We start from the raw sequence: 144,179 nt of genomic DNA, 5'->3' as shown, positions 1-144,179 counted from the left end.
GTGCCATACCATTTCTATGGGTAAATGAAAATTTGCCTCCAGTCCTACCAACACACTACCATTTACAGCACTTTCTGTAAGTCTCTTCAACATTCTGAAATAATAGTGATGCATTTGTCTTCTTGAAAAACACACAAACAAAGGAGATTCAGAGTAACTGGGGATTTCCAAACTCACAGCATACTAGGAAAAAAAAAATTAAGCAATAAATTTGGTCGCAAGGCTCTGAAGCCATGCAAATTTCTTTAGTCACATTGATGGTAAGCACAGTCCAGATACTGTGATGGGAAATGGATTGATAACATGCTGTTTCTTTTTCAAGTTACATTATCAAATGCCTAGGTGTCCTTTGTCACATCACTTAACTGCTCTGCATTTTAGCATCCTCATCTGTGAAATGGAATAGGTAATTAAACACTCATGAATGCTTTGGGACTCTTTGGTGGAAAGAATTATTATGGTATCTTATTACTGTGAGACAACATGCAATTGTCTCAGGTCTCTGTAACAGCTGAGCCTAAATGGTAAAGGAAAAAAAAAAATCCAAAAGCTCGACTGAGATCTTCTGCCCTATCCTCTGCAAGACGCAGCTACTACTTCAGCCCATTCTCCATGCTGGGGAAATCATTCTGAGGCTGATCACACTGCAAAAATATTACCATGTTACAATACTTTCAAAACTAGTCTGGGTTAGAAATGAGGAAGAGAAAGGACAAAAGCAGAAACATATCTCCCAGAAATATTACACTCGTGAACTGTAGAAATTATTTAAGAGATGACTGAAAAGAGGAAACTCAAAAGAAGAGCACAAAATATAAAGCCTCTCCCTCACAAAAAAAAACCCAACACCCTAAAACCAGCAGAAACCTGCCCCTCACAGAGCAGACAATTTCCCAAAAGCCCATGGCAATGAAAAACATTTTATATTGCCCCCAAACTTGCCAGCAGAGAGATCTAGGTGACTGCTGCCCACCTCACAGCACTGAAAAAGCAAGTGCCCAGTGGGTATCATTCTCCATTATCTCTCAAACCTTTGCCACCAGCGTAGATAGAAGCGACGGAAAAATGAAAAGTGTGTATATTGTAAGCGTTGGTTAAACAACCCCACAGTAATTCTTATTTGCTGGAGGTTTTAGAGAGCAGATGTAGGATTGGCAGGGGCTAGGAGCTGGCTATATTGTTCTAGCACATTGAGAGCCAACACGGAAAGAACACGGAAAGCTGCATTTTTTTGTGTGGGTGCATGTGAATGTGTGTGTGTACGTGCATGTGTGTGTGTTTGCCTTTTGCCATCAACTCATCTAAGGTTTCTTGGATTCACACTGACACATAACAAAAAAAAACGCTAGGTTGGTTCTCTTCCAAAAGAAATATGACTTATATCAGCTGCTGCATGAGAGTCTCTCAATTGCCACTACTAAGCTGCCTATTTTGCAGTAGCAAGTGGCCATGTGCTGTAACACACTGATTGCCTGCTTTGGTGGTATCGGTTGCTAGAATAAGGGCAAACAAATGGGGAACCAAATATAAAAAGCAGCCAGCAGCACTGAAGAAGCATTACAGCTGCCAGGCAATAACTTAGATAGTTACAGCTGCCATCACCTAGTTCACGCAAGCTTTTTAATATCTTTTGGCAGCTCTTGGTGTCACAGCACAAAAGGAAAGTTGGCACTTCCTAGCATACTTTGTTTGACATAACTGTAGGCAGAACCCAGCTGATACCTTCATCAATGTGTATGTGTTTGCTCTTAAGGTACGTTTTAGCAGATCAAACATTGTTTTTCTCTTTCTGTTGCACACACCACTGTTAAATCATAGGTTGGGAACCACACCAGATAAATGGGAAAGGGCTCAGTAAGCTGGAGCACACAGCCAGTCCCAGCACCACCTCAGATAAGGAAAACAAAAAAAATCCTAAAAAAAGAAAAATATAGTATGGCAGGAGGGGCTGTGGAGGGAGTTTTAAAAAAAATAAATACACTGCTTTGCCAAAACGTTCTCCCGCCTCGCCAGTAGCAGCAGCAGCCTCAGAGCCAGGCCAGATTCTCTTCTCCATTTACCGTACTTATAAAAAACCCACAAGCACAAACACATAGACCATCACATACACATAATTAAAGCATCGACATCCCTTACTGTGATTTACAATCCACACCACCAGAAGTACACAGGCGCTCCCAGGATTTCATCAATGTCTCATCTGGTGCTCTTGGCAGACCCAACCTCTTCCTTAGACACAGTGCATACTGCACCTCATTCTCTCAGAAATGGGGATGCAGAGCCCTTCCCCTTATGTGAACTAGGGAAGACGAGCACTAAATGTGTCAGCGCTGGGTGATTTGCTGCTGTGGGACCTCATTTTGCAGGAGATTAATAAAAGACTAGCCTGCAGCATTGACTCTTGAGACAGCTTTCTATCATCACGAGCCTTCTATATGCCCCACGAATTTGGGCTATAATATTGTACAAGGAACTGGACAGCCTCTGCATAATGATAGTACTTTACAGCTCCTAAAAGCAAATATACAGAGAGGGAAGACTCTGCCCCCAGGAGCTCCCATTGGCTATTAACAAAGCAAGCCTGCAAACCTCTACTGAAGTCAGCCCAGGGTTCTAATAAAGTATTGAGTTAGTTTATTTGTAATTCATCCCATAAAACAAATGCACTTATCTCTTGGGCTTCTGGCACTTTAACAGGCATCAAAAAGCTACAGTATTGAGAAGAACAGTTTTATGAGGTTTTTCAGGTGTAACACCACCAGGAAGAGTAGCAATTAAACTGACAGGAGGAAGAAAGGAGACAGCAAATATCATTACCTTAATTTTAAAAATAGGAAACCTCAGGGACATGGAGGTGAGAAGGTTGCTCAAAGCCTGACCCAGACAACGGAGACAGGGCCAGGAGCTGATTGTTGATCATCCTGGGTTTACATCCAACACCTCAACCCGAAGGCCAATTGCACCTCTGGACTACACAGTGAAGTGGGTTCCCCTCCAGGGAGCAGAAATGGCTTCCTGACCCAACCTGCCTGCAGTTCCACAGGAGCTGAGGGCTCGAGCTGAACGTGGTTGGCTGAATCCAGCTTCAGAAGCACCAAAGGGACACTAGGGAGTTGCTTGCATATTTTCCTAACACACAATATGTATAACTGACATTCTTTAGGTAGGTCAGATATTGACAAATAAATGTAAAGGCATGTCAAGATTCACATGAATCTGAATTATTTATTTGAAGCTGATCTAGGAGCAAAATGGTTTTAATGGCAGCATACAGCACAAGAGAACTGACTGTGGCTAGGAATGGATGGAATGCATATGTTGGGCCTAGATAAAAGGTGCCCCATGGGAAGGACAAGAAGTTTTTGCTTTGGGACCCCAGGTGACCTTTTTGTGGTGGCAGAAGAGGAAAGCTGATCCACAAAACATGCACGTGTACCCCCAGGATGGTCCAGGCTATGAATATATTTTGGAAGCTCCTAATACACTGTATAAGAAACAATCATTCATGTACACGCACACAAAAGGACAGTCCCAGATTTACAGCCACCCACCAAGGTAGAGCAGGTGGCTGTAATGTAGTAAAAATGTATTACAAGGAACTTGTCATGAATTTTAAAAACAAAGACACCTACAGACATAATAAAATTGATGTGACATTCAGTTAAAGCTAAAGCTTTCACCCATCTTAAATGACAATGCAGGGGAATTCAAGGAAAGGGACTGTTCCTGTCATCACTCACACAACAAAGTGTTTCACTCAGTTTGTGCACCTAATGTTATTGATCTCAACAATCAATGGCATGGCTTACACCTGCCACACAGGTAGGAAATCAGGATGAAAGACACCCAACAGAATCAACCCCCAGATAATTGCTGTAGAAAAGAAATGCTTCAAGGTCCCAGCAAAAAAAAGCCAAGTCCTTTCCTTCCTCTACCACAGGATATGACATCTCCTTTTCCTTGACTATTTTAAACATTTCAGGGCAGCTAATTCAAACTGTTAGCCAAAAATTGCTTCCTCTTTCCTTCATTATGTTTTTAGTGGCAGCGTACAAATTCGGAAATACTATAAATCCAAGTAATTTTTCAGTTGTACAGGCACAATAAACTGACAGACTCCCCTGCTAGCCCCCAAAACTAACAAGGGAAATGAAAGAAAATCTAGAGTTAAACTTTTCAGGCAAGGTATATCCATCTGTCTTAAGACATGGATCAACAAGTTAGCCAGCCTGAGAGCAGTTTACCATATCTTTGAACTAGGAAAAAAAAAGCTCAGGTGCAGTGGAATAGAGAACAGAAAGAAACTGGGATAAAGAATGAAACAAGAATAAATAGTCAATTATGATAAACTCGTTTCCTTGGTAACTATATTTATAACTGCAATGACGTTGCTATTCTTTTAGTAATGAACAGAAAGGTTTGATGCAAAGTTATATAATTCAGGCATACGAACCAGCGTCTGTTCCACTGGTAAAGCTGAATCCACATCTTAATCGGAGATGACGAACCTCAAAAGATTTGTAAATGCTTTTAAACAGCTTCTGAATGTTTGTAAACTTCTCCTAAGGACAGGTGAGCTCATAGTGCTGAATTTCTACCCTCCCCATCTGTGCTTGGCTGTATGCAGTTACTTCATAATCATTGTTCCTGGAATAACACTCCAACTCAGAGAGACAGCAGGCATAGGGACAAAAGAGAGAAAGAGAAAAAAAATCAAATGAGAAAATCTTGGAGATGATATTTGAGTTGTTGAGTACATAAATGTCTGTGACCTTTACCAAATGCATGTGCACCATTGCCATAATTGTACATTGCATCCTGACTGGTTCCAAAAATTACGTTGCTAAACAGGCCCTTCTTGTTGAAAATTCACTTGAATTTCCACTACTGACAACTGAAAATGGGTGTTTTAACTGTTTTGGTGAGTCCATTGAAATCCAGTTATAAATTACACTCCATCCTATAAAGGGTCCTCCCAAGACCTCACTTTAAAGAAGCAGCTGGGAGCAGCACCAAAATGAAGAGTGTCTACACCCTGTTGTCATGAATCTCTGATCCTCAGAGCAGGCCATGTACAGGATCTGGTTTCCTCCCTCCCCATGTTCCCAGAGTTTCCCCCAGTGAATGCCAGGATTTGGGGATGACCAGGGAATGAAGCCCTCTGGGTTTCACCCAGACTTGCCATCAGGATGCAGCTGGGCAACACCCCTGAGTCCCACAGTTTAAACACATCTGCTAGCACCAGGGCTGAGGCCCAGCAGTGATGATCCCCACAGGAGCTCAGGAGGGTGACAGAGCTGCTTTGGCATTTCTTCTCCATACTCCTTCAGTCTGACATCCCCTGAGATCAGGCACTTACTGCATATTCCTACTCTGCAACACCCTTAATCAGGTTCTTGGGCAGTTGGTGTTATAGCTGCCTTCCATTCACGTAAAGGATGAATGGAAATGGAAATGGAAACAGCAAAGCAAACCAAATCCTCTGGCAAAACATAGTCCAAAAAAAATCTTGATGAACTACACTCTGAGATGGGGGCTGCCTGTGTGTCCGAGTGTGTGAAATACAAGCCTTCCTCGCCCGACTGAGGCAGGCTTTTCAGTTAGATGCTCAGTACTGATTAATGGAAGTACTACAGCTATAGCACTATAATGCCTACAAATTTTACCCTCTGCTGTCTCTTTAGGCCATTGCCCCAAAGGCTTTCATGTTCCTAAAGCTGTCATTTAAAACATTTGTGAATCAGGATGTGTAGACAATGGAAGAAGCTGGTAGAGCCAGGGAGTGCAGATGTGAAATAATTTAATCAACAGCAATTTTTCCATTTACTTCAATGGGCTTTGGATCACCCGCCTCATGAGTGGAACATGTATTGAGGAGGAAGCAACCCGAGCCAGATAAAGAGCCAAGATACCAAAGTAACAGAGTTCCACCAAACAAGAGGGTCCACAGCAGCTGCAGCCTGAGATGTATGATGTAAACACGGACCTAGACTCGGCTAGCAGACTGGGAAAAGGATGCAAGAGAAAACTGAAAATAAGCAAGGATTTAGCCATCAAAGGACAGTGCCACATGAGTTACTACTAAGAAAATTTTTGTGGGAAGAAACATGTTACATAAAGTACTAGTAACACTCCAAGAGTTTTGCAGAATTTACCTGATGAGGGAATGAGGGGACAAAGAGAAAGTGACATAACAAAGTGAAAGACACAACAAAGTGAAAACCTCGGAACACAGAATTTTTGGCCAAATCAGGAAAAAAAATTTTAAAAAGCCTGAAAGCTTTTTATTCCCTATATGGCATAAGTATTAGGCTATGATGCTCACTGTAATAGTTATATCACACTGTGGTGCTGAGATCATTGTGTGCTAGTTGACAATGCTTGCCCTAATTGGTGCCATTAAGTAATAAAATAATAATTGTATGTCAGATCATTGGCACTTCAGAAATGGACATGTCCAAGCACAAGCGGTGGTGTGTCCCTGGTGCACGGTTCAGTGCTGAAATGGTTAACACCATATATTATATGTCAGTAATGAAAACTAGCACTCAAGCAAGGAAATTCAAAGCTAAGGCTGACACACCATCGTTAACGCAGCCCTTTGTGCTTAGCTACCACGGGAGTCTTGGAGCAGCACATGGTGTTGTACCCCACACAATATGTGCTACTACAATACCGCATTCACAACACAATGAATAGAGGTCAAGTGAGTGACCTTAAAAAGAGCTTTCTTTTAATTCTTTAAAGAAACACCCCATGATATGTAGGAGCCCATTAAACAAAGCTGCAAGAAGATACAGTAAACTTTAATTAGCAGTGAAGGCAATAACCTCACTTTATACTTCATAATTTCTCCCACCATGTTTTATTACATGGAACAGTCATTTTAGTACCTTTGTACCTAAGGCAGCATCCATGTGGTGTGGAAAGGGATGTGTTGTTGGATATTTATTGTAATGGGGCTTCATGCGGTTGGAGGTCAAAGTGTAGGACTTTCATTTGTACATCACTGCTCTACTATCTGCTCATGTCTCTGGGTAACCTGATGTTCAAACCTTTTGTAAGGCAATTGCTGAGGAGGTTGTTCTTATTGTTACAAGAACTTGGAGAAAGGATGCTGGGCCCTGGCTTTGGCACAAGCCTACTGTGTGACATAGGGTATTCCGCCAAAATTTTTCTCGTGCTGATCTCAGATGCTTCCATTTTTAGGGGACTCAGGTGCAGCTCCTAGGTCTGATCTGAGAACGCATGGGAATCAATAGCTCCTATCGGCTTCTCAGGGCCACTTGGAACCAAGTTTGGAAAAATCACAAATTTGTCTCCCCACAAATTACCTGCAATTTTGATATGTTGGTCTTTTACCTCTCTGCCCTTCAAAACATCCCACATCAAGTTGGAATGGTATTTACCTACCAGCTTGCAGACTGAAAGGGACACTGTTAACTTTTCTTTGTCCTTTTTATGCTCAATGTTTATCTGATAATGGGGCATAATACCTGAACTCCTTGGGGACATAAGCTATCTGCCTTTTACTGGTGGAAAACTCCAATAAGCAGCAGTTCTGGACCAGACCCACAGCAGGGCTTGGGCAGCTATATCCAGCCTGCATGGAAAAGATATAATCCACAGAACACCCAGGAGTCTTTTGGCACATCAACTGATCGCATTACATTTTCTCCAGTTTCTACAGTTTTGTTTCTGTGCATGCTTAGAAAATGCTGTCTTGAAAAAGCTCAGCCACTCAGTGGTGATCAAGAACTTATGCCCCAGCAGGCGTCTACACATCTCCATCTACCTCAGAAGAACAGCCTGGTCTTATAGGTACCTTTGGAACATGTCTACTGGAAGGGGCTCCATACAAAACCATCATAGCTCTCCATTTCCCGTACACCGTGACTACAGGAGGAAGGTGTGCCTAGGAATAATGGCAGCATTTTGTTTCTATTACCTGCTTCAGTCTTTGCCACACAGCCTTCCTTTCCCAAAGGGGTGGACTAACTACTGTGCTACCGAGTCAGGCTATACTTACATCCTTTTTCTGCCCTCATTAATTCTGAATTTTACAACAGGAATTGCTCTAAGAAGCATGAAGAGTGTCTTCTCCCCTCATCCTGACTAAGACTAGCTGATAGTTGATGTGTAGTATCTAATCCTGACAGAAAAGAGATGCAGGAATTAAGGTAGGAGAAAAGGAAAGTGAACGCAGAAGTCTTGGATGAACATGCTAACCAGTAAAGTATCAGCTCAAGCACTGCTGTCTCTTTGTTCTTTCTTGAGAGGAAAGTCAGACACTGAGCTCCACCAGAGACTTTGAGGCTGCAAAGCCCAGGTACAGAGAGGCAACAAATAGTGCTGGTCAAAGCGTCTGTGCCTGGAGGGAAGCACCTTGCAATGGTCTCTCGCTGGCCAACTTCTGAACTCTGTATAGATTTTATAACAAATCTCTGTACCTACCTCCAGGCTGCTAATTTCACTGTGGGCACTATGCCACTGAAGATAGGTGTTGTGACACTTGGTGTTGTGGCACTCAGTGTTGTTGTATCAGTGCAGTGAGGCCATAAGACCTTGCCAAAACTAGTACAGAAAACGTTCCTGAGGGGTGAGGGATCTGAACCCAAACATCCCAATGCCATGCCTGAGCCTTAAATGCCGGACCAACCTTTCCTTCCTGGAGCTTATTCTTTTTTCTTGTACACACAGTTGCAAATAAAATTTTGCTCATAACAGTGGGAAGTGACTCACTCATTCTTCTCCAAATATGTGTCTACTTTCTGCATTTGATGGACTGGTTCCTGGTGCACTCAATGCTTTCTCATTATGTAATGACTTTTTCCAGGTGCTTTTCACACAGGGTAAAGAAAACTACTTAAAGACAAGAGGCATTGGCAACTGTAATACCCAAAAGTTACTGGGAGGCCTAAGAAGCATGTCTAGGAACTGAACGTTTTAATTCCCTTGTTTATACTGACCAGATTTCGAGCTGATGGTGCTGTTTGGCATTCATTGCTGGGTTTAAGAAAATAAAGATTCCACTTAAGCACAAAACACCAATACTACTTCTATTTCTTCAAAACACGCATGTTTGATGTATTCTGAAGTAAGAGGGCTCTGCATTCCCTTATGTCTGTCTGAAAATGTTTGAAAACAGCAACATACGCAGTATCAATGTCAAATAACAAAACATAAGGCTTGATTCCCTTCCCCCACCTTTATCCACGCTGTTTAGTACCTTATTCCAGGAGGATATCCCACAAAAAGACTCATCTGTTGAGAGGGACTAAGAACCTCAAACATAGACAGCCACTTGCAGCCCCTCATTTGAGTTTGTTGATGTTTTGTTTCTTGTGGAAGAGAGCTAGTCCTGTCCAGGTTCATAGCAATCAGGTACAACACCTCTTGTGGATCCAAGCCTACATTCACAGTCCCTTAGAAGAGCACAGCCCTCATGAAACAACGGGAGATGGATATACCTGTGCACTCCATGCCATCCAAGATCATCTTTCCCACCAGCTGGATCTACACGATCTGAAGGCCAGACTTTTCAGAGCTCGAACATGGACACCTGTGGTCCTACACAGGCACAAGTCAGCAGCTTCAGCCAGCTGGCAGGCACACGTGCACACACACACAGAATATCCAGAGATACGATGCAGGGGGCTGGGAGCAGGACACAGAGGTTTCTGGATTTAGAGCCCCCCTAAAGACTGTTTGCTCTTAGCAAGGCTGACATAATCACTGAATCCACTCACAGGTCTGCCCTGGTACAGAAGCTTGAGTGATACCTTCCAGTCTCAGGTATCTGCATGAGTTCAAAATAAGATGTTTAGGACAACATTGTGAAAGAAAAGCATAAAGGCATTTTTAATAGTGTGCTGTCCATCACTCCAGTTGGTGTTACTTAGCACAAATACAGTGACATACCACAAACTGTAATATATTCCCACCAGTTCTGCACTGAAAAGGAGAATGCCTCCCAGAGCACTATGATTACTTAAACAAAAGGCACAGTCAGCATTACAAGAGGGGAGCCTTGAGGTTAGAGAAGAAAACAAGAAATGTAACTTGTAGATGCTGTTTTCATCTCTCACTTTGCTTTTAAACACTTCATTTTCAGAATTCCTCAAATCTTTCTGCTGCAAGTCATGCAAGGATTGAAAATGGTAAGGGAAGAGAATACAGAAATACTTATGATGCTCTTTTCCCTTTTCTCATTCCTCCTGACAAAATATAATCAAAAGCCTCAGTAATACAAATGGGTGAAATATTAACAGGTTTTGTTTTCAGTTTAGGCAATGGTAGTACCACAGTGCTGTTTGGCTCCACCTGACAGAAACATTGCAAGCAGCACCTAGAATAAAACCAGAAGATTTATACAATTTTTCTCCTTCAAGAGGCAAGGCATCCTCACCTCCCTGTGACTTAGAAAAGCAGAACTCCTGAGCATCTGGAAGGCTACACACCACGACGAGCACGTCAACAGCATGTAGACCTGCACTAACAGCAAGCGCAGAACACAGGTGCAGCATGCTCTCAGCAGCATGCCCTCAGTGAACGCTGGGCAGGATGCTCTGCTCCGGCACAGGCTTCTGAATTGCCTTTAAAAGTAGGTTTTGCTTGAGCATGTTACAGCAGCCTAGCTACTCAGTGACAAACACACAGATAATTGCCATAGCTTTACATTAGAGGAAATGTCAGAATCTAGACAATCCAACACAGACACAACAGGCATTTTGATATGGGAGCAAATGAGAAAATTCAGCAGAATTAACATGATGCATTAGCACTTCTTCCTTCATAGGTTAGGCGAAAGGGGGAGTAACGATTAATGGTAGTTTTATTTATCTGGTTTATTTTTCCCGCTTTACGAAAGGCACCACAGTGACTCACCAGGTGCCAAGTGAGAGTCCTACTGCGAGAGTCTTTTCAAATTCTGCGTTGTGTGCCTAAATCTTTGTTGCAATCCCAGCAGGCCAAGTACCCAGACAGTGCTGTTATCTCGGTGTACAAAAAATATCTAGAACTCTACAAGGGTTCCAAACCCACCAAATTCCAGTATAAAACAATACCATCAATGACTCCCTTTCATGCACCCTTGTTCCTAGAAATTACTAAAATGTACTTGTTTAAATTCATCCTTGGTGCAACACCGCCAAATTTGGCTGTGGCAAACCTACATCAGGTGTAATTTTGGCCCTAGCACAGCATTCAAGAAAATTTCAGTGCATTGAGACTTAAATATACCAAGAGGAGAAACAACCAATCAGCTTCAGAAATTCCAGGGATGCCTTCATCTCTGTGTTTTCCCTGTGTTTTTATAGTATATTGTTGCGTATGAGTTACAAATGTGTGAAAACATTAAAGTTGAGCCAACTACAAAATAAGCTAATATCTTGTGTTTTCTGAAAAATGCAAGCCTAATTAGAGTTTAGGTAATTAAAGCTTTCACAGTTATAAAAAATACAATACATTCATTTATGCAAATCTGCCACTGAGTGCGATTTCAGTAAAATACCATGTAATGCGCATAACGTCAGAATTTTGCTTACAATTGAAACGTCTGCAAAGCAAGTTCTCTCCTAAATTTCAGGCACATGCACTGTAATTCTCTTGCATTATGGATTTAAAACTCAGATTGCTTTGTCTTCATTTTAAAATGATTAGCAGTTTACATCGGATTTATGTGCTGGCATAGCCTTTGTGTCATTGAACAACTACAAGCTGATTTACAAAAGCCCAGATACACTATGTGTATATCTATGTAACTACAAAGTAATATGTGATGGCAGGCATAACCAGCACACATAATTTATAATTAAGTGATTAGCAATATAAGCCACTATTATTAATTAATGTGTAATGCTGACATTGTGCTTGGGGCTGTATAAACTACAAGCATAAAACAATCTCTGCCGTGGAGTGGCAAGAGGCTAAAGTGACAGGCACCGTCTCCCAGTCCCATAGCTTCTGGGGAGCTGGGAGGAGAAAGCACCCAGCGGGAGTCCTGAAGCCGGCTCTGCATAGCCAGGGCAGCACACCCAGGCATAGGCCACTGCAGGCTGCCTGAGGCAGGGACTTTCCCTGAGGCAAAGAGCCAGCAAATCTTAATACAGAGCAAGGTGGGCCTAGTGCCTTTGCCCCTGCTCATTGGGGAGCAAGTGGGAAAAAGTTCTTTTGGGGGCTGCACGGATGATGACTTTTTCTCTGCTCTGTCACTCTGCAGACTTGAGTTCGGCTCTTGGGAGCACAAAAGCTGACTCTGGTTCTCAAGGGATCAAGAAGGATTCACAGGGTATGAGGTCCTTCAACACCGTGACAGCAAGTTCTCATGAAACAACATCCAAGGCACACTTGGCCAGCAAAACAGGAGTGAGGAAGGTGGTTCAGAAACATTGCCCCAAAAGTGAGATGCCACAACCAGAGTAGTTAAATAATCCGGATACGTAGGATTACAAGAACAGCCACTAAATATCTGAGTGAGAGGGGACTTTCCAGACAGTGCACACATTTGGGTTTGTTTCTGATGTAGATTGAGATTTTAACGGAAGCAGCACATAAAAGAGCTAGTTCTAGTTCACATCACTCACAGCATTGCTCTGTCAGTAGTCACATTTCCTTGACTATGCAGAAGGACGAGAGGCATGAAACGTCTTCCCATGAAACCAGTATAGCTCCACCAATGGCTAACACCCAAGAAGGAACAAATATCCAACTCCATACAGAAAGGTGGAGAGAGTTTTTAATACCTGCTCTATGAATTAGCCAGGTAAAGTTTGCAGTAACTAAAATTATGTTTAAAACTTTTGGGGGGTAATTAGGCTTTGAAAAACAGCTCTAAAAGATACTGTCATTAGTTTTGAAAATCCTCTGCTTCTTTCATGCTCAGCAGTCTAAATGGGAAAAAATCCAACCTGGAAGTGTCCTTCATTATTATTTACATAGAGCCTTACCTGCTCTTTTGTTGATAAATCGAAAAGCTGTATTTGCAGCAAAATAATGATAATATACAGCTGCATGAACAGATTACGAAAAGCAAAGCAACCAGACAATTATTTACTGTGCTACTATAAGACAAGTTCTAACTTTCTTTACATCAACAAGTTTTAAAACTGTCACGCAGCTTTTAATTGCCATTAATAAGGTAGAGATAAAGCCCTCTGGGTCTTAATCCCATCATCGTGGTGTTGCAAGTTAATGATACGTTAGCCAGTGCTGTATATCACCAGCTTACAGAAGGGTCAGAAGGAACATTTCATCCTAGGCCATCAAGGCTGTATTCCATGGATAACCTCTGACCTGTTGGGGCTGTCAATCAACGAGCAGTACGCATGAATACCATGCTTCTGGTAAACCTCCTTTCACACCTACGAATTTTGTCAGTCATCATCCATTATTAACAGTTCTTTCAGTTGCTCCAACTAGACTGAGTTGTCAGATCTTTTCAGGACACTGGAGGGTGATTAGCTATTGATCTTATCTCAGAGAATTAGTGATCTACTCATGGCTTTGGCTAGCTGATGGCAAAGTGAAAGGTAGAAGATTGTTTGGCTTGCTGTGAAGGACCCCAGAAGATGACAAGAACACAAGAACTGTAAGAAACCTAAAAAACATTAAAGGAGCTATCAAGGAAACACAACTTCAGATGGATTTAGCTAAGAGATGAACTGGGATCATAAAAGTCAGGTCATGGAAAGTAGCTGGGCCCAGTAATGAGCAAGACCTCTGAGAGGTATTGTCATATAGATAATAGAGATCTGCATCCAACCTACCACAAGATTCATTGTCACTTTGATCGGATCTATGTCTCCTGCATAGATAAGGGCAAACAAAGAATCCAAAGGACAGGCCATTTTTCCTAGCTTGCTATTGAAGTCTTTTCACAGAAAAACACTCTGGAGACCGGGCTTTATTGAATAGTTTTACATAGGAAATAGGAAGAGTCCTTCCAGGTCATCCCCTGCTACGTCTGACACATCGTATCTCATTGATATCACAACATCACAATCTCATTGATAAATTTCTCAAGTTTTTTCTTGAAACCAGGTAGTTTTCTTGCCCCTGTGACTCCTGTCAGAAAACTGCTCCAAAACTTCATGTTATTAAAAATATTCAACCCTTTCCAAAGAACTTTTGTTCAGTCGGCTCCTATCAATTGCTCCTATGGCATTCAGTACACCCCCAATTTAACCAGTTCTCTCTCACCACTTACCCTGATGATATATTTATAGGGAGTAATATACCCCTACTCAGTTTTAGATTTGTTAAACTACAGACACAGACTTTTTTCCCTCATTTCCTATCTCAATTTAATAGCCCTTTTTCTGGATTCTGTCTTTTTGTAGATCTCCCCAGTGCCTTGTACAAAAGTAGTCAGGAATCCCACATGTTTCCTGGATATGCTTCCCCTGATGCAACATCCAGGGGAACATCTCAGGGAATATTTCCCTTCCCCACTGTTGCAGAGCTCCAGCAGTTGTCAGTCATTGTGAGATTCAGCAAAACACTCCTCTGTTACTTCCAGCTGATGAGCCTCCTGCTCAGAGCAAAAAAACATCTGCATGACCTTGTGGTTTATTAGTACTTAATTTTATCCATTTTCCATTTCTCCTGTTGTCAGGGTCAGTCCTTCTCTGAATTGTCAAGGCCTCCCAGTTTTCTGTCTCTTACAGACTTTGTATTTGCACACATTTTCTGCTATGGCCACAAATAAAAATGTTCAGATAGGTCACAAGACTGATCATTAATAAACTCTGCTAGTTACTGTTCTTGTCCCTGACAGTTCTTTCAGTTCAGTTCTCAGCAATCCTTCTATAGCCATTTCTTTACATTTCTTGTGCCCCATGTTTCCCAGCCCGAATTATTTTCTTTCATGTACCATTACATCAAACATTTACAGAAATCTTGATATTTCGCTGGGTCACAAACTCAGAGAAAGATATCACAGCAATCTGACACAATTTATCTTAGGTAGCCTATCTACTACTACAGTATTTGCTAATTAATCTTTCCTCCAACAGATCTACACAAAGTTCAGTGTCCGTGTGTTACAATGACAATAAAGGTCAGCTAGAAATTAAGAGCTTAAAAAGTTAGTGGAATTACTTCAGTATAAAAAAAAGATGTAGGACCTGGTCTACTTCAGAACATGAGCCACAGAGTAAACTTATAACATTAAGACAATTTGTAGAGATGGAAAGGATTAGCCATCTCAAAATTATGACATTATCTCTCTAGATTCAAAATAATTTTGGTCTTTGACAGGTTTTGAAGTTTATGGCAGGAAGCCTCATTGGCTGCTGTTGTTGAGCTAAGAAAATATGGTTCAGTCACATACAGCTAATTGCCCTGGAGTCTGCCACGAGATTATAGCAAAATTTGCCGTGTTGTCCTAAATCACCCTTAGCTTTGCCTCAGCATTTTTAACTTCATGTAGATATCTTAATGGAAACGGGACTTAGCAAGGAAAGAATTACCTTCATTGTTTCTTTAGCACGGCAGGACATGCAAGTCTGCAGAATTCCCAGGTGCCAGCCCAGCTCTAGTTACAACCTTGTTTGCCAAGACAGTGACTTCAACATTACAAACATGCACAGAGCCCATGCTGCTATGGGCCCTTTCAGACAGCTAGTCATGATGTCTGATGGAAACATAACAACATGGACAACTGGCTGAAAATTACATTCGTTTGTGAACTCCACTGTCTCACTAGGTCAATTTAATTATTCAGAGAAGATTAGCAAAGAGAGAAAAAAGTACCATTGCAAGACCCCAAACCATGTGCCACATCCCTCTTGCAGGAGAGAGGACGACTTTGTGACTAAAGCAGAGCAGGAAGACTTACAGCCTTACTCTAGATGTTCTTTATGACATTGGACATGTCACTTGAGCCGTTTGTGCCTCAGTTTCCCTACCTGTAAAGTCTCCATCATGATAGCTCACAAAACCACAGACCAATTTTGAGACCTTACCTACTAGAGCTTTCGAGATACTTTTAGATTCTTCGATGAGAGTTGCTAGAAACTATCATCGATTCAGTAAGTATGTTTGGAAGCAACAATTCTCCATTTCAGCTGAGTCGGTAGGGCTGCTTTTCATATAAAGCTCTTAGCTTAGAAAGTCTTATGGGGTTGGAGAGCCTAAGCTTCAGTCTTGTTGAGGTAGCACGACAATGGCAATGTGCACAGCGCATTAAATGTTGCCACACTCACTTGTGATTGGAAGCTGGTAGATTTAGGTGAACATGAAGGTGACAACAGACAGATACCCCAAACCCTGACAGAAATAAATGGTAAGAAATGTTTTAGCAAGGATCAGGTATTTGCCCATAGGCCAAACACTATGAAGTGCAGGGCCCAGTTTCTACAAGAGCCATTCATCTAACCCTCAGCATTGATCACTCACAGCTGCCTAAACCATCTGAATCATTATCTTAACAGTTATACAACTTCTTTATTAAGCTTGTCAGACCTGGGCTTGTGTGAAATCCAATGGCAGCCACCAAAAACTCCACATGTAATTTGCAGACATCTGCAGTATGCTTGACTGTCTTCCTGCTAGGTGTGCATAACTCCAGTTGTCCAGTCTTCTCCAGAGAAAGAGAACAAGAGGAAAGTTCATTGTTTCCCTGACAATTTGCTAAAATATCTGAATTAAAAATTGAAGTTTTGTCATTTGCATGGCAAAGAGACCAGGGAAAGAGGGGAAGTATTGTTAGGTATTGGTAATGTAAAAACATAAGTATGCTGTTATTTATGTAATTAGTTATTGCTTTCATTATGGGTGCAGTCTTAATGGTTATAGTATTTATGTATAATTACCTTAATATTCACTGAAATTTCCAAGTAGCTCCCTAATTAACTGTCTCAAATATATAATTACATTGCATCTTTACGCAAGACTTGCCTAATTAATGTAGTTACACCACTTCTTTGTGAATGTGCATTATTAAATGCTCTTCGCATCATTCTTCTGACTTCTTGTAATTCACGCTTTACAAAAATTAAGATCCTGAATTAGAAACCTTCATGAACAACCAGCTCCAAAAGCAAGAGCCAGATGATCTTTTCTTAACAAAAAACAAATCCTACTAAGCCTCATTACCACTCCCTTTAACAAAAGCTTTCCATCTGGATCTGAAAGAAATCCCAGGTACCATTGTCTTTTAAGAGGGCACAAAAAATATGTTATACGTTTAAGGAGAAGAAGACTTTGCTGCCATCAAGGGTCCAAACTTCAAGACTTCCCGACTCATCTGCCAACAAGCCCATCTGGCAAAGAAATCAGGAGACTGCATGATAGCATCCCGATCACAGGTGGCATTTTCAAAATACAGAAAGTAGCAAGGGATTTGGGAGGACTGTCATTGGCAAGACTATCCTCCAAAATCATGTGGGCCATGGTTTTAAAACCCTTTTTGCCAAGGGTTCCACCCTTGCACTTGCCACACTACCTGCCACTCTGAAGTGCCTTGCATGTCATGAGTTACCAGTGTATCACAACTCGGGAGCTCTTGCTCTAGCGTGCAGTTCCTAGCTCCATGGGCAAAGGAATGACTGCCACCATCAGTCAGCAACACATGTGAAAGGAAAGTTTCAGCTTTGAAGAGTTTAATTGCATTTATAGACTGAATTCCTCTGATCCTCAGCATCCTGGACTGCTCAGGTAGTGACCTGAGAAGAAAGGGAGTAGGAAGAAATTCTGGGATCCTGTGTTGTGGCAAAGTGTTTTTCTGGGGCCATTTATGCCCATCATCACCTGCCAGTGGGGCCATTACAAAGCCACTGAAGTGGCAGAGAGGATAAGGCAGGGGCTGTTTCTCAAAACAGGAGGAGGTGCACTGAAAAGCAGCAGAGCTAAGGAAAACCCAGCAGAGCTTTTACATAACAGAACTAAATCTGAATTTACCAAAAGGTAAGAACGAGATTATCAGATTACAGCCAGGCCAGATGCCAACAAGGGATTTGATTCTGCTCGTTTCATAGGTCAAACTTCACCTACATTGGACCCTCTCAGCAAATCCTGTTGGCCATATAGGCATGACAAGCCTAATATAGCACATTCCAGCAGCACGAAACTCACCATTTACATGTGGTCAGCTTATTCAAAGGCAGTATGTTTTTCACACTGTGTTTTTTGAAACAGTTGGGTATGCACCACATTTTCTGAGGATTTATGTAGTGGTTAAATGGTTACCCCAACAGTTAAGATTTGGAGAAAATCTTGCCAAGTGTATTTGTAGACTCTACAACTATTTCAGCTAGCGACACCAATAAGGCAAGTGAAGTGAGGGAAGAAACATGCTCAAGGGACATTGACTTAGCAGACTGTCACTTGGACAACTGAAGTGAAGGCTACTGACAGATCTATGATAGAGATAGCTTCTGTCTGTTCCAAATAGCCTGGTTTTTACACTAGTTATCTATTTCCGATGTGAAATTTTGCTTGATGCTTATGCATGGCAACTAAATCTCAGAAGTAAATGGACAAAATCTCTGGAGCCTAGGACCCAGGTTTTTCTGTATTTACCACTTTAAAGTTTTCAGCAACCAGCTGTCAAAGACAGGCAATACAGACCTATAAAACTAAGGAGATCATCCCATTTCAGCTCCCACAGGAATCACCACATACTAGTACGAGGGTATATTGCATATAAACTATGCCATACAAGGAGAGAACCTAACCCTGATAACTCTGCATGGATATAGATAGAATTACATTGGTAAGAAAAGAGTTGTCAAGGCTGAGCTTTACAATGCAGGCTGACATTTTCAAGTGTAGAAATGTGCAGTTAGGCACCTAAATATATATATGCTGACTTTCAGAAGTGCCAAATATCAGGAAGTTAGAATAAGAGCTACTGCACGCATCTTCAAATATCCTGCCCTACATCCATATATTTTAGCCATTTAATAAATACATCATGTTTTTCCACAGAAGTCCGTAAGTCCTAAACTACCTGTATCAAACAAATCTGGGCGTAAACAGACTCAAGTACTTAACAAATATCAAATCTGTCATTGCTAGCAAATCATTGCTATTTTGAAAGACCCTCTTGCTTGTTGAAATAACAGGTATCAACTCATATACTGAATGCATACACTAATTAAGTGCTTTGTACTGCAAAATTTTAGGTAGATGTTTAACGTATCAGTTGAACATGTTTCGGCCAACATGTGGCATGCATGGAAAATACACTATCATTCCTATGTGGGGTTTTTCCACTCGCATTTTCTTTCAATCTTGTAGTACGCAAAGAGTTACTGAAATAGCTGGCCATACATCTGGGAGACAAAAAACACACACAGGAAAATACAGCAGAAGGGGAAGATTCATGAAAACAGGAAACATTAAGAGGAGAGTGAAAATATGTCAAAACAAAGGAGGTAATAGACTGTCAGGATGAATGAGTTCACCAATAGGCAGAAGTTCCTCAAGAGCCTTCAGAGACCAGCAAGGTGACGTATGCCACTCCTGACACCAAAGAACAGCAACCTTTTTAACCTCCATTTTGCACACACACACAAAGTATGGTAGTTTACCTATAGACGTGCTAGTTCCACACAGAATGACTATTCCCATTTTCCAAGCCTACACCTTACTCTGATAGGAAACACCAGCATTTAAAGAATGCTGCTAATAGCAAATGCAGATGCTTACGGCCACAGGTGTCCAGCATAGGTGCTTAGACCTAGTTAGAGCATCATTCGCAAACATGCACATTGCAGAGGACTTTCTGCTCCAACTGTATCCATAGACTTTTCATCAATGTTTGCACAAATAGCCTTTTATTAGCCCAAAGATTTGCCAGTGCTCCTGTATTCCCAGGCAAATGACAGTATTTATTTGCATCCTTCACCTTCCCTCCCATTTCCATTCAGAACAGTTTAGTCACTCACTCAGATGCTATTGATAATATTCTGTGCATTGAGGTAGTTTCACAACAGAATGAAAAATGGTAAATACCCAAAGTGTGCAGCCTTCAGACTGGGCAATGCTCACCCAAGCTGGTTGGGCAACGTTTCAGTGACAAATACAAGTGCAGAAACCAGGACACGGTGCAACATGAGGAGCTGTGAAAGCGAAGGCCATTCTGCAAGAGACTACACAGACTTTAAAGCCTGTCAAAGCAAAGCTTCCCCCGCCTTTCTGAGGCGACCCTCAGATAGAGGGAGCCTTTGTAAGACATCATCAGCTCTTGAATCTCTATAACTTTAGACAGAAAAGCAGCCTGGTATCGTCTGTACAAAGACAAGTTCCTTGTGTGGACTTTCTGTCTTCTTATCACAAAACAATCTAGGAGGATTTTGACTGAGGAGATGAGGTATCACAACGCTTTGTAATAAACCAAGCCCCAGCCTGTGAGAAATGAAGGATCTGAGGGCATTTAAGAAAAAAAATAAAAAAAAAAAAAAAAAAATAAAGCCAGTTCAGTGCAGCCTCACCCATTGCCTTTCTTTATCACCGGCAGCAGATACGTGGGCTCTCCCCATTTCAGGGTGAATATTTCCCTCAGACACAAAGGCCATTTAGAAGCATAACTCATGTCGACTTTCAAAAGAGAGATAAGCACTTAAATACATTTGCACCTTCAAAAATCTCCCCCTAGTGACACAGTAGTAAAATTAAGTCTCCAAGACTCGCAATAAAATGCATTCACTTGTGCCCTATGAAACACCCCAAATAAAAATCACACTTGCTCACAGGAATGAACGCGTCACACAGAGCAGGGCATTACTTTTGCTTTTCCAGCAGGCCCAGTGCTTCTTTCTCTTCACTGACAGGAAGGAGGACATGTTCCTGGTACCAGATTTGCACCCCTGGGGCAAAGGGAGCAGTTGGATGGACACTGCTGCTCCCCAGGGGCATGATACTCTTTCCTCTCCCACCCAGAGAAAGGAGCAGGGAAACATGGGACTAAAGCCACAGTGATCCATGGACACCGTGGAAGGGCTGAGGGGAGGACAAGGAGGGCAAGACGGCCACCAGAGGCTGCGCAACAGGGATTCTGGACAAAAATATCTCTAAGCAGCTTCAGTCCAAAAAGTTGCCATCCGAAGGGTACATCATCTTTGTGAACCTGTATCAACGCGTGGCCTCTAGAAAGAGTACAGGAGGTATCTCAGGCTGCTTGGGATGGCTGCCTCCAGGGAGCAATGCAAATGGTTGTCAGATGCCAACCTCAGCAAAGGGTGGGTCTCCAGCATGTCTCCTTGAAAACTGTGAGCTTGAGCTCTCCCTCCAGCAGCAACTGCACTGCCATAGCCATCGGTGGTTTTTTTACTTCGAAAAAACGTTAACACCTATTACAAACTCCAGTTTCGGCTTTAAAGGTACCCAAAAAGCCTGTGTTGTGTGCTCAAGACCTAAAAATGATCGCAGAGTAAAGCAGCATTCCCGGGCATCTGTCAAGCTGCAACAGATGTTGGGCCAGAAGAGAAATGAATACAGACCCTAAAAGTCCATTGTAATCCAGAACCGCATCATATTACATAAAGACCTGCCTCTCTCTGACCACAGATCCCCGCAATAATCAGGCAAACAAGGAATATCCCAACTTCCCCAGCTGGAAGACCTACAGCATCTGCCAAGGCTCTCCTATAAATACACACACGGCAACACATACTTCAGACCCAACGATCAGAAAGTACGTGTGACCCTGCTCCAACCCCCGTGACTGAGCAGTACTGCGGAGCAGCACTGTACTCAGCGGGACACCCAGAAAGCGAATCCCTAACCACACATCTCATTTTTAAAAAGTTAATGTTAACCGTTACCTGAAAGGCAGCTCTTCCACAAAGTGTTGATCATTCGCAACAACAATGAAATTAGGAAACACAGAGGGGTTTCAAAAAAAAAAAAAAAAAAAAAAAAAGCCACTTAATTACATACAGTGCTGCATGACTTCACAGAGCAAAGCTTTTCTTTAAGATCTTAAGACCACCCACAAGCATAACACATGGCCTGGAACCTGAAGAGAATATCTGAAAGGGGTCTCAGCATAAGGATGGGAGGCGGGCAGTTTTGCTTGGGCATATGCAAATGTTTGTTTCTATGGGATCAAATAAAAATTAACTATTTGTTGTGTCTCGTTATCATTTGTTGGAGCCAGGGGCTGCTTGGTAAAACAGGGAGAAATAAACCTTTAAAACCTGTGACACAGGAGGATTATTTGTCTGTGCAAGGCTTTAGTCACGGGTTTTGGTGTTTTATGTACGGATGTTGTGCGGGAATAGGACAACAAGGGCTTTGTTCAACTTGATCATCTCATCAAACAAGGCTAAAAGAATAAAAGTTGGGATGCAAGACTAAATGGATATGATCTGAATGCATATTTGTGTTACATCTAATACAACTAGCATCATAGATGAACAAGATCAAATAAATGGTAAAACCTGACAAAGAGAAGAATAGATGGTGTGTGGAGCCATCTGTTTTGGAGGACACCCAAATCTGTCTGAATCAGGAAGGCCAAACTACCAGCTATTCTAAGATCCTCCATTCCAAGAGTGGCCTAATACGCAACTACACAATCAGCTTCTCTCACCATCACTTTGGCTGCAACTTTTTTGTGCAATTAAGTAATTTATTCCTTTCTTCATCCTCCTGATTCTAATGAATCCAAGCCACAAACAAGCCCCAGTTGCTCCTATTCAAGGAGTCTGATTGCATCTGGCAGTAATTGCTGAAAATCCTGAAGAGGAAACAGGGAAGGAAAGCATATTGTTTGTGGGGGTAATAGGTGAAGACCTGCCTCTCTTGACCTATAATACATTAGTGTCAGTGAACATTTGGCAGCCTTCAGATGATTAGCAATGAAGATGAATCAAGCAAAAAAAGAGGTAGAAATCTGCCTCATCTGAATCGCCAGAACTGCATAAATTTGCATGTTGATTAGCTGTTCTTTTGTCTGTGTTCCTAATTATTATGACACATTATGTCTTCATCATGCAAGATTCTGATCTGTCTTGTTCAAAATGCATGTAGAAAAAAGTGCTGTTTATTGATTCAACATGTAACTTTAATTTTTATGTTTGCTTTAATTAAATACATATTTGATTGCCTTTGACTGGTGTCTCAGATTTTTTTAACTCTTATTTACTTCATCCTGTTGACAAACAAACAGGTAACCTTTCTTTACTCTCAGTCCACTTGCTGATTAAAATCCTCCCCACCCCCATCCTCATCTTCGCTCACAACAACCTTTGCTTCCTTGTTAGAGCAAAGATTACCAAAAAAAAAAGTCCTCAGATAACAAATGAGTGGTGAAGCATGTTATCTCCAGCACTGAGCAGGATTGCAAGGACCTTAACGATGTTAACGATAGCAAAGAAGTGCATGTACTACGGGGTCAAGGTAAATTTATTATACCATAGATTCATTAGCAGTAAGACCAGTAAAGCACCTGGATATGCAGACCGTCTCATTCGCAGGATTAGTTACAATGGGCCAGATCCTGCCCACACATTTTTCCATGGACTTTCAGGGTAGTGAGATTAAACTACCACTCCCAGCGGAAGGGAAGTCTCCACCAGCCCATTGACTCTCCTACCTGAATTGACATTTCTTCCTACAAGATTTGCTCGAGTGGCTATAAGCAGCCAAATAAAATCAAAGCCAAATAAAAAAATAACATGTAATCATTCATTGCTTTGACCTAAAACAAATTTCCAGAAGGTTTTCTTTGTAACAATAAGAAAGCTTTAGCAAAATATTTGGCAAATAGCATTTCAGAAAAACATTTTATTCACTCCAAAACAACATAGTTTAATTTATGTTTAATCTCTTTCTTTTTATTTTTTTTAAATAAAATGGAAGTATATTTGAAACTTAAACTTTCTTTTAAGTTGAGAAATTATTTCATTGTACGACATCTCGGAATGTTTAGAAATGCTGAAATGAAAGAGTGTTTTTTGGGCATTTTTTTTACCTTTTTCCCCAAATTGAAACAATCCACTAAAAGCAGCACAAATTTATGACTCATATTGTTTGACAGAAAACTGCATGTTTTAACCAAGAACTCAGTTTCAGATTAAACATTTAACCCTCTCCTCTGCCTGCTAATATTAGTTCACCTTCATTACATGTGTGCTTATTATGAACTCTGACCTGTTTGTAGTGGGGCAAACAATACTTCACTGGAATTTTTGTTTGTTAAATAAAAATAAACACAGACAGTGTTGTAATTTGGAAAACTAAATAGCTCACAAAACTCTGCAAATAATTCTTCAGATTGTGGGTCAAATATGAGGCTTATCAACTTTGACTGACTTCCTCTAAACACAAAAATTAGGTAAATTTTTTTTTCTAAAATCTACTCTTTTGTGAAAAGTAGTGAACAGCCTATTAAATTTTCTCTAAAGGCACTAGGAACATGCCAGTCAGTGTACAGATATTAATCAAAACTGTGCTGATAAAGATGCCTGAGGGTGAAAAAGCCTGTCTATTCAAGCAATTGATTTAGCTGTTATTTTTTTACCATTGTACCCTTGCCAAACCAAACGAGATTTGAAACAACAATGCCTGCCATTTTTCACTGTTAATGGCACACGATTGGCTGCAAGTGTAATCAGTTGCTTGGTACCCACTAATCATCTTGAAACACAGGTAAATGTAAATCTGCATTTGTAAGAATATAAACATGTAATTACAGGTAGCTACAGAAAAACTACTGGAACATAAATACTTAAAGACTTTGACATAAACCCACAAGGCAGGTAGGAAAAACTTGTCGCACATTCAGGCTATTGGTATTTATTTTCCTTCAGTGCCAAGAGCATTTGGTCCCAACCTAGCAGTAAATAGTAACCACCACCGCGGACCTCCATTACAGTATTGACATCCAGAAGTAACCAAGGAGCCAAAAGAAATCTCACACATGGACATAAATAATCATAGGGAGCAAAATCGAGGCAGCCAACAGGCTTTCTGTTCTCTGTAATTCTCTTCCCAAGGCACTTCAGCACACGCTGATCTGCACAGAGGTGCGATCTGGGCTCACCCAGCCTCCGCAGCAGCCGAGCACAGCCACAGTCGGCTGAGTGTGCTGCAGGGCAGGGCAGAGCGCAATGGAGCAGTGGGTGCCGCTGGCGTGGGTGATGTGGTGCAAGCCAGCACTCCTCGCCTCTGCTGTGTAGCACCGGCCTGGGGACGGGGCATCCATGCAGTTACCAGCACCACCCCGGGGCCAGGACCACCGCTGCGTGCTGCAGGTATCGCCCACATCAGTACGTACGTCTACTGAGAGTATCATAGCGGACCTCCGGTTTTCACTCATTCCAAGGGAGATAGTACTGAGGACTGCACGCAATGCCATCCTCTCCCATAGTCCTACAGCTTAGTTAACAGGAGGGACCTGTCACTTCCTCATAAGTGGAACAGCACTCAGCTTCATTACGGGATCCAAAGACCAAACAGTTATGTCTTCTGTAAATGCTTCCCATTCACTCCTCATCATCTCCCCCCCCCCCATCCCATGAAAAAGCAAGGGCATTCTTTTACATCTGCCAAACTTTTCATTTTAAAATCCTAGAAAGTGCTCTCACCCAGCTGATCGGAGGAACAGGCATTTACCAATGTGTTGACAGGGCAGGGCTTTTGGCTGCAGTGGCTGCGCCTCAGAACTTGCTCTGTTTTGGTATCCATTTGTCCTGGATTTAACCTGGCGACACTGTCTGGCTTCCTCACACTGCCATCTGTCCAGGATTGCTCCAGAGCCCAACCCAGAAGACTGAAGTCTTGAAAGAGGGGAGCCAGAGAACACCAACTGAGAATTACCAACATGTTGGGAATTGACTGTCACCCAGCCTCGAGGAAATCTACCCTGCAGACACAAGTTCTTCCTAATTAACATCCAAAGAGGGTTCCCAATTCCCAGGAAAGCTCCTACACCTGCTAGCCAAAGGGCAGCTTGGACTAAACCTGCTAGAAGAGAATCTTTTAGATCTGGCATGGTCTGGATTCAAGCCAGGATGTGGAACTGGAGCTATTCGAGTGGCATTGATGGATGACGCCCTCCTGTCAGTGGGGAGAGGGCAGACATCCATCCTCATCCTCCTTGACTTCAGCATTAACCATGAGATATTGCTGTCTCTCCTGATGGGTGGCAGAAGTCCAGGGTAATGTACTAAAATTGAGTCATTCCTGCTGGGACACACCCCGTGACTTGTGAAAAAAAATGTTATCTCCACCACTACACTTCTCTCTCCCGTGGACTCTTGATCTCTATTCTTTGTCATGCTTCCCTGTGTCTACACAGAGCCACTAGGTGAGATGGCATGGACTGAATTGCCAGAAACAGGCAGGTGAAATACAGCTATACCTAAGTTTCTGTGTATGTATACACACACTGCTACTGCCAACATGGCAGTGGAAGAAAAGCAGCTGGTTAAATCCGAGCAAAACAGAGGTAAGACAGATGGGAGACAGGAAAGCATCTTTAAGAGCTTGTCACCTGAGTGCACTATGCCTGGCATGAGGGTGCATTTCCACAATCGGTGTGTTTGTTTCATAATTTAGGAGTGCTCTTGGATTTGCTACTGATGCTAAGTTTTCCCACAGCAGCCTCTGCAAGTAACACTTCTTATTCTGTCCATTGGCTAGGAGGCTCTCTGCCACCCTGGCAGGTGATGACCTTGTCTCCGTTATTCATGGCTCTGTCACTTCTCAGCTGGACTATAGTCATTTGAAATATGCAAGCACGCAGCATTCATGCTTAGAAAACTTCATTTACTGCTGCAATGCATCTCTTCAGTGACAAAGGCATATCAAACCTGGCGTTGGGCCTGGCACCAGCTTCCCATGGAATTCCTAATTGAGTTCATGGTCTTCGTTCTTATCATCCTCGTCACATCTAACAATTTGTATAAAGCTGCAGCTAAGGAAACGTTTGACAGATTCGCTCCACTAGCCCTATGAGGTCTCTGCAGAAAGAATCACACACATCTGTCCAGAGCCCTTAGCCTGTGGATAGAACATCTTCAGGGAACACAAACCTTCACCAAACTTCCCCTCCATCATAAGGCGTATTTCTCTGACTCACATAAATAATAACATCAGAAACACAAAATCAAGATACTCCATTAGACCCACTTCTCCCTTGGCAGGAAGGTGGGAAAGGAAATCAACGCATGACTGATGCACAGGTACAAGGCTCATCACAGGGTGCGGGAAGCTGGCTGTTATGGGGATGAGCCACGTGAGGTCACTCCCCATCATCTCACTACTGACCTCAAGCCACCAACGAGCCTTTCCCAAGCCTCTCTCCCAGTAAAAATCTCCTTGTTTTGCTGCATTATCCCACCAGAATGCTCTGACAAATGGTGCAGGTTCCCTTCCTGGAGGACTTTTTCCACAATGCCTGTTCCCCGTGACAGAACCTCTCTCTGCAGGTAGCACCAGTCCCAGCAGCAAAGCCAAAGCCTGGTCGGCATGGTATGGTTGACTTGGCACAGCTCTGGCACCGGCTGCACTCTGCCTCCCAGGGCAAGGTGGCTACCCAGGGGGAGCTGACATGCAGGGCACACACTCAGGTCAGCAGTTCGTGTCGGACATGTCATGCCTGAGAGTTAATCTGGATCTGACCAGAGAGAAACCAAATCTGTCTCACCCAGATTCTGAAGTGCATCCACAATCACTATTTTTATCGTATATATTGTTCTTGTTCAAATAAGGAATTTGCATTAATTCCATACCTTGCCAGATCCTCAGCATGGATATTATGATAATTGTTTAAACTGAGAGTTTATACATTCTTCACAGCATAGTAAATGTGGTTTTAAAGGATGCTGGCAGGTCATTTGGCCTTTAAAATCACATGTTCTTCTCTGGAGTATGAACCTTAATCCAAATAAGACTTCTTTTAATTGATTTTTTAAGTGCTGCAGTATTTTTAAAGCATTGTTGTAAATCCCATCTTCAAACAGTGAGCTATCTCTGAGTCCTGCAATCTGAAAAGATCACAGCAGACGATGATAAGACGGTAGGTCACGCTACCAGCGAACACATGGAAATTATTTACTGTATAAAAACTAGGAAATATAATGAGGAACTGCACAAGGGATGAAAGCACTTCGCTTAAGAGCAGTGTTTGCTGGAATTCACACTGATTAAATTATTGTGGCAAGACTATTTGTTAGAGGTTTCTTTCCCCGTAGCTAACTTCTAAGTCAATCATAATGCAGCTATTTCTAAATACATCCATGTCTGGGGAATCAGGTGTTGTATTACACCTAATTTTTTGGTGTGAATACTCTCCACCTTCAGGAAAGATTGACGCTTGTTCCATACTCGGCTCTCTACTAATTTAAGAGTCAGTTATAGGTATTTATTTTTCCAGTGTATTCAAACTAGCACAACTCCTAATGTACACCAGAATAAAAGTATTTATACAGTACAGCTCTACTTGCCTTGGTTCGGTACTTGCAGCAAGGAATCACTAACATAAAGCATCTTTCTATCAGCAGAATTGCACCCACATAGTGGAGGTTGTGTTAATTTGATCAGGCCTGCGTGGTCTAAGAAAGATTAAGCAAAGCTTCTTTAAAGTGACTGCAGCTACCTGCTTCTGATCTTCCTTGGGGAGAGGGATCACCAAAGCCACCACTAGTGCCTGTGGCACAGGTCTCTGCTGCAAAAACCAAAAGAGAAGCAGATCCTCTTTGAACAGACCCAGTGAAAGAAGTTGGCACACAAGCTAAAAGTCACAACAGGTTGTGTTCAACCACATGCCTTTTCCAACCCTAACAGCCTTTCTAAGATTTCAGTGAACTGATTTTTTTTTTTAAAGTTCAGCTTAGCTGGAGCATTTTCAACTATTTTTGTTAGTGTGACTTGCTGAAATTTCAAAATCCAATGAGAGAAAAAAAAGGAACCTTTCCTCACAAAGGTGATGAGACTCACGTTGAAACTTTTGAAAGCAGGAGTTGGCCATAAAGTTTGCCACGTGTGATCCACCCACTTGAAGAAAGCACAGGGGCTGGGGGAAATGGTGTTTCCTGACCTCCCCATATTCCTGCGTAAGGGCCTTACCCAGCTCTATCCTCCGTCGGTCTGTCAAAATCACACCGCCTCCCACTCCTCTCTTTTCCCAAAGCCTGGGACAGATCAGAGAATATGCAGCTGCTTCATTTTCGCTATAATCATTCTTTTTGTTCCTGAGGTGAGGAGAGACCTCCGAAAACGCCTGGCGTAGGCCATGGCCTGCCGCCCCCAGCCCTGAGGCAGCCGGAGGGACCCTCACCTCTGCCAGGGGCCATGGCCCCTGCAGGACGGAGACAAGCCAGGGAGCTCACCTGTGCCCACCCTCCTCTTCTGGAGTTTTAGGAGGAAATGGAAAAAAAAACCTACCTGAAATTACGTCAGGAGCTAATGAGCCTAAATGCTGTAGGGAGGTGTGTGGATGTCAGCCATTACAGCTTTAAACATGGACTCTGGCAGGGGGCAGCTAAAATGCCCTGAGGGAGTCACAGACAGACATATACACCAATAAGTGGATGGAAAACTCCTTGAAAGTGGAGGATTTGGAGGGCACTTCAGCTTTTCTCCTCTCATGGGTCCTGGGTGGCCCTGGCGGGAGGGTTACCTCAGCAGGCCACCGCTGTGGCCCCTGGGCAGGAGGGAGACGCGCGGCGGTGGCGGCAGCACGGGTCCTGTCCTCGGCAGTGGGGCCGTCTCAGAGAGAAACATCGCTTTTGGGTACAGATTATTGTTCCTCGTATTCCTTTGTTTGCCATTGTAATCTCCGTAGTCATTCTCCTTGATAAACAAACAAGTGAAAAGATGCAATGAGGTGTAAGAATAGATTTGCACAGGGCAGACAACTGAACATTTATTTACCTCTCCTAACAGATACCTGGGGTGACATTTATTAATAAACGGCATTATCAGGTGTCTGATATGTAGCTCACAGAAATTAATTACCCAGCCCATGGTAAAACCATAACAAGCCTGCAGTGCTGTAACATTTGCGCTAATTGAAAATGAGATAAGTGCTGTGGGTGCAATTTGCATTCAATGCAGTGTATTAATTATCTTCAGTTCTCTTCATGATAAATATACCTGACTGAACCACTCTGCTAATTTACTGGGTAATAGAGTCATAAGTGGATTCCCTTAGGTGACCAACTACAGGCATTGGGCTCTTTGCAACATCAAGGCCTTCCTCTTTCCCAAGCACTTAAACGGGTTAGCAAACACAGTACGCTTTTCTTGCAGGCTGCGTTGGAAGTCCGCAACGGCAAACACTTTTTGTGACCACACGGCTCCTCAGTGTGAAATTAGGAAACACGACCACCTCACCTCAACACTTCTGTACTTTATAAAGTTGAAGAGGAGGCAGTTTGCCACGGTCGATGGCACGCCATGATGTTTGATGGCAGTTCCATGAGGAAAGGCCTTTGCCCCCCCCATGCTCCTCATCCCATTCCCCCCCACACCTCCCATACACACACCCACTTTCATTTCACAGTCAGGTTATTGTGGGATTTAATTACATTTTGTGTGAAATACAAATTAATTGACTCTTGTAATACCCGTAATGATCAGGAAAATTCAGATTTAAAGATACTGTGTAGTACCAGTAGATTAAGGCACTAATTGTTCTGCTCTCACCGACTGTGATTTATGTGGGGATCAGGTTACGAAACCAATATGTGCTCGAGTTAAAGCTATGTGGTACCGTACAATTAGGACTAAAGCTTTTAGTAAATGGACCCAATAATGCAAAAAGCTCTTCGCTAATCCTTGTCTTTTTAATTCAGAGGTCACACATTGTCTAAGGCAATCGCTTATACTGTACACAATCACTGTCCTTTATTCACCCTCCTCCCCTGTAACTTGGGTATCTGAATTTGCCACTAACCTTGGACGTGCTGTTACTAATTTCAGGGTAGGTGATGGCAATGCAAGAAGATCAGGGCCAGCGCTTTGCTGTGCTGCCCCCGGAGCAGCCTGGGCACGTTGTGACTGAGAGGTGATATCTGCCTCCTTCGGCTCCCCTTCAGTTTGCAGGCTGTGGATGGGGTCAGCTTTTGGGCTCTGCTGTCAAGTAAGCAGACATCCGGGGCAGCACACGGATGGAGGTGACAGTCACTCTCGCAGCTGAAGGGGCCAGGAGGTGGTGAGCAAACACCTCAGCCCCAGGAACCGGCAGTCACAGCCCGACTGGCTACGTGGCAGCCCTGCAATCGGGAAGAAGGGGCAGCAGCAGAGGAGGGGAGACACGCTCTGCTCCCCTTCACCCTACCCACCCCACAACCAGAACCACTTTGTTATCTTCATGCAGCTTTTCCATTATTTTGTCATTGTCTATGGGATGCAAAAATTCAGCTTAGTTTTTGCTGCTGTGCGCTACCAGGACAGCTCTCCACCACTCTCCATCTAGTACAGGATGCCCAGTGTTATGAATATGTGCTTATGGAGCAAGAGGAGACACTGGTTGGGTGTACAGTCAATGTGCCAGAGCAACTAGAAAGTGAGAAAATCAATTCAATGCCAGAAAAATCAGTTTGCTTTTTCAAAAGTGTGAAAGAGCTGGAGAGAAGGTGCACATCTGCCAAAGACGTGTTCATGTGTTCCCTTTTAAAACAGAGAAGGCTCTTGAAGCTCTTACTCTGTCTGTTTCTAAAGACATCAACTGCAAATACAAGTCGGTTCTCCAAAATATTTTGTGTGGCTGCCCAAGTACTCTTTGCTTCTTGAGTTTGTCCAATTTAATACAAGAGGACTTCTGTAACATTTTAGAGCTATTTTTAACATGTTGATAAGATCTGTGCCACAGACCTTAGCAGCGACATCTACAAAGGCATCAATTATATCTCCCCAAATCTTTTCTCATTCTCTGGTAAGGAATTCTTTGGAAACATAAAACCAAAGAAACCTTGTTTCTTAGCAAAACAGCTTCTTAGCAGTATCATTTGGTTCAGAAGATAGCCAAAAATCAGAATTCTTATTTTTCCCATTTAGTGGGCACAGGGAAGGAAAATCTGGAGTACTGGTTCTCATAACCCAAAGCTTTCCTGAAATAGTAATGTCGCTACGAGGACAGCAGGGCCTACATACACCCCACCGTGTACTGGGGTGGCTCCTCAGCCCAGAGAGAGGGCAAGGTTATCCCACCCAAATCAGAGCTGTCTGACATCATTGACTTCTGGGAAAAAGCAGGCATGGGCCAACATGCACTGCAGCCGCCTTTGCTTTACCATCCAGCCCTTATTATCACCCAGGCCCAAGCTGGGCTCCTCTCAGCTGTAACTCCCCATACGGGCTGTAACTTCTCTTCCTGAAGAGGGAAAAAAAAAGTGGTCAGTGGGGCAGGGGAGCCACAGCACATCTGCAGCGCCCAAGGACTCCCAGCGCAGATGACTGAGGCAGCATCCCCAGTGAAAGGTGCTGCAACGCCTGCATTTCTCACCATCACGTAGCCCACCTGCTTTTCTTACCACCGTGCAGTCCACCAGCGGCTTCGGCAGTGTCGCAGCCTATGCTGGTGCGAGCAGGACAGCTGCTGCAGCGTGCTGCAAGGGTGTCAGCACCCTCTTCGCTTCAGCAAAGAGGACACAGCAGAGCACAGACACGCAGCTTGCCCAGGGGAGCCCAGCAGGCTGCAGCAGGGCTAAAGAAAAACCCTTCTCTCCTGCACCCTCATTTTGTGCTCAATGTACTGGGCCCCACTGCCTTTGCACAAGTGCGGTGGATAAAACACTTTTCTGCTCTTTCAGGAAAGCCAGTGCTCCATAGGATAGGACGTGAGGTGCAATAGAAAAAGTGGGGGGGAGGGAAACACGAACAAAAAAGTCTTAACTTTTTGTGTGAAGCACATATTTGCTAAATAGAATCCTAATGGCATTATTGTGGCTAAAACCAGAGACTTGAAAATGCTGTATACATTATTATGCTCATTATCTACCAACTGCAAGAATGCTGTGCTAAAACTAACTCAAAACACCTCAGGTAAGGTAATTGCTACTAATGGATTTGAAGTGTGCAAAATTGAGTGTTATTACACAGACATCACATTCTCGACTTGGTGAAGCCGTTGGATATTGTAGTTACTGACTCACTCATCTCTCAATCGGGGAGAGATTTGAGGAAAAGGGCAAGCTCTCATTCGGCACTGGAAGGAAAATTCAACAACACAATATTACAGTAGCCTGTTTGCACCTCTGTGGTTAAGATGGGGTCAGTGTTTGCTTTCTAAACCACTGCTTCAGAAAAACATCTACAAAATTTGCTCCAGAAGTAAATCTCAGATCTGAGAGCAAACTTTGCATTTGTAAACTTTTGCAACTTGTAGGTCTAAAAGAAAGAATGGGACAGGAGCCTGCAAAATTATTCTAAACGAAGGGAGCCATGAGTCCAAGTGACATATTCTGATGCAAACTAAGGCCTGGCTTTTCAAGATACCCTAAGATACTATAAAGTCCCACTGCCTAAAGACAGAAGACAGAAATTGATCTTGATAGATCCCCCCCCTTGCAGGGGGACGTCTGCAGGTCAATGACTGCGAATCTGAATTTTGCCAAAGCCCAGGTGTGTTTGAAACAAGATGCTTGATTCGCCTGCTTGAAAAATCCCACGTAACAAAATATATCCAACACATTTAGTTTGTTCGCTTGGTATCTTCGTTTTCAGGGAGGGCAGGATTCATTTTTCAAATGAGTGACTCTGCATAAAGATCCACGATTCCAAACGCCAGCTTAACTGTTTGTAGCTACATCAGCAGCCTGCAGGTTACCCTCAAAACAAGTGGCTCCCAGGAGTTCTGCTCTCTTTCATGAAAACCAAAAATAAACTCTACCAGACCAAATTACTTTCTAATCTTTAAGAAGTCAGGATAAAGTAATTTCTTGTTTTAGTTGTTACACCAAAGCTACGAATTGGTGTAGGAATAAAATTATGTAAACTATTGTCATTTCAGTTAATATGTAGAAAGACTACGTGGCCAGTACCTAGTAAGTTTCAGTTCCTTTTGATTATCTTGGGGGAAAGAAATTAAAAAGGTCGTGTAAGAACAGGATTAAAGCAGTCTCTAACCAAGTAAAGAAAGCACAAAGAAATTTGAACTCACAGCTGCAAGCGAAGGCAATGGGAGCTGTGCTTTGAACAGATAACACGCTAAGTCCTCTGAAAAATCAGACCGTGCATCTCAGATTGGGAACTTAAAATTAGTGAATACTTTTGTACTTAATCTCTTTCTGCCTCAGTTCTTCATCTTGAAATGGGGATAATACTACCACCCAATGCCTCACTGCAGTGCAGTGAAAATAAGTTCATTAATGTTTATGAAACATTCAGTTACCATAGTGATGAGTTCTATAGAAAAGCCCATGTGGAAATTAATATTTCTGTCTTCAGAGCAGGGTTTGAATAGAACACATTCAGTAAGGCCTGGGGCCACACAATGAGGAGAAAAGAAAACAGTAAATAACTTGCCGTTGAAAGATAAAAACAATAATCAAATCAAAATGGCCTGTTAAACAAAATAAATTTTTATAGAAATTTTTCATTTTGGTAGAAGTTACTTGGTAAAAGATCCAAGTTTTTTTTGCTTTTACCTTTCACTCCGGTTTTCTGCTTTTGTCTTCCTAGCATGTGGCAGAGGGTTTTTTAAAGGGGATTATGTAAAGAATCTGGAAACCACTATATTCCAGTTTTCAAAAATCAAAATTTTTACCAGTTTGCTTTGGCAAAAATCTGAAAAATTAGTGGCATTGGTGACCCCAAGATTTCCAAATCGGGTTCCTGAACAATGCTGACCCGTTCAATCCAACAATTCTCATTGTACACTCACAAGTCAGTTTGCAGAAGGAGCAATATGGGTTTCATATTTGGAAATACTATTTTAAGATGAGAGATTACTCTGGCAGAAGAGCCTTACCAACAAACTGCCCCCAGCGCCAATGGCAGGTTGCTATGGCAGGTGCTGGGTGACCCATGGCAAGCACAGGTCAGGGACAAGTTTGCCCAGGACTACGCTTTCCACCATTTCGGGGGCCACTGTGGAAACTAGAACCCCATGGGTTTTTTTCCTCAAATTGTTCTGAAGTCAAAAATATCCTTTAGGAGAGAAATTGTGCCAAAAAGCAAGGAAGAAAAATCTGAATTCCTCATCAGAACACACCTACCTTTCACGGAAATCAATTATTCAGGTCTTTCTCTCTCTTCTCTGCTTTAGTCTTTACTCTCTTATACATTTCTGCCGCTGTATCCCATAGAAATACAGGGGGAGAGTCTCCTGTAGCATCTTCATTTTCACGTGACAACTACGCTCTTTTCTGAAAAATTAAGTTCCAAAATGTTACAGAATGACAAGATTGAGATGGGGAGAACTAACTGCTGGAATTATTTATTGTATTCATTTATTGAATTTGATAGCAAGCTGGGTTGCTTAGCTGCTTTTTCTTTCTGATAAGTAACACCGCTATGCTGTTAATTACCAGTTATTTTAAAACTATGATTAATAGTTTTAAAATACAGAATAAAAGAATTAATAGAATATATTTCTAATGTTCTTATAAAAGGAAGTGGAGGAACCTGTTCACTCATGCTGAATTTCCACAAAACAGAAATCCCAAGGTGTGTGGCTACAACTGCCATGAAACCCTAGCTAGCCTTCCTCAGCCTCACTGGGAGGTGCCTCTGCCCCCTTCATTAGCACAGGGCAGCCCTCCTAATGCACACAAACTGCTGCGGGGCTTAGCCTGGGAGCCAGCACTCCAGGCAAGAGATAATATATCAAGTTAAGCACAGCATCAAATGGGCTTGTGCAATCCACAGTCACAAAATCCTGTTAAAACCAAGACATTAACAGGATTTTAAAAACAATAAATAATTATATTCAACCCAATAAATTTTAACAATAGTTCAAGCAGATCTAGTTAAAGCTGTTCAACTAAACAAAGGTAAGAGGGGTATAATCTTTTACATTTCAAAGCAAAGTCTGAAACTAATTGGACTTTGCAGGAAACTCCACCTACAAGAAAATTATTTCATGCTTCTTTATTTTACAGATGCAGTTCTCAGGCAGGCCTGATGCTGAAAAGGAGTGAAGAACAGACACTCAATTCAGAGAACACTGATTTGTTGCAGAACACCTATGTACCTATGTTTCTGTGTGGCACCTCAAGCTAAGGAAGCAGCAGCATCACCAGTGCTGTGTGTTTGCTGGGACATCTGGGAGAGAAAGAGCAGCTGCACCTGGAGCCTTCAGCATCCTATTGCAGGGGGTGGCGCTGCCTCACAGGCAAGGACCAAACCAGCCCACGGCTATAAACTGGCCCCTTTGCGACAGAAAATAATGCTGGCCTTTTTCACAAACTTCAGGAAACTTCACCAGGACTACAGAAGCTTTAACGTTTGCCTTTAGGAAAAGCTGTTCTAAACCAAGAAAGCCTAATTATGAGACCTGCAGTCTGCTCCACAGAGCTCTTGTGTCCAGAAATTATGTGAGGGCCAATTGCCAGGACTAAACATTTAAAGCATCCACAGGTGTTACATGTTCTGCATCAATGAGGTGTACATCACTGAAACATAAAGACCCAGCAAGCCGGCAGCACAGCTATCAACCAGAACAACACGGTCATAAAATCCTAATTAGCCTCATACACTTGTTATGGACATTTTTATTTATTGACATGGTCAAATTAACAGGCAGCAGCATTTTATTTTAATGATAGCCTTGAAATCAGCCCAGGAAGAAAGTTAGCACTAACGTTCGGATACTGCGTGCCATCCACATCTAGCCACACGTATGGACATTTTAAAATAATAATTAAATATTGTCACCCTAATTAAGTCCTTGGATCAGGTGAAAGAAACCAAGTTCTTAATGCATATTTTGTTTGTTCTATTCCCAAACCGTACAGAAAACCTGAAACCACAGCAGAAACTCAGGAAGCTTCATAGCTTTAAGTGTGCACAGCCGCAGGCCTGATCAGGCCTGATCCCTGCCTCCTCGAAGGAGCAAATTCAGGCAAGGGGGAATGAGAGTGCCAGAAATAGTCTTTGTCTGAACACCACCAGCCAGGGGGGTATCCGAAAAGTGCCCACAAGTTGGTGAACAAGATTGGTTGCCCCCAGTGGGATAGTATTCTCATTTACATACTTCCAAAAAGCTACAGCTATAAAGATTCGTGTCTGTCACCACAGAGTGGCAGGTTCCTGTAAAGCAGACAAGATGCAGTGGCCATCAAATATTGGTGCTAGTTTGGCCACGCAACAGTTTACAAAGCAGAAGGGAATATCTCGGCACGTTTATTATTGCAGCGGGGAATTTAGACTGCCAGCCTAATTGCTCCTTGAGACAGGTAACAAGAAAGGAACTGGGCAGCAGTACAGTTATCGACTGAGTTAAAGAAAGTACACAGAATAAAGGAGAATGAAGAGCATTTTACCAGGAATTTTAAGCAACTTTACATTTTGCTGAAGATAGTAGAAGTTTTTGGAAATGAAACACTTTTGGAAATTAAACCATTGCTTCATGCATTTAAAGTGTATTCTGCATAGGTGCCTCCACAAACCAGATTCCATATTTTAAAACTTCTGATTTGTCTACCTTAAAGAAGAATATTCCAGAAATTGCAAAGGAAAACTGGGAAATGATCTGTGTGTAACAGCCGAACCAAGCAAATTGCATATTTTGCATGAATTACTATAATGTACTCTGCTTGCTAGTAATTTCCGTTATATACAGAGGATCATAGCTGCAAAAAGTACCAACATCCCACATTCAAAAATGATTCAGGAGTCTAATTTCATAGTCCAAACTGCAGAGACACTTAAAAAATACAGCTTGAAATCACCGTTCACTTCATCGCGCTAAGTTTTACACTAAATCCTGCTCTGTGGCTTAGATGTGGGCTGAAAATCGGTGAAAGAGAAAAGCACTTTTAGAGGTTCCTTGGTTCTTTTGACTTGGCACTTAGACATACATGTGTGGATAAACCCAACTGAATCTATTTTTTTAAAAAAAAGGAAAAAACAAACAGCAAAAGAAGCAGAAAATCAATTTTCACTTCAATTTTCACTGAAAGATTTTGGTTTTTCAGGGAAGACCAGGCAGGCCTGCAAGCCTACCTGAGAAAAAGTTTTGCACAGCATTTTTTATTTTAAAAAAAGAAAGAAATGGTCATCAATGACGCGCAGTGAAGATGGGAGAAGGATCCGATTTCTGCCCACGAGGGAGAAGGGTGAGTGTAGGGTGGGCGCCTCGGGCTGCAGCCGCAGGTGTGGGACAGGGCACAGGTAGGGCAGCTGCCCGTCGATCCCGGCCGCTGCCCCAGCCTCTGCAGGGGCTTCAAGAGGGGCTGAATTCCTGTCCCCAGAGCACTTCCCCGTCTTGGCCAAGTCAGGATACATTTTTATAGCTTTTCTCCAAGTGACAGCAATATCAGGGGGAGGGCCAAAAATGGGGGCGGGGGGAAAAGCAGTTTCCAGTATTTGTCATTATTATAGGTTATATATACAGGAAGAAAGTTAATTAAGCTTTAAAAAAATCCATCACACATCAATGGGTGCATTTTAACGAGTACAAAAAGTTAAGGTGTTTACTGCCAATTAAAGTGGTTTTTAAATAAGCATTAATTAACACAGAAATTCAGAAGAAAGTTATACCTTGTCAAAGAAAGGCCAGCGCAGGCTATGCCCACTTCTGCTCCCATTCATACTCGGATAGTAATTACCACCAACCCTATATTTTCCATAATAATGAGGAGAGGCTGTCACGGCTGTCAAACAAAAACAAAACAAAAAAAGAAGATAGTGCACAAAAATACCCTCAAACTGAAGTAAACTTTTTTTTTTTAGAGCTGAAGCTACAGGAGACAGCAGCGTGGAGCAAGGCAGCGAGTGGGGCAGTCAGATGGTCGTGCCGTGGGCAGACGCCTACATGTACCTCCTCCCAGGGAGCAGAGACTTGGCTGCATGGGGCAAACTGGAGTTACAGCGTCTGTCCGGCTGAAGAAAGACTGAAGAAAGGCCAAGGAACAACCATCTTCATCCCTTGTGCTTCACCTCGTGGAGGAGCTGGTTCCCCTGTGAAAGCCCGAGGAGTTGGGTTTTCTCCCACAAGAAAGTGCCAACAGACTCACACCCTGTTTCCCGAAGCCAGGTCAAAGCAGCCACCAAAAATAAGTTCAAGTTTGCATATGTACTTCCAGCTGGTGCAGCTGGTGACATGGAAAGCAGTACAGTCATCACTTCTTCGTTCTTTAAGGTTTTCTTAATAGTTGTCAGGACTTTCAGCTCTACTTCAACTAGTGCCGGTTCCTGAGCAGGGAGCAAAGGAAACAAATTCTCCTATTGTTACTCAGGCATATGTTTAAATATTTTAGGAAAACCTTCCCTCCCCCAAAGGGCATCTTGAGCACCAGATAAAGTTTTTGAACTGCCTTATTGAGAATGGTTTTTCTCCTCAGTTCCCCAGCTGAGGAGAGACAAGAACCACACTGTCTTTTCAGCCAACAGCAGAGGCAAGTCCCATTCCCAGTACCCTGACAAGTTTTAGACAAATCTTCAGTGTAGTGTTTTTAAAGTTAATTAAAAAAACATAGAAAAGAAGGATGTAGATACACACAGACTCCTGTTCATTGTGTCCCTGTCCCTTGGCAGGTCACTCACGTGAGTTGTGTCACTCAGACAGTGTGCAGCCTCTCTATAGAGCATGTATCTTGCATTTATTGGGGATATCTGGGAGTCTTTTTCCTATACTGTGTCCTCAGGCAATATCTGCAGTGAAATAAAAGAACATTAAAGCCCACGGAAGTTTTGTTGAACTTAGCTGGACAGGGCCTTCAGATCTTGCGCTAATCTTTCTAACATATCTGATGGGGCTAGAGAGGAATCTTTTATTGATAGAAATAGTTGAGCGATTACTTCAGAGAAAGGACGGACGTAACACAAAAGAGTTTCCAAGTGCCGACAGGAAGGAGTGTTGCTCATGCGAAATTCCACATTAGGCTTTACAATAATAATAAAAAAAACCACCAGCCCTTGTGATGTCTGAACTCCCCGACACTGATATATGGAGAGGGGAACAGAGGAGGAAAAAGACAGAGAGAGCAAAGCAAATATGCCGGGATGCTTACGAGCAGAATACAGGAGCCAAGTGTCACAAGTTGACCCTTTGTGTTTGCACTGAAATTTGACCACTCCAGGCAAAATTCCTTTAGTGGTTTATACCTGGTTTGATTTTTGTTGATAATGGCTGTTTCTCACAGCATTGTGACATTTAATGCTGTTTAATCAAGACTTCAGAGAAGGACTTACCATTTTAATTACTAAAAAATCCATTGTAACACATTTATGTTTTCCTCAGATGGATTTGACCCAGCTCTGATTAAGGGCTGTAATAAATAAGCGTTGTGCATACAGAGGCACAGCAGGAATACAGCTTGCGTTGTAACAAATGAGCTGCGCACATCCAAGGAAAATGCTCGTTCCCCAATGACTGCAGAAGAGCCTTGTCCTGTCCCGTGCTAGAAAACCTCTCGGACTTCCTGACGGCAGAGGTGTGTACACGTGGTGCCAATGTCAGTGGCCTCCCCGGAGTGCTTGTGGTGGTGGTCACCCACTGCTCAGGGCAGATCTGCTGTATGTTGTCCTGTGAGACTCCACCCAGAGACACCTGGACACCAGCACAGTTCAAGAACAAGGAAAATAAGTGAGAAAATTGTGGTGGATGTCTACGCCTTCCTTATTAGGGTGAGCGTGGCACTGGGCTGGGAAGCATCTGGTAAATATCAAGCATCTCAAGGAGAGACTGAAGTGCCCAGTCCCAGCGTGATCTACAGCACTAAACCCTGTGGCTTCAGCCTCGTCTTTTCAGGCCCTCTGACGTGAGGCTACTTGAACTGGCACTTCTCTGAGGCTGGGGATGCTCCTTCCTTCAGGCTTGCACATGGGTTGTACAAGACCAGAACATAGAGACAAAACAGTGGTACCTCTCTGAGCACAGAACAGGATTCTTTCTCTCATCCACCAGCCTTTTGGCTTGGTGTCCTTCTCCAGCAGGTCCATTTCATGCCTGGTTGGGAGGAGGGCCATACCAGCCCCACCACTGGCAGGAATCCTTGGTGTTTTGGTTTTTATACTAAAAAAAAAAAAAATAGCCTACAGCCTAAAATCCTGTTTAAAGAACAGTGGGGACAACAGCCATATTACCAACAGCAGGGTGGAAAGGTGGAAACCTGAAGAAACCTGACCTGCTTTCAGCCATTTTCTGGAAGCTCTACTGACTCAGCTCTGAAGGACTCCAGATTCAACCAACTGTGCCTGAGCTCTGTGATTACCTTTCCTTAGTCCCCCAAAATGGCTAACTTGTCCTTTGTGGCTGTCAGGCACTTAAAAATTATTTCAGTGGCCAACTGAGCTATTTTATTAATTATGTAAAGATAGGTTGTTGTTCCTCCTATAATGATGAAAGATAAAGAACAGAAGGAAAGGTTTTGTTCAAAAAAGACCTCTAGCTGAAGGTTAGCCCTGAGTCAAAAGAGTTTGTATTACTTCCAAAGCTCCTAATTATGTCCAAGGGTTGGGGGTTTTTAACATTTCTCATTCATCTGGAAACATTTTCATTAGCCACATAAACTTGTGCAGCTTTTGAGCCTCAACAGGCAAGCTACAGGGAAGTACTAAAAAGAAGGGAACATGCTTTTAAAATGCTTGAATGGAATGAAAGCCAAAATTTCTGCTGCAAATCACCCTTTCAGTGGCTAGGAGGCAAGTCAGAACCAAGTCCCCTTGGAAAAAGGCTGAAAAATAACTCAGAGTCAAAATTGTCATCACACGAACAATCATAGACTCATAAAACTGTTTTGGTTGGAAAAGACCTTTAAGATCATCAGGTCCAACCATTATCCTAACAGTACCAAGTCCACCACTAAACCATGTCCCTAAGCACCACATCTACAAGTCTTTTGAACACCTCCAGGGATGGTGACTTCACCACCTCCCCGGGCAGCCTTTTCCAATAAAAACAACATTCAATAAATTTCTTGGTTAATAAGTGGAAACCCCTCAGGAAGCATCGGTACAGAGAGAGAAGGAGGAGGCAATTCCCTTGGAAGCACTGTAGGAGCTGTCCAGGCTGCTTAGGCTTTGAGCGAGGCTGCCTGCCCTGGTCAACAGGCAAAGCTGTGCCATGTTCATAAGATCGTATACTTGCACTGGGTTTTTTAGTTAAAACAATGCAAAAAAGTGCCTGTATGCCCTGAAATCAATGGAAACCTGATTTCTTCCACACACTGATCTCTGCAGCCTTGTCAGAGGCAGCTGATCAGGCTAAGTGTCATTCCATAGGATACAGAGGATTTTTCACAAGTATAAACCTTCATTATAGCTAATGTCTTACACCGACATTAGTACTTAAAAAATAAAAATGTCAGATAACATTGGTTTTCTATGCACTTACTAGGAAACTCATAAAAAGTCTCAAAACCCAGCAGCACTATCAGGTCCAGCTCCATCAGTAGTTACAGCCGTAGGATAGATAGCTTGTCCCTTGCCAATGACTTCAAGCATCCACAGCCTTTTGTGTGATTGTGAAAGAAACATCCAGCTCCTCCAATGCCACATAAACACACAGTGACCGATCACTCTAAATACCAATTTGATGTTTTAGTTTTAAGTTTTTGTCTGACTAAACAACAGGTTCCCGTTTCAGTGAGGCCTTCTTTTTGGTCACCCCTGATAACATACCTTTTGAATAGAAAATTACCCGTACTCCAGAAACATTTTGAAAGGACCACAGAGATACTACACTGTGAAGATGGTCTGAAGAAAGTCTCAAAGGACATCTCTTCTTTTTTTCCCCATTGACTGTGTGGCAGGAGCACTGACTTACACCACTCTCTCCCTATTTAAGTGACAAAGGTCAATCTGAAATTTCCAAAACGGAAACAAATCTTTAATTTTAGATACTGTATTTCCAGAGATGAGGACAACAACGTGACAAGATAGTACACTGGTATGAAGGCGGATATTATTGTGAAACGGCAGGGAGGTCAAAAAGCCACCCCGTGAGCTACAGACAGGAGGCGACCGGTAGCACAGGTTCCATATCCCCGAGCCAGAAAAGCCAAACCAAAACACACGTCCTCACGTGCCTCCGCGCACGTGCTGCGAACCAAGGTGGGGGACTCCTAAAGGGGTCGTGCCAGTGCTGGTGGTATACTGCAGACAGGACCTAAGTTCTGCCAAGAGATCTGCTACCTGTATTGTAAAGCCAGCTTGCCAGAATTTATATTTGAAAAACAAAAATGACACCTTTTTTAGAGGAGGAAAAAAAAGAAAATAAGAAAAAATTAATTAACCATAATAAAAAAAAAGAGAGTACTATATTTCTAAGAGGGTCTGAATAAAAAGACACTTTGAAAACCTCACATGAAACAGCTCTGAGCAGTTACAGGTTTCTCATGCATTGTACTGTAAAACAGCAGCTTGTTCTTTTTAGAGCTGCAGAGGTAAGAGCACACAAATGATTAAACAAGCAGGTTTAACTATCTTGCACTGACGAGGAATTTGTCAACACGGGCTCAGTATTTATGCGGATCAGCAGCAAATACTGTACGGCTGCAGGAGTCAAACAGCTGTCTGTCAATAAAGCTATTCTCCTCGCTGGAACATAATAGCACAGGCTCAACATGACCCTCAGAGGCCTCTTTAAGCTGCCTGGCTGTCTCCTCCTTCCCCATCCCTCCAGAGTCCTTCACCAGAAAGCCTTGAATTAAAAGGGAGGGAAAAAAAAAACTACACACACAAAAAACCCCTGTATTAGAATCTTTTCTATCTATCTTAATATTAAAAGTGACTTAACCCTTGGCAAGTCTGTCTACAGGGGCGAGCCTGAGCTAAAGCAAAGTTAGGGAACGACAGCTTTGATTCATGGCACGTGAAGGGCTACCGACAGTCCCTTTTAATCGTGCCTGCAACATTAATGTAGCCGGAGCCACATGCGACACCCATTAGGGCCAGGGAAAGCTCCCACGCCTATATTTCAAGGAAGCAGTAGATTCCCTGGTCCCAAAAGCTGTCTTCATTACAGAAGTCTAATATATCAGAAAAGAGAGAAAAGCTCAGCTTTTAGAATGCATTTTTTATTATTCAGCCTTCAGTGGAAATGTCACCTTTCTAAAGCAAGCTGTTATCATGTGTTTCCCATGCCAAACACATGGCCTCTAAGGAGAGGGTTTTATCTCTACATTTTTAGTGATTTGTATTTCTCTTTCAAGGAGCTCCATGCCTTAAGGCACCCGAAATGCTCACAGCACAAGAAGGTAAGGTTACACGAGATGCTGCTGAAGAGGACAAAAAAAACCCCAGGGCCGGGAGTCGGCGCAGCTTCCAACGGCAGCCGCCCTACCCGATAATGCACCTCCTTTAGTAGATCTAATTATTCTCCGTTTCCTTGGTTGGGACCATATTCTCAAAGAAGCAGGGCGCCCATCAAGCGCTGCCGCCGCATGACAGGCTGCGGCGCGGCCAGCACCACTGCCCCGGCGCCTGCCAACCAGCCAGATGCTGCCACATATTGGCATCTGGGGCCTGGAAAAGCAACCGCGGTCTCCGTTTGGCGGCGGATCCTGACCCCGACGACTGAAGGAGACAAAAGGAGGATAGATGGGAGAGGGGGGTGGAAATCTCTCCTGACAATTTCGCTGGTAAAGATTTAGACAAAACCCTATTGTTTAACCGCTCTCCAAATGAATAAGTTTCGGAGGGGGGAAAAACAACCGCACACCCGACGTGTTCTAAATGCTGTCAGAGTCCAGGGTGCAAGGACAAGGGATTATTTATGAAAAGAAATAATGAGGAAACCAGATGCCTGCCTTTCTCAGCCCTCTGCGCTCCAGTCACCCTAACGGGGCATGTGCAGCGCCACTCATCAAAGACTTCCCAGCCTTAAAACACAGGGCAGGCGCTAACTAACTCTTCCCATCTCTGCCACTCAGCAAAATGCCCTCCCTGTTTTACAGCAAGGCTCACACAGTCCATCAGTGGCACAGCAAGGGTTGAGGGAGAAGAGTTGGAGACCTCGTCCCAGCCAGTGACAGTAACTGGGTAGCAACATTAACCGCGCCCGCCAGAATAGCAAATAAATTTTAAAAAAAAAAAAAAAAAAAGGTTATTTCTCTAACACCGAGGCTGAAACTACATGGATATGCTTAAAGCAGGAAAGCAAATAAGCTCTATATACCTGTTTTCATGAAATTGGCTTCTCCCTGTAATTGAAGGGCAAGCTCCTGACCCCAGCAAAGTCAATGGGAAAACTCCCAGTGATGTTAATGGGGCTGGGACTTCACACTGAGCGCTTACGTTACCCTAGAAAGCCGCTTAGCTCGGGAGTCTGCACCATCACAGAGCACCTGCCACGGTGCCTGCAAGGAGCCGGAGCAGCCAAGGTCCTTCTCACGGGAACTCACCTCTCGCTTTGCCTTACTGGGTCTCAGCTCTGCTGGGCCTGGCAGGACACCATGGTCTCGGGGGACTTCTCTGAGGTCAAAGCAGGCGTGAGGCTGGAAAGGAAGGAGCCCAAGGAGGCAGAGTAGGGGGGAAAGATGTAAAAAAAAAATTAAAAATCTGGAGAAAGGATATATGCCGCTTGGCTCATGGTCCACACTGTTGAAGTAGCTCTTCTCCACGCCTGGTTCGTAAAGGAAGATTATGAGCTGGCAAATGTCAGACCACAGTGCACAAGCAAGACCGCAAGCAGAGCGGAGCTAGCCAGCACCACGCTCTAAATCATGGCACAGCACTGGTCCCTCTCGTGGAGGCTCCTTCCTCGTTATCCCACCACTGCGCGAGGTACCATAAAACTCTCGTTACTCGCACGCTGCTGGGGTAAGCAATTTCCTAACGCTTTTACAACCCCTGCGCTTTCATTTTGTGGGAGTAATCCTCTCTCTTTGTTTTCACCAGTACATGGGGATAACAGCTGCAACTAATAATCCACTCCTGGGTCACAGCATTTTGGGGCAACATTTCAGAACCGAAGACACAGAAAGGGTAAGAAAAACCGTGACCAGGGCTGAAGGATGTAATGCAGGACATGGATGGAGACAGCTGGGCAAACCTAGAAAATACCCTGGGGATAAATGGCTCAGCTCAGGGAAGGGGATGGGAGAAACTGATAGAGGTGAGGTTGTACCGAGGCAGAACAGCACTGTCTCCAAGGCAAAGCAAAACACAGTTAGCAAGGCTTTGCTGAGGAGGACTGCTGACCCCCACAACATCTGCTCTTTCCCTGGCTGGCCCATCGTTATCCAGCTCCACCACTTGCCAATTGGCTTGTCTAGCTTATTGCCCCCAGAAGGACTTTTCCCGAACTTGCCAACCTTAGGATCTCAGCAGCAAAGCATCAAGGCCACCGCCCGCAGTCTTCCCAAGCGGACACTAATTCCCCACTGCCCGGCGTTGCACACTTCCCCAGCCCTCCTGCCCACCACGGTGCCACTGCAGCCCTCCGGCAGCAGCTCTAATCCCTCCTGATGGGTCCCTGGGCTTTGAAGATGGAGACAGAGCTGCCTTTGGAGGAGGAGAGCCTCTGGTGTGCCAAGAGGCGGTGAGGTCCTGTTGGGGCAGCATGTTAAGCCATCACCCACTGCCGGGAGTCTGGAGCATCCTCTCTGCTGCGCCCCGATTAGCTGCTTCTGCCCAGCAGCAGGGAGGCAGGAGATCTCACCGCACGGCACTAGCAGGAGGTGGGACCACTTCCACCGCTTTGCCACCAAAAATTCCAGAAGCTGGAATTTTCTTGAAGACAACTCACCTTCGGGCCAGGGCTCCCTGTCTCTGCTCCTGCAGATGGCTCAGGCAGCAACCAGCCCTCCACCGGCCCCGCGGCCCAGGAGATGGCCACGCGCTGCCAGTCTAAACCACTGCTGCCAGCAGCAGCTGCTCGGCACCTTTTAAGCAAGTCCCATTCCCCCTCTGGGAGTTGGCTCTGCCACCCTTTCCCAAACTGCAGCTGGAGCCGCACAAGGCACCCTGTCCTGGGGGCTGCCCGAGCCCCTCACGCACACCCCATGCCCCTGCTGTGGCAGAGAGCGGCCCCGCTGCCGTTCAGCGAAGGCCCTCGCTCCCCCATCTCGCCCCCACACACGCCCACGTAAGCAGGAGCTGCGCCCCAGCCCTTGCCCAGGCGCCTGTCCTCCTGCAGCGCCGTGGTGCGACACCCTCACGGGCTGCTAGGCAGAGGCATGGCAGAAGGAAACAAGAGGCACTGGTCACGCGAAGGGCCTCTCGAGTGGCATCTCTGACTGCACCCTGAGGACACCGTGCCGCGAGGACAGGCTGTCCTGAGGCAACAAGCCGTTGAGGCGAGGGAAGGAGGAGCTTTGAACTGGCCGCTGCTGCAGACAAAGAAACCCTGTCCACGCCACTTCTCAGACCCTGCAAAAAGCTGCGGGGCCCTGATTTGAAAGCTACGTGTGGCTCAGAAGGCACGCAGAGCTGAGGGCCAGCTGCGAGAGGTGCTCTTCAGCCGCAGGCGCTGCTGCCTGGAAGAGGACTTTGGGGTGCTTAGCCATGGGCAGACGGGGCCGCAGGCCGGCTCGCCGGCATGGGCTGGGGCCCAGGTAAAAGTCCCCTCCTGCGGAGCATGGGGCCAGACAGCAGCCAGGAACCACAGAGTTCAGCTCACAGCAAAGCCCACCCAAAGAAATCAACAAAAGTACTTTTCTTTTTATTGCTAAAATCCCTACCATAAATCTCACCAGAGAGGAAGTTTGTGTTTCTCCAGCTTCCTAGTCAGTGTCCTTGAGAAAACAAATGACACCACACTCAAAAAAAAAAAAAAAAAAATCCCGTAGTGGTTTACTTCGCACTTCCCTGTACCTTGTTATGCTGAGTGCTTCATTTAGAGAAGGCTGACCTCCCCAGCCTTCTTCATCCCAGTGCCCTTCGCTGCGGGGACGCACCAAGGAACAGGTTTAGCACTGGAGAGAAGAGCCGGGTGGATGTTCCAGTGCAGGTAACCCTGCCGACTCAGCATCCCAAAGGTGCGCGGAGAGTCAGCGTGACAGTGACTGCTGTCTGAGAGGTGATTTTCACAGGAGATAGAGGAGCTGTGCTACAAGCATAGAAGCTGTGAATACAGCCATTAAAAGCGAACGAAGTTATGCCCCTTGTATTTCATGAGATACAATTTCTTCCGTAGGTCTGGGCAGAGGCCCCAGCTCACCTCACAGCAATTCTACCCAGCATAAGCCTTCAAACGTTTTGTCTCCTAGTTTTTCTTAGTAGGACACAGAAAACATTAACGAGTGGTTCAACAGGGTGCAATGAACTACCACTCTGAGATGTCCTAAGTGTGTCACCTACCTTACCTGAACACCCACAGGAGAACAGGAAAATCTATAGGTTTATTTTACTGTGTTTTACACAGACTCTCACTAATTCCTGTGAACAAAATGGCACTGATTTGTTTTGTTATCAGCCATTAGGTGTAACAGAAGGAAGGTGGAATGGACTTTGCACTATTTAGCAGTCAGCAAAATGGAGATGTGCACCACAGGGCTTCCTAAGAGGCACCCAAACCAAGATATCCAGACTTCAAGTCATAAAAGCCAAGGACAAAAACCATTGATTAGGTAGGAAGGATTGTCTTCAAGAACTAAATGTAAAGTTCAGAAACCCAAGGTCTGAATTAGGCTTGAAAGGTTTTGTTTATTAAAGGAATACATGTAAACACCAATACAACATAATACATGTTACAGGGAAAAAAAAAAAAGCAGGATTTTTTTGTGCAATTAACTCCAGACTGTGCTTCCTTTAGCAAAACCATTACATGAGTCACTGGTAAGGTTATGAAAACTTTAAGCATCTCAAAGGCTGACTTCTGGCAAGCCGTCTTGCCAAGTGCCCCATCCTTCTAGTCTCCATGATCTAGATTTCCTCATTACTAACATACTTGAAAAATAAATATTTCTGTGTCATTAACTAAACCGAATGCTTTGCAGTGAGAGTGACTGGTCATCTGGTTTCTGCTAGAGCAGCGTTTTCCTGCTGCTGCTCAGAAACCAGCTTGTGCTCCTGCGCTATCTTATCCTGCCTTTACTTGCAACCAGCACGCAGGCACAACCACCTGAACAAGGGAGCGTTTTAAAGTAACATGGAAAATTTTTTTTTTTTTTTTTGCAGTTATCACCAGGCAAATGCAACGGGACAGATCAACACGGGCAACGACATTATCTGGTGGCTGGGCTAGAGAGCCCCAGGGATGGAGTCAGGTGGCCGAGGGAAGGGAGGCTTCCCTTGAGCAACGAGCCCTCTCCAAAGTCACAGCCAGGGCAGTGCTGGAAGGAAGCTCTGGATCAGCTTGGTCTCCGCATCAGAGATTTCCGACCCGCTCGGCGCAGGAAGTTGTTCCTGTGGCTCACCTGAGGGAGTTCCTGTTATGAAGCCAGAGGGTGGTGGGTTGAAGCACAGTTTCTGAGAGTGATGTAATCTTGGACAGCACTCCGTAGGCAGTGATACTAGTGACCTGGTTACAACCTGCGGTGTTGTTACAGCCCCTCTGCTGGCCTGGTGATCACAAGAAAGGGAAGAAAGAAAAAAAAAAGAGGGGAGTGGAATAATTTAGAAAGGAAAAAAAAAGTTTCCAGATTTCCTTTGTTTAAGTGAAGCATTTTCCTTTTCCACTTTATTTGAATACACCGACCTGGTGTCTAACAGATGGAGACTGTGCAGATGCACTTTTGGGAGTGCCCATAAAATACACTGCTAAAATACAAATGGAGGGGCACTCTTTTTTTTTTGAGTTGTAAATTCAATAATCATTGCTGTCACCTCACTTTCCCAAAGGAATTTGCCCTTTGTTCTCCGGATAAAGCTGGGGAGAAGAAGAAAAAGGAAAAAAGGAAAAAAAAAAAAGAGCGAGAGCGAAGGGAACATTTAGGAAAAACCCCACAGATCCATAATCTGTACAAGCATCGCAGCGTACAGCACTTGTACGTCAGAAACCCATACAAGCGTGGCTGCTTAGCAGCAATAGCAGTGCACAGCAAAATATTCTGCATGTCTTATATTCTTCTCCCATTCTCCAGACCTTTCTAACAAACAAACAGGTCAGCTAATTGGCTCATGCCCAAGTCTTACCCACTAGGGTTTGCTCAGAGATGTCACTTAGTCATTTGGCATGAGCAAATCCCAGGCTTCTTCCTGTTCGAGCAGCAGAGTGGGTGAAGGCTTTCTTTGATTTATTAAGACTATTAACAAACAAACAGAAGAGTTCAGAAGCTTCCTCAAGCAGAAGAGCACGAGCAGAGAGGTTTTTTTCCTGAAGTAGCAGCTAAAAATAGGACACTTAGAGGAAGTAAAGTTCATTAAGTGATAAAGTGGTGGCTGCAGTGATGAGAGAAGAGTTTTTTCCTTTTCTAATCTATACACTTATTTAGCATTATGTTTTCTTGCTCCTTATTAGAGTGCTAAAGCAGTGTTTATCCAGCTGAGAAAAAGAAGATTTCCCTTTCTGTAGTGACTTCAACACGTAGCTCAAATACAACGGAGTCAAGAGTTTGAAACAGACATTGCCAGCCAACAAAGTACAACACTTGACAGCATTATTTGCCTTTTATATGCTCTTTCCACAGTGGGAAATGATATGCCATTTTCAAGACATATTCCACAGTATTATGCAACAGCTTTCTTAATTTTTAATGGATATATTGTTTTTAATGTGTCAACTTTTGCATAAAGCATTTTAGTATTTTATTCAGCATATACCATTAATAAATTATTTGCTCCTTCCTCCCCCCTGCCCCCCCAGAGCTGCACTTAGCATAGGGAAATGGTCTATTGACACTATAAAAGACACTTTCAACCGGCACAGTCTATAGACACTTCCATCATCAGACAAAGCACCAGGAGCACAGTCCTGTTTCTAGTCAACAAGCTGGCAGCACTAAACATGCTGCCCAGGAATTTCATCACAAACCACCCTTTGGTGAAAAGGCTTACACACACGTAGCAACCAGTTGCTGTAAAAATAAGCTAGCACCCTGTACAACCAGTGTTCCCTGTTAAAAGTGTTCACTTTTGGTCCTTTAGTCACCACATCCAAATCGATTGGGATATCCAAAGGAAGCAAGTCAGGGTGCTTCTATGTCAGAGAAACTTGTCCACTTGACCTGAGTTTGTTCAGAGGGCACGCAGCTCTCATCTCAGCAGATCTGCCCATTCTATAAGGGCGAAAAATGGATGAGATTTGATGTCTTCGACACCAGCAACACCAGCACCAAGACGCTCCGCAGGATTAAACTGCAAAAGCTTGATATAAAAAAAGAAATATATATATGATTCAGTGAGTAAGAACAAAAACAACTGCTTAAAAGTTCCAGAAAGGTCTAAGGTAAGGGACATCCTACCGTTTTCCTGCTCTACGAATTACTTTCAAGAGTGTGAAAGCATAGTTGAAATTCCAAAAATCCAGTAAATGGAAGAAGACTCCCCTTTCCTTGAGTCTCAGTGTTACAGTCTTCAGAGACGACTGATCACAGCATGCAATTCCCTGAAGTACTGCACATTGGGACTTCATTTTAAGTGTAACCTCATTTTAAAAAAAAAAAAAAAAAGAGCACAGCAGCCAGAGCCTGCATCGGTAGAACTCTGGACACTGCGTCTGCTTCACGTTAACCTTTGCTCACACCACTGCGTTATGGCTACATTAGGGACAGTGGTCTGTAACTTTCTGTTTCATAAATCGTGAGTTGGTCCTAAAACACCAAGATATTACTGCCAGTTCTCTATTCCCTATGGAAAAAAAAAAAAAGTTTTAGAGTCCTACAAATGGAGTAAACCTGAAAAATCAAAACTCCAGTGAAAGCAAAAAAACAGTATACAGCTTCACGGAAATTTCCTAAAATTCGGCACCTTGTTTGCTTTTTAGTTGTACATCACATGCTGAATTCATGTGAAAAGGAAATCACAATATTTACATCTGTTTAAAGATACCAATCCATATGAAAGGGAATGCAACGGTAGTACTCCAAAGAGACTAATAAAGACACACAAAAATATTTTGCAGTTTTAGAGAACTGTTTATACTCTATTCAATTACAGCCAGTACAAAGGCATGATTTCTTGCTTGCTTTTTCTGCAACAGCTAATAGGATAACTTCTCCCAGTTGTCACCTGGAACAACGTGCATTCGTATTTTAATGCACTCAACATCGAAGTGAGTCTACATCCATAAATGTAGGAATTTACACATTTTAAGGTGGCTCTGCTACTTGCAGTCACAATGTCACATACTAAAGGTAGCTCGATGACAGTGCATAGTGCTGCTCTGATACCTTCACAAGCCAGCAGCCGGGGTCTCTCTGCCTTCTGCTGAAATACAACCAGCACCAGCAGGGGGAAAGTAAGCACGGACTCTTATTTTCTGGAGTTTGTCCTTCCAGAACTTTAATCTTAGAAAGCAGATGCACCACAGACTGCAACAGATACCTATTGAAATGTCATGTTGTGTATTTTGTTGGTAGTAAAGCCTGAAGGTGCCTCAAAAAAAACTACTGGGTGCAAAATACCAAACCAACATAAAAATAATGACAGCACCAGAAATAAACAGATCTCTGTTTTCTTAGAAGCTGGCTAAATGAAGGAGATGTTTACAAGGAAGTCACCTGCACTGGAAGCCACAGCAGGAGACAACAGAGTCTTCTGTAGAGCTGAATATTGAATCTCAGAGAGTTATTCTGTGATGCTTTGACCTGTTTACCCTTGGCAGTGTGGGGAAGGAAAGTCGCAATGACAAATTGCTATCCATGCCAAGAGAGCTTTCTTCCTTTTCCTGACAAGGCTTCCTCAACAATGAATGGCAGCTTCCTTGGATAGTCACACAACAAAACCGTGATTTACAAGCTCATATAGCTGAACCTCCACCAGACAAGTCACCACCCTACGCTAGAAGGCTTAACCTAACAGGCACTGGGGTGGCTGTTCTCTGAACAGACCTATGGCCTCGTAATATATCTACAAGTGGCAGAGATATATTTGCCACTTAAACCGCAAGTGGCAAAAGAGCCACTCTTCGGCATATTTGAAAACAGGCAATACATTAGTCTGCAGTGAAGAACAACCCTACGTTGGCAGGGAGAACTGCACTGGACAACTTTGCTTGTCTTCACTTCTAGTCTTAATGGGAGGAATTCCCTTCATCAAGTGTGGGTTTGCCTTCCTTTAGCCATTTGAGTCCCGTAGCACCTGTGGGCGAGGGTAACAATTTGCTACCATCTAGCAATATACACAGGTTACACAAAAATTGGAGTATTTATCAGTCACTTCCCTTTCTACCTTTGCCAGAAACACACAGACACATGCTTTCAACTTCATGTCACCTAGTCAAACAGGCGATCCAAACGTCTAGTTCCATGTCCATTAATCGTTTGACAGTAAAGGCACAGAAATCAATCTGGCACTGGGTCTTTGACTCACTGAATATTCAAAATCTCTTTCCTTCGTTTTCTTTGAGAACTACTTTTTGCACTCTGCTCTGTTCAAATCTACATCTAAGTGATGTCACTATTTATGCATCCACTAGCAAGACACTCTTCAAAGACGAACAACACAGTTCACATATATCACTTATTCTACTCAAGTAGAACAGGTCAGATCTAGGCTCCACTTGCGCAGTTAGGTCAAAATTGACTAGAAGGAAGACAACATTAGCTGAAATTCAAGACCCTGTGCTACAAGTTTATTCCCTCAGTCATGACTACCTAAAGCTAAGAGTAAACTTAGTATTTGTCCAATCTACACGTCTCCCTCAATTACCTGCTGAATCAATGATCTGGCCTCCTTTGATACGTGGTCTGGTATACTCAAAGAAGTGTGAGTGTTTATTCCCGACGGATGGCACTCAACCAGAGTCTGGAGAAGAGGCAGGGAAAAAAAACAAATTAAAGCAGGCAGATACATTCATTAAACAAAAAACTGTGGTGCTGGATTGTCTTCTAGCATACAGGCAAATTAAGATACACAGCTAAAATGTCAGTGCTTCCTAGTATGAAGTACTGATTCTGGGTCTCTGGAGGGACGGTTTTAGAACATTTATGTCTTAGTGCTTGTGCTTTATCACTCAAACTTGAATAGTCTGGGAATTTGGTGGACTTTGCTTTCTTCGTGCAGAACTGTCAACTAATCACCGGTTTGATTTGAGACTGATTTTTTTGAGACTCTTGTCTCAAAATACTGAATTCATGTGTAACAGCAACATATGGCTTCCACACTGACCCGGGAAATAATACTGAAACTATCAGGGCAAAAATTTTGTAAATGTACAGAAGGAATGTTAGAGAGCTTTGATTTCACTGTGTTAAGAGAGCAGCATGTTTTTTGGTTATTTTTACGGTCCCGAGTTTGATATGCCTTTATCAAGTTGTTCTGCTGAAGCTTGAGCATGTTTCATTTCTCTGGTCCCATGCAGACCAAGCTAATTGAGGGTACTCAGGTTGGCAAAGCGCATCTAAGAAAGACAAGCAAGGAAATCGCAACCAGGCACACCACTTGTTAGAAACCACTGGCCAAGAGGTCAGTTTTATCAAGTCACTTGCCCCCAAGCCCTACCTTCCCAGTGAGGAGTTCAAAAAGAATGGCACCCAGGCTCCACCAGTCACAGGCTTCTGTCTCTTCTAGGATAGCGCCAACCTCTAAACACAAGACACTTCAATTAATATTAAAAAGGTCAGTTATACCTTCAAAATTAACATATATTTACAAGGTGACTGTTTAATGCTGACAGAACATATACTAAATACCACAGAGCTTTCATTATGCCTGCAATTTAGTTAGCCCTTTAGCCACCTACAGATTGCATTGTTCAAACACAGCAACACTACACATTTCATGCATAATTTGCCTTTTCTGTGCATACATAGGCATTTTCAAGACTTGCAGGCATTATGGTTAGGATTCTTGTATACTGGACTGAAACTGGACAGTGACAGACTGTAAAGCAAAACACATTTAGAGAATGATCAGGGGGCTGGAGCACCTCCTCTGTGAGGACAGACTGAAAAAGTTGGGAAGAGTTCTCTCAGCCTGGGGAAGAGAAGGCTCTGGGAAGACCTTATAGTGGCCTTCCAATACCTGAGGGGGGCCTACAGGAAGGGTGGGGGCAATCCTTTTAGTAGGGCCTGTTAAGCTAGGACAAGTAGTAACAGTGTTAAACTACAAGAGGGTAGGTTTAGACTAAAGACGACATCTTTTACAGCGAGGGTGGTGAGACACTGGAACAGGTTTCCCAGAGAGCTGGTAGATGCTCCATCCTTGGAAACATTCAAGGCCAGGTTGGACAGGGCTCTGAGCAACCTGACCTAGCTAGAGAAGTCCCTGCTCACTGCAGGGGGGTTGGACTAGATGGCCTTTAATAGTCCCTTCCAACCCAAACTATTCTGTGATTCTATGAATTTCCTCTGGTCAGAAGAGCTGGACTGACCAGAGTGTCCTGAAGCATCCGTAAAAGCAGCACAAGGGAGGATACAATAGTCTACTGCATGCCTTAGTTTTGTCTTAGAGGGCAGGATTTGTCTCATGGCTAACCCACATCCTTTTCTGGGATCACCACGGGAGGCTTTTCACAGTAGCCTCACTTTTTTGTCTGTTGGGAAGCAGATAGAGATGCTAAATCTACTTCACATTGCCCAACCACAGCCAGCAACTGTTTATCACTACAGTTCAGCCGAGATTGTACCGAGGTACAAAAAGTTGTTTTCCCCAGCATCCAGCCAGCACCCAACATTCTCTTATTTCTGTCCATGCATAAGAGACAGTGGAGAGGTGAGATGGGAATCACAGAGTCCCTTGCCATACACAGTCACATACTCAATAGCACGATGCACGCAGGAAGCTTGGCCTTCACTGACTCAGGCTTTAAACTACAAAAATTATTAAATACAAACACACCACGCTGTCTGCTCTAAAACAGGCAGAAAACCAGATTGCAATGAAGTTGAAATCTTCATTTTGACTGTCAAAAAAAATGCAGAAGCTGCACTAAAATAGCTTTGGTGGCAAAAGCCACACCAGCTTCCCAGCAGAGGACAGTGATTAGCATATAGTCACACAGCCGTTGCTGTGAAAAGCATTGTGGCACGTTGGAAAAATCTTGCTCATCATTTTATGGAGCTTAGCATGAGCATGGCCAAGGAGAACTACAGATGAGTCACACTCCAGGGTCAGGGAAAGGAAGGTGGTAGCCCCAGACCTCCCCAGATGCAGAGATGCACACACACGCTGAGCACAGGGATGTGCAGGGGGCTGCCCCCTCGGGCAGCTGCCACACAAGCTGGAAGACACTCAGCACCTCACAGGACTAGGCTGAGGTTGCTGTTGCAAGAGCAACAAGGAAGGATGGCTCAGACATTGTTTCTTTAGGTAGGACATCCCTCACGCTGAAGTTTATTACAGTTAATGGCATTTGAATGCCCAATACATCACTATAAGGGTGCCACACTTTAGAATTTATTCCTTTCAGATTAATACTTCTATCAGCATTGAGAAACTTTTACAATGATATAATGGCAGCCACGTGAGGAACTATCAGCATAATTACATGCATTTTTTAAATGTTTTAAGATCCCAGGCAAGCATCCAGATGAAGTTAAAATTATGCTAAATCGAGAGAATTTGTGTAAAAATCAAAATCTGTTCTTGCAATTTAGTTTTACATCCCTTCAGAAAGGCAGACCTTCAAGATAACTGTTCTTTAAAAAGGAAAAACAAAAAAACCAAACTCGGGCCTTTCCACACAAACCAGATAGTGAAACGTTTTCATAGCATCTCTCAGTGAAACCTACTGAATGGAAATGCCTTTCCAGTCTGACTGCGATTTCCTAGTGCTGTATGTTCCAATAATGTACGTTTAAAAATAAGATAACATGAATGGAAAGTAAAATCTAAAAACAAATACCTTAGGCTTCTTTAGAGCAGAGCTTTCTTTCTCGTGTGGCTTTAATCCTGTGGATATTCTAGACTAAAAGAGCTTTCTTCCAAAGAAGTGAAGATTCTTATTTTTAAATTAAATTCCACACTTATTCCAGAATAAGGACAGTAAAGCCAAGAGTTAATTACAATTGACTACTACACTCTCAGTACCTGTACTAGCATTAACTTCCCCATACTGATACATCTTAAATTTTAGAATTATGCCACAAAAGGAGAGAATCCTTTTTTCCCCACAGATGTTCAATGGGTATGGGCCTCTGGAGTTACAGCCCAATACAAAATATTATTCTAAAGATGAAAAACACACCATCCTGAGCACAATGAAAAGAAATATTATGAAGAATTCATTTCTGACTTTTATGGTCCTTTTCTGTTGCTAATCACAGATGCTGATCCCCAGTTCTTTGAAGCACCAAAGTTACACTGCCTTCTTTCACAGAATCACACGCTGTTCATTATGGGAAGCTGATGCAACATCACTTCACTGATGAAGAAAATGGACACAGAGTAAGAGTCAAGAAGTAAACTAGAGTCTACTTCTCCAAAACACAAGCTCATATTTTCAACTGCAAGAACACTTTCAATACACAGCAAGTCAAAACAAATGTCATTGCAGATCTCTTAAGAGAGCAGCACTGAACTCTTCCATCCACTTTTGACCATGACCAAATTGACACAAATGGGATAAATTGAGAACAGTCAAGTAACACAGATTTCTCCCTGGGCTAAGGGGCTCTGGCTGGATTCTCGTGCACTCAGCAGAAACTGCGTGACAAGTCACCTGAACCACCACAGAACAGAAAAGGGGAAACTCAGCTGAAGGGAGCATCTGAGATTCTTTTCTTACAAAACTAAATTTTAGCTCAACTTTTCTCCTATTACCCAATGTCTGATTTCCCACTGCTTTTCCTAGGTCCCAAAGTTTCCTTACTTCAGATTAAAACAAATGTTTTCCTTACAAAAAAAAAAGTCATTACAAATACTACAAATAAACGTGTTGTTTACATTCCCTTACTACAAACAGGTCACACTACTTCTAATGCAATACGCTGATCATTATAAGTTCAGAATATCACATCAATATTACTGCATTTTATCTTGACTACACATCATGGGAAAATTTAGAAACTATAGATTATTAAGTGCTTTCAAGTGATACAGAGTAGCTAGCTAATGTAATATAACACACAGAGTAGAGCATATGCTTTTTTAAAAAGCTTTAATATTGCAATAAATCCAAACTACAATATCTGCCTTCACTAAGAAAACATTTTCCTCTCAATTCATCAGCAAAGTAATTCAGGCAACAAATGGTAGCGACCCATAAGCTTAAGTGAATAACATGGGGATATGTGTGCCAATTCTTTATTTCATGAACCTTGAAATCAAGGACCTTATCCACATTTGTGCAAACATAAACGTGTGCACACATGTGCACAGTGTTGGTGTTTCAAGGACTAGCAGCAGAAAATTTGCAGAGAAAATATCCATATCGTTCTCAAAAACAAAATCCTTTTAAGTTGCAGAAATAAAAGTAGGGTGAAAAGAAAACAATCAGTAGCTCTTTCAACTTTACTGCAACTTTATTAAAAGGGAGAGCCTTTTTCTTTCTCCCTTCCCAATTTATGCCCATACGACATCTAGCACCACGTAGCACACATCAACAGCCATGCTAAATTCCTGCACAGAAGCAATTTCAACAGCAGCCGTTAGGGTAACTGAAGGGAAGGAGATTTGTTAAATGCTATCAGGTTCAGACAGAGACAGATGGTACAGGTAAGCACCTTCACTACCCAGCACTGTCCTCCTTCCAGAGCAGCTGGTCTCAACTGAAAGGCCATTTCTTTATGGTTTCCATACTTATCTCAATATTTGCATTATACACAGTAATACCTTACTTCCTGATAAGGGATATGTAGCTGACAACACTCCGTATTTTTAAACAGAAGTGCCAGTTCTAAAGTAAAAAAGAAGAACTTCACCTCTCTTGAACACATATCTTTGATAAACTTATTAACCTTATCACCAAGGCTGATTTTCTCATTCTTTCTACAGCACCTTAACTTGGAATATGCTCTTCATGCTGAAGGATTTCAAAGGTTTTTACTACTACACCTCAAACATTTTATCCAAATAGTTTCCTCCACAGGGCTGACAATAAGGGCTTCCATCCAGCACACACAAACACTAGTTAACATAAAAGAAGCCAGGCTTAAAGGTGGACTTAGACATCCAGTGTGCAACTCAGGCCAGATGGCTTGCAAATCACCAAGAACAGAAACTCAATCAACGACTTTGCAGCATAAACAGTTAACGTCCAAAGAAAAATGCATCTGAAGACAGCTCACAAGAAAATAGGCTCTAGGTGGAAGTACTGCTCCTCCGAACACCTAAAAGTCAGGAAGGGCTTTGCATTGAGGTAGCTTTCCTGGAATTAAGAAAGGAACCATTTGACTCGTGGTAGATTGATATGAATTTGAAAATCTAAGGAGGCCCTTTCCCTTACCCCATGTTTCAAGCAGAAACAGCATACAGTCAAGTATCGTTTCTGCACTGATAAGAAAACAAGGAGACCCATCTGAACTAACATCAGGTGTCTGAAACCATTCCGGCAGAAAGGGACTTGTCTGACATCCTGAAAACATCAGACACAATGTTTTCCCCTTCTGTGGCCATTAAAATAAACAGTATTGCACCAAAAACCATTAGAGTCGCTTCAGGAATTCTATTTACCTTACACTCGTTTAATTTTAAAAGCTTACTATTTTATCGTATTTTAATATCTAGATATGTAAAGAAGCACTTGCAGAGAACCAAGTAAAATGAGTCCAAGCTAATTTACTCTAGGCAGACTCAGTCAGCCACGATATCATAACATACAGTCACTAAATAACACATCACACAAGCAATCTGGCCATAATGCTTTGCCCAAAATGCTTTAGCAATTTATAAAACAGAGTATTGAACCATCTATAGTTAAGTGTAAAAAGTTTATCATGGTCTTTAAACAATAAAGTAGTGAGGCAAGTCCAATGAACATCTGCTAAGATCAAATGGAGTATGAAAATAGGAAGTTACATCTTAAAGGTATTCAAAAACATGTATGCATCTATGTTCCTCTTTGAAAGAAATTTCCTCATGTCACTAAAAGAAAAAAAATTAATAGAGGGAACTGTGTTCTTTCTTCCTTTTAGAATCCCAAGATGGAATTAAAACTTCCTCTAAAATTATCAGGTGGCAAAAGAGACAAAGAAACTTTTTATTGCTCTGATATCAAAACAAAGCAAACACTAATTAACCTTGCAGCTAGCTCCGTTTATTGTCAAAAGGCATTTTCTATACTATTTTCAGGTTTTAGTCACATCTGTAATAATAATACTAATAATTAAAAAAATAAAAAATGCAATAAATAAAAACCAAAACCAGCCACACCACACAGGTAAATTACAGTTTCTTCCAGCGTTATTAACTGGCTTTTATGCCAGCCAGACTGAAATACGAAACTTTTACGAATCAACAACTTATACACCTTACTGCTTATTCTAGTTACAGAGCCTACGAAAACCACAAGAAAACACACTTCACCTGTAACTTGTAGTGTACTTACAACAAGCCTGAGTGACAAATCACATCAGACTATTTTCAGAAGATACCTGATTCTCTCCCCAAACCTACGCTTTCAATTACCTACTCCAGGTTCACGACATCTTGCTATTTTGGGAGCAGTCAGTTGTCACTGTTTTCTGTGTGGGACACTCAATGCATCTCTGGAGAGCTGTACCACCCCACATGGCTGTTGTAAAGTTGTTACTCCCAGCTTCACAATAATCAGTACTTTTTCTGCAGCTCCAGACCTTTCCTCATTATTCACACCAGCCATATATTTTCCACATTAATGCTTAGTCCTGTTTCCTACTGCCAGGGCTTTTCAAATCAAGCTAGCCCATCCTTCTGTCTTTGCTGATCAAAGCTAACTCACCTGCCCTGTTTTCTCCTTTCCTTTTTAGGATTATCCTGAGACGTTAATGTCACACGAAAAGCTTGAATAGAGCCAGAGACAAAATCTAGTCCAGTCTTACACTATAACCATGAGACCAGCCCACCCCTCGACACCTCTCAGGGTCAATGGCACTTTAATCTACCACAGTTATTTTGCTTCTTAAACAATCTACTCAAATTAAATTACTATAATACAGAACAGCAGATTTAATGAGCGCCTGCAAACTCGCACTGAAAAACACATACACAAATAACATGCAAGTTTTCCAGCATCAAATATCTATTTGGTAAACAGAGGCAAGCCATTTTTTCCTTATTCAGTAAATAAAAATTACAGCATACAGGCTAATAATAGCAACCTAGCAATTTTTATTTTCATGCCATATGTTTTAGGTTATCAGCTGCACTTTGCATCTGTATTTTCAATTGTCTAAGAGCAGAAGCGACATCTTCATTTGGGAGTACGAAAATCAGGTTGCACAATGAAACATTTTGGTCTTTTTTGGAACAAAATCCTTTACCCACAAAGCCTTCTTTTTGCTTAGGTTTTACATTGTGTACAATTAGTAGTAGGTTAGATAAAACCAAATATACCATATATTTATGTGCGGGTTTCTGTGAGGGCTAGTTTGTGTGAACAAGACTTGATTATAGGACAGAGTTTATGAAAGCATCAGAAAAATATGATGCACTACTGATGGCCAGTTTCCTACTTCCATTTTCTACGAAGCTAAGCTCCCTTTGGCTTTACGATCTCCGCAAGCAAATCTCCCGTTTTCAGTAAATACAGTCTGGCGAAACTCATTGTTTGGACAAGAAAGAAAAAAAGACTCAAAAGACAGCCTAGTTCTGCAATCTCGTCCTCTGAAAACACTACAGGGATGAGACAGAATGCATCCCCACTGCTGGAACCAGAACTCGGGAGAGTGTAAAAAACCATCTCATTCACACTTCGTATTTACACAAGATGTTAGACCAGCAAGCCCCTTCTACAACATGACACTTCACAGGTTAGATCAAAAAAGTACCTAAAAGATCTCTCTTCATGAGTAAATCCTCAACTTAATCTGTTTTAGTTGAAGGCAGTCTTGACTAGGCTGTTGTAGACCATTTTGTCTTTCTCTCAGGTATTAAGCATACTATGAAGGGGCTTTTTTAAAAGAGTTACTAATTTTATTCTAAAAATCATGACTATTGAGAATGGAATATCATTATTACTCCATTTAAAAGGTAACAACTCTTTATATTCAAGATCACAAAGTTGGCAAAACCGATACTTAAATAACAGAAGGTGATCATTTGCATTTCAAAATTCATCTATCTTGCTTTTCCCTCAATTAGACCAAAACATGTTGATTCACAGGTTTGTGTGTGTGTTTGTTTCTTTTTTAAACTTATTTATAGAGCAGAATAATGGCCCCCCTGCTAGGCTGGCATTTGCTCAAGTTTCTGTCTGTGTAAATTGAATCTGTTACTGGAATTTTCCCCCCTTCAGAATACCAAGGCACATTAACCAAGAGATAAAGAGATACATTGCTGATACTATCAGCCACCAGGCAGGTGGATAACGCAAGGGATTTTTTGTTAGTTTTTGCGGGGTTTTTTGGACAAATATGTGATAAGAGTTCTCAGGGGGCATGGAGAGCAAAGGGCTGTTTAAACAGAAGTGAATCATTCTCATCTGATCTACTAATAACTTTGTATTCAGACATCAGCTGCCTAGCACACTTTAAAACATTCAGAAAACAAAATCACTATGAAGAGGAGGAAAGTTAAAGAAAAAAACCCATAAACCTCACATTAGTCACCTTGACCATATCAATGCAGCAAAAATTCTCAGTTACAGGGGCTTAATTTCTTCTTTAAAAGCAAATAGGTTATTCTTGGCCAAAACCCCCACAGTTTTACTTGAAGTGGTGTTGAGTTTATAGGCGATGATTTATAATCCATCCTTTCCCTTGTGGGTTAGAGAAACAACATTTGACTTATCATAGGTGAACAGCAAAGATTTAGTTTGGCCATTAATCAAAGTATAGCACAGGCGCTACTTTTAAGCATCTGCAGATAGTTTTGTTGTTGCAGTAGTTAGGTCAGCATGAACTCACTTTTTTTATTGAGTAGAACTATGCAGGAGTAAAGAGAGTTATCCAGCTTTACCAACAGATTCAACAGCATTATATCACACCACGAGTCTGGGCTTGCAAGTACAATTCTTGATATGCAAATCATTACAAATAAACCGCATCGTCTGTCTCCAGTTCTTATGTGAAGTTACAGGCACACGAGAGGCAGCAAGTGCAGCAGCAAAATCCATTAATGGTACAATGCCACCTGCCGTCAGCAGTGGAGAAGTGCCACTTCTTGCAACAGATTTAGCCCTGCTTTTAATTTATGCACTATATAAAATGACAATTGCTATTTCATACAAAATTAATTATATTGCTAGCAGGGAATGGTATGCAGCTTTTTAAACTATCTTTTCCCTCGTGTTTTTGACATTTCTCCATTTGTAATGTTTGCATTTGTTCTACTATTTTATATATACACTGCATAATCTCTTTTCCACATTGGCAGTCACATTGCCTCTCTGCTTTTCGTAGCGTAACAAGAGCTGAGCAAGTCCTTGCTATTCACCATGGCAAGGATCTGTTTCTGTACCGATACTACCTTGCTTTGGTTTAATACAAGGTTACAACCTGGGGTACTGAACGCCTCAAATACAAAATCCTAGATACTACAAGAAATCTTCATGTAGTTAGACCTCTGTTCTCCCCTGAGTCTGAAAAGCTTCAACATTAACACATTATTATCCCTAACCCCCCCCCCGGAATTAGATTCTGATATACAAATTGTAGAACTTTGACTCCATGTTTTCATTCAACCAATTAAGCAACTTAAATATGTCTCAAGCACTTCACCGGTAAGCACTTTATAACTTGTGCTGTAAAAAAGTAACACCCCAAACCTTATCAATTAAAAAGATAAAATTGTTTCAAATACATTTTTACATCTTTCATAACTCTGCAATAAAATTTCCTACTTAGTTTAAATTGAAGATATCCTACAATCTGTTAAATTTTGCATTCACCCTCTCCTTTTTCTGCCTCCAAAATTTGCTCCTCAAAAATCAATGCAGAAAAAGAACTGCAACCCAAGACTCATTGTTCTCAGTCTCCAACAACACCAGACCCTAAAAACAGTGTTTTGATAAAGACATCTTCCCTTTCTTGCACACTTTTAACAAATGCATTTAAATAACAAAACATTGAAATCACGTAACATACAAGTTACCATATCCAAATCCTGTTCTATCCCAAACTGATGAAAACACACACGAAACTAAACACATGGAGACAAAATTTTACAAGACAACTTTCACTGCATCCTTCAGTTAGGAGAGAAAAGCAGAGGGAAGGCTGAGTACCCAGAGGTAGGGCAACACAGCACACAATACTGGAAATACCAGGAAAACTCAAAACAAGATAAAGACTCACTTTGAGTCACTTTATTTAGTCACTGTGTTGTATTACGGTAAGAAATCATAAGCCCTGATGAAATTTTGTGAACATCACTTGTTCACCTCTACAAAACTGCAGCCCTTCCTTCAGCAGGAAAAAGGCAAGCTGTAAGAAACATTTACAATCAGTTTTAAAAAGCAACCTAGAAAGAATAAAAAAACCAAAACTTGCCAATTTCTCTTAGTGCACTGAACTGAAGCACAAGTATAATTTCAAAATCCTTATTCCAAGAAGCAGCTTAAGGAGCAAAACTATTATGATAAACAGGAGACATGGGTTCCAGGGACATGGTACACTCCTTAAAATGAAAAACAATCACCTAAGTGGGTTCTTTTTCCTGTAACATCAGAGCCTAAAGAGAGCCCACTAACATGGTTATTTTTTAATACTGATTGAAAGTTCTAGAGCAATATTTACCAGCAGCAGTAGCCCTAAGAAAGCTGCTTTGGACTCAGCTATACACCGTTATTGAAGGCACAGGTATTAAACCATTGCTTAGAATAGAATGGCACTTGGCTCCAAAATATATTTTGTACTACCAAGTTACACCAAATATTACTCTCCTGCGCAAAAATTAGCATGAAATAGCTACACTACAATAAAAGTACACTTTGAAGAGATAACATCAAGATCAAGGAATACGAAAGGTAAGAATCAAGCAGCCGTATCAGTTCAGCCATCTTGCATATATCTAATATTTACATTTGCAAATCTTCATCTTGCAGCTCACCACAGACACACAGAGCAAACTGCAGCTTGGGGTAGGGCACAGAGGGCGGAGAGGAGAGGGCAACTTAACCAAAAAAAAGCCTGGATGGATACCACACCTGTGCTGTGAGGTGGAAATAATGATGGTGCGGAAAACTTTATTCTTGCATTTGGGGACTTCTAAATATTATTTTAACTGCTCCCTGAACACTTAATTACTGCAGGAGTTGGCTGGTTGGGGCTTAGGGGGCAAAAAAAGCCTCTCTTTGGATCCTCATTAAAATACAGAAAAATTAAGCTTTGACTTTCACAGCTCATTAATGATGACAGGGTGGGAAAAGGCTGCACTTCCATCTTTGCTACTACTCATCTAGGGAGCGCTTTGTACCAGGCTGGGTTAGGGAGGCAGGAAAACACCTCTTTCTAACCGGACGTCACACACGGTGGCAACCAGGACATGTTTCTATTTAACAGCAACAAAAATTGCTGGGATCCTCCAATTTTCTTGTTCTTGAATTAACATGGGATGAGGGTAGAATGAAGGGGTGGGGTTTGCTTTGACAGGTAGAAAGAACTGTTTTCCGTAATATCTGCCCTTTTGACTTGCACGGGGATAGAAACGATCTTATTTACTATTTATCTCAAAAGGCCGGCATTCGAATTTTTGTTGATATCCTAACACATTTATTCTCAGAGAGCTGTTCCTTACTGTATTTCAGTTGCAGGACTAAGTCACAGAATAAACACCTGATGCTAAACTAAGTTCAGAACTTCCATTGTTGATAACTCTTATTCTAAATTTTTTTGAGCATATTTGCAGACTCTGAGCTTGAGGACTACCTGCGTGCCAAGTTGCAATGCCTAGCCAGACCTCGCGCTCAGCAGCAAAGAGTATGTTGGCATTTCAAATCTAGAATAAAAAAAAAAAAAAAAAAAGAGAAACTGAAAACCTGAGCAGCTTCCCAGTAGTCATTTCAAGTCTAAAAGCAGGTTTTTAAAGCTAGCTATGAAATTTTTAAAATACAAAGTTATAAGTAAAACGGATGATTTTCAGCTGTCACTACCATTTGACCACTATATTAGCAGAAAATAAATTGGAAAAAGGAAAAGAGAGAGGGCTCAGTTTCAAGTGGCATCCTTGCTATAAAAAAAACAAGAGATATTGATTTTATCACCCTCATGATTGATGAAAGCAGTTCTAAGAAAAGAGCTCTCTAAACTATTTCAAAGCCCACTGTAGCTCTTCAAAAATGTCAGCGGCATCTCTGAGCCTATTAGGGTTGTATTTTTCAAACAGCTATGGCTTTTTTTCCCCCATGTTCTTTGCATGTATAAATTTTTGTATTTTTAAGGCTCTTCGTGTCATCTTTTCAGTCTGCCCTTTCCCTTATTTGCTCTTTTCAGTTACCAAGACGTACTCACACATAGCAAATAACTGCAAGAAAACAAAACATTCCTTAAATTTGCTTAAACAAGACATTCAATACAATTACACTTCATGGAAACCATCTAACAAATACCACCACAGTTCAACAATAAAGCAGTTACGAGCCCTCTAGCTTTTTAAGACATTCCGGATAAAGCAAAGAAAATTCAGAAATTGCATGATCTCGAGAGGCGCCGTGAGAAAATGAAAGCTGCTAATCTACTTTCCAAGTGTAACATTGTAGGTGATTGCTCTAACCTGGGGCACAGTACATTCTCTCTATGGCATCGTTGTCACAGGAATCTTCAACCTCCCTCCACCTGCTAAAATACGTTAGCTGAATGTGTCCTAAAAACAAAACGACAGGAGAAATCAAAACATTTTTCCCTTCCATTTTCTGCAGAAGTGAACTGTAATTACTCCTTTTGTAGCTAAAAACAGTATCATTAAGAATAATGGCATCATTAAGTACTAGAAGCTATTACTGGGGGTGAATTTGCTGCACTGATAATGAAGCTCTAGACAGGAAATGAAGATACTAATTACAAGATAAAACGCCTACTCAGTTAATTGGAAGCAACAGCGAATAAAAAGAAATGCATTTGCAAAAGTTCCTGACCTCTATCATTCAATAAGATGTTGTTTGGGTTCAAATCGCGGCACACAATTCCTTCTCTATGTAAAGCATCAAGGGCTACAACCATTTCAGCTGCCCATCTTTGAATGCAATCCTCTGGGATATAAAACCTGGAGGTTATCGCTAATCTTTCGTCGAGGTCCTGAAAAATTTGATGTATTTCCTTCTCCCCTGCTACTGCTATTTTGTCTTCCCTCTTTGGTGCTGTCTTTTTACTTTCAGCTGCCGGTAACAAAGCCGGGTCTGTTTCCTCTTTGCCAAAGTCTTCAGTTTGATCGGAAAACAGCAACACTGCTTCATTTCTTAACGCGTCTCTGTCCACGCTAACATCCTGAGCACCTGAGAGCGGGTTGGAAAGAAATAAACTTTCGTCTTCGCTTGTCACGTTCAAGGAGCAGGCTCCAAGCCCTTGAAACAGAGCTCCGTCTTCTGAACTACCTACCTCTTGGTCAGATGTAAAGAGGGTCCCAAGAGCTCCCTGAGTGACACCGCTTTGTCCATTTGCTTCCTCGCACAAAGGATCGTCCGCTTCCGGTGCCACATGATTTGGCTCTTGATCAAATGCTTTGCATGGCTCTGAAGAATTATTTAACTGTAAGACATCAGGTGTTTCTAGTAACTTTACTTCCAACATGTCCCTATCAGTTTTTGTAAACTTTGTTGGCCTTGACTCTGCTGCCTCTTCTATTTCATCAGACATACCAGGTAAGTTTATTAGGAGATCAGGCCTTCCTTCATCAATGCTATTTACATCATCAAAAGCAGCATCCTTAAAGGAGATAACTGGCACAGAGTCGTTGGAACCCCTGCTTATGGTGTCATGAGCTTTCACACCCATTTTGCTCTCTACGGCATCCAAGCTTCTGTCATGGTCTGGGACAGAAAACAACGGCTTCAAAGGCTCCGATTTCAGGTTATATAATTTTTCACCAAAATCAAGCCCCAGGAGCTCACTAGTGCTATCTTTGCTGTCTATCCTGAAGAGTTCCATGGGGCTGTTCTTTGATTTAGTTAACGAGTCCAATATCCTAGTAGGGCTAGCTATTTCCGACTCAGCGTCGTCAATGAAAAGCTTTCGTTCCTGAGATGCAATCTGACAGCTGAAGTTATCACTGCCAACAACACCACATTGCTGTAAGCAACTTCTCTCTTTGGTATTTAGACCTTCACTCCCCAGTTTAACCGCCGGTTCATCATTTAGAGAGCCAGAATCAACTTTTTCTTGCCCGTATTCATTGCATAACGTTAAATAACTAGTAGTGCATTCTTCTTCTGAGCTGGATCCTGAGTCCATCCACTTGGAACTCTCTTGGCCATCTTCCTGGTTGCTGCTGTCATCCTGAGAGCTCGGCGTTAGGCTGCTTTGGAGCGGGACCACCTTCAGCGTGCTCTCCCTGTAGCTTTCTCTGGACTCAGTGCTGCTACCAATTTCTTTAGGACTTGGTGTTGGCTGCTCCAGGTAAATTTTAGTTGAACTGGATGTTCTGGGTTCAGGAATTTCGAAGCTCTCTTCAGGACTTCTGTTTAAGAACTTACTGACATAAGACCACAGTTTTCCTCCTGCAAGAAAAAGGTGTGGGGAGAACATCTTAATTACACTCAAACCAGACACAGTTTCATTATGAAGCAGGCAAATTCCCTCTTTGTCACAATACACTACCTCCTTATGTCCACAGAGCAAGTTGGATCCGCTACCTCAGAAGGAAATAATTGCAGGGGCCACAACTTGCTTTTCAAGCAGATTTGTATTAATACATAAATATTTTAAAAGCTGCATCTGAGATTAAGCTTTTTTTTTTTTTTTTTTTTTAACTTCAGTAAAGTCTCATTTCAGAGTCTGTCTCAAGTTGCATGGTGGTGATACTCTCCATCTGCCGTCTCAAAAGAAAGCAAAACCAGGGAAGATCAAATGATTTAGTTCCCATCACCAGTTCTGCCTGTACTGAATACTTCTGTATCACAGCTCCAAGCTCATGAGCAATGTTAGGGGAGATGGACTAAAAATGACTAATTAGCAAGTTCAGTAAGGCAAAGGGAACTACCTCGTATTAGTAGGATATTTGAAGGATCAGTTTCTCTCTTCGAAGAAGTGGTTTTTGTTAGTTAAATATGGATGTATTTCTCCCTTTAACTTCAGAAATCAAGAAAGATTTTACACCTTGCTGCGTTACACAAGGATTTATCAATACTCTAAGTTACATTGGCAAACCAGTTCTTTCACAGCAAAGACTCTAAGTAAGTTACAGCTCCAAAAGTAATAGTTAAATTCTCAAAATACAAGATAGGACTCCTAATGTTTCCAAATACTACACACACAAAAAAGCTTACAGCTTACAAAACATAATTTGCACAAAACAAATCAAGAAGTTACTGCATCTCTTAGACGTGCCGAAGAATTTGGCTGAAAGCTAGAAAGCCACCTTTAATAATTTGTGGAAAAATGCAAAGTCAAGACATTTCAATTTAAAGATTGTACAGAAATTCTGGAAAATGCAGTTCTAACAATATCTTTGTAGAAGAAAAGTATCCAGACCACTGGGCATTTACAAAGTTTTAATGTATTTTTTTTTTTGTTCTGCCTTTTTTTTTTTTTTTTTTTAACTTATTTGGGTAAAACGGAGTTTTATATTATTCTAAAATACAGTCTTTAATAGTTATTTTTAAACACTCTCCATATCAGGCAAAATTCCTTTTAAAAGTACAACAAAAGAAGAAAGTATTTTTTCACCACCTAGGAACAGGTTTTATATATTCCCAGGTATTTCAAAAATAGCTTATCAAAGGCAGAAAAACTTTGATACTTTAAAATAATAAAGTCTGAAGTTTTCTTGCCCTCCACCCACCCCGGATAAGACTTGACTTTTTGGGGGAGGAAAAGAAAAAAGAAAAAAAAAAAAAAAAACAAAAAACACCACAAACCTCGCTGGTTGTGGTGAAACTAAGTATATTAGAAATATTAAGAGGGAATTCTAACACCTTGAGTCCAACAGTAAAAATGACAATTTAGATCTGTTAGCCCACTTGGTTTCTGCCATAAGCCAAAAATGGATTTAGTAGGTCAGAACAACCCTTGCCACCTTCTAGACGGCAGTGAGAAAGGATGCCAGGTAAACCCATAGGAGCAAACGGCAGCAATGCTCACAGAGAAGGGAACGTATCTAGCACACTGGCCGCCGTCCTGCACAGGCACTTAAACATTTACCCAAAGACACATCAGAACCCCTACACATATGCCCCGCCTCAGTAGCAAGACACGGCTCGTCAGTCGCTCCCAGCAGAGAGCAACCCTCAGCCCAGGGAAGCAGGCTGCCCCCCTGCACAGCAGCTTACCCTGAGCTCGCCTGCGCGCGAGCAACCTGCTGCCCTGCGTCGGTGAGGCCACGGGCCCCGGTCCTGCCAGAAGTGCCTGACAAGCAGGACCTTGCCTCTCTGACAGGCGGTGTTTCCATGCACGCTCTTAAGATGAAGCCACTTGCCTTAAATACAACGCGTTACACAGCTCTTGGCAGGGCAAAGGCAGAGCCAGGGCACTGCCGGGCCTTCCGAGCCCTGCAGCTTGCATAGGACTTCACAGTTACTGGCTTTTAACTGACTTGGTAAAAATAAAAGTTGTTCACCCCGTAATCACCAATTCTTTTTCTAATTTTACTTTTTTACATTTATCCATGCTTTTGCTACAGAATGGCTGGGAAAGAAAATAACAGAAAAGACATATTTTTATATAGGCATGAAAGACTTTCTCCTCCTTTCTACACTTCCCATCGATGACAAAAAGAAGCAACACAAAAGTTTAATTTCACCAGTGGATTCCAATAGAACAATTAATTTTATTTAAAATGTCCACTAAATTATTTTAAGTAAACAGTGCTTGCAAAATAACTTCACCCAGTTCATTAACTAGGCATGGAATTATTTAGGGTCATTCCATACCAAAGAATAACATCTCATTGGACACCCACACCACTGCTGCATTTAATAAAATGTGCAAAGCCTTCCCATCCCACCTGCATTATATTAATTAGAAGTAAACGCTATTTAATTCCTATTTATCTATCCTAACACTACCACTAGTGTTTATTATTTCACATCACTAGTGATTATTATTTCATATCACTAGTGATTATTATTTCATATTACTAGTGATTATTAACACAGTACTGACTGCTTCACAAATTTCCTATGAAAATACAAATCTCAGGTTTCAAAGGGAACACAACCCACAAAGACCCACGTTACATTTCTGCAGCTTTGTACAGTGCCGGGCATGACAGTACCTCAGCCTCCAGGCATGGCTTTAGTGCAAATATTGGCACCATCAGTCCTTCCTCAAACGTAAGTAGTAAGAAAAGTTCTTTCTAATATTGTATCATATCACAGAATGGTTTGGGTCAGAAGGGACCTCAAATATCACCTAGTTCCAACCCCCTGCCATGGCAGGGACACCTTCCACCAGACCAGGTTGCTCAAGGCTCCATCCAGCCTGGTCTTGAACACTGCCAGGGATGGAGCATCCACAACTTCCTTAGACAACCTGTTCCAGTGTCTCACCACCTTCAGGGTGAAGAACTTCTTCCTTGAATCTAGTCTAATCCTGCCCTCTCCCAGCTTCCAACCACTACCCCTCCTCCTGTCACTGCAGGCCCTTGTAAAAGGTCCCTCCCCAGCCTTCTTGTAGGCCCCCATCAGGTACTTGAAGGTGGCTATAAAATGGCTAAGCTTTGGAACCAGCGATGCAGAAAGCTCCAAACCTTATTTCTGTGGTCTGTTGCCACAGTTGTCATCACTGGATACCAGATGCGCTTTTACGTGTGATACCTGAAGGGCTCTCACTGACCTAAACGTTTCATACCCCCTTATTAAGACAGGAAGGGGCTGGGCTGCCCAGCAGTATGAGAAGTGCAAGACTTATTCTCACACAACTTTGCTTTTCACTTGTAGACAGGTCAAGCTGCTCTCAGGAAAACTTCTGTCTTCTGCTCCCTCCACCTCCCTTCATGCAAGATTTCATGCAGCCTCCATTAGACTTTGGCCTCTACTTGAAGTCTGAGTGTAGCTTAAGTAGTCTGAGTGTAGCTTAAGAAAGATGGGAGATCCAAGAAGGATTAAGGAAAGAAAACGGACATGTTGAGATCAGCCCTTCAAAACCCTGCAGAAAAATCACTGGAAGAGTCAAGAGCTTCAGGCTGTATTTTTCAAAATGTTCAATTTCAAATGCTTTCAGCAAACCTAAAATTTGCAAAAGACAAAAAAAATCTCTTTATCCTTACAGTATTCATGAATTTGCCACTGTCCACCTGTGAAAACAGACAGAACTGCAACAATGACTCATTTTCTATTTGTAAATGTATTATCTTACCTTTTTAAAAGAGAAGTTGCTCATTAATAATCACTCAGACTTAGAAATCACTGGAAACGACTACTTACTGTAGCTCCAATTTAGAGTTAAATGCAAGTAAATAAATAAATTAATTAATTTATTATGTCCAAATATGTTTATACACAAATATTTCAAGACTGGCCTCCTGGTCAAGTGGAAATACGTAAATAAATGCTATTCAATAATTGTGTTCTATAGTGAAAAACAACAATTTTATTCCTTTCTGAAAATGTCCAATCCAGGGTCAAACAAGAGTGATATTTGTATCTGGGTATATAATTATGCCTTTATGAATGACATACTAATAATCTTTCCCCCTCTCCCCATGTGTTGTGTAAGATCAAGAAAACCCATTAGCAAGCCATGCTAATATAGTATCAGGAATCTATAAAAACTAAAATTACAGAAATCAATCCAAACAAGTAAGCTTCGGTCATTGTCAAATAGTCTAACATACTAAATAGCTACAAAAGCTACTGTTTTAAGTTAAAGTTTATTAGTGTTTAATACAATTTCAGAAATACAGTATTAACATATCTAATTATTAAGATTATTTTCTTCTACCGTGAACTGACTCTACAACCATTCTAGCTCACTCTTTCTGGTTTTATTAGCACATGAAAATCACCAAGCTCTACATTCTTCTGCAGCTATTCAATGTAAACTTACTTAATAGAATTGCCTTACTTAACCACATTTCCAGCTCTCTGGAGCTTATACCTCTGCTTCTAGAGGTAGAATCTAAAAAGTTAAGTGTCCAAAATAATCAACAAGAAATTTCAGCATAAAGTGGCCCAAGTGATGAAGCTGACTAGGAATCTTGTTAGTTCCATAATATTTTTATATTCCTTCAAACATTTCTGCAGGTTTTTGTTATTAATAGCACTTGACACAGGAACATCAAAGAGAAGACACAGAGACTATACAGTATGTATCATAGGATAAAATGAAACCTAAGAGATCAGCAAATTTTGTCTCCTAAACATGTTTTTATTCTAGCTGACAAGAAAAATTCATGACTCATTGGATTTTTCCTCATCCAGTGCTCAGACACTTACCATTTCAGCTTCACATCCTGAAAGACTGGCTGACTAAGGAGTTGTACTCCAAAATAAATCAATGGCTTCTGCTAGCTTGGCCCATGAGTTTAGTCTGAAGGACAATAAACTCTAATTCCTGCAGAACTGGAATGCAGCTAAGAATGCAGTAATCGCTGTATTTAGGAAATCCCAAATAAAGTCAAAGTGAACAATGCAGGTTTCCAAATAACTGTGATCACATAGGGAAGAAAAACAGAGTACTGAAAGGCATCTGTTGGAACTATTCTCCAAAACCAGGCCCAACTCTCTGCATCACTGCATAAGAATTTGTTTATGGCCAGGAGTACCAACCATAAGTCACGCACCTCATGCAAATTAATATTTTTCCTTGCTGGAAAGAACAACCTTATGGTTTTCTTAGAATCATTGCCCTCCTTTCCAATAAAAATGGTAAACTGTATCATGTTAATATACCATGACCACATAAAATTATGCCTGTACAGTTTCTAGGCCAAAAGGTAACCAGACATGTAGGCACTACCATGATACAACAATAATGTTTCACAGCATCCCAACAGCAGCCACAGTGGGGTTTGCAGCGTATGCATGAATTGGAAGTTAATCTCCAACGTGACAGTAGTTACAAACACCAGAGTCTTATATACATGGCTGCTTCCACTGCTGCTGGTGAATCTCTACTACAAAGTTTGCTAGTTTAGGCAAAGCTCCCGATTCCCAATGCACTTTGAGCAAAAGCTATTGTTTCAAAGCAGCCTCCTGAAAAAGTCACTTGCCAAGGACTGTATCACCTTCCCTACATTTTCCGATTGCTGTTGAATATTTACAGCTAGTACTATCTCCTTTCCTAATGACAAATCCCCAGCTTTGCAAGCCAGAATGCTATCGTGTTGCTGTCTATCAATTCCTGCGTGCAGCAAGCCTCTTCAGCCTGAAGTTTCTTGAGTGCTCTCCAGATTGATAGGAACTCCAGCTTGTTTATGCTTAAAGAGATTTGACAGCTTCTAATAGCCACTTAAACTTTGATGTCCCATGGAAGCCCCCCAGCCTATTTTTGAAGCATCTGTTTCTAAAATTTCTGGAGTTAGTAGTGCCAAGAAGAAGTGAGGCCTTATTAACATCAGATTGGCTCTCTACTACACTAGAATTTGCCAAGTGCTTTCCAACAAAGCTACAAGGTAACTTTATGGACTTTTGTGCTTCTGAGACACCTGTGAAGCCTCCAACTGTGGCCATAAGAAAAGCCTCACTCACCAATTCTGAGCATGTAATGGCATCATGACTTACCAAAAGAAAAAAAAAAAAAAAGAAAAAAAAGTCTTCATCTTGAGCAAGAGTCTGTGGTCAAGCTTGCAGAATTCCATACAAAACGCAATACTGCTGCACTTAATACAGTTAAGTTACTACAAACGGGAAATAGTAAGCTGCTTAGCAAATACATAATGTCTGTACACAACATTAAAATCCTCTGAATTTTCTATAATTCAAAACATTGCCCACTTAAATACTGTACCCTTGAACTTCCCAATGGTGTGGTTAACATACCTAACATAATAAATCACCACCACTTAGAAATTCAATTGACAGGATCTTCTTTCTTGTTGGAATAGAACTACATGGAGTATGAATGTTAAGAGCATTCATAAAGTCATGGAATAAAATTTCAGAGACTATCACTTAGAATGTACTGTCCTAGAAATTTTTATCCTTTCCCAAAATTAACTACAAGTACCTTCTTAAAATTTTGTCCATCTTAGACCAAATATAAATAAAGACAGCTTTATCTACAGGGATTGCTGATATTACCATCCTTGTAGTATAAGGGATGAGCGCTACTAACATAAGACTGATGTGATCAAGATCATCATCAGTGGAGTGAGCAAGACTAGTCCCTGCATATAGTACAGCATAACTTCAGACCTATTTTCATTCATGCTTTATTCATGAAATGAAGCCTGTCTCCTGAATCACATTCCAGCTCAGTCTCCTGGGACAGGGTGAGGTGCGCAGGCCATGCAGTTCTAGACGAAACACAAAATTATTGCCCGCATTAGGGATTTGGGATCAGGTCCTACACTTGTAACACGCTTTTTATAGGCATTCTCGGGCAATTTATACACCACTTTGTATCCCAGCTACCCCTCTTTAAAAGAGAATATCACTCCTTCTCCTCTCCATTTGCCTGTTCTGAGCCCAGACAGTAAGTTCATGAAAGCAGGTGACCATCCTTAAATAACTTAACCCTGTTAATTCCCTCATAATCAAGGAAAAGTCCTTATAATACATCGTATTTTTTTAATGGTTTGCAAACAACTTGCATTTCCAAACTACTTGCTGCTTTATCAGAAAATGAGGGAAAATCCTATGCAGTTTATAACTTATACCAACAAGTGTCCAAGTCAAGTGAACCCATGTATCACCAACAACAGCCCTAATCCACACCAAAATCCCTTCGGGTCCCTGCAGCTCTCCCCTTCCTCCCCAGCACAGCTTGCCAGTCCTCCATCCTCTCTGCAATGCTCCCCAGTTCTTCCCACACTCCCTACCCTCTGTTCGCCTTCAGACTTCTCCCTGTAGAAAGCACTCATATCTTGACAGCACCTCCTCTCCCAACTCCACCTCAACATAACCCATCTCCCTCCCACGTCTCCTACTTGCATGGCTTTGACCCACAGCTGGGAGAAAGGCAACGTGAGCTGTGGCTGCCTCCAAGTATGCAGTTGCTGCCTGGCCAGCCAAAATGAGGAGGCTTGACAGAAACCACCTTCACCGTTAGCAGATCAAACAAAATGGCGTAGGTTGCCGCATAAGGCTGTGTGTTGCACAAACCTGATTTAGAAGGCACTTAATAAATTAAAAATCCTTCCCTCATGGAACTCAAAACACGTTACAGCCAATATTGGTAAGAGCAAGACATTCAGGCCAAGCACGTTTCACTGGATTTGTGACCATGTCAAAGATGACCAAGAGAGAATCACTCTTTTTCTTTAAGAACACCCCATCCATCCCAAATGTTAAGATAAGATTTCTCCTCTTAAATGAAAGACCTCTGATCATGCAACATCTCCATTTTTCTCACTGTTGTCACAATAAATTATCACTTCCAGGAGATTATCTGTGTCAACTGGGCACATTAAACCTTCCTTAAAATTTTTGTTCTCTCCATCTGACCACTACTCCCCCCAAATTCCACTACTACTTCACCCAGTTTTGCATCTGTCTAGAGAAGGAATGTTCTTCTTGAAGAGAAGAGAAAAACTGTAGGTCTTCGGAAATTGCAGAAATATTAGGAACAGTATTTTTAAATTATTATTTTATCCTGTCACTAACCCTTTGATTATGCTAGTCTTAAGAACAATTGCTATCTGACAAGGCTTGTGGGTGGTTCTTTTGTTTGTTTGGGGGTTTGTTTGTTTTAAATATTGTTTCTACAAATAAAATGTACCAGCTTATGTGGAGATTACAGTTCAGGTGAGAGTCTCCAAGTTATTCTGCTGAATTACACCTCAAGAAAAGTAGCACTGTACAGAGCAGCACTGTAAACCCTTGAGATCACCATCAGGCAGTACTGTAACGGGAGGCTTTTCTTCAAGCATCGCTGCTCATGGCAAAATTAAGTCACACATCGCAGAAACAGACATTCATATTGTAAAGTTAACTTTAACTGGCCTCACATGACAAATTGTTCATGAAAAAGCCAAAAGTTATTAGGAAAAAAATAAATCCTATTCAATGTAATAAAATTATCTTCTCTATCAGTTAGCTTAGTTACTTCACATCATCCATTCTGACTGTATTATTTACATTTCCTAAAAAGAGAACTATTAGCAATCCCAAAATTTATATTCTGCACTCATTCTAAACAAATACAGGTAATTACATTTAGGGAATATTTAAATCCAGGTGTTAGACAAAAAAATCAAAATGGTAATTATTTTGTGCCACCTGTTCCCTGTACGTTTAACAGGAATTTTATAAATAGTTTGAAGGCACAACTCTGTGGTTCTGCTTTGAACTCCTGTGCAATGCCACTAGCTATTTTCTTAAACATCCAGCTCAGAATAACTATGCAATATTAACCAACAGGCAAATGGCCATGTCTTTTAGCAGAGTTATTAAATTCTTCTGTAAATACTTGTCATTTTAACTATAAGATGCTAAGAAGATTTACTAGCCAAAGTTTACAAAAGTAGCCAAAGACTTTATCTCTGAGAGATGACTGTAAATACTGCAGATAGTTGTTGCAGTCAAAGCACTCACTCTCCTGTAGAAAATAAACAGTTGGAAGCTTTCAATATCGCTACCATTCAAGTAACCCATAAGGATTTGAGGCCATTTGAAACAGGAATCAGATCCACTGCAGAGTAAGGGGAAAAAGGAGGAGGGACAGAGGATGGAAGTGTGGTGTCCTACATGACATCTCTTAGGCACACTAAAAATATTTTAATTAGATGCATAAGAGATTAATTTGACAATGAAATGTACCATTGATTAAAACTTAAACCTCTGACTTTTTAACAATATACTTAAATGAGAGACAAACCTTCTGCATGCTGTAACACGAGAAAGACAGACTCCTCGGAGATGATGTACTTGTGCAGACACACCATGTTGGGCACACAGCGGGGGATGATGGTCGTTCTGCTCCTGCTGTACTCACTACTTTTCCTTAGACCCTGACAGAGAACAAAAAGGTCAGTTGTACCCTCAGTTGCCTTTGGAGCCTGCTGTGCTCTGTGTTTATCAACCAAACTAATCTATCCGAGTTACTCTGGGCTTCAGAGAAACCACTCATCTGCTGCTCTATGCCCCTCGGTCCCCCGAGGCTGTGCTGATGGCATCTGGCGCATTTCCAGAGAACAGAAGATGGCACAAAGCTGCCATTAAAATCAATTACATGGGTCAATGTTTTTATTAGAATCTCTCTCAAACTAAGTCATCAGGATGACACTCAGTTATTTCCCTGTGACCTTTTTTTAAAATTTTATTTTTGTGTGTGACCAAAAGACACTATTAAAAAAATTCAATTCAAGTTCTAAAGACAAAAGAATGCCTTAGCCCTACAGGTAATCCTCACATTTCCATTGTACTTTACTAAAGACAACAACCAACCACAACTAAAAGGAAAGGAAAGGATTAGTCTCCTTGAGAGGTAATGATTTTTGGGAGGTAGCACAGAGATGAAGTTGCCAGAAGTGAAAAAATTGATGTGGGAGAGAGAAAGGGAGGGGAGAGAGAAAGAAAAAAAATTATGTCAATAGTGTGACCTATTACAATATTGATAAACATAAGCAGTTAAATGGGAAATTCAATGTTACCCTGTCTGCCAGTAGATAAAGTGAGATTCTAATATACAATATTCACAGATAATCCTTTCTGAGGAACAAAACAGGTTTTCTGTACCCTGAACACACTTAAGACAATTTCAAAGAACTGAAGCAAAGTTACAAAATGTTAACAACTAATTAGAGCTCCATGTTTGGGGGACAGTTTTTCAGCCCTTCCTGCCATCAGCAGAGGAATTAATGTCAAGGGGAGCCTGAAATAATGGCTACAATAACAATACTAATACTAAACTAATTCTCAGTATCACAGATGCTCCGAGCATACTGGGATCTTGATCTGAGCACTTCCTGAAACACAAAAGCGTAATGTGAAAAATTTTATTCTGACCAATTAACTGTTCATTAATTCAATCGTTTAGTAACATTAAACTCAGTTTTCACAGCCTATTGATGTAAAACATAGGAAAGCAATTTTGAATAAGACCAGTCGTCCATTTCATCTAGAATCCACTTTGGCCAGTATCATTTTCTTCAGCTAAGGGAAGACCAAACACAGTGCTGTGGATGTACTTGGGCTAAGGAGAATTTTCACCTTCAGCAGCAGCCTGCACATGTCCTGAGCCACCAGGGCTTCACAGATGTTTTAAGCAGAACATTAAAAATGTGATTCTTTACCGAAGCCTGCTACGGTGCCAGCCTCAACAACCGGTGGCAACTCAAGTGAGTAAACCAGCATATCTGAGTACTAGAGATGTTACAGAGAGAGGAATGGAAAGCAGCTGAATACCAACAAACAATTCCAGTGCACATAATAGGGATATATGTATTAACATAACAATATATCGCAATGGTAACTCTATACATTAGATGCCAATTGATCTTTGTGGGGTGGTGTAATTTAGGAGGCCAAACTGTTTAGTGGAGTAATAAAAGACTTTACTCACCTTCAATATAAAAGTCTGCTGTGTTCTAGTGTCCATTACAAGCAAAACCTAAGCAAAAAATATTCAGAGAAATATTTAAAATTCACAAGTGTAAGTTAACAAAACACAGTTCTTAAATCTAATGTTGAATATTCTTACAAAGGAAGTGATATAAGTAATGATTAAAAAAAAATAAAGCCCTGCAGCATATATTTGATAACCAGTCATTTTTTAGGAAAAAAATATGATTGAGGATATAGATCTCTAGAGAACTACCATAATGTTACCTGACTGCCAATCAGCTAACTGAAAAAATGAATCCGAACTTGGTGAAAGAAATAACTTTATAATTACAGCAATAACCTAGGAGAACCCAATCTACAGAAATACAATGGTAGCAACACAACGAAGCACAAAAAGTAACCGCATTACCTTCCTACATCACTTCACTTAAGTCCTCACTGTGCCTGCCTTCCTAGTGCAGCACTTTACCCCATCAGGCTCCCTACACATCGAATGTGTTGCCTACCAGTGAGTTACCAGAGGAAGGTTTTGTGGGTTTGGTTTTTTTTTTTTTGCAGGGTGGCTACATACCCGCTTTCCAGGAAGCTAAACTAAAAGCTGGCCACACACATGCACAGGCCACAAAAGAGTGATTTAGCAACTGTACAGTCACTGCTGTCTCATTCCTCCACTGCCATTTTTGCTTTGCAGCACTCACCAGCCACAACAGAAATGTCTGCATGGAAGTCCCTTTGTGCTACCGTAAACTATTATTAAGGTGTAAAAAAAAAAAAAGAGGATTTATTTAGGAAAAGACTGGATAGGTTCGCTGCACAGAGAACACCTACAGCTGCAGACAGCATCTCTGTTAGGAGAGCATCACCTCTACTGCGAGCACAGCACAGCAATGACAGAAGTACTAAATAACGACTACCCTCTTAGTAAGCTCCATTTATTTACATGTTGAAAACAAAACAAACAAAAATATATGTGTGTATATATATTGGGGAAATTGCATCTTTAGGGAGCTGGAACCCTTCGCATCTCCATCTTCAAATCACCCTGCTCAGGAATTAATTGTTTTCAAACTCCAAGAGCACAGATGTACTTGAAAAGCACCAGCTGCAACACAGCCACAGGAGCAGCACGAGCACAAGCTCAACCCTCCTCTAGGAACAAGAGTGTGCACTCACTGTTTATTTACCACAGGCATTGTAAGTTTCCAGTATAAATAGTCACTTACAGTTATACCAAAATATTTAGGTTGGAAAATCAAACACCTAAAGGGCTGCAAATGCCAGCACTGGGGTTACCAAACTTTGAGTTCAAAAGACAAGATGCAGTTAAGACCAAGTCAGCTCACACCAAAAAAGACTTCTTGCAGAGGAATGACGCGTCAGGAGTAACATGGCGTTGGATTCATCAGGTGACAGGAGAAGGACAATACAGCACACTTATCTCCTTGCTGTGTGGGGCAGCAATACAGTCATGCCCACTATCTCTGACAGGGTGAAGCCCACCAGGTTGACACACTGACTTTCCCCTTGCCAAAGGAAATGCAGAAACAGCCGTCCCTTGCAGTGCCCATGGTGAGGTGAGGTGGAGACATGCAAAAGGCCCAGGAGGGGAGGTCTCAGGGCTCAGGTACAGGGTCGTACTGGCTTCCCCCGAGCAGGGTCTGCAGCAAAGCAACCTTCGCTCTTTGGGATGGCCACATTCAAAACACTGCCCTCCACCTCTCCCCACCACACCCTCGAGTGTCTCAAGCAGGAGGAGGAGAATTGGAGCATTTTCTGATCATTCTCTCACCAAAAGAAATAAAGTGACAGACACCTCTCCACCTCAAAGACCTCCTCTAGGGTTGCACCCAATTTTAAAAGGTGTTCTGTATCTCCCAGTGAAAAAAAAATCAACAGAAGTGGTGTTACTGAGATTTTTTGACAAAGGAATGACACAGTTTCCATGTCAAGGGCACAGTAAGGAAAGGCTAATGTCCCCAGGCCACTGAGTTTGCCAAACAACTTTTCAGGCCTCTCACCTCGGGCTTCCACAAGCAGTGGAAACCAGCTGAAGAAATACCAACTGTAAAACCAGTTTTGCTATCTTTGCTTAAATAAAAGGTGTAAAATTAAAATCTAAAAAAAAAAAAAAAAAACCATAAACAAACAAACAAACAAAGAAAACGAAAAGAACAAGAGAAAAATAAAAGTCACTTTACAAGAGGTGCCAAAAGAAGACACAAATGGTTCGGAGTTTACAGTCACTTTTCTTCTTCTTCTCCCAAGTTTGTTTGTAACTAGACACTGTTCACATTGAGGCAATAAATACAAGAACATATGTGATTTTTTTTTTAAATGTGCCCTTTGACTGTCAATATCTCCCAAACAGGTGTTGGCTAAATGATTATAAATTGGCCTCTGGATACACCTCTTCAACTGAGCCGTACAGGACTGGCGATAATATAATTAGACCTAAAAACATCAGGCTGGTGAATGCTTTCCATCTGTTTGGCAATAATGTTTAGTTAACAATAGTCTTTAAAAGAAGCACCTTCAACTTCAGTTCTTAAAGTTATTTATAGGGCCATTCTTAACACACCAGCACTCTTGCTAACAAGAGCTTTAGCCACTTGGAAATTATTAGCCATACGGCTGTATATGAAAAGGAACGACAGCATTTAACATCTGTATCTCTCCAGATTTACAAGCATCAACCTCATTTAAAGCCATTTCTTAATGAACAGTTCCATGGTCTGTATTAATATTATAGTTGCATGCACAAAGATCATAAGGAGCCAAACATTTTTTTAATACCAACAGTAGGCCAATCAGTAATGAAGCTGTCAGCATAAAGGACAGAATAATAGCTTCTTTAACCCTCAAACAGGATTTGTTCATTTGTAGAGTAGAAGACACCAATTTAAAAACTGCTCATGGGTTTGCTCACCTTTATAAAGACAAAAATCTAATTTGGTACTAATTTGATACAATTGTCTTTCCAATAAAAGGCTCCTAAAGCCATCTTTTATTCCATGATAAAACAACTGCTATAACTAAAACTGTCACGAAATAATTACCTTTGATAGCATACCTTATTGCACAAATACAATTAATGTATTCCTCCCTTTCATTTTTCACACTTGCTTATCAGCAGTGTATTAGCATATGGTGTAACAGAACAGATTACCAAGCCCAAGCCCTATAAGACGACATATAGAACGACTATCACTAATGTGAATAAAGCAGACAACGGGTCCCTTTAGGGCTAGCTTCATCTGTTGTTATATTACAACACCAAAATCAAAGTAGCAGCTACAGTTTTATAACAGTAATAACAACAAATAATATTCGTGTGCCTTTGAGATTAACTACATAGAGGGACTAACCAGTCTTACTAGTCAGCTTCTTTCTTTTTCCTTCCCACCAACCATCATACCTTCCCCCAGTGGTGATCATCTACAGCTCCACTTCATTTCATGGAAAATTATTTCTTTGCTGATCCAATACTGACCTTTCTGCAAAACTGTTTACCTCAAAAGGGACGCCAAGAAGCCCAGGAAGAGCCATAAAAGTAACTTTAGAAATTCATCTAGTGACGCTGGCAGGCTGCAGACTTTACATGGGCCCACCAAACCAAAAACCTGCTTCAAGGGGAGGCAGCCTGCATGCATACTACAAAAAGATGTTTTAACCACTTTCACACAAATAATTAAAGGACTACATGAATAAGTAAATCACTAACAGAAAACTCACATTTTGAGAACGGACAAGACCAGGAAAGAGCCTGTCACAAGTCTATTTGCTCAACTTTTTATCACACATCCAGAGCAGAGAAAGGTGAACAGCTCTTGGATGCATCACCAGGCTGCTGCAGAAGTGCTTAACAGTAAGCCTGACATTCACCCAAACGCCAACTTATTCTCCTCACCTCATGCTTTACAGCAAATTTCTAGATAGTGGTGCTATCCCAACAAGTCTTGCCTCTTTGCATTCCTTCACACTTCTCTCCCAGTGCAAAAGAGAGCACTTCAGTAACTCTTTTTCTAAGATATCTTTTTAAAATGCAGAGTGACAAGTCTCCACTCTCATGGAGCAATGGGACAAAACAGGATTGCACATAGCATCCCCTATGGCATACCTCTGTTCTTCTCCAGAGCAGATCACACAGAGATGCTCGCATCAGACTAGGCTGCTCCTAGCTCACATAAGCTGATGGGCCCTGTTTCACTGATGATGACTACTGTGTAACTTTTATTATTTAATACCTCCTAACAACGAGCTGTCGGCTGTAACATTCAGCATCCTGTCTCAGAGGGGAGGGAGAAGAATGCACAGCAGGGCATTCCTGGGCACCGAGCAACTAGACAGTGACACAATAGGAGACAAGGCAAAATCCTATTTGTAGTACTAATGTACAAACAGAGTCAAGGTCTACGTATCATGCTGGCTTTTACGGCACTGTTGCTTATTCGCTCTTTCCCTGTTTTTCTGCATTGATGACAACCTCAACGTGGGCAAAAACACTGACAGGCAGTTTAGTAATTGCCACAAATAAATATATAATGTATATAAGCATCTTCAGCAGCACAGACATCCCTATTTTGTACAAGCACTTGAGCTCTCAGGCACATCCTAAAAAACAAGTGAACGCAGCAGCGCTGCATGGCAGCATCTCAGTAAAGTGGCAGATAGCAATACCCCTTCATGATGCCAAATAGGATTTTCTACTTGTCATTTTTATTTTTTTTTTTCCCCTAAGTCAAGGGTTAATTCCGATGCTGACAGCAGCTACTTAAAAAAATTAGCTTCTTAGATTTGATTTACAATGTATCCAACAGCTTAGTGGAAAATAAATTCAATTCCATTCAATATAGTAGGTACAATTAATTGGAGAAAAATAAAATAAAACCTGCCTGGTAAATAACCATAGTCTAGCTTTAAGAAAACAGTTAATTTTAGGACCCTTTAAATGCACAGAAATTAGCAAATGTTTCGGTATGCTAATTTTTTTAATTAAAAGATATTTCTGCAGTAAAAGCTCTTTCATATGCACTACTGATTCTTCATCAAACGTTAAGTTTCCAACGTAACACCAGTATAGCCGGTGGCAGCCTGAAGGTTTACCATCTGCTGCCACCCAAAGTCACGGTGGCCACCTTCAGAACATATGCATCAAAGCCCTGAGATAAGAGACTGAAGGAATACTGCAGAAGTCAGCATAAGGGGAATCGCAAACCCAGAGGCAGGCAACAGGCAAGTCACCGGGAAAAAAGAACGTGGTGAACCATTAGTCACCCTACCGAGCATCCAGCCAAGGTCGTGGGGGACAACACTGGAAGAACTAAGGACTGCTCTAAACGCACTGCTCTCCTGCAGGTGGCTTTAACACAAACACAGTCCTCTATCACACTGCAGATGTTTGCTTCACCAGTCCCCCTTTCTTTTCTGGGGTTTTTTCCCCTCCCTCTTCCACCACCCAGCATCTAATACTGATTTTTTCCAGTGTCCACAATCTCAGTATGTGGCACAGAACATACCTATGTTTTTATTTACTTGAGCAGGTTTTAACACTGATCAAAATAAACACCTCAAAACACATTTGCTTACAAAAACGGGGCTTTAAGTTCACTAACGCGGGTTGAAAAACAGCTCATGCCTGATCCAAAAAATGGAATAGGATCTCTTACTGCAGTACCAGATACCAGAAAGGTTTTGAAGACATACTAGAGTTAAGGGATTACTTTAAAACTAGCTCCACCAGCTCCATTTTGTTATTAAATTGCCATTCTACACTGAAAACACATCATGTAACAACATCACCAGTGAGCCATCTATTAATTCTGGTCCTTATCTAAACAAATGCACTCTTATGATAGGACAGATTCTCTAGCAAAAGTCCTACAAACTCGAAGATGTATCAGATGATCACCTAGGATTTTTCTCCTTGCATTTACCTCACCAGTTGGAAAATCCCATTACAGGTAGCAACAGACAACCAGGAACGAGACAAGTTGGTCCCCTGATCCTAGCATGAATACTTGGGACTGCAAAAAAAACTTAACAGGGGCTGGCACACAGCTGGGTGCTGCACTCGGGGCACAGTTGCGGTGATGCAGGCATGCAACTCCCCCCACTCTCCTCAGCAGTGCCGGCTGTCAAGGCTACCAGGATTAAAAGATCTACTTAACACAGATTTATTCTTGTCACTTTTCAGATTAAACCACCCAGACTCTCGCTCATCTCCCTCTGTCGTTATAAAGAGAGATTACATTTGGCTAATATGTATGAAAAATGCAATTATTGCTTATCCTTATACTTGTGCAATATGAATTATCTTCAGTTTGCAATTATTCCTCCTTTCAAATCATTATTCTAAGGAACTTACAGCTCGTATATTCTATGACTTGCAATAATAGTGTACTTAAAAGACAAACGGTGCAGCTTTAACGCAAATGCTAAGAAAGTAGCATACATTTAAATTCGAATTTTTAAACACTTTTAGTTGGTTGGTAACAGAGAGGAAAGTCCACTTTCTTAGAGCAAACTAAAAACTGGCCAATAAATGACAAATGGTGAAATATTAACCTAGAAAATATATCTGGGAGCTTTTACTAGAGAATACAGTTTACTGTATGAAATGCTACTCAGCGTCACAGAGTAATTGCCTGGCACCAATTATGTACTAAGCAACTTAGCAATAGTTCAGAAGAAACTATTCAATAATTTTGGTTTAAAAGAAAGTATCTCTGGATTATTTCTTTCTGGAGGCCAGAAGATACATATAGTTCAGCCTGTACTGCAATATTCAATAATTTAACCTCTATTTTATTAAGAGAAGGGCAAAATCTGCATTACTTTACCCAATCTTAGGACTGTTTTACGTCAGACGAAACAGAACATTCACTAAAGTCAAAAGACATTTTAGTGAGACAAACAAGAAAGAAGTTAGAGGGTAAGCGTTGTAACAACAAAACACTCAGAAATGTTCAGACTGGTATGAATGGAAAGACCAGGAAAACAAGCGGCAGGTGTTTGAGGGCAGGGAAGAAGGGACAGGACTCTTTAGAGCTGGGAAAGAGATCGCATTTTAAAGTTGAGCAAGCTTTGCTACTTGGGGCTTGAAACCTGACTGTATTTTAGGAACAATCCCACAGCAGTAGGGCAAGGAAGGTAGTGAGCCAAGAAATCAGTTTCGACAACAACTCTGTAGTTGATGGGATTTTGTAGGACGTGGCAAGTCACTTAAACTAAAGGGTTATCAAAACATAAAACAAGCTCTTAAAAGTTTCTTTAATTGTATTAATAGTTACTATTATTACTCAGTTTCAGATTTTTAACCATTTTTGCCACTGCTATTTTCCATTATGGCATGTTTGGATGAAGAAAACTTGCTAGTCGGCTGAATTAACTATAACATGTTTTCAGCCCGTTTCTCTTTCTAAGCGTCATAATCAAACAAGAACGAATGTCTGTACTCGATCGTGCTGTTTATCACAGCTCCCTTTTCCCCACACTTCTCACGTACACACAGCCCCTCATTCAAACCCATAAGATGATCTATGGCAGTGTGCACCTGAGACCCAGCTATGGTCAACTCAATTTCACAACTGCAACAGTTTTTAACCTCACCTCAAAATAAAAAGCTGAACATTTAAGTTTCTAACAAACACTATCAGGACGTAGTTACCTGCGTCCTGTTAATCACACACAGAACACACACTGCCATAAAAAGAGCCCATTTCTCCTATCCTCTGATTAAATTCCATTCAAACTAACGGTAATCTGTTTGAATTCAACTATTGGTCTGCAGATTATGCATGCAAACTTTACATATTTTCTATATACTTCTGCTTTTTAGCACTTTCACTCATCAAGCAGACAAGTAGTAACCACAGTTTCTAAATAGTTAATAATACTGATTTGGTTCTTCTGCATATTTCTAAGGTCAATTCATCAGAAATACTACCATCAGAGTTATGACTTCTCACAGTAGCATGACAGCCACAAAAAATAACCTATACCCAAGATTAAGAGAATTGCTTCCAGTTCTTCAGAAAATAACTTACCTACTTCCAGAATCCTATTCAGAAACTCCAAAAATAATTTTAGCAAGGCCCTGATGAGAGTACATTATAAGGTTTCAGACTGTATAATAAAGCTTAACAGCATATAGAACAACAAGCTCAAATGCACAGATATCCGCAGAAGAACTGACCATAGTCACACCAGTGCCAATCCAGACAATGTGGCTTGATGGGGGACCAGGTGAGGGGATAGAAAAAGACATAAAAGACAGCTATTGGTTGCAGAGGAATAGTTATTTCTTAATGCACTCTGCTTTCAAGATGAATCTTTAAATTGAATGAATCTAAATAACAGAAGGTTCTAAAGAATAAGAAATTGAGTTTGAAGCAGCATTGTGAAGGTATGGAGCAGCACCATAACAAAGTCGTTTCTTTAGGGGCCAGTTGTAGCTTCAAAGGAAAGATTTGCCTAGGGCAGAAACTCAGCACAGAATCTGCAACCCTGATTTTTAATTAGGTAGATTTTGAAAGGAAAAATCTTTGCTATTCCAAAAATAAGTTTTCTACTTTAAGGTACATGATGTGATAAAATAATTGATCATTCTTGGTTGGTGATAACAGTAGCTAAAATATTTAGATATTAGCCTGTTTTCAATGTGGTACCTCTGGTAACACTAACAAGAGCTTTGCTGCCCACAGACTCAGAGTCCACAACATTTGCAGAACAAAAGCTGCCTTTGTAATTAGATTAAACCTCTGTTTCTGGAAACCCACTCACAGGTAGACTCTTCCCATAATAAACACGTAAAATATCTGCAAACATCACCTAGTTAACCTTTGACACCATGAAGTAAGCGAACGCAGCAGCAGCAGCAGAATTCAAGAAACCTGGTTTCCTCAAGCAAAGTGTAGGTCCTCTTGGGTCTATTAAAATAGTTGGATTTATACCACAGCCTTTGCATGAGAGCAGATGCAGAAGGATGGGAGGGGAGACACAGATAGGGTCATTCTGTGAATTTTCACAATATTTTAAGCTCTAACTCTCACAGATTCAGCAGAAAAGGGTCAACATAGCAAAAATTATTCAGGTGACAAGGAAGGTGGAGAGGCAGACAGTGAGGGAAAGCTGGCACATTGTGAATAAACTAGGCTAAAATTAAATGTCTAATCGTTCTGCCTAGCCTAAAATTGTTTGAAAAACCCAGAGTTTCAGGTAGCAACAAGCATTTTGTCCGTGAAAATGAAGTCAATTCAAGACACTTCAAGAGGCTTCAAAAGAAGAACAAAGACTGACATTACTTTAACGGAGGGCACTGAACCTTTCAGCATTTGAAGGAGTGCAGGTTAACAGCTGGTTTTCTCGAGGCAGCACTGTAGCAGGCAGACACCACTCTGGGCTTCATGCAGCAGTGGGAGAAACAAGTCTGCAAACCAACCACCACCATTTTTAAGTCAGTGTGTTTAAGCCAGTCTTGCACAGGATTAAGCAAGACATTAGTAAAAATGTCAGTGGCTCATTACTATCCACACACCCATTTTCTGCTGAAACCAAAGCAGCTACCTCAGGGTTAGAATACGAGAAGAGTATTTTCAGGCAAAACTCTATGTGATGTTGAAACAGTTATAGACTTGTGCCCAAAAGCATGGCATCTTCAACACTGGCCCTGAAAACCAGAACCCATTTTCAAGAACAAACATGCTATGTCATCTGCTTGGCTCCAGCGAGGATACTCACACATCTATTTGGATTTCTCCATGACGTGAGCTTTAAGGCATATGTAAGCAGAGAAGGAGGCAAAGAACAGTGATGGTGAGGAAGGAAGTGAGATGGTACTTTAAATCAAAGGTAGGGGCATCATCTCCAGCACACAGATACATATGCACACTTTTGCTTCATGTTCACGTGCATTTTGTGCATGTATTATAAAATCAAATAAAACATGCTCTGAACATTTGGGCTTAGAGCAGCTTCCCATTTGCCTCACAACTTTATAAACACAAAAATATGTGAAAAAAGACAGCATACTCGGAATAAGACTAAGTTTGTAATAAGGAGAATCCTGAAGCAGGTACGCAGAGTACAGAGACACCTGAAAGAACATTGCTTGCTTTTACATACAACAATTAAACATTAACTCTGACCTCTATGGTATTTTTTACACGTGAGCATACCAGCTGCATACACAAGCCCATTACTCCTTGCACACATCTCCAACGCTAAGATCCTGTATTTTTGCCATCACGAGAACCCTAATTCTTCCCAATTCCGCCTCAAAGATCTGGGCACGTTCAGCTTGCACCTGGGACACTTACTAGAGCTGTGCTCAGAGAGATCTAGATGACCTGATAACACCAAGGACTCCAAACGTTTCATTCTGATCAAGAACCTTCTCCAGTCACTGTTCATTATTCTTATACAAGAACAAAGATAGCAAAAAGATCTTTCTTCGTTCATTTCCAACACTTCTGCAGCCTCACATTGTCAGATTAACTCATGAAGTCTGTGCTTACTGCATCTATTTAGTGGCTACTAATTTAGTTAGTGCCTACTAATTCAACAGATAGGTGCTCTTTCCAACCTGTCTCTCTAACATATACAAAGCGGAACACAGGCTAAATTCTGTACTTACAACCAAGGAAAGATACAATGAATATGAAGTCAGAGCTGAGAAAACCTTGTGTGCTATAAAAACAACCATAATACCTAATGTATATGGCCCTCTAAGGAGAAGTTATTAACTTATGCACATAATTACAACAAAACAGACAAAGAAAAGCAAAAATCAGTCCCCGCAGCCAGGTTCAGTGCAACAAGAGAAAGAAAACGAGAAATGCAGACCTTAAGAGACCAGCTACAGGTTTTCTGATGCACGTTACAAATGCATAAATTGACCACGCATCAGTACATCATGCACAAACCAGGGACCACATAAGGAACTATTAAAGGGCACAAGGGAATTGGCATGGCAAAAAGGAAACGAGCCTTTACATTCTGCATTAGCCACTGCCACATTGCTGAATAATACATCACCTTAAAAGTATTTGGTAAGGTGATAACTAATCAGCATTATCAAAACAATGCAGCAATTCTTCTGGTGTCTTAGTTAGGCCTGCAAAAAATCCATATGGTCCTTTACTGTTTACAGAGGGGTATTACCCTGGGATTTTGGAAGACTATTTGCATGAGTCAAAAATAAGCTTGGCTTCATTGCTGAATCTCTGTCTTCGAGGGGGTTTTCAATTCCAAATTCTCAGGGAATAAGAACAGTCCTGTGTCCCCCCCAGCCCCCATTTCAAGCGACAGTTCAAAAGCAGGAATTTCAACCCTTCTGTACTTCAAGTATCCACCAGATTATTCAACTGAAAACACATCAACTCATCCTTACTCCAGTATTGTAACCATGACTTCATTTTTGAAAAACAGGCCTCATCCTATTGAATGCCACCAAACATGTACCTTATCCTTTAGCTCAAATATATTTTGCATGACCTTACATGAATTGCTTAGATAAAAGCCTTTTTTCTTCTACTTTTGTTATTTTAAAGTGCAGATGCATTTGAGTCATTTTCCCCTTTTGTTTCATATCCTTAAGATCCACAGCTTCAAAGACAAAATGTCAGCATGCAGTCGATTTATGACTGAACTCTTGAAGAGACACTGAAGAATTACCTTGTCAATCACCCCAAGGACTCTGAAGGCCTTCAGTTCCTCGGCAGGGCTCCTTAGGTTCCAAGAGGGCCTTGAACTTAGTGATCCTGGAGGCTAATGGAAGATATCAAAGATTACACATCAATCAGGGTGGTACTTGAAGGAAGACTGCCTGCTGAAGCAAATGCCAGGCCGAAGGAAACTAAATTTATCATAAATCAGAGAGAGTGAAGATGAAAGGAGAAGTTTTCTGTTTGTCCTTAGTGGGGGGAAAAAAAAAAACAACTTGCAAGTAAATAAAAATCGAGGTAACATTGAAAACAAAAATTGCAAAAAGAAAAAATAATGAATTTTTATCCTTTCTATGCTTAATGGAACTTGGCAATCGATTATTCAGTTCTTAACCCATCACAGTAATCAAGCAAAGCCTTACAGGTATTCTGGATACAAAATAATTCAGACATCACTGAGGAAGAGAAAGCAAATTAGAGGCTTTTTAAGTCTGAAGAACATAAATACAGAATTATAAACAGGGTTCTCCTGCTCTCTGGTAAGCTTTACGAAATCCTTTTAATAACAAGGTGCACAACAGAAACGATTCCTAAAACTGCCTTAGAAAAAGGTGGCTAGCTATATATCATTAATCTATAAATTAACACCACAGCAAGAGAATTGGCTAACTATTCAAGTAGTTAATACGCACAGGCTTTTGCCCATGCTATGTTTTGTCGTTTCTCAGGGCAAACTCAAAAGCTTGCATGTCAGAGGAGGGAACAACTTTTCGACTGGAAGTCTTCTGGGACAAAGATCAACCTCTTAAGCATCACATATACCTCTGGCATGTTAATAAACATTTTCAGAAGTTTCTAGTTGCCAACTGAGAGAATTCATTAGATCTTCCTCCAAAAATACAACATGCAGCTTCTACTAGAACCACAGACCTGGATCTCCTCACAAATAAGGTAACTTCCTTTGCAGAGTTGTTGAAAGCCAAACTCCTTTTAAGCATAACCTGGCCTCCCCAAGTACACTTCTATTACACAAAGGTAAAGGAAATGGAAGGTGAAACTCCTTGATTTTTAGGCTTCTAAGAGGCAAAAGCTGTTTATCTAATTTGCCAACATCCTGAGGCAATATTTAACAAATATGTCACAAAAGAAAACTGCTGGTAAGCAATTATGCTATGAATGAAATGTTTAAGTATCAGGGAAAATCAGACATTTTCTCTTATGATCAGAAACTCTGAGAAAAACTGAAGATCCTGAACTAGGTAATTCCATTTGCTTCCTCCCAGTGTTTCCCCTCTGGCATCCTTACTGTGCTATCCTCAAAGGCCAGAGAACTTCTTAAAGCCCTCCCCAAAACTGGTTCCCCTTCATGTTGTCGTCAACCACCTTCTCTCCTTCCAAATGCTTTCTCAAAAATCAATGCCTATTTAAGCATTGCCTGCAAGATTCAAACGAAAGGGTGATAACCACGTGTTCAAAAAACATGGAGAAAAGCATGCTTTTCTTTTCTGGTCACCTACTGGGCTCAATGTTTAAAAGTTTATTATTTATCTTCATTTATTTGCCTGGGTCTTATAATTATTTTTCTTATGTAAACACTGCTAAGCAAGAGTACCAACAGCAGTTAAGAGAAAATGGCCCAGATTCTACAAATCACTAAAGGTTTTAGCATGAAGAAGAAAAAAACCTCTACATGAAGTTTTTTCTCCAAACCTAATTTAGGTTCCACATTCTAGCAAGCTGTTAGAAGGTTGAGGGAGTTCTTTTGTTGGGCTGTACTTTGAAAGTGTGCAATTTTTCTGCAATAACGAAATATTTGCTTTGAAACAAAGAGTTGTGCTAACACAGAGTTTATTCATGACAAGATTTCAAAAGCATTCTAAGGAATACATTTAATGAAAGAGAATATTTCCAAATCCTCTAGACTACTATAAAAGATTTCCATTTCTATCTGCATGCTATTACATTTTTATAACCATTCCTCAATAAAAAAAGCTTTTAAAATTTTCTCTTATGCGTAATATTTCAACTATGAATTAAGTTCATACATCTCTACAGAAGTTAATAGTTGTCTAATAATGCTATAGAATCAGATTTCTGCACGCATCATGTCTGAAGAGTCCCAAAAAAACAGTATATATTTTTGGATCCTTCTCTAAAATATCACCAGTGGTGGCACAGTCAGTAATATTGCATACACACACTGTTTTTCATATATGCACTCTACAGTCACTCCTCACCTTAAAACCATTTACGATCACATCCACATCTCCATGGCTCCCAGTAGCTTCTCCATTTTTATCAGTTTCAGGTTATTTTTTGCTCTTTACAGTACTTTGGTTTCACTGTTGCAAAGTCTAATAGTAGAGCCCAATGATGGGGAGGCATCACATTCTGTCGTGAAGCAAGTTGGAAGCAAACTCTAAATACTCAATTCCCAGAACTACAGCAATTAAGCACTATATGAAGCTGCCTGCTCCTCTGAATAGAGTAAAAATCCAAGCTCAGCATCTAGTCAGCAATAGGAAAAATAACTAAAAAACAGCACTCTCATCAAAAACAGAGGAACAAAAAAAAAAAAAAACCACAAAAAAAACACCAGCAAAAAGGGTAACAAAAAGTCAAAAGCTTCATTTGCCTTTAGAAATAAGGCATTTATATTCTAAAGAAGGTGGCAGACTACCTATGCCTGCAGATGGCCACCAGCAGCCTGTCCAACTGGTCAGGATGCTGCTCAGGTATCCCAAGACCTTCTGTCCTGTGCCTAGGCCCTGTATGTTTTGAAACTGTTTCCAGACTATACTCTGAGCTGCTCAGCTAGAGTTATTTGACTTAGAATTGGCATCACCAGCTCCTTTCCCACCAGCACCTTTTGGCTAGTGTGTGCTAATTACAAGTAGAAAAGGATGATGCTGATTGTGATGCTGGCCTCTGCAAAGACTCAACAGCTTGTGGCCACCACTTGCCTTCAGAACGCTCTAGTTTTGCAAGCTACACAACGAAACGTGGCAATAGCTCTTGCCCCAGCACCACTGCCAGCAGTTACAAGAGCAGGGGGAGAAAGAGAAATACACCACCAGCCAAGAAAGAGGAAGAGCCTGTCATGTTAACCTCATTTAAGGCAAGAACACTATCCCTAGCCCTGAGACACAAAAACCATTCGATGGGAAATGATTTTACTGCTGATGCTGCCACCCTTGACAGCAGTCACCACAGAACCTCAGGATGAATGAGCACTTTCACGAACACCAATGCAGACCTGCACATCAAAATGTGATCTCCCCTCACCTTTCAGAGGTCTGTGATGACTTCAGCAACTATCCACCTGTAGCCCGGCCCAACCCTCAACTGCAGCAAGGAGATGCCTTGTTTTGAAGCAGATACTGCTGGCCTGATGTGCAAGGCTCATGCCATGGGTGTGAAAGAGCTTCCAGCTCTCCAGATCTGGCAGAACGTCCTGGCCCCTTCTTCACGCTGCACCAGAAGAAAACCAGGTTGCATCTCTGCCTGTATCTGAACCAGACAGAGCTACAGTGTGCTTCAAAAGGCCCCCAGTGATCACCAGTTGGGCACCATATCTTCCCTGAAGCTGGGACACACCTTGGATGTGATCTTGGAAGCTCTGAGACTGAATTTCTTATTTATGTTAAATTTACATCTCACAGAACTACAGCAGTATATTTTCTTTATACTTCATGTAATTTTCATGAACATTTAACGAGAATTTTAGGAAGGAAGATATCTTATGAAAACCATGAAGAATGACGACTGCTTTTCCTGTTTGGGCATCAGGCTTGCGTGTACCTCTTGTTACTAAATCGCTTTGAAAATCAAAAATAATTGACATTTTAAAAGACAACAGCTTGTATAATGGTGCAAAAAGAAACAATTCTGAATATAAAAAATTGGGAATAAGTAGAATCAGAAATAATTTCAAAGAGTAAAAAAATATGCATTATAAAAATAACAACAAAGTTAAAACAGATCCACAGCCTGTACGTGGAGCTGTGCTGGGCCTTGCAGCTGACAGCTACATAAGACTGCAGCTTTCTGATGGTCAATCCAATGTGATTCAAAGGTTGTTGCTGCAGCTCCCACTCAGACTTGGAGGTGGCTCCCCAGAGCTGCTACTTACAGCGGGACAGAGGAGAAAACACAGCTTGAGGATCTGCAACATGGCCTGGTACTGCTGTTACACAGCATTCTTGAGCATGCATTGTCAAGAAGGCCCTTGAGGCCGCTGTGCTGTGCCAGAGGAAGAAGAGAAGAGCATTTGCTGCAGCTTGTTTTTCCAGAAGGTCTACATGACTGTTTACAACCTCCAGGAGCTCTCTCCACATCTCCTACCCTGACATCTCACAGTAAGGCTTTTCACAGCATTTATGAGACCTGGTCAAGTGAGTTCCCAGATCATGGTCAGTCACAGTTGTGTCAGTTCCCTGTGCTTCTTTTCAGCCTTAAGAAATCTTCTATCCATCCTTAAGCCCTCTACCTATAACCTTTTTTTAACAGTGACAAGGGTTCTCCAAACACCTCCTATCTTCACCACTCAGACTTGCCAGCAGCAGGGTGGTTGCTAAGGATGCTATCCTTGAGGGCTACAACACCAGCTTTTTGTTGAGGCAAGAAAAGTAACAAACTATTATTGTTCTTTGTTTCGTTTCCATGGCATCAAAGACAATTTTTGCTTCCCAGGTCTGAATGCCAGGCCTTTGCCTCTAGAGAAATTCAGTCTTTGAAGAGGCAAGGGCCTGGCATTTCAAGCTGCAGAAGAATGGCCAGCTTCCTTCTGCCCCAGGCCCCCAGAGAAAAGCCACCGTGTTTCACCATCACGTGGTGTTCAGATGGCAAATGGGTGGCTTGGGGTGCATTTAGCAGGCATAGTCTTTTGAGACTGCTGCACGTGGCTCAGGACATGGCTGGCAGCCCAAGCCTTTGGGAGATACGAGAGGCTGAGGAGCGCGGGACAATAATTGAACCTGCACTTCTGAGTTTACCTCATCCCTTGCTGGACATTTCTCCGGCCTAGTGGATGAGAAAGAAGTAAAATGTGATGACTAAGAAAGACAGGTGAGTCTAGTTTTGATGCTGATCACTGTGGTTGTTCCTTGTAAGGGCGCCATAGGAAAAACAAAGCTATCTACACCAGACATGGGTGACAAAGCCTTGTGACATCAGGTCATAAACAAGAACACTTTGCCTTAAATGCCTGTGCTTGCTTACTAGTCAAACCGTCTCAGCACTCCCACTGCCCATGAAGTTCCCTGCACTGAACCACGCTTTCCGTAACAATACTGCACTCAGCCACTCGTAATATAGGCACACGTACTGCTAGGGCACAGTACCTGCCCATCATTTTCTTGGAAACCAGTTTCAGTTGTATGGTTCAAACTGTGCTGGGCTACCAGGTTTAGCTTCCTACGTGTGCAGTGGTTCTTCCCAAAGACTTCAGTGTCCCTCCAGCACAGAAGTGTTGATGAAAGCCCTCTTTACAGATCCATGTGGGCAAAGAAGGTATTGTACAGTGTAATTTAAACATTCGCATATATACTCTGTCCAACCACAAGCATTCGAACAAGAGATGGTATCAGTCAGCATGACCTACAGCAGTAGGAGATGCTAGTGGTAACAGACCAGCCTTGCCCCAGCATGACCGATGACATGCAAATAGCAGTTAGAGAAACATCAAACTGGTGTGAAGTGAGAGTGCAAGAAGGCCACACACACTAACCTTGTACACTACAGACTTAACTTTTTTAGGAGAAGGACACAAAATATCTGCATGTTTCCACTAGTATCTCCCAAGAATCACACAGTATATAGATGCAGGTCATTTCAGTGAACTTATCACTGTCTGCATGGGGTGGAACAATTCATGCAAACTCCAGTATAAAGTATTTTGGGCAGTAAAAAGGATAAGCAGTAACTAAGGTGCAAGAATTCAGGTCTGCTTAGCAACCAACATGCAGGAAGAGTCATATTCCTCACTTTCCTTAAGACACTAAGCCAAAGCACAGAGCTTGCCAATTCTTAGTGGTTCCTACCACTACCCTCACAATAATTTCAGGAGATAAGTCTCTCTCTTGATAAACTTTCAGCTATCAGCTCAGAGACAAGCTGTTGCTCACCACAACCATCATGACCCATCAGCACCATCTGCCCTTGATGCCAGCAAATCCCGAAGCTCTAAGATAAAAGTCAAATTTATGAATTATGAAGAGCAGCAAATAAAGGATATTAAAATACACATACAGACTTAGATAAAGCAAAATCAGGAAACACGGCCTTTTTTGTAAAAAGAATGAGCCAGGTGCAACACTTTGCTTGTGCAAAGTCAGATTTGCCCTAATTTGTCAATTTTGAGTTTCAACACAGAAGGATAATGGTTTTCTGTTACCACCACTTTTTTTTTTCTTGTCTTATCCCAATTAATCCCACCTTCCTTTGGATCTGCAAAGAAGGCATATGCCTTATTCAGTACAGCATAAAAGCGGAAATACTTCACCTCTCAAGCTCACATACAAAAATGCAACCTATTTCTTCCTCCTTCTCAACTACAATTAGTTTCTAAACTTGTAAAAAGGCAAAAATAGTTTTTCTTGTTCTGCGGTTCCCAAACACACTGAGGTTTTCATTCAATATAGATTCTTCCCCATTTTCAGGGGCATTTGACCCAAAGAAAGGCTACCTAGTAGGAGTTCTTGTCAGTCCAAAACACTAAACTGTTCAAAGTACAATTCATAGCAGCAGCAAGACTTCAAATCTCACAAAACATATCCCATTTGGAACATCCTCAAAATTGTACTTGTGGGCTCACACCATAAAAAAAGCTACCCTTCCAAATCAGTGGTTTTGCTTTTTTAATATTCTTATTAGGCAGTCGGATTTTATAAGGCTTCCCATTTTGCAGTCTCCTTAAAGCATTTTCAGATGTGTGCAAAATAAGAAGCAATAATCTTCTGCCCCTTTTGTCCTCACTTGATACAAACATAGAGAGACAGGAAGTTTGTAACTTCTATATTTACTACAATAGGGCAGTCATCGACAATCACACACAGTTTAGCATGACTGCAGTAAAAGTCTAAAGCAAGAACAGATAAGTCCCAAAGGAACTGTTTGGGGAAGGGCAAAGTAGAAATTTATTGAAGGTATCTTGGAACAAGCTTTGTTTGCCTTTTGTACAAGTACAGATAAGGGTGTTTCTGCTCAAGAAGGTGGGAATTACTACAGAAACTCCTCAAAAACCAAGTAGCAGCTGATCACTCAAGCATATCCAAAAGAGACATTTGAAGGGATCATGAAGAAACTTTGCTCAATTAAGTACTTATTTTGTGGGAAGTTCATCTCACACACACTCCCCCTGCCATGTGCTTGACTCCCTTCTGACTACCATTATGTGCTAGGCTAAAGAAACCAACAGCCCTCTCGCTCCCTACAGGACCAAGCAATATTCTCGTGGGAAAGTAAAAAGAAACGTTATGTTCTAGTGGAGTTTTTTTTGGTTTACCTTTAAATTCCTTTGCATGATTAAAAATGTTTATATCATCAACCGTGAGTAGAAGGAACGCATGCAAAAAAAACAGGCCTGCACTAAATCAAGCATTCTTCCTAATGCTATGGAATGCAACCAACAAGAATCAGGAAAGAGTGGCAATTTAACAGAAACACAAAATCAAAGTACTCCTCAGGCCTCCTGAAAGAAAAATTCTAGACAGTTTTTGAACTTCAAGCTCAAATATGCTTTGCCAGAAGACAGGACAATTTAATTATACCAAATTCTGGTTCAGAAAAAAAAAAAAAAGAAAATAAAGCCTACCATAGAAATAGATGCATCTTCAGAGCATTTATGGTAGAGACTGGAAATTTTTTCAGCACGCATAAGGTATTCTGCAGTCTTTCTTTTCACTGCTTCTCGCCGAGTTGGACTTGATTCACCTCAATGGAGAAAAAGAAAGTTATTTTTTCTATAGAGAGAGGGGTACTAAGTAATCAAAGCACATGACTGCTTTGATTCTACCTTTTTGATTTCCTTTGGGTTATTCATAATCAAACCTTCAGATACGCATCTTATAAAAAGCAAGTACTATGATCTCAGAGTTCTACAAAAATAACAATTTAAGCCTTGCTATAGACTAAGGTAAATAAAAAGTCTTACCTCATTTTTCTGTGATCTGATATATGTTCCTATGGTAATGTAAGAACAAACTGAAACAAACCACTGATCCGAATGTCGTACTCCAAAACCAACTCAATTAGGGAAGACACAATAAGGCATTTACAACGAAACAATAATGAAACTTGAGTTTTTCCTCATGTTTCTAATATGAGCTTTCCTATGTATAAAGGAAAGCCTGAAATGCCACCAATAGCCAGAAGGCAACATGGGAGACACCAGGAACTCCTGCTCACAGCTTTCCGATGCTAGCTGCTCCTTGCCTGTTGGCTTGGGATGACACAGGAAGAAAGGAAGAAGCACTTGCACCAACGACTTCACTTCCCAGATGGCTGAACCACCACTGTGTTATGTCTCATCTACCCAAACTCTTGCAAGAGGTGAGAATCCCGTGATACCGCACAAATTCTGTATTCACTCTAAAACCTACAGTTTATGTTTAGGCATTCACATCATGAGCAGTATATTGTTATTATAATATGACCTAACCAGTCAACCACCAAACAAAGATAAAAAAAACCCTGCGAGCCACAATTGTTATAACAGAGAATTGAGATTAATGTGCTGAGAAACAGTTAGAGACAACTGTTCCAGAAGCAGTCTGAACAATAGTAGAGACTTCACATGGCTTCGACAGTCTCTTCCAGCCCTTACTGAGGCCATCCAAGACTTGCAGAAACACAGCCTCGGCTGTGACAGGCTTCTGCACCGACAGGTGCAAGCCACCACCTCTCACAACCTGATTTTCAAACAGGGCAAAGAACTGCAAGGGTATCTGCCCTAACAGCTACTCAACATGAAAGACAAGGCAAGGAACAGGAGAGGTAATAAATTAAAGGCGCAAATACACAAGCCCTAACCAACAGCAGATAACAGAGACAATAACAAAAACTAGAACCTATAAGGCACTGATCAACGGGCCATGAAAGGAACCTCTGAGTGTAACCTTGAAGAAGTTCAGCCAGAATCTTGGTAACTGATAAGAAAAAAAACAGGATTATTGTGAGTTATCAAGAATGAGACTCATAAAAGAACAAACTTATTACGGGATGTCTGAGGGACAACCTGCTGCGTAAATGCTTGCATGCTAAACTTACTGAGAGAGGTTTTCAGGGGGGAATTGTGGCAATGTGTAAGACATTGTGAGATGTTTAAGGGCAGGATTATAGATGAGGAAAGAGAGGGGTCAAGGTGGAGGAGGGGCACAAACATGAGAAAACAGAGGTGCAAATTTCATGGGCCAACGGTGTATAAGCAGGCTGATGGTCAATATGCTTGTCCAACTGAGCCATGTACCTGACAACCACCGCCTGTCTTACCTTCTTATGAAACTCTGTTCCTCGCTATTTTCTGCATTAGTGTGCTCATTATTGTCTGTGCATAAGATACAGCAACAAACCACAAGGCAGCTAAGTGGGCAAGTCAGACAAAATGTCTGAGAGCTAGACCATGGAGCTTGGGGCCAGCTACCAGAGAGACCCAAACAGAGGGTCCTTCCCTGACCAGCAATAGTTCAAAAGAGGTTGGGCTGTTCACGCTGCCTATGGTTACGCAGGTGTCTGTAAAGGCAATAGCCTTCTGCCTGTGTCAATCTGTTTGTTGTCAACCATGTCCATGGACAATATGTGTGCACATGCAAGCCCCTCTCAGAAATATGCACTCAGCTTCACTACTGGTAGGACCCAAATAAGCAGTAAGCTGCAGCCACTGTCTCTCCAGCAGCTCAGGGCAGAAGGAATCGCTCTGATCCTTCAGTCAGCCAGATCTGGCTAGCTTTAACACCAGCTCCTTAATAAATGAGAAGGAGCAGGTTGTCCGACTGTTCAATTTTCCCAAAACACTTTCTAGACGACAGAGAACAACGAAAAACTAAGTACGACGCCCCTTCAGGAAGTTAATGGAGAGTTCCTCTGTTGTAGGCTCTGCTGCTGTTTTCCCCCTACCCCATACAAGAGAAAGTGAATCACCGCTCTTGCTTTAAACAATCCTTGGACTCAGCGTGAAGAAGGCAGAGGTTCTTTTCCACTTTATGTTGCCATGGTCTACCACTAGTCATTTTGACCCTTTTATAAAGCAAAGACTCCCCCTCCCTTTCATATCATAACTACAAACTACCCAAGACACAGAACCGTCACACAGACTCCATCAAGAATAAGTAGAAGAGAATTACAATCTACTCCAAGCTTCGCTTTAAGTGACCTATTGTAAATCTTATTATCCACCTCACAGCAGGAGGAGAAAGTGATTGTCACCTCCTTGGACAGAGACACAAAGCCCTGCTCTGCAAAAACCTTTGACTAGACTTGGTTTGGGAAGAAGCTGGACAGTCAGAAATTCAGTGCATGTTCAGCATACAATGTTATGGAGACGTACCAATTTCTCAGTATTTTCTCTCATTTTAAAGGCAGATGGGACTTTGTAGCAGGTCCAGCACCTCTAATATCAGCCTCCACTCGGGAGGACTCTCTTGGTGAAATTCCCCTAGATGAGGCTGACAGTCTTATTCCCATCTAAGACAAAACAATAACTCTCAATTGTTTGAACTTAGATTTAGCTTTATCAGAAGAGAATAGATACACATCATTTTTACAAGTGTATGTTGTAATTTCTTAAAACATGACTAAGACTCTTGCTTTCATCTCTACACTTAATCTTACAACACCATAACGCTTTCTTGTGCCGATCCACTGGTGATCGCCCATATTCTCACAGACACATGAAGTGGCAATCGCTCAGGGAAAACAAGTCATTTGCACAGCAACAATAAACTCTTCAGCCAGCGTTTTCTTCAAGCAGACTGGTAGAAAACTGCTACGTTAGTGTCTAAGGCTATCATAAAAGTCAAGCTTAGTGCTTAATTGTTAGTTATGTGTATTTAGTTTGGATGTTTATTGCCTTTTTTCAATGCTTCAGTAATTTTACAGTAATTAACACAAACAAGCTAGGATGTCCCCTTAGAGCTGTCTTTGTTCTCCCTACTTTCACAAGACATTAATTTCAGTTTTCCTTCTACTTTTCCTTCCCGAGTAATTTGTTAAATAACATTTGCAAACTGTTCACTCATCAAAATCTTCAGCCATAAAAGAGGGTGTGGATTCACAAAACATTTACTCAACAAGTTCTTGCATATTATTTATGAATAAGATCATTAACAGTTCAGTCTCTGAATACTTTAACAAGTGGATGTTTGAGAACTGGATTTATGGGAGTAGGATTTTGCCTTTTTATTTTTTACATTAGTTTAACCAAGAAAATGTAAAAAGCTACATTCCAATACAAATCCCCATTTAAACAGCCAATATCTCACAAAAATCTGTAAAGAAATACAGGATATTAATTTTAAAAATAAATAAATGTTACTTAAAAAGTCTTACACAGGGTGACGAGCAGTAATAAAGACCCTATTAAACTAAAAATAATCTTGAGCATTTATGGCAAATTTCAGGTCATGGAACACTTCGCTTAAAACCAAATAAATCACTGAAACACAGTACTAGAACAAATCCTTATATTTGACAGATGTTAAAGCTGTGATGCAGAGTTTATGCATTTTTTGCTAAATGCAATATTACATCTTGCTACGGGATAGTGTTTTTAGTTATGCAAAATGTGTACTCTCAAAAGAATTGACTAATTTATTCCTAGTTAAGAACTTTTGATTTGAACATTGTGTGAGCGTACTGAGCTCCTATTTCAAGTCTGTGGTTAGCCCACAATAATCTAAAGAGGTATCTCTTTTTAATTACAATTTAAACTTGAAAGGCATTTTTCTTTAAATGGCAGCAAACAGGAAATGTTTAAACTGTGTCAAAGCCTTTGATGAATCTTTACAACTGCTCATAAAAGATCATCCTGCTTAAAATAATATTGATTTTTCATTTATTTTCCTAGATACTAGAAGATTTACGTTTCATCTGATCAGGATCAAAGCTTCTCCCCCCTCCTGATCACTGGGATTAAATCAGCAATGTCATTTTACACATTTAAAAACTACGCTGCTAAAGCAAGATATAAAAGTGTAGCAAGGCTGATCAGAGACCTTAGAATAAAAACCCCTCAAGATTCCCTGTCTCTCTCCCTCTCTCCCCCTCTGCCTTTGCTACGGAGCAGCTGTGCCTCATACAGATTCACATGAATGAAAATATTAAGGCGAGAAACCACCCACTTAGTTTATTTTCCATATGACTTTCCTGTAATTATTTTGTAAACTGTTCACACAACAATATATAAAAACATCTGCAAAAACAGGTAATTAATGTGTCAAGCCAAACTAATGCATTTTTTATGGTGTCCATGCTTCGTCAACTGTAATTATAACTCTTTTTAAGCAAATGATGATGTGTTTGTTGCAATGTGCAAGTGGTTATTTTAGATGCTCTGTTTACTATTACTGCAAACAGAATATAAAAACTCTACAGCTACTTTGTTGCACATAGATGCCTTCATCTACACCAGCACAAGCAGGCTGCTCCCTCATTTTCCAAAGGCTTTGCCTATTTCAAAGAAATAAGAATATCTTAAAACGAAAATTGGCTTTGGAAAGGCTGACCAGGCCACCCGCTGACCAAAGTAACAGTAGCCAGGACATTAGGACAGCAGCCAATAATTTAAAATTTGTTCTTTAATTTTCATTTCTAAAGACAGCTCAGCTACAATATATTTACAAAACCAGACGTTCCAAACAACATTCAAATGATCTTGAGGGTTTGACAGAGGAAACACACAAATATCAGAATAATTGTGCCACCGAGTTCATCTGCGACTTGCCTGCTTGTTTTCCCACAGTCCACTGATATGAATGAAAAATACAGAGAGGCAGCATTTCCACAGAGTATATACATAGCAGTACCATCTGGGAAACTAGCAATATTTTCGTTTGTTTTCCACTCAAGAGAGTCTTCTACTCACACCTCATAGCACCTCAGAAGAGCACATACCTTTGAAAGATTAGCTAACTCAACATTGAAATGTTAAGTGTTCGGCTCAGTCAACTATTTATCCAGGCAACAAATCTTCTGTAATTCCATTATATAGGAAAATTACTTATGTTCAGATATTAACAGCAAAAAGCTATTGGAAGAGGACCATATCCAACAAACTCAAACAAACAAAAAAAATCTGGACAGTAAGGACCTTGGAAAAAAAATCTGTCCTTTTCCCGCCAATAATCTGGGGTACTACTAACAAAACACATCTCAGGTGCATGAAAGTGCTGTCAAACTTGCTCTGGTGCTTAACTATTCTCCTCCGCCGATCCAGAACGAATTCATGTGAAAGATGTCTGTATCTTACTGGATGGTAACAAAGATAGCTCTAGTCGCTATTTGCCACTAGTATATACAAAGTCCCACATTCAGCAAACCACATTACGTAGCACCCACCCAGGAATTCTAGACAGTCCTTCCACCCTTTGTGTCTGACCACCTCCAAATCATCCCTAACCAGGCATTAGAGATTTTTTTCAGGAAGAGTCAATCTGTCGGGACAACATTAGTATACTCCCTACATAACTGGCTGCTTGACCAGGATGTGGATATTTCCAGGGAAAAGGTAAGGCTAAAAGTTAGCATTACCTTTCCCAATCCTCTGTAACCTCCATATTCCAAATCTGCCTGCTTTTCTTTCAGACTTACTAAAAATATATGTGGGCTGCCTTTATTTAAAGAAGATATCAGAAGATATTTGCTCCAGGAAGGAATGTCCTCTTGCAGAACAGGCTACAAGGAACTTGCAGGAGACTGCCTGTTGTGCTAACCCCAAACTCCATGTTCTTAACAATTTAAACAGTAAAACTTTCTCTAAATACCGAAATCTTCAATGAAACATTTATAATTGCCAAATCTAACAGCTATAATACCATTTTTTATTTTTACAAGTTTCTTTATCTTCTTCACAGTCTTCCTGCACATATCACCCAGCTGGATTGCTGAATTTTTCAAAGAATTGCTCTCTATAAAAATGCAAGGGAGTAAGCCTTAAAAGATTTATTTCTTCTCACAATGAAAAGAGGTTTAGCAGCACCTTCCTTATTAGTGGGTAGCCCAGCTGTTATTTTTGCCTAATTGGTTCAAGAGGACCTCTGTTCTTCTTAGGGCAAACACTTCTTACATCACGTGAAGCAGACTCCTTTGTCCATATTAGCCAAACAAAAGCTCAGGCACACCATAAGTGACAATGCAATTCATAATCCAGCACAGGTTTATGACCACTTTGGACACAGTTTTATAACCCCAAAATTTATTTCAGAAAAGGGAAGAGCTGCTGATTTTGGAACAAGTCTCCACCAACTTTCACAGGAGAGTGGGTAACCTTTAATTTTCAAACAAATACTTAAGTGAAATGTGGCAGGTGCTGGGGTAGATGGACACTTCAGCATCAAGGGAAGATGCTAGAGATTTTAGCAGCAGGCAGCAGTTTGGAATTGTGAAATTAGCCTGCTAGCTCGTCATCTCTAGCACGCTATATATTATATTAATGATGAGTTCCTCTGAGGTGGTGGCCAAATTTTGCAGCTGAAAAAAAAACCCTGTAAATAGTAAAAAATAAGACCAAGATTAAGCTCATTATGGTAAAACAATTTGAAGTGATCTTTTCTCTTTTTTTTTTTTTTTTAACATTTTGAGAGTCAACATTTATTAAGATATACCACATTTATCAGAAGCATTCTTTCTGCTTTTTGAAGATTCAGGACAGTACTATACTCTAGCAAACAAGAAGAAAAGCCACTTAAATGTCTCATGCCGAAACACAAATGCATGACAGTGAGCAAACACCCAAGAATTCTTCTTCCGACTTTCCGGTGTGCTCACAACTATTATGTCTATTTTATACACCCTCTTCACTGCAGGTTGCTCGAGACACAGATCTGCACTTCCTGTGAAGTTATCAATTCTGCACCTTCTAGAAAACCTAAGGTTATACACCAGTGGTACAAATGTCTAGGTAAACACCTCTCTGGGAAAAGAAAAAAGAAAAAAAAAAAAAAGAAAGAAAAAAAAAAAAACACCACCACACAACCAACACCACACTTTGGTATATGTACCAAATACCAAAGTTAAGATTACATAGAAGAATGGTATGGGTGAAATGTGTTTTGAGTGACCAGTAAAGCAGGAGTCAATAAGACTCAAGATAACAAGAAACATAACTTTCCAGAAACGCTCATCAACAAACATCTGTGTGTAGAGAAACTCTCATGTTAAATCCACAAGGTGGTGGCAGCTTTTTATGTGCATGTGACTATCTGGAAAAAACTAAAATGAACGGTCACATGGCACACAACATTTCAGAGAGGAAAAGCTAAACTTCCCATCCACCTGCTAAAACTCATAGTCTTCAACTGCAAGGTATTTCACCAAAGTAAGACTTCACAACGTGAGAAATATTTTTGAATACTTCTCTGTAAAACTACATATGAATAAGGGGGGAGGATGACCCTATTAGCCTTGCAAGACAAAGACAAACAGTGGCATTGTAGCACAGATGAAATAAAACAGTGACTGCAGCAGCAGGTCCTCCAACACAACCACAGGAACAGGAGGAGAGCACTGACAGTCAGAGTGAGGAAAAAAGTTACACAGGCCACCACCACAGAAGAGAGGAAAAGATTTTCCAAGTTTTCTGCATTCTTCCTTCTTAACTAAAAGGACAAGTCCAAATTAGAATTAGCAACCACAAACATTCCTTGTTTCAGAGCAGAGGGAACCCAAGCACACAGATACCTACCCCTTTAAGTAAGAACAAGTTCCTGCCATTTGAAGCATAAAGTATTGCAGAAAACAAGAGACAGACGAAAACGCAATCATGAGATTCATCAATCCTGATAGTCTAATAGTACTCATATCTATGTATTAAATATAATTCATATGTACTTTTATATGGTACTATGGGAAATGGTATCTTTCCATGAGCAATCACTAAAATCTCTAAAACAGAAGAGCCAGCAGCAGGCTCTGTAGAGATCAAACCTATACTAGTCCTTCTATGCAGCTCTGAAGCTAGAGAGGCTATTTTAAGATACTGGAAAGGAAAAAAGGGAAAGAGGGCAGGAAAAGAGAAAAGGAAGATGTGAAAAGAGAGAAGCTGTATATGCAAGAACTGTTCGATGATGGGGGGCCGGGCAGGGGAATCAGAGCACTGATTATCATGCCCTTAAACATAGCTGTGCAATTTTTCTATTGTAGCTACTAATTTGCCTCAATTCACCTGCACTGCCCGAGGCATTTAATTCTGCAGCCAGAGACTCCAATTTTCTCACCTAAGGACAGAAGTGGCACTGTAACCTAGATCAGTCTGTGCTGTCTACACTGCGTGCTTGAAGAAGTGTGGCAACCCTACTAGGTCTTCTGATGGGAGGTAGAAACCCCACACAGCAACAGTCAAAAAAAAAATTAATGCACTTACCTGCAGCTAAGCACTGGCTAACAACAGAGATAAAAAGCTGTGCGGGTAGGAGGAGATGTCTGTCAAAGAGGCTGGGCACAAGCAGCAACCTGGCAAGGAGCTACTATGAGGACAGACTCAGTAATCTTGGAAAGGTCAGGTCAGCACTAAGGCAATGCAGCTAGCTGTGTCCCCCAGAAGAGAGAACAGATTTTTAAGGCTCACCTCATCACATGATTTATTCATTCTTTAACAGCCACATGGTAAGCAACCACATTCAGAGTCTTCTCTACATCATGCCCTACATGTTTGCTTACAGGGCTTGCTACAATTCACCTTTACATGTACTGTAAGGCTCGAAGCTGTGCAGCAGGTACTAAACCCCAGGCCTCCATCAGCCTCTTAGTGCAGAGTCTTGCAGTTTAAGTGGAATTTTGCCTTGAGTGTTCCTTTACACAGCTGAATCTGGCTGTATTTATACGTTAACCAACTTCATATATGTTACTGGTGGATGCCATATTTTACAGCTTTGCCACAAAGCATCTAAAATCAGTACTTTTGAATATGAATTACATCACTCAGGGCGATTTATCCAGCATCTACTGCACAGGGATGGACTCTACAATACTAATCTGCTCTGAAGCTCTGTATGGTCTGCAATGGACTTGGAAGCCAACACATTTCAGTTATGAACAGCTCATACCCCATATTAGCATGGGTTTCGGCATCACTGGCAGCACAACGGGATTAGATGACTTCTTTTTTTTCCAGCAACCCACAGTATTTCCAACATCCCTTCTCAATCTAGCTGCTTGTCAACAGACAAGCCCTCTCACAAACATCTAGCTTTCTGAAACAGCAGCTGCGATTTCAAGGTTGTATTAACTCTCCCTAGGAGAGAGGGAGCCCTTTATATGGTTGCTTAGAAAGCCCAGCCCAAACAGTCCTACAGCATCCTCACAGTCCAATAGCAGGAAACAGAGACAGTTTTCAGCTCCTTTGGGAGGAACCAGGGCAGGAAGTTTTTGTCTTGACTGGTTCCAGCCTCAGTGGAAGCATAAAGCTACAACAGTGAATAAGGTGAGTGATGACACACCAAAGGAGCACAAAGGTCTGAGATCAGGTGGGGGAGAAGTACGGTTCCGTCAGTCACCCAACCTTTTCCTGTGGGGCAGAGCACAACTCTAAGGGTTTCCCTTCAGACATCAGCTCACACCCCAATGCATCTTCTCAGAAAACAGGTCTGTTGTTTCCTCAAAGAGTTGCTCCAATTAAGCACAGCTGCTGGGCAGCTCAGAAACTGCCCAAGAGATTGTTACCCTCAATGAGAAACACTACTCAGAAGACTTAACAAGTGAAAGGAATTTAAAATAGCTACTGTGTTGTAACCAAAGTTGTCTTCACGAGAGCCATTCAACAAACAAGAAAAGGTGCTTTTTGCTCTGGAAGCCAGAAATGAGCTTGTGGAACAACCACGGCTGTTCCCCTTTTCATAAAGTACTAGTCTTCTTGGCATCCTGTCAAGCATGCTCCTGTTTGCATCCCTGGCTCCATCACAAGTTCAAGTCACAGCCCATCATAATCCCAGTAATTAGATACAAGTTGGTTTGTTTTCAGTATATCCAAAAATATCATCTAGTTGTTCAAAGTATTCCCAGCATTTTGTTGTATATGCATTTCTGGGTTAAAAGTCAAAGTCATTTTAGCAAGGTTCCAGTAATTTGTGTAATTTTTGTTCCAGCTCTGTTTACTGGATAAACATTAAAATAGCACAGAGCAATGCAAAACTGACATTCGCAGACAGCTTTCAAAGACACCAGCAGCTTATCTAGAAGTTGTAGATCCCTAACACAAAAGGCAGATACCTGGGAAAACAGCTTGTGGCTCCTGTGACTTAAGAGACATCACATACTTGTCCATGCTGCCTAGCCGAACCAGCCCCTAAAACAAATGAATATCCATTGTGCCCAGCCACAGCTGCTACACATGTAAAAACAAACACCCCAAATCTCTGACAGAGTAAATGGATCATCTCCCTTCGGATGTTAATGTGTAACGTGGAGCCTTGTATGTAACAGACCAGCAATGAACACATTTGCTTTTCAAACCCCATGGAACAGATCCTGTACTTTTCTTCACGAATTAGACTGACCGTATCGCGAAGCGTTCTTGCTTCATTATGGGCCTGAAGTTACAGAAACCCAGCAATAAGCAGTAGGGTTAACTCTGTGTTTATCACACAGCTCAGACTGCCCAGATCCACAATGGACTTAACCTGAGAATGGTTGGAGTCGGAAAAACAGGAGCAATTTATAAACACAGGACTCCCTGCTTTAATACAAAAAAAATCTTTCCATAATTTCAGCCTCCTGATCTAATTTTTCCTAACATAAACTATGCCCTACACCAAAGTCAGGGAAAGCACTACTTAGCACAAGACACAGTTAACTTCCAACCTAGAAGTTGGTAGCTTGCTATCGATTATGCATTTTTTTCCATCACTAGGCCTGAAGCAATGCATTGACCTCAAAATGCTCCGACATGCTAACAAAACAAAGGAACAGCTATAATTGTGAGCCAAAGTTTCCATCAGCTAGTATACTTGGTATGCTTAAAAAGGCAGAAGATTTGAATTACAGAAGGTTTCGGCTGCTGGAGAATTGTTTAACCATCCTACACAACCCTTACAGACCTGCCTTCCAAAAGCTCCAAAATCCTTCACACAGCAATGCCCAGAAAACACAAGAGGGGCAGCAGAGTCAGTACATACGTAGAGGAAAAAGGAAATGGTGGCAGCTATTATCTCTCACCGCATGCGAGGGAGCTCTGGTATAAAAGGAACAGGGAAGTTCAAGGGTACAGGTAGTTCAGTGGCAGTCCAAAGGTTCTACTGCCAGTCCAAGAATTCTTTCTCCTTCCCACTGACAAACATGTTTAATATTAAATGCATGTATGGAGCAGAAATAGGCCCATGTATAAAGAGCAGATGCCCAGAGTCCAAGGTAGACACCAGCCTCTCAAAGTGCAGACAGCGTTCACTCCCCAAGTGACGCGTGTATTAGGCCTTTTGGAAGGACTATGAACAGGGCATTAAAAGATTTGTTACTAAAGTTCTGCAAGACACTAGCAGAGGAAAATACATGTGCGCCTTGCACAGTATAATTAACACCACTGTATTTCTGAGAGCCCGCACCCACAGCTGAAAACGAAGTCAAGACAGACATTGCGTCGGTGTACGCACGTGCAACACTTGCCTTTTCTAGCATTAGTGCCACCAGCTCCGAGAGCTGGAAAGTTGTCAGGAACGTAACAGACTCAAGTGTGCTCCAACCGCCTTTATGGAAGTCAGCTGCATTAAACTAGACAACAAGTCTATAAACCTGCAGTAACAAACTTACTCATACGCAATTTTGATGAGGCAGCCTTAAGAAGTAAGTAGATGTTGTACCAAGCCTAAAGGAGCAGCTGGCAACAAAGACATGCTTATCTTTCAGATAATGTAACCAACTTAGAGGCACTACAGTTCTGAGGTAACTCTGAGAGAAGTTTCAAACACAGAGGATGGAGGATGTTTCTTTTTTCCCCCCATACACTGGTTACATTTCCCGATTCCAATTTTTAGCTGTCAATTTCTATTTTCTTGGTGCCACCACGTGGCAAAGATATGTATTACCATTTTACATGTAAAAGCCACTTCCACTCCGTTCTAGCGAGGCCACACATTCTGCAACGGCTGTACACTGAAAGGCCGTGTCACTTTACATGTGTGTAAGTATATATGAACACTGTGTTTCACCTTCAGATATTACAAAGGCTTATGCAGACAAAATAGGCTGAAAATAATCAGTGGCAGAAGACCAGAGCTATTTTGTAGCAATCGCACCATCCTTGTCTTTGAAAGGAGCACATTATCACCCATGTGAAATACATAATCAGGGTGTTTAAATAGCTGAAGTGATTAGGTTAAGGGTTTGGGGTTTTTCTATTGCAACATACAGTGAATACTCACATATCAACGCTGAACATACCACCTTCACAAAGTAGCTAGATTAAAGTGCGACACACATAGTTATTCAGTGGTGGTTTGTTGTTTCGGGTTCGGGGTGGTTTTGGTTGGTTTTGGGGACTTTTTTTGGTTGGGTTTTGGTTTGTTGTTGTTGTTGGGGTTTTGGGGGGGGTTTATTGGGTTTTTGTTTGGTTTGCTTTGGTTTTTTGCTGTCCTCATAGATCCTGAGAAGGCATGTATTTATAGGAAGGCATTTGAACCAGCCCTGTCATTATAAACAGGACATCACTGTCTCCCTGCCAGCTTGCAGAAGCTCCAGAGAGAACGGGACACAAAATGAACTGGATCTACTCAAATCTAAAGTAAGTGCCCAGCAGAGGATGAACATTCATTTGCTTTCCACCTTCACAGCCACGCAGGGTAACAAAGAGAAAGGAGAAAGAAGAGCCGACTGCTAGGAACTAGCCCATATACATCTATGTTCCCAAGGAATAATATGCCAGTTAAAAAGCAACATATTCCCATTATTCCCTCTCCTGTGCTATACAGATGCAATGCCAGGGACTGCACAGAAGAAGTTGCAGGTGCCGGCTACACATCTCTTCATCGATCAGGAACACTTCCGCCCACACACGCACAGAGGTACCACCACTATAAATTTACTACTAACCCCCACTGTACTATCTGAGTGGCATCAGAGAAACAGGGCAGAATATCACACTTTTCTAAGACTCCTTGAATTTTTTCCTAGCTTGAAAAGCACAGATACTAGTAGGCGAGAGAAAAGGATTAGCAGTCATCCGAGGTAGCTGGATGAGTAGCTAATCAACAGCAAAGAAGCAAAAGTCCTTGGAGGAAATGTTAGCAAGTATAAGGAAAAAGCTCAACCCACTCTAGTTTAACAAGTTAGTATGCATCAGTTGAGCAAGTCACCTACAATACATGCAGGAAAAGCCTTTTACAACTTCAAGGTAAACATATTACCATAAGAACTACCACGAAGTCAAAGCTAACACGTTTAACTACTGCCATAACTGAAGTATGCACGCATAGTTACCACACCTCAACAGATGTGCGACAGCCTGACTTGTGTTCATGCCCTACCAGTTTGAAACTGTTTAACAAAGCAAGCTTTTTGAAGCTGAAACGTGAATTGTCAGTTTAAAACTGCATCATGGGAGCCTTGCATCACCACAAGGTGACAGAAGTGGTTATGGTGAAACAGGTTATTCTTCAGAAGACCATAAGCAAATGGCACACAAGTCTGTGAAGAAGTCTATTAGCAAAGAAAGAATAGCTGGGCTCTCCAACAGAAGGATTGCCAGCACATTCAACATCAAGAATGAAAAGCATTTTGACAACATGGGCAAGGAAAGATAGGATGCTATTGAAAAGCCACAACAAGCAAAGCAGCAACCCTACTGACATCACTAGGACTTGGAAAGAAAGAGGTAGATTTACTTTTGCCAGAAGAATAAGACACTTTAAGCATAGGCTATGCACATACCTTGTCCCACATCTCTACTTTTCATCACTAACCTATCCATTATTTTTTGCCAGGCCCCATTAAAGGAGCTCAGCAGGCAACTTCCATTCCTAGAACTGTTCAAAGGGTCTGGACCACTGCTGTGCATCAACACTGAGATGCAGCAAGGGCTTCTGCTTGTGTGTGCTTTGCTACATTAGCATTTAAGTTCAGATCTGGAGCAGCATAATGCATCTGTGTTGTACACCATCAAACAAAGCCACAATTCTAATCTTACTCATTTGATCCGTGTGGGACAGAAGCACAATACACAGACCCTGAATTCACTCCAGGAAAGAACAAATCTTTTCCTGTGCTTTATAGTTTTAAGTCATTGTTGGACAAAATGCAAATACATGAGGTTATCACTCTAGATTCTCAAGAATTACGGATGGAAGGAGAAAGGTGCAAGGAGACTCCACAGAAATCTGGACGTATTTGCACCTGGTCAGTTAATAGCAGCTTTTGCTGACATACATTGACACACCAACGTGTTTTGAAAAAAAAAAAAAAAAAATCCTGTTCTCTTGTAGCAGTACAGGCATGTAGGTTTGTACGCAACCTTTACCTAGAAAAGGAGAACAGTTTAGTGGAAGAAGCAAGAGGCTGTGAGCCAAGAATAGTTCTAATCCTGTTGTGATTGGGAAGTTAACCTGAGTCTGCCTCTCCCCATGCGTAAAATGGGGATAATTAATCCTCACTTAACCATGTAAATTAAATAATGTTTCAACAGTGCTGCAAGTGCCACATATTAATTAATGCCTAAGCAATAAAAAGGAAAGCAGCAAAAGGGGAACACTTTGCTACCTACCTGCAAGTCGAAGGTTGTGCTGCAATTTTAAAAGAGGAGATATTTGGCACTTGGAAGATAAGACCCTAAATTATCATTCAGTCTTAGAGAGAAAGATTTGTCTCTCTCATATGCACAGCAGCTATCAAGCACATGAAAGCCAGGCACTCATCATTCTGCATTTCATATCACATCTTTGCAACACAGTGAGCTGATATTAACTAAGGAAATGCCATAAGCAAATACACATAAGCAACAGTAAGGCAAACACAATGGGAAGATCCATACCTTGAACACCTTCCAGAAGCAGATCAACCCCCTTTCTATAAAAGCTGAGGGCAGTTTCATAGTCTTCTTCCTCCTCCTTCTTCAAGGCCAGCTTTATCAAATCACCTGCTTTCTCCAGATAATCTTGTTTGCTGGGCTTGGGTTTTAAGTTTCCAGTAAACAAACTATGGCTTTCCCTCTCTCCTTCGCGTTTGCTCCACTCCTGCTCAGGTGCCAGCGTGCTTTGTACTGGGGGTTCGGCAGCAAGGCAAAGGCCGACAGCTCTAGTGGGAGAACTTTGGTTGGATGCCATTCCATCATCTAACTCAGCAAGAGAGTCTACATCGACTGTCAGAGAGATCAGGTCACTGTCACTGGAGAGGCCTGAAAGCACAGTCAGAAAGACACCCGTTACTCTAGATTTCTCATATACCTTAGGAACCTCCAAAATTCTTTATCCCATCCAAAGGTTTTAGCTTTCTTCTCACTTATGCAGCTTCGTGAGACTTTGTGCACAGAAAGTCCCTGCATGTAAAGTGGTCTCAAAAATTATTTTTTAGTACCTACAGAAACACGTTTTTTAAAGTTAGGTACAAACTCTGCAGAGCAGTTGGTATTCATTTTAATACTGGGAATGAAGAGACCAACATCTAATATCCAACTTAAACTTTCAAAGCTTGCTCACTGTCATGCTCCAGGAAATTACAAAATTAACCCTTTCTGTGTGAGAGCTATTAGGAAAGTCAACCAGCAGGAGTCAAACTATTGTTGTATGAAATACCAACATACTGGTTTAAATCAGTAAGATGAAGCATCCCAGAAACAGTAAATCAGGAGCTTGAATTAATAGTTACTGTCAGCTCATGCGTCATGCAGCATAACTCACATCTACCATATACAGCCTTCTTTCATTGCTAACGTGGTAAAATGAATTAGCTACACCTCTTTCACTGAAATGGGAGCTAACATTTTATTTTACATTTGCCGTCAGCTAAATGTATATATACTTACTGCAAGCCAAGCTTCAGTAACTAAACCATGGCATCTTAGCATGGTTATTTGGAAATAAATGGCAACTAAAATACCTTACACACACCCCATTTCTGTAAGGATTAACATCCACAAAAAGCATTCCCTCGTAATTATGACTTTCTAATAATTTAAATTCCACAAATGTAATGGAAACAACTTCTAGGTCTCACCTCCACATTCCGATTGGCTTGTAAGTGTCACATCATCAAGCCCACTCAAATCCTTTCGAACTGAAAAAGACAAGAATGACAAAAATGTTTCCGACATCCTTTTGTACAACAGATTAGATGTTCACTTGCCATCAAAATGAAAGGGCATGACCCTACTACAGGTAAAAGCACATAATATGAAACTGCTCTTTGACCAGGTATCAGAGATATCCATTTGGTAACACACCATTAAAATTGCAACAGTGGTATTAGATTTGCCATTTCTCATTGCCTCCGAGGTTAAAAAACAAAACACAGGTGCTTGCTTAGGGGGGGCTAATTCAAACCTCAGCACTCCAACTCACCTAATTTCAACAGCAGCAGCACTTTTATCCCTATCTCTCACTGCTTTGATGATTTACAGCTAAGGAGACTTAAAACAGGAAAATCTTCAAAGCTGGGACCTACACATCAAGAAAAAAAAAAAAAAGCCAGCCTTCAGTCTCAAAAATGTCGTTCCAGAACAGTACCCTGCATGAGACATACGGAGCAAGCCACAAATTTGGCAGTGCCACCTGGATATTAAGCAGCAGTTTGTTTTATCACCTTGGCACATGTACCCACTGAGGCAATAAAACAGGCAACAAGGTCAAGACATTTAGCTGTTTGTACACACTGAGAAAGTAAATTCTGAGCTAAAATCTGGTGTCTGTTTTCTTCTGTATTATCGACAGTCAAGAGTTTACCCACATTATCAGATAAAGTGTTCTCTGACTTATCTTCAAAAAGTATGTGGCAGTAGCAAGGAGCGGGCTCAAAGGCAACTAACTCAAACTTTCTTTTTGATGTTGCAACTCTAGAGTTAGAGGCATCTTAGAACTCATGGAATGGGAGAAAGACAGCACTGTAGAAATACTGCTTTTCTAAAAAGCTAGCAGTTTCTTTAATGTGAATGAGAGGAAAAAGACACAAAGGAGAGCAGATTCCCAGCCACTATTTGTCTGAAAAGCAAGGGACAGTGATACTTTGTGACACAAGACTACTTGAGAGGAGTGGACAGGAAGACAATGCTCCCGATCTTTTCAGGGAAAGGACATAAAGCAAAGTGTCCATGCAGAGAAAAACACACTTGTGGAGCCTCAAGTCCTGCAAGAAAGAAGGCAACCTCACAACAGAACGGTTGGAGGGAGACGGAAGATTCACTAATTAGTGTATTAATAATGGGCCATTCATCTGCCCAATTTAGGGACAGCAATGTCAACTTTGGGTGTGTAGGACCGAGAATTTATGAAATAACATTTAGAGGAGTCAAGTTATTTTGTTTGGTGAAGCGAAATTGCTAGCTAGGAAATGTATAGGAGGAAGCAGAGCTGACTGACAGACAAAGGGTGTAGACAGGACGAATGGAAAAGCTTGGGGTTTGTGGGAAGAGTGCGCTGGCCACCCAGCCTAGATGAATTAGAGCACATCCAGACAGCAGATTTCAGATAGACCTAAGTTCCCCTCCCTACTGTCCACACAAAACCACATTTGCTCTTCTCTTGCAGCCAATTTGACCAGAAGCTGTATGAACACAGCTACCATGGCACAGAGCCTGAGCTAATAAACGTTGCTTAAGGTCAGATTTAGAGCCCAGATCTGGCAACACAACCAGAGTCATGGGGCTTCCAGTCAGCCTGAGGGCTAGGAAGAGTCTGAACTACATATGCTTATTTCTGGGAAGATAAGGTGAACATGGTAAAATAGAAGGAAGGGGGCAGAAAAAGAATTGGGGGGGGGGGGGGGGGGGGAAATGAGCTTCCTGGTGTATTTCTCTAAAGAGTTTGGCAATTGGTATAGAAAGACTTTTGGAGAGGAAGTTGGACATTTCAATACTATCCCATATACCCAGAGAGGAAGACAGAGTGACTGTTGGTCAGGAATAGTAGATGAGTATAATGATACTGAAATTGACGATAAAATCCTGTACTTGTCTCTGCCTTGTGCAATTTCGCTGGGTACATGAGGAGTAAAGGCAGTTTCCAAAAATTGGTGGAAAGCCTGGGTAACCTGGCCTCTGGAAAAAAGCAGGTTCCTCTGAAAGCATGAACTGCCAAACTGCTTTTACAAGCAAGATACTGGTTGTCTATTTTCGTACAAAAACATTTTTACTACTATCAGTTTGCATCTTAATGTGCATACTTCCTGCAAAATGAACTTTGTCTGAGAACACATAAAAGTGAGAAAACACAACGCACCCTTCTAAGCAAACACCAGCACCTGTTAAGGAACGGGTTTGATATCTCTCAGTACAACAGCTTGAAGGAGCAGTGCCCACGTGGAGGCCCTTGAATGCTCACAAAAGCTAACACAGTGAACTAGTTACAGTTGACTACGATAATCATACTGGGAAAAATTAGATGCAGGCAGGATGCCCTGAGGAAAGGCAGGGAGAGGACTCAGAGCCGAGTATTGCCACTGCCATCTAGAGGCCTTAAAGACAGATGTTTCCTTCTGTCCCTAGTCACCCCCCTGCCCAAAATTCGGTTTCAAACATAAGAAAATATGAGCTGGAAGACACATAGGTTTTTAGAAACTATAACGCCACAAAACGTCACATTCAGCATCTGGAAATCCTGTGCTCATGGTTGTTGCAAGTACCCCCTAAAAGCACTCCAGCTGATTCAGAAGGGTATCAAAGAATTTTTCTACATTACAGAATTTTTCTTCTTTTGAATATTTTATCACACACAAAGGAAGCCTTTTTCTTCTAAAAACAAGGCCCTTGTGAATAAAGAATAGAAATGCTCACGTTAAACACCTTTTCTTTTATAAGGCACAACGTAAAATGGTTGCATCCTCAGAATCTGGAATGTTAAATTTCACAGAAAGAGTGCCCTTTTAAAACTAATCACCAGTATTTATAATAACTATCCTCTGTTATTCAACAGCTCTATACCTTTCCCTTCATGGAATGAAATATTGTGGGGGCATTAGTTCATTAACATTATAGAAGATACAATATAAAATGTAAAACTCACTGCACGTGTAGAATGTATTCTGTAACTAAGCACAAAGTTATGACACTGAGAGATCCTAGTGGCAAGTCATACAACCTCAAACAAAAATAAGCAAATAAGCACTATTAGAAAACACAAGCAGTTTTTGTTATTCAAGCAGAGCTTTACCAAAGCAAGTTCTATGCCAGAAACAGACCAAAGGAAATGAAGTAGTTAAGAAAAAAAAACCCTCCCAAGTAACCTTCATAAATGCTTGTATTATAAAGTGCATTTGAACACAAGTGTAAAACAGTTCCAAAGGAAAACTCGAAGGGTTGGAAAAGAATTTCTTAGAAGTCACAAGGACCCAAGCATAACCAGAAATACATAAATATCTAAAAGACTGCATGGTACTTGACAGATGATTGCACACAAAGGCAGGCAATAAGCCCTGCAACAGTACTTATTTGGGCTGCCTGACCCTACCTTACAGCTATACTATTATTCAGTGCAAGTGAAGTGCCAGTAAAATTACTCTGCATGTGGTATCCAAGCCACCCACGTGCATCTTTTACACTGTGCTAAGCAAACGCAATCTTAGGAAACGGGACACCCCTCCACTGGCACAGCACAACCAGGAAACATTGGCAAGTTCAGCGAGGGATTTCCAGTTTTCAATTTAACATATCCCACACTGGCTCTAATACACAACCTCTCAGACTTTGAAGAACAGGGACTTCTTCTCAGGAAAAGAAAAAATGCTGGCAGTTTTGTAAGAGGCTTAAACAACTTGCTTATCTCTCCGAGCCCTGCAGTAGGTTTTAACATTCACCACTCGCATATGCTCAATCCAGAAGACATACTTAAACTTCTAAAGTACGACACTAACTCTTTTCTGGATTTTACTAAGCACTGAAAGCATGGTGACACCCAGAGCATGAACAGCTGAATGAGAACCTTTTGAAATGAATGGGGCAGTTCAAATCTTAGACCAATTTCTCATGCTCTAGGCAAATTCAGACAGTTATCTTTGCATTTATTGATCAACCTCAAAATGATTTCAAAGTTCTCTGCAAATTTTTACAGCTTGAGACTTGGGCCATGATCGGTAGGGAACACTATCACTCTGTTTGCCCAACCATTGGAAGCAGGCAGGATTACACACATTTAAACCAGAGGGTCCAGTTCAGTTAACACCAAAAGCAGTTCTTTTTGAGCAACAGAGCACTAGGACTTCTAGAATGGACTAGACAAACTCCCAGAAAACTCCCTGTTAGAAGCAAACTTCCGGCAGTGCAGACAGAGCATTGCTGAGCCCAACTTCTCTTTTGTTAACCCCAGCTCTGGCATTTCTGTTGTACCAAGCATACAGAAAGCGGATGCCAATGTTCCTACAAATATGGCACTTGTCATTTACATGCTGCTTTAAAACAGATCACGCTATAAGGTTACATGAGAAAAGAAAGCAAACCTTCAGAGCTGCAGTCAGACAGGTTGTCAGTCAGAGAGTCGGACAGAGGCTCAACAGGACCAATCAGTTCAGACCCATCATGCACTTCTCCACCCTGAAAAGAAAGAGGGAAAGGTATTATTTAGTCGCTGTGCTCTATGGAAAGTCTTATTATATAGAAGCGATAGTCAAAACTGTATTTCCTAACCAGTGAATGCTCCATTACTTCAGAGTTAATGCATTTAATTAAGCTATGTAAGCCTGTAAAATTAAACAAGTGCTTTTGGTAAGGCCATGTTTGGTTGCCACAGACTGTCTAGGTACCTAAAGAGTAGCCTACTGCAGCTTCAGAGTCCCGGCCCATAGAGGCTGCAGCAGGTCTGCCTGCAAACCCCAGAGTTTAACAGTGAGAACACTGCAATGCTCCCGCTCTCTTGTGATACAAACAGTCTGTGCCCTTCAGCGGTGTTCCCAAGCTCAGCAGGTCCCTCATGCAAGAGAGTTTGTCCATCTGACTAATGTCCCATCCATGACCCACTATCTTGAGTTCAGTCAAGACTGGACAAACAGGGAAGACAAGGCTGCCCCAGCATATAAGGAAGACAGTAATCCCTCCCAAGCCTGAAAGGAATCAAAGGTAAGTGAAGTAACACCAGGAACAATTAAATGCAGTAGAAGCCACCTAAATTTTTTTTTTTTTTTTAAATTTTCTGCTTCGCATCTCAGGTGCATGCTTGCCATGCAACTTTAATAGAAACTGCACCATTTCCAAGGCAGTGTACAAACAGGCATTGCTAATCTGTCTTGAACTAGCCCAGTGCATTTTCACAGTAGCCAGCCCATTTTCCTGGAGTCTATAGTACATAGATACACACAGCATGCCCTTCAGTTGTTTCTAAGACTCCATTGTCCAAGTCTATCTCTGCATGGCTGTTTGCACAAAAATCTGAAAAGGAACAAAACCACCCATGAGCAGAGCTAAAGGACATGGGCCGAGCTGGTGACTGATCAAAACCTAAGGCTTTCTTACAGGAAAACATGACACAACATCAGCTAACAAATGAACCTAAATTATCACACTTGCCTAATTCCCCTTGTAGACATACTTGCTCCTATAAAAATTAATGTCTTCTAGTTTTATTCATTCATTTGCTTGCAAAGCCAGAAAAGGTCCATTGAAAGGCTAAAACTAATACTTTTGTTAAGCAAAGGAGGGGAAAAGAGCTCTGAACAAATACCCAACAACACAGAAGTACTTCCAAAGAACTGAAAAAGTGCAAATGCAAATAAACTGAAATGTAAAATATCCTCAGTCTCCTACTCATTGTTGCCACCAAAGCTCAAAGAACATTAAGTATTTTAAAGACCTCTGCAATAACTGCATCACAAAAACAAGTGAAGATTTTTATGCTTCACTGTAATTTTGCTTTTGCATATGTATCATTCAAATACACTTAACACATTAATACATTTAAGTCCCATCTCAGCCAGATGAGCACTTCTTTAATTCCAGGGAGTTACTATCACATTTACATGTAAATTTATGCTTATGGGTTTGCAAAATATTGGACTAAGCTACCGAAAATAAAGAGGTTTGAAGGAACTATTGAAAACAAACTGCTGCAGATGTAATAAAGAGGAAGTCCGGATCAATGTATTGTCTTAAAATAGTCTTTGGAGAGCGGCTCTCACAATACTGTACAAGCAGCATATTTGACTAGTTATATGCCAAATTTGTTGTCACGGACTTGAATCCGTAACAGGCCATAAGAAAACTGCCTAGATAGTCTTCCTTCCTTTGGTTTGAAACTATAAACACCTACATAAAACAGAAACAGCGACAATATTTTTACTACTTCCCCGCTGAACACCTGGATTGAACACCACGGGTTTTGCTCTTCATTCAATAAATAAAAATTCCAAATCCCTTCACCTTAAGTTCCTGTAAAACTTTCCACTTTGTAGAGGTGTGGCACGGGGTTTTTTTTAAAGCCACACTTCTAGAGTGAACGGAAAACTCCCAGTCACTTCACAAAGCAAAGCATGTCAGATCAGCTCACTGTCACTTCACTGTTTATAAAGTAAAGCAGAATCAGCACTATACTTTATTCATATCAGTGAGAAGCAAATACTTCTGCAAATACTAACAAACCTTAAAAAACTCTTCAAGCTGTTTGCTGTTATAGAGAGCAGGGATATTGGCAGAAAACTGCAACAGATCTTCAGCACATTGCCTTCTTTCTTCAATCACAGTTTCATCAAATCGCCCTGGAACAGACACATAGATTGACAGTTTCAGAAATAACTACACATTTATTTTGCAATAATAACTACCACCAAAAAAAACCCAAACAAAACAACAACACAAAAGCAACCTTCTGGAGACAATGCCCTGAGTCTATGAAAGTCATTCCAATGCTTCAGGAGAACATTCAAACTTCCTATTCTCAATTGTCCCTAGAGTCCCATCTTCTGCAATCCACTTGGATGATGAAAGCTGGCAGCTACGACAAGAATCCTTCGCCCTCTCATCGTAAGAATATGTGAGGCAACACTCTTGATTAGCCAAGAGACACTAACGGATGTCCAGTGTTATCTAAGAATAAATGATACATGCACAATTTGACAATATGCCAGTCAGTGTCAGCCTTGATTACGGCCCAAATCCTGTAAGGAGCCGAGCAATCTTCACATACTCTCAAGAACAACGCACAATATGAGCAGACAGTAAATGAAGTATTGCTAAAAGTCCCCAAACAGATCATCAATTCCAAGGTGCCATTTATGGAGGAGCCAAAGTGTAGGGGAGATGGTGAAGCCCTGCTACTAGGCACTGAAGCTTTCCTCTCAAGTAGGTCCATGCAGACAGGGTCTCACCTCCTCCTGGATTCAGGAGATAAGCAGAGCTGGGAAGCAGCTCATTTACTAAAACATATTATCCTTCTCTTTTTTCTACCCAGCACCCAAGACATTCCAATTAGAAAAAAACATATTTAAAAAACAATCCCACAGTTCACCTGAAGAGATTTGCTTCTCAGGAGAAAACCCTTCGATTGCTACCTTAAATTCACATTCCTCACAATTGCATACAACTTATTTTAGCTTTTCATATCAACACCACTTTGTTGTTGAAATAGTTACAAGTTTATAAAAGGAAAAGGGCGGAGGTTAACAGTAATAATTGGAGGAGAATAGAACAGATATTGGAACAGCTATACAGAGGGGAAAAAAAGGACTGGGAAGACAAGTTCAAGAAACAGTATTGCTATAACAGCATGACCTAAAAAATAAGAACCACCTGTGACAGCTCTGTGGCATTAACCTTTGAAGAGGACAAAAGAAACATTGAATACAGAAGCAAAACTCATTTATGCTCAGAGCAAGCAAAAAAATAATCCCAGAAGAAAACATCAAAGCAGGATTCTTTCCATAAATTCTTCAAGTAAATAGCTCCTGCCCATGTGGTACCAGAAAAAAAAGAAAATAAAACTAGAAAGACGCACACATACTCACAAGATCACAAACAAAGCTTTTGGGGGTTATTTTTCCATGAAAGGAAAGGAAAGACATTATTGGGCTAATTTTCAGCTGGATCGGTTCCGTGACTTGTTCGCTCTGCCCTTTCAGCTGTACAAACTTTAGCAGCCGTACAAAAGAGCAAAAAGCAAGCAGAAAGAAGGCAAAGGGAATGCTACCATGTTGAGTGGTAACACTGAAATTAGGTTCTATTAAACCGCTCATCAAACTTCCTATGTCTTCAGAGCAACACTGGGGGTGCATTAGGGCTTTTGCTTCGTTTCACACACAATAGGATATCATGAAAAAACAACTTCCCTCAGTAAAGCGCAGCAGCACAGGCCAGCTAAATGAATCTACAAAATAATACGAACACTGCTGTAATGAAACAGAAAATTGATTGCAAAGAAGTAAACACTGAACAAGACCAGAAACAGGTAACACTTGCAAGCAAATAATTCTATAAGATATTTTTCCTCGTCTCCCAGGGATCTTTCTCTCCCCCATCTACTCTGTCATCAAACCAAATAAAAACTAGTTTTCCCCATCCGTATCTTCTCAATACTTCCACTTGGCACCAGATGGGAAGTGCCCAGACCAGCACGGCCAGGCTGACCAGCACACGTTCACCGATTGTCCAGGCAGCTGCAAACCTGACGGGTATAAGCTGAGCCTGCCTGGCCCTTGGTAGCACCATAGCACACGCTCTCTTCTTACTCAGCTGCCATTTCACAGACTTTGCAGAAATATAATTACATTTGCAACCGCCTTCCCTCTCAAATGTAGCTGATACTAGCCACATGAGTAAGAGATTTGACTTTCTGACAGCACGATTACATAAGCCTTATTTTCTTTGGAAGCTGAGATTAAAAAAAGAAAAAAACAAAACCAAAATAAAACACATGTTCAAACAGAACAGTTGAAACATTAGTCACTGTCACATTTTCCAGATCATCAGCATCATTTTACACTATCAGGACAACTACTTACAGAACTAGAGGACTTTGGGGGAAGGAATAACATAATTCAGTACTGGTTTGTTCACAGACTATCTGGCATCTTGCTGGCAGTTTCATTCCCAGCCAACCCTGCCAAACTCCCTCTCCCTTTTTTCTTACTTTCAAGGAATCTTGTATTGCTCAACACTTTCATTTTCACCCTTTTCAAAGGTGCTTAGACACCCAGCTGACTCTTCAAACATTTCTATCAAGAAGTCTTTCTGCATCTAAATCAACGTTATTTCCACTGTTCTTTACATCTCTCAGACACATGAAAATTTCATTATAGACATCATGTCTTTCCAGGGTTTTAGGAAGTGTCAACTAAAACCTTAGCATATCACAAATTAGCATTAGCACAGTTCTGTTATTCCTCCAGCAATGATTCATTCAAAATTTCTTATATATGTGGAAACCAAATGTAAAGTCCTGTGAAAAGAATCCACAATTCATTTTGTGGAGCAGATCTGAACAACAAAACACCTAGCAAGGTTTGTGTTCATGCTTCAGTCAGTTTCTCACAAGCCTTCCAACTGTACGTGACACCTAATTCTTAAACATGCTACTCCATTTGGTATTTTTGAATTTAAGAAGTAACCTTATCTGAGCTTTATAATGTGAATCATCTTTCTAATGTACTGCCAGCAAATTATCAATACCTGGGTTTTTTTGGTTGGTTTTGGTTTTGTTTGGTTTTTTTTTGGGGGTGGGGGTGGGGGTGGGGAGTACTTTTCTGCAGTTGTTAGATACAAGACATGCTGAGTACAGATTTACCAGTATTTCGGTAAAATACCATGTATAGCAAACACACATGAATACTTAAACCATGCAATCAAAAAAAACTAGTTTGAAAATACTGAAGAAATCATGTTGATGCATATCAGGGCAGGAGAGTAATCACTTCCCAGAACTAGGTATCATAATTGCAGCATAACCATCCAGAGAAGTTTTAACAGCTGGATCTGTTAGGGCATTTTAGATTCCCATGCTCTAGTTCATCATGTTTCCTCCATAAGATGGGTGGAAAAGGTTCAAAAGTAGTACAGAAAAAAAGTGAGATTATTTCATTTCCCACGCATAACAAGTGTCATGCTTTGATGTGAGCAGCTCCACTGTAGCATCATAAAAATACATGCACTTGTACATTGTAAATATCAAAAGCTGTGGAGTAAAACATGCAACACCGTTCAGTTCTGCAGATGTGGTAAGCCTTTAGTTGCATGAAACACAGAAGCATAGCATGACCCATTCGTTTTTAAATACAGTTCTCCATATCATCTCCCGAAACTCTGAATGCTGATATTGAGATTCTGCTCAGATTTAATACTTCTACTACAAGTGAGTTTGACCATCAGAATCAACTCTCACTTTGTAAAGTGTACTCTCCACAAAACAATGCATACGCTATTTAAAGTACACATTAAAAAAAAAAAAATCAACAAGTTGACAGCAACTACTGGCAATGGTAATTAGTAACTAGTTTAAAAGTTGCAACAAGTGGAACATCACAGGCAGGAAACACTGCAGAAAAGCTCCATTAAAGCAGCTTGAAAACAAAAGGTCTTAATAGAGATGGACCTTGCAGCTCACCACTAACTGAACAAGACCGAAAACAAGTTTGTCAAAAACTCAAAATCTACTAAGATTACATTTTTCCTCTAGTACAAAAAATACTAGGACTGATCTGAAGATAAAGACTTTAAATTAAAATAAAACACACAGCAGTTATGTGTTGAAGTGAGACGGAAGGATGCACATTAAAATTTTATGCTTCAAATAGAAAAATAATTCTTAAATTGAAGAGTCAGACATTTCTATTCCTTTCAGCTATGTATCAAACATTTAAAACTTATTTTTGTATTACCTCCTCTTTCCTGTATTTTTCTGTGGCTCAGCTTAATTCAAATGCAATGCGTTTTGGTTTGGTTTAGATTAATTTCAAAGAGCTGTTTTATAAATAACTGCATTGAATATTTCTGTAGATTTCCTTCTCTTACAATGTACATTGCAGTCACTTTTGTTCAGCAAATACAACAGAAGAAGGATGTCTTTCAGAAGGGATTTCACTCAATTCTTCCCTTGCTTACAGAGCTAGTGTAAAACCAGCTAATTTGCATTTCTGGCAATTTAAAATTATTTAAGATATTAGAAGCCCATATTCTCTTCCACCCTGATCTTCTTTTCTTTTCACCCCTCCCTTTCCTCCCCTATGAAGAGCTACCATGTCTTCTACCTGAAATTAAATTATGCTTTGCAAATATTAGCTTTGTAAATAATTTGTCCAGCACTCTGCTCTAAATCTGATATAAAATTATCTCAGGATGAAACTAATACTACATTCTCTATTTAACCACTAGCGCACAAGTGCTGACATAGCACCAAAACTTACCCTACTTCCAACTTCATAAATAAGCAACAATAAAATTACATTAAAGCTGGATACAATTTAGGTGATGTGAAAGACAATCTAAGCTAGGAGCTTTACCCAGCTCTGCACACAGACCCATGAAAACCGCATCAGAGTTCAGCTGCTTTGCCTCTCACTTAGCTGGCCCACACAACAAGGGGTTAAGTCAGACACTCCCCTAAAGCGGTAGGGGCAGATTGGATCTGGGTTACAAGCTAACTTCAACTTGTTCAAAGTTGTTTATGTCAGTATATTCTCTGTGCCATGCCTACACGTGGTAGGCACCAAAACAGAACACTAAGTAGCAAAAACTACAAGTCTGTGGCAGTACTCGGGACTGAAAAATCAAAGAGAAAATTTGTGCTTTCCAAGCTGAGGCTTTGCCTCCAGGGCAGTTTCACACAGCTTCTCCAGCACCCAAGGGAAAGGAGGGCCAGTAAACACACCGCAGAACCACAACCTCAGGCAGTATTACAGAGCTGTCGCACACAGTGGTGGAAAAAAGGCTGACTAAACAAGGTAAATTTTGGTACTTTCCAAACTGACAGGCTTGACTATCCCAAAGGAATAGCAAATGCCAAAAAAAAAACCCATGCCAGCATAATACACCAAAAAATCACATTACAAAAAAAAAAAAAAAACACCACAACAAGAACCTAAAAATGCAGGAAAAACACACCAAAAAGTGCTAGGGTGCACAAAGTGCAGAAAAGGTTATGCTAAACACATGCAAAAATACTAAAAAATGTTTTTGCACATTTTTCCATACATAGCGTAGTCAACACATGACAAAAACCACCAAAAGCATACTGGATGCTAAGAGACACTAAAACCATGACATGGGGAAAAAAAAACCCAACATGTAAAAGTATGCAATAGATGTATGTAAAAAAATGCAAAACACTGGATGCTAAAACACGCTAATGTGCAACGCAGGAAAAAACATGGGAAAATATGGCCTAGATGCACGACCAATGCCGCTGAAAACGCTACAGACAAAAAATCCAAAAAAAAAAAAACACACTAGCTGCATGCCAAAACCTGTCTGGATGCTAAAATGTGGGCAACACATCAAAAAACGTGCAAAAACATGCATGACAACACATGGAAAACGTGTAAATACAGACAATGGCATGCATAGGTAACCAAAACAATATGGGGGGGGAAGCACGTGGTAGCAGGGTGCAAAAGAACACCAGCCAAACCCATGCTGCATGCTAAAATCACTCAAAAGCATGTCATAGATGCACACCAAAAAAATGCCATGTCTGCTGTACATTTAAAAGCCCACCAAAACACCTTAGAAACACTATGGCAATGGAAAACACCACCACAGCAACACCTCAGAAACAATAACAGGAAAAAAAAGAAAAAATAAATAAAAAAAAGGTGCAAAATCTACATCAAAATCCTTGGCAAAAACAAGAGTGCATGGAAGATGCACGCCAAAAAACACCAGGCATGCTAGACACTCAAAACACCACCACAGCATCGCCAAACATGCCACTTCAGGAACCAAAACCCACATCAAAAAACCATGCAAAATCCACACCAAAAACCTTGTCAAAAAAAGAGCATATAGCAGGTGCATTAAAAAAAAAAAAAAAGCCAAACAGGCTGGACAGTAAACACCATGCAAGGTGCATAGGAAAACCATAAACACAAGCTGGAGGCTAACATAACAAAAAAAAACAAACCACCACACACACATCCCCCAACACCACAGTGCACTAAAGCAACTTGTAAACTTGTAACAGCCTGAATAACCCCAAAATACCTTAGACACTAAAAAGCCGGCCCAAAACCACCTTAGAAACCAAAAAGCCTGCCAAAAACCACATCAAAAAAAGAGTATGCAGTAGACTCATGCCAAAAAAAACCCGCCAAACATGTTGGAAGCTTAAAAACATATTAAAACGCCAAACAATTCCATGAGTAGATCCATGCCAAAAAAACCCACCAAATACACTGGACACAAAAAAAGTGCTGAACAACTCAAACCCACTGAAAATCATGTGGTATATGCACGCAAGAACATCCCACCCAAGAAATCCGGAACAGAAGCAGTGTCACAACAATGCCCTAGAAACCAAAACAATACCTAAAAACACCCCAAATCCACACCAGAAACCTTGCCAAAAAGAAAGCACATGGTAAAGTGTGCCAAAAACCACCAAACATGCTGGACACTAAATACCACCAAGGTCTGTGGAAAAAAAGAAACAAAACAAAACAAAACAAAACAAAACAACAACAACCAACAACACACAACCACAAAAACCACCACAACACAACCAACCACACACATAAACACAGACTGGATGCTTAGAAAAACCCCCCACCACTAAACCAACTTGTAAATTCCATGGAAATGCCTTAGCAACGCCAAAAACACCTTCAAAACCAAAAAGCCTGATAAAAACAACATCAAAAAAGAGCATGCGGCAGATTCGTGCCCAAAGAAAGCCAAACATGTCTGACACTTAAAAAAAATAAAATACTGAAAAGCAGCACCAAACCCGTTCTGCACAGTTAGCAATGCCTTGGAAACGCCTCAGAAACGCTCACAAAGCACATAGTAGATGCATGCCAAAAAACCGCCAAACATCCTGGACACGTTAAAAAAAATGCTGAAAACCACTTAAAAACTCCTGAAAATCATGCGATATATGCATGAAAAAAGCTACACCCAAGAAATGCTGGACACCAAAAAAAAAACCAACTACCCAAACACCACAGCAACACCTTAAACAAAAAACACAAACAGTGCAGAATTCACACCAGAAACCTTGTCAAAAAAAAAAGAGAGCATATAGTATATTTGCCAAAAAATGCGAAACTTGCTGGATGCTCAAAATCACACAAGGTACATACAGAAAAAAAAAAAGAAATTAATCACACATACACGCCCCATGTGTGGATGCTTAAAAAAACCAACATGCTAAACCAATTTGTAAACACCATGGAAATGCCTTAGTAGTCTTAAAAATACATTAGAAAGTGGAAAACCTGCCAAAAACCACATCAAAAAAGAGCACATGGCAGATGCACACCAAAAAGCACCAAATGCATTTTGGACTGTCAGAAACACCATAGAAATGCCTTAGAAACACTCAAAAAATAAGTGGTAGATGCATGCCAAAAAGATCAAACATGCTGGACACTTAAAAACCCGCAGGAAATTGCGTGGTATATGCACGTCAAAAAAAAACACCACAGAAATCCTGGACACAAAAAATGTCACAGCCACACCTCTGGAACCAAAAAACACATCAAAAAATGGCCAAAATCCCCATCAGAAACCTTGGCCAAAAATAAAGTGCACATGGGAGATAAATGTCAAAAACTGCCAAACACCACACTAGAAGCATAGCAGAAAAAAGCATAAACAAAGGCTGGATGCTTTAAAAAAATAATACACTAGAACAACTCCTAAATGCCATGGAAATGCCTTAGTAACTCTGCAAGTACTTCAGAAACCAAAAGCCCACCCAAAACAAACCAAAAAAGAACACATGGTGGATGCACGCAAAGAAATGCCCAACACTTGTTGGACACCTGAAAAAAAAAAAAAAAAAAAGAACAACTTTAAAATGCTTGGAAAAAAAAGACTCAAAAGCAGATGGTAGGTGCACACCAAAAAGCACCAAAGCCATTCTGGACAGCTAGTAACACTTCACAAGTGCCCACAAAGCATGCGGTAGGTGCATGCAAAAAAGACTCCAGACAAGCTGGACAACCAAAATAACACTGAAAAATCCTTAAAAACCCGCTGAAAATCATGCGATAGATGCATGAAGAAAAGCTGGTATACGTACACCAAAAATACAGCAACCCATTGTGCTGAACACAAAGAACACATGCTAAAAAAAAAAAAAACCAAAACAACGCACCACTAAAATAAGCACAACCCACTGCTAAAAAATGTGCGGCAGATTTCTACAGAGTTCTACACAGAGTCATACCACTTCCCTGAAAGTCCACCTATGGCCCATTTGTGATGACATATACACCAGGGTTAAGACAAGACCTCTGGCTTTTAAGAGCTAGTTACTTCTTGCCATGTATTTCTCATGAAGAGTCACAATCCTCTTACAGGTTGCTTTGGTGAAGGAGTTAACTGCTGCATGTAAAACTGATCCCAAAAGCCTAGCTACATAAAATTGATAATTACAATCAAATTCCTAAAATAAAAAAATTCTTCTCTCAACAACGACTGGATACTTTACTAAAACTTACCACTAAAAATCAGAGCTCATAGATGAAAATCTTTGTTCATTGTTCAAGTGCTGTTCACAAAGCTAATATAGACTTTATTCTTCTGAAAACAGGGAACGTACGTTGTAAAGATACAGAACATACATATACATCAATAAACATCTGAGCTAATATCTCTAACATGAGCATGGAAGCAAGGACATAACTACCCCTGTTAAAAATAAATAAAAGTATCAAGCTACATCACCAGCACACCTACAGGTAAGACACAACAAACCAGTAAGCGCAGTAGTAAAACCACATGGAAAAACAAGTTCCATGCAGCTGCAAAACAAGATTATTTATAGATATTATCAAAGTATTTCAGCAGGTCAGGAATAAATTATGCTTACCAAATACTATCGCTTTGGCAAAAGGTGGAAAGAGTTCTGTATGCCTGCATAGGTTTTTATGAATTTGCCAGAGATCTTTGTGCAGTTTCTTAAAGTCACTGTATCTCTTCCAAACGACTATCTGAAGCAGAGAAAGAGGAGAGAAGAATTAGTGACGTTTGTTGTTCATAGTGGAACACACCACAAATACTTTTTTTTTTAATCAAATCAGACCACTACCTTCAGCAAATATGTTTAACAAAAATATACAATCTGAACTGCCATCTGTAACAACCATTTAAAAAAAAAAAAAGGTCATTCTCTGACCCCAACCCCCATTTTGGCTAACAAGACTACAGTGCATAGAAAAAAATATTAAGTAAAAGCTGAAAGAAGGAAACAGAAGGCAAAGGCAGAACTGTTCCGGTCACACTGAGATCCAGAGCTACACAAGGAACCAGCAAAAGAGGAAAAAGTGTTGAATAGTAGTGCTGCACTATCCAATGCTCCATAGCACACTGTGCTTGGCACAGCTGCAGGTGTGGGGAAGAGACAACAGCAAAAGAGAAAATGAGGGAAGAGAAATCAACATGTGAGGGATTCTTAAGGGCAGCACATTAAGCACCCAGGACAACAAATCAGCTCGTAATTTGTTCACGTAAAATGCTGACGAGGTCTATTAGTCTATAACTGACCAAAAATTGAGTACATTCCTTTTGAAATCCAGGCAAAATCTCCAACTTCAGAAACGCAAAGAGAGCATTGGTTCATCACACCAGCTTTTCCTGATCCACCCTTTCCAGAAAGCAGTAGTCATCTCCCAGCCAGGTATCTACCTGATCCTTCTTCCACCCCACTCTTTTTATTCTTTCCATTCAGGGAAGGAGGAGAACCCAGAAGGAAAATCAGGCCAGGGAAAGAACTGAGCAACAAAATTTACACTTGACTGATAACAGGTCTGCTATCAGGATGAAAAAAATTAACATAGACATTTTATACCTTAGCCTTGGTCAGACTCACTAAGCCTTCACAACAAATCTCAACACTAATGCAAAGTGAATCAAGTAGAACATTGGGGGGGGGGGGGGGGGGAAAGAAGGAGACTGAAATGCATTAAGCAGTTGAGTCCAGTGTTCTGTCAGACAAACATCTCAATTAGCTTAATACAACTAACCACAATTTAAAAGATTCCAAGTATTTCTGACTGATTTAACAGGCATCTTCTCATAAGCAATCACAATTGAAAAACTACTTTTCTCAAGCAAAACAGATTTACAGCTAAATAAAAGGTTTACTCTTAGAAGGTTTTGTTGGTTTTGTTGTTTTGTTGGAGTTTGAAGGGGTGTGGGCTTTTAAACATTAAGGTCAGAGTCCTTCTAACTTTCAGCAGATGCAAGTTCTACCTACAGAACAATGCAGATGTAAGGTAACAGGCCTCGTAACAGTAGATATGCAAAGCTTTAATATGGCAACACTCTATTCACCTTATACACTTTGCTATACTGAAACTAGCAGTCCTGATTCAGCCTCACCTATTGTGCACACATTTCCAGGACTCAATTATAACTCGTATTGGGTGGAGTTCAACAGACAAGGCAAGAAAAATCAGAATCTCTCAAGAAGGCCAACGAGTCAATTTGCTATCAGAAAAAATAATTTTCCAATGCTGTATTTCCATCTACTCCAATATCCAGAAAGAGCATGATTAGCACTTCTTGAGCAGTGTGGATATAGAACATAAAATTGCTTAAGATGGTGAAGTCTTGAAACATTAAGTTACTGTATTGTCAGCACTTGGAGACAACGTGAAAAGCTGCCAAAAAATAAGAGCGTGAGTTTCCATTCCACTAAAAAAAGTACCATTTTTTACTGCTGCAAGTGATCTCCCAATAGCCAAGAGGAAAAAAATACATACATCCATAAGTAGCTTGCATAGCAAAAACAGTCAAGGTCATCCTAACCTTTCACAAGCTCATGGAAATCATGCCTTTGCACGCATGCAGCTCAGTAAAGTTAGCAAAGTTCCCACTCTAGCATACTCATTAGGAACCAGATTTGGAGGACACATCGTACTTTGAGGCCCAGCGAAGCACAGCAAGTATATCGTAAAACATATGTCAGACTTGTAATGCAATAAGGTGCTTGTCACGGCTAGAGCCAGTAGATGTCTATTAACTCACGCGACTCATCTGTTCCACAATGAACAACCCTTTCTCCTCTGTGAATGAGTAAGAGAAAAAAAAAAAGCCACCAAAACACAAGACTACCCTAGCTACAACTGCCTCACACACCATGCTGCCACCATCAATCCCCAGAAACAAGGAAATTAAAGTTAATAGATACAGAAAGGCTAGCAGACTTAACTCCTCCACACACAACTCCACATTAACTTCTTTCATCCTTTTGAGAAGAAAGCCCTTATAAGGGTATCTTCCTTCCTGTTCCAGCAACAACAGCTGAGGTTATCTTGAATTGTACTCAGCTGCAGCAGGAGAGATGCTGTACTAAAGGCTAGTACCACAAAGGGCAGTTAAAAGAGGTCACAGAAACAGACAGAAAAATGGCAAGTAGAGTTGAGGTCACAGTACACAACTTTATGTATAGTGTACATATGTAATGTATGTATTAACATCACAGCAGTGACATTAAAAAAGACTTCCGAATGAGTACTTTCAAACTGAAAGAGGGCAGATTTAGATCGGGTATTAGGAAGAAGCTCTTCACTGTGAGGGTGGTGAGGCACTGGCACAGGTTGCCCAGAGAAGCTGTGGCTGCCCCCTCCCTGGCAGTGTTCAAGGCCAGGTTGGATGGGGCTTGGAGCAACCTGGTCTGGTGGAAGGTGCCCCTGGCCATGGCAGGGGGGTTGGAACTAGATAATCTCTAAGGTCCCTTCCAACCCAAACCATTCTATGATTCTACGAGTAGGCAGGCACAGCTAAGTGGTCCTACATGGGTGCGGGAAGGCGATTGCATGAGACAGATCGTAAAGCAACAGGGTGGTTGTCTGCACGAAATTTTGTCTATCGAATTTCTAATAGAGCATTCTGGAAAACTGAGGTAAATTTATCTTCAGCAGAAACAGGTTAGGAGCACACTCTTTTTCTTTCAAAGGCTGCCCACAATTCTATCACAGGAAGCCAGTATAACAGAATAGCTTCCAGCATATGTGGTTTTCTGACTACAGCTCACCCTCATGGCGACTACCACCTAGGATATTCTTTTTAATAACTCGGTACTTTTGGACGCTTGCTTACAACAAAATCACACCACACCTAACACGATATCACATGCAAAATAATTAATTTGCTACAAAGAAGGGTGAAAAGGGGGCAATCATCATCAAGTTCATAGCACGTTTACATCTTCTTGCAAACTAGAGTTTGTGGAATCCTGCATGGCTAACCTACAGCCACAGATCAAAGCAACAACTGAAGCAATAACTAAAAGATATGGTTTTGCTATTGTTTCAAAACTACTTAACATACATTCATGCAATACTCTAGCTGAAAGACACTTACAATATATTTTTCTGATGAATGGCTCATCAACAGGTGCTATAAAGTGTTTTTCCCACAAATGAAGATTAAGGTAATGGCAGAATGTGCTCATGGATAGGTTCAACTCAGGAGTCTCCCTGGAAAAGGTGAACATCAAGCTACAAACTACAGTAATGCAATTCTAAGACTAGATCCATGATCATCTCCGATTCCAATAGGCTATTTTAATCTTATAGAGATTAAAAAAAAAAAAAATGCAAAAAGCATGAATGCTCATGTTTGTCTGATTCTCAAGATTCCAAAGAAGGATGCAACAAAGTGGTGTTAGGTGTATTAGCCAATTCTCTCACCTCTGCCAAGCCACTAATCAGTAACTCATGTTTGACCACAGAGATGCAATGAATTCATTTATAGGCTCTTCTTTCATCAACTATCCATGTTCTCCTCAACTGTAGTAAGAGACTGCACCAGAAATTGAACACATGCATACATTACACAACGTCTGAAAAGACACAGGGTTGTGCTTTTCAAGGAAGATTTTGCATGTACATAGTATAATAGTATCAACGTCAAGTCACTAGTCCAGAAGAAATCAAGAAAGAAAAAGACGGGTTTTAATCTTGAAAAACACACCAAACCCACAACCCACACACCTGTGATGTACTTTTTTGTCTCAACACAATGGTTCCTGACAGTCTTTTGAAGTATCAAAGAGGCACAAGAATACAGCAGACCCTTATTCTGAGTCTTTTTGGAAAAGGTAGCGAGTAAGCAATTTTAAAGTTTTATCAAAGTATATGACTGGAAAATACTTAAGGAGCCTCAGAGAGAGCGGCATAATATATGACTTGCAGTCTAATCTGTCTCCACTACTCCTACACTCCTCCATTTTCTTTCTTCACTAATAGACAGTAATGATGTAGGCTTTTCAGTGAAGTATTGGTTAAAGAGGAAAAGAGTACCTACAGCTGAGACCTAAGACTTGGATTGTGGACTGATCTCTAATTTTATCAGTAGGAGTTAAGTAACCATCAATTTGCCAATTCCAGCCTTGAGAAAAGAGCTTGCAAAGTTATCAAAGCAGTTTTGTCATCAAAAGACACTTTACTCCGTAAGACTTTGTTTCAAGTCACGATTCATCACTGGCGGCAGAATTGCAACATGTTACACCAGCTACTGTTTTCAGCTATGAAAGCTAAAGACAAATGGAAACGTACAAAAAAACCCTGTTGGTTCAATTACAATGACAAAACACACAGAAATTGCTAAATTACATCAAAGATGCTTCAAAAGGCATAGTGTGATACACAAAGACATTTGCACAAGTTTAAACTGTTACCTCCTGGACATCCTCTGGATTTTTTCTTGAAACAATCTGAAAAGCAAAACAAAAAACAAACATAAATAAGCTTTTGGTTTTTCAGTTTGGAAGTTAAAGAGTAACATACAATGATTTGTTGCTGAAGAGAAAATCTGGAAAAAGGCAAGCAGTTGCATGTCCCTCTGCACTCAGGAATGTTTTCATTTAGTTTTAGAGAAGCCTAATATCCAAATACAACACGGTGAAGTGTTTTAGCAGCAGAGTCAGTCACTGCAATCAGAAATAAAGACGTACATTCTAGGCAAAATGGCACGGAAGGCATCTCACAAAACAAAGCTACGTAGAGCCCATCCCCCATCATCTTTCCTATTAATTAATATTAGGGCCACATTACTCCCAATAAGCAGAGCTAATTAAGGCTACTTGGCTTAATATAAGCTCCACACAACCTCACTGTGAATGTGAGGTTTTGCATTTCCTAAGACAGTATTTCCACTTTACTTACGGCCATCAGTGCGCACACACGACTGACTATCCCTCTGCATTCATTTCTCCTTAAACACTCTTTGCCTAATTAATTATAAATTACTTGGTCCAGAGTAAAATGGCAGTGAAAACGAGGCTTGGCTACACACCATGAAGAAGGCTGTATTTTGACAGGGTTTTTTTCTTTAGATAAATATTGATCGCAAAAGCCTTTGTAATCCAAGTTCTGTACTGGGCTTATAAACAGCAGTAAGAGCATACCCACACAAACAAACCAATCAAATAAAGACATCTTTAATTCATAGCTGCAATTATCTTGTGCAAGTCAGTATATCCTTCATGATAACTCAGGCAAAGCTGTTTAACAAAATAATTAGCCTATTGTTAGCTAAAGCAAAATAGGGCATTCTCAATCCAAACCGAGACTATCCACACAGACACACCCCAGAATAATTAATGCTGTGACTAGGAGATGTATACAGGCAAGCGCTAGGAGTCCAAGCTACTTGCACCCCAGAGACCAAAGCAGCATCCCGCTGTACCGCAAGCACCGCACAGCTGTTGCTCTAAGATGGAAGTCACTGAATCTACGCTTTCCTCTTGCTAAGTGACAATAGCATACCCCTCATACTCCCCACAAACTAGCGCTCTTCCTCCTGTTCATTTTTCAAGAAGCCTTGCCAAAGCCTCCCAAATTCCGTAACACCAGTTTACTACACAGCCCAGCCACTGTAATCTTTCACACATTTCAGAGGAGACAAGACAGAACAGAGAAGCATTACCTTCTCTAGCAATCTCCCAAAAGACCCAAAACAATTTCCTTCACAAGTCTTAAGTTCTTTCTCTCACCTTGCACATCAAAGTCCTCTTCTTCCAGCGTAGTCTACATTGATAAAACCTTCCTCAACTTTTCCTCACTCTTGAGTAATCTAACATTTAGCAACTTTACCAAATTTTAACCTTGGCAGCTCCTTCATTCACTATCAGGTAGTTCACGTGTACAATTGGCGAAATATTTCTAACCTTCTTTTCTAATAGCTGGTGTACTTGACGTAAGGAGCCTGTAGAGCTGGGGGAAGAAGATATCATAGGCATGGCTACACATCACAGAAGAACACCAAAGGGCACACACCAACTGCTTTGCTTTGCAGTTCACCTTTAGTTAAAGCCTTGCAACAGTTTTGGCAGCTATGGAAGCTACCAGATGGGCAGAAGGAGACCCAGAGAGATGAGTAATTACCCACCCAGTTAGTAAGAATCTGGAATAAAACCCAGAGACCCTGTTTCATACTTGCTTTAACGTTGCATTGCTTTCTGTATCTACCAGCCATGCCAACTTTAAGTCAGTAAGTAATAATTTATGTGCTGTCCTACTTCGTTCTTCATATTCTTTTCTGAAGGTCAACCTCACAAGAGGTCTGCCCCTTCAATCCAACCTACAATCAACCTAGAGACTTGGCAAAGATGTCCAGTCCCCCAAATTTTCAGTGCACTTTTTTAATCCTCCCACAAGGATCAATGCAGTCAGCTCCTTCTGCAAATCTGTAACGCAAGCAACTTTAATCTACTTTTTAAAATATCATTAGGATACCCAGCCTCACTGTGTTAAGTTTCTGAAAGCGAAGATCCTACAAGGATCCTTCTGTCAAACAAAGTATTTCAGATTATCCTTGTCTGACCTGCAGATATCCAACATAACTCATTAGAATTGTAATTATCATTAATAATTGTAATCTTCTAAATTATCTGAGCTTCTATTAATGGCCTATATTTTCAGATATCATTAAAGAACACTCGTATAGCAACTTGCTGAAATCTCTTTCTGTTCTTCAGCCATTGGAAATGGATACAAAAAGGCCCACATCCATTTAATCTTGTATGCACTTACAATTATTTCACCATTTACAAGAAAATAAAATATATATTCTCTGTTATACAAACAATACTTTCAAAAAAAGTTGCAATAAGTATAGACCACCTTAGCACTCAGAAGAGATGCATGGGTAGTCATGCCTTTAGGTCAGATGTTTAGGACACACTAAAACAGTGCCTTCTCATCAAGGATTATTAATCTATCATTACATTGGAACAGAAAGTTCCTTTAATTTCGTTTCACAAAGGATTCACTCATACACCACTGAAAGGAACCAGAAATCTCCACCAGCATGTATCAAGTACCCTAAATCTCAGCCAGAATGGTATTCAACACAACAGGAAGATCCACCTCACTTTTTTCCTGGCGGTCCCCCAAAGTTGCTGAGCATCAGATCAGCAAATACAGCTGTAATGCTGTGATATCAACCGTGGAGCCAGATCACTGCAGGAACAGGAGGGAGGAATAGGAGGAGAGAAAAAGGGAGGCTAACAGATTTGTACACTGAATTATTTTTAAATCATTTTGTTCTGCATCTAACTCCCTAAATCCTCACTTGAAGTACTACGTAACGGATTACCAGACAGAGCCCTACTGAAACAAAAGTTATTTACACTTCTACATTTGCGAATCCAAAGCATCCTTTGCTGCATAACAGAGAAATATTTTTTCACTTTGAGGATTTTAGATATCAAAACACACCAAAGAGCTAATGATCTCTGGTTAGCTCAAGTTTAATTTGGACAGCTCACAGACGGATCAGCTCCTTGCTCTGTACTAAATCACATGCAGTAAGCACACTGCCTGATTCTGCATTGCCTCACTTGGAAAAGCACCAGAGCATCTACAACTTACGGGACATGGAGAAGGAGTGACATTCCTCACTAGTTAGCCACAACTCGCTTTTGAACAACCCTGCATAAACCAAAACATCACAGAGCATTTTAACTGGCTTTAGGCAGTAAGAACAAAGTCACCAGAGTAAAATAAGCAGAAGTCTTGGCTCATGCCTGTTACTCCCAATTGCACTGGCATAACTTTTTAAAACAACACACACAGACTTAGCCGCCATGAGCTACTGCTGAAGATGTGATGGCACTGTCTTCCCCCCTGCCTCTATCTCAGGGAAGGCTTTTTAGATTAAAACATCATAGGGAAAAACAACTCTTTTTTTTCTGTTAATAAATACTACATATTATCAGACTAAAAATAATGTTTTAAACACATCCCATATTTCTGTTCAGTGGACTTGTATACATATATATGACAAAGAATATAAAAAACCCCTTAAATTTCACAAGTCTTAAATTCACAAGTGATCAGTTGAACAGCCCGTGCTCTACAATATATAATCACATCCAGAATGCTGTATTCTTTGAATTAAGGGAAGGGTGCATACAAGCATACATTGCTCTCAAAGGCACATCTACAGCTGCAGTAACCACAAGATCATGGATAATTTAAATAAACTCTGTCTCTATGACACTTTCTGGTGCTCTCAATATATCCCACCACACCTGCAACCTGAACTCCCACTCCTCTTGCATCTATCTCCATGTATTTACTTACTCCCCTCCCTTTTCGGCTTAAATAGGAAAGCAGAGGAAAAAGCAAGAAATTTCCCTAGGAGAACAGAAGGAGCTTTCAGCAAAACTAGCACCAAGCCAGCTCTCCCAATACCTAGGCATCTGCTTCAGCTTTCCTTCTTCTCCTACTAGGCCTCTCTTGTTCACCCAGACCCTCCTCTGCCCAAAAGGGGCTGAGCCCTAGGCAGACGCAGCCCTTATGAAGGGGCTGTCTAAATATTCTTCAACTCAAACAGCCCTGCGCTTCCCACAAAGGCGTGCTGTACCTACAGACCATGCTCCCTCGTTTTTCCTCCAGAGCTGACTGCACTCTGGGACAGCTGGGAAGACAGAGCAATTCTACTGTAAATATCTGAGAGATCTGGGGGAGAAGGGGAAAAAAAAAAAAAAAAAAAGAAGAAAAAAAAAAGAGAGAGAGAAGAGTTGTTTGGTTTTAAGTTAGTCTCCTACGCCCTGCAAGACGAAGGAAACTGACAGGTAATTGCGAAGCACGTCTGAAGCACTGACAATGTTATGTGAAGCTCCAAGTTTGCAGGAGGCGACCGAGGCTCAGCTCGGGAGAGGCCGCCGTGCCCCAGCCTTGCCTCCCTCCCTCCCTCCCTCCCTCCCGTGTCCCCGAGAGGGCTTTCCACGTCGCGACCGGCCTGATCCGCGCAGGGCACGCCAGGACCCCCAGCCCAGCCGCAGGCTCTACTCCGCACACAGCGGCGGCTTTAAAGACCAAAGCGCAGGCAAGCCCGGGCCCGGGGGCCCGAGGAGGCGAGGGGCAGGGCGGCGGCCCGCGGCGCCCCGGGCAGCCGGCACGGCGGAGGCCGGGGCCGAGGCCAGGGCCGGAGCCGGGGCCCGGCCAGGCGCTGACTCACCCGCGCCGTGACCTTGTAGACGGTGTGCCCGCGGGGGTGCCGCCGCGGCTCCGTCACCGTGTAGAAGCGGGCCAGGTCCCCGCCGCGCTCCCGCGGGCTCAGCATGCCGACCCCCGCCGCAACGCCACCGCCGCCGCGACGGGCCCCGACCGAGGCGGAAGCGGCGCCCGGGAACGCCCCGCCCCGCCCGGGCGGTGCCGGGGGGCCTGGCCGGGCCCGCCCCGCCGCGGGGAGCCCCTCCCGGCCGCTCGCCGGGGAGCGCGGAGGCGGTGAGGGGCTGCCCGTGTGCCGCTGTGGGTGTTCGACGGGGTTTGGCGGCGGGGCCGAGGCTGAGCCAGAGGCGGGCGGCACAGCCGCCAGGGTGCTGGGCGGCCCCCGGCCTGGCCGGGCCCGCTCCCTCCCTGGCTCCCCCACCGCCTCCAGCTGCCGGTTTGGAGTATCCCCGCTTCCTAACGGGCAGCTCGGCTGTGGGCGCCCTTTGCGGAGCCTGGAAGCCTGCACAGCGTGGGTGAGGCCGAGCTGTCACGGTCAAATAATCCAGCGCAGCCCTGCGGCGGCCCAGCCCTGTTCAGGGTGTGCTGCCAGGGCACGGCCGTGAGGGATTCACGCTGGGCAGTGACCGCCGAGCCCCTTTCAAATACAGGTGCCCCATGGCCTCTACGAGTCTGTAGGTAAGACCTGCCACTGACAGAGCTGGTACACTGCTTCCAGCGTTTTCCATGGGCTGTTTTAAGGCATGCTGCCCTAAATCCAAAGGCCTGTAATACAGAAATTACCCATGGATTTCAAAGAGGAATGTTAACAGAAAAGCAAGTTCGGTGGTTACTGAATCGCCGTGTTTTGTGTTTCGTGTCTTCTACAGAGTCTTTAAGCTGTACCTGGCCTTCTCCCTGCCGATGGGCTCTCGTGTGCACACAGGCCTGCAAAATGCTTTGGTGTGAGGAAACTCCCCAGGGTTTGAGCGACATTGCTTCAGTTCAAAGTGGGTAGCTCTGCACCACAAGACATTCTGCTTTCGTGGATTCTTAAGATTGCAGGTACCTTTGCTTCTTCAGCTGCATTGGGATCTGTACCAACATAGATATGCTCAAATACAGATCACACTCCGGATTATGCAAACTGTTAAGATTATTTTCTTTTATTATCACTGTGTTTTCATTTATTTAATAGCAAATGTTAAAAAAATCAGCTTTTCATTACCAGGTTATTAATATCTCTGATATCATGCAGGTCTTTGACATAAAGAAAAATACTTAATTGCATTTCTTTGTAAAAGATTACAGAGTCTTGTCCTGAAGCTCAGAGTAAGCAAGTGTCTCTCCTTTGAGGATGCCTGAACTGCATCGTGGATCTTTACAACATTCCCAGTTATAGCTTTGTAAATGAAAGGTCATCTTCTATAAACACCTTCATTTCCCAAGTTCCTGACCAGATTCACTTCTACAGATCTGACAGCACAAGCTCACCTTTGAGTCCTTCTAAGCAGTTTCAGTGTGACACTGTCTGGCAATGTCACCTCCTCCTTATTCCTAGCGATTACAAGATTACCGTTACTCTTCATTTGGACACTGCCCTCACTCAATTCTTACCTCATTATTATGGGAATTCCAACCTGCATACCAGAAGTAAGTAGGTCCTGCAAACACGCAGAGTCAGGGAAACAGGCATGAGCGGACCAGCTGTTCTCCCAGGGCTGTCTGACAGAAAACAGTTGATTTAACAACCCTGGAGAGCCGAGCAAAGTCACATCAGAGCTCCAAACAGAAATGTGCTAGCATCCAGACACAGCTGCTTCTGTGAACAGTGCTATCTCAGGGAAGGTCATTTTCTGTGGGAGAACACAATGACTCTTCCTAACGTCATAGGGCAGGGGCAGTCCAAATGTGAGTTTTATAGCATCCTGCCTCCCTTTTTTTTTTTTGTTTTAGGTACTTGGACATTCCCAGCTATCAAGTTACCAAAAAGATTCTTTACCCTTTTTATCTCTAAGAATTGCTTGATTGGTCTAGTCTGTTGTGCATGGGGAACGTTTTCTTAAGGAATGCAGAAGAGAGAGGACATTGATTCTTAGAAGCTCATTTGCCATTCTCACTTACCTTCTGAGAGAGGAAGAGTGTGTCTTTTACATCTTTATGGTGTTGGTACATCTAACTTCATGGAAGTAACTATGAAAAGGAGCACCTCGGAGATGATTTGGTCTTGATCATCATTCTTCCAAAGCAAGTTTCTAAGTCCCAAAGCTCAAAGATACACATCCAACTCCATTAGACAGGGACTGTTTTCTTAAACAAATGACGATGCAGTCGAAGCTTCATTGAAAGACAGTTTCCAAGAAGAGATCTTGTGTTTGGAGTAATTTTAATGTAGAAATGAGGGAACCTAATCTGAGGTTTGTTTAGATCAGAAGTGAAGGGTTTGGGCAGAATGATCTCAAGGATACTTTTTTTATTCTTCTCCAATTTTAGCAATAGGAAGCTTGCAGCTACTCAGATGTAGTAGCATTACATCCAAAAAAGAAACAGCTGATTGAAAAGACATTTGCTCATGTAAACAAGGAACATTTTCTAGCATGGCATGTTAATTATTTGGTGCACCGTGCAGCTCATACAACCCTCTAGTGTAATAACGTGATTAGACAACCAGTTCTAGTATAAATTTGCTTATGAAGCAGCACGTGCTTGTAATGTCACATAAGATGTGGTAGTTCTGAGGTTTTAATGGTCTTAACAGAAATCAATGGGACTGA

General features: G+C 41.4%; 1 protein-coding gene across 5 annotated transcripts; it reads right to left on the bottom strand.

Moving 5' to 3' along the window:
• Positions 1-48,634: 48,634 nt before the first annotated feature.
• On the bottom strand, positions 48,635-141,538 carry RPS6KC1 (ribosomal protein S6 kinase C1). 5 transcript variants are annotated; one of them, XM_086461877.1, is made up of 16 exons: positions 141,434-141,538; positions 136,644-136,679; positions 131,829-131,949; positions 122,450-122,565; positions 120,319-120,412; positions 115,891-115,950; positions 114,710-115,072; positions 99,362-99,480; positions 91,559-91,651; positions 79,884-79,931; positions 78,198-78,330; positions 67,202-68,779; positions 66,841-66,930; positions 54,553-54,635; positions 53,761-53,856; positions 48,635-51,255 (listed from the first exon to the last, which is right to left on the bottom strand). In XM_086461877.1, exons 1-16 carry the CDS (start codon positions 141,536-141,538, stop codon positions 51,145-51,147), a joined length of 3,246 nt encoding a protein of 1,081 aa, XP_086318003.1. In that variant the 3' UTR covers positions 48,635-51,144. The 5 variants fall into 5 exon arrangements, with proteins under 5 accessions (XP_086318003.1, XP_086318004.1, XP_086318006.1 ...); XM_086461878.1 differs by lacking the exon at positions 115,891-115,950; XM_086461880.1 differs by lacking the exons at positions 91,559-91,651; positions 115,891-115,950.
• Positions 141,539-144,179: the final 2,641 nt, after the last annotated feature.

This window comes from Leptosomus discolor, chromosome 2, assembly GCF_034619465.1.
Source record: "Leptosomus discolor isolate bLepDis1 chromosome 2, bLepDis1.hap2, whole genome shotgun sequence".
Classification (NCBI taxonomy): domain Eukaryota; kingdom Metazoa; phylum Chordata; class Aves; order Leptosomiformes; family Leptosomidae; genus Leptosomus; species Leptosomus discolor.
This window is presented reverse-complemented; position numbering and strand designations above follow the sequence as displayed.

Excerpts from the sequence above, each read along its gene's own strand:
- RPS6KC1 (XM_086461877.1), bottom strand. The coding sequence starts at position 141,538 with ATGCTGAGCCCGCGGGAGCGCGGCGGGGACCTGGCCCGCTTCTACACG. Across the intron at positions 115,073-115,890 it reads AAGCCAATCGGAATGTGGAG|GCCTCTCCAGTGACAGTGAC; the intron begins GTGAGACCTAGA and ends CTGTGCTTTCAG. Across the intron at positions 54,636-66,840 it reads GAGAATGTACTGTGCCCCAG|AGGTTGGCGCTATCCTAGAA; the intron begins GTTAGAGCAATC and ends TCTTGTGTTTAG.